Source organism: Portunus trituberculatus, chromosome 32, assembly GCF_017591435.1.
Source record: "Portunus trituberculatus isolate SZX2019 chromosome 32, ASM1759143v1, whole genome shotgun sequence".
Classification (NCBI taxonomy): Eukaryota; Metazoa; Arthropoda; class Malacostraca; order Decapoda; family Portunidae; genus Portunus; species Portunus trituberculatus.
In genome coordinates, this window is record NC_059286.1 from 6,410,549 (window position 1) to 6,535,681 (window position 125,133).

The 125,133-nt window shown below is 41.2% G+C and overlaps 5 protein-coding genes across 19 annotated transcripts in view; 3 read left to right on the forward strand and 2 right to left on the reverse strand.

Moving 5' to 3' along the window:
* Nucleotides 1–9,508, forward strand: part of LOC123512043 — a 22,795-nt gene extending 13,287 nt beyond the window's left edge. The window contains exons 5-12 of the mRNA XM_045268199.1: nt 893–1,079; nt 1,724–1,923; nt 3,748–3,905; nt 4,430–4,619; nt 5,099–5,239; nt 6,278–6,395; nt 6,765–6,853; nt 7,908–9,508. Coding sequence (XP_045124134.1) covers nt 893–1,079; nt 1,724–1,923; nt 3,748–3,905; nt 4,430–4,619; nt 5,099–5,239; nt 6,278–6,395; nt 6,765–6,853; nt 7,908–8,074 — 1,250 coding nt within the window. The 3' untranslated portion in view covers nt 8,075–9,508. The remainder of the gene's footprint in view (nt 1–892; nt 1,080–1,723; nt 1,924–3,747; nt 3,906–4,429; nt 4,620–5,098; nt 5,240–6,277; nt 6,396–6,764; nt 6,854–7,907) is intronic.
* Nucleotides 9,509–16,087: 6,579 nt separating this feature from the next.
* On the forward strand, nt 16,088–33,002 carry LOC123511924 (merlin-like). The gene is given in 11 exon segments (XM_045268016.1): nt 16,088–16,705; nt 18,794–19,143; nt 19,467–19,627; nt 20,099–20,277; nt 22,369–22,530; nt 22,533–22,663; nt 25,477–25,604; nt 26,699–26,858; nt 27,340–27,614; nt 28,897–29,149; nt 29,271–33,002. Coding segments are annotated over 10 exon segments (1,938 nt in total). The 5' UTR covers nt 16,088–16,705; nt 18,794–18,798; the 3' UTR covers nt 29,415–33,002.
* Nucleotides 32,596–71,106, reverse strand: LOC123511925 (TOM1-like protein 2). Of its 11 annotated transcripts, none has more exons than XM_045268023.1 (14): nt 70,978–71,106; nt 54,679–54,799; nt 49,272–49,438; nt 48,833–48,923; nt 47,686–47,792; nt 47,015–47,098; nt 46,411–46,686; nt 44,443–44,567; nt 43,741–43,913; nt 43,068–43,167; nt 39,195–39,276; nt 38,157–38,168; nt 36,444–36,494; nt 32,596–34,241 (listed from the first exon to the last, which is right to left on the reverse strand). In XM_045268023.1, exons 1-14 carry the CDS (start codon nt 71,038–71,040, stop codon nt 34,062–34,064), a joined length of 1,632 nt encoding a protein of 543 aa, XP_045123958.1. In that variant the 5' UTR covers nt 71,041–71,106; the 3' UTR covers nt 32,596–34,061. The 11 variants fall into 11 exon arrangements, with proteins under 11 accessions (XP_045123958.1, XP_045123962.1, XP_045123961.1 ...); XM_045268027.1 differs by lacking the exon at nt 70,978–71,106 and adding an exon at nt 69,675–69,695; XM_045268026.1 differs by lacking the exon at nt 70,978–71,106 and adding an exon at nt 63,788–63,811.
* On the forward strand, nt 70,996–79,110 carry LOC123511926 (dynein regulatory complex subunit 3-like). Its single transcript, XM_045268029.1, has 9 exons — nt 70,996–71,139; nt 72,289–72,458; nt 73,269–73,475; nt 73,892–74,032; nt 74,265–74,358; nt 77,400–77,519; nt 77,967–78,101; nt 78,218–78,405; nt 78,699–79,110. Exons 1-9 carry the CDS (start codon nt 70,996–70,998, stop codon nt 78,799–78,801), a joined length of 1,302 nt encoding a protein of 433 aa, XP_045123964.1. The 3' UTR covers nt 78,802–79,110.
* LOC123511923 (phospholipase D1-like) lies at nt 79,104–121,300 on the reverse strand. 5 transcript variants are annotated; one of them, XM_045268010.1, is made up of 29 exons: nt 121,133–121,300; nt 110,765–110,824; nt 108,722–108,982; nt 104,078–104,237; nt 103,613–103,674; nt 103,088–103,211; nt 101,772–101,922; nt 100,621–100,716; nt 99,311–99,508; nt 98,723–98,846; nt 98,169–98,269; nt 97,760–97,948; nt 97,006–97,085; nt 96,782–96,854; nt 95,997–96,134; nt 94,363–94,501; nt 93,755–93,894; nt 92,931–93,431; nt 92,295–92,588; nt 91,130–91,207; nt 90,295–90,482; nt 89,216–89,343; nt 86,200–86,301; nt 85,590–85,798; nt 85,334–85,459; nt 84,570–84,810; nt 83,348–83,557; nt 82,790–82,912; nt 79,104–82,216 (listed from the first exon to the last, which is right to left on the reverse strand). In XM_045268010.1, the coding sequence occupies exons 3-29, from the start codon at nt 108,779–108,781 to the stop codon at nt 82,115–82,117; spliced, it is 4,137 nt and encodes a 1,378-aa protein (XP_045123945.1). In that variant the 5' UTR covers nt 108,782–108,982; nt 110,765–110,824; nt 121,133–121,300; the 3' UTR covers nt 79,104–82,114. The 5 variants fall into 5 exon arrangements, with proteins under 5 accessions (XP_045123945.1, XP_045123950.1, XP_045123948.1 ...); XM_045268015.1 differs by lacking the exon at nt 108,722–108,982; XM_045268013.1 differs by lacking the exons at nt 108,722–108,982; nt 110,765–110,824 and having other exon boundaries at nt 121,133–121,282.
* Nucleotides 121,301–125,133: the final 3,833 nt, after the last annotated feature.

Sequence of the window (125,133 nt, forward strand, 5' to 3'; positions counted from 1 at the left end):
ACTTCACATTTTAGGGAAGAAATAATTAAAAAGCTTTTTCTATTTATTTCCTCTTGTGTTTAAGTTTTATTCTCTTAAAATAAATGCAGAAGTCAATTAAAGATCTTTTCCAATGAACTTTCCATTTGATTTATTTACTTTTTTATTATATCGCTGTGTTTGGTTAGTCTCCTTAATATGTATAGAAGATTTTTGTATTTTTTTTTTTTTTTTCTAGTGTTGGGATATTTGCAAAACAAAATGTATGACTATTTTCTCCTTTATTTTTTCCACTAAAAGGGATATTTATAAAAGAAAACGTGTGGCTTTATTTCCTTTTTTTTCAACAATTGGTATATGTAGTGATGAAAATATATACCGTTTTATTGCCCTTTTTTTTATGTAAGAGGGAGAACTGAGGTTAAAAAAATATATTAGAAAAAAACGCCCACTCGAATTGCAGTCTCCCTAAAAGATATGAAAAATTAGTCAAAAGAGAGGGACAAATGTCTGGACACCTAATTACAGCAATGTGTATGTTTATAGAAGAAAACGTGTGGCTTTGTTTTATTCTTTTCCAACTGTGAAAATATAGAGAGAAGAAAATGCTTGATTATATTTTCCTTTCTCTTCCCAATAACCGGTATATGTAGAGAAAGGAATATGTATGACTATATTCACCTATATGGTTTTGTTTCACTTTCTTTTCCCAACAATCAGAGGAAAAAGTGTAGGGTTATATTTTCTTTCTTTTTCTCACCAATGGATATAAGTAAAGGAAAAAAATATATGGTTTTATTTCCCTTTCTTTTCCCAACCATCAGAGGAAAAAGTGTAGGGTTATATTTTCTTTCTTTTTCTCAACAATGGATAATAGAAGAAAATTTATGGGTTCCTTTTTTTTTTTTTGCAGCAATGGGGATCAGCAGCAGCTTGACTCACTACCTCGTCGCCTCCGTCGGCTCCACCTTCGTGCTGCGCGAGACTCAGAGCGGGTCAGACCGGGCCATGTTCTGGGAGGAAGGACACGCAGAGCTACAGCGCATTATGGCTGACAGAAACATGACCTTCGCTGACCTTATCCAGGCTGTCTCCTACACGTAAGGCTGGCTAGGGTGCTCTCTCTCTCTCTCTCTCTCTCTCTCTCTCTCTCTCTCTCTCTCTCTCTAGTCTGGGTTTTTTTCAGTTTTTGTCTTTATTTTGTTAGATTACTTCTATATTTGTTATTTTTATGTCTAAAAAGTAGTATTATAACTTTTCCATTAGCATAACTTCTTTTCCCTTCTCCTGCTCTTCTTCTTCTTTTTCTTCTTCCTTTTCTTCTTCTCTTTTCTTCTTCTTCTTCTTTCCTTCTTCTTCTTCTTCTTCTTTTCTTCTTCTTCTTTTTCTTTTCTTTTCTTTTTCTTATTATTATTATTCTTTTTCTTTCTTTTCTTTTCTTCTTCTTCTTCTTCTTCTTCTTCTTCTTCTTCTTCTTCTTCTTCTTCTTCTTCTTCTTCTTCTTCTTCTTCTTCTTCTTCTTCTTCTTCTTCTTCTTCTTCTTCTTCTTCTTTCTTCTTCTTCTTCTTCTTCTTCTTCTTCTTCTTCTTCTTCTTCTTTTTTTTTCTTTTCTTTTCTTTTCTTTTTCTTTTTCTTCTTCTTCTTCTTCTTCTTCTTCTTCTTCTTCTTCTTCTTCTTCTTCTTCTTCTTCTTCTTCTTCTTCTTCTTCTTCTTCTTCTTCTTCTTCTTCCTCCTCCTCCGTCAGGTGTCAAGAGATCATACTGCAGTGCATCATCGGGGCGCGCCGTCTGAACACCGCCGAATGCTGCTCAGGGTTCACCAGCGCGCGGACTATGACAGGAGTGTGCCACGTGTACCTCGCCTCTGCCGCCGACGCCCAGCCCGCGGAGGGAGAACACATGGGGCTGTCCTTCTACATCAACATTACAAGGGATGACTGGCCTGGTAAGAGTCCCTGAGCTAGACTGACATAGATGGTGAAGAATAGAGTTTTAACCCCTTTAGTACAATGACGTGTTTAATATTCATTCTGGTTATTATTTGGTGATTTTATACAGCTTCAGAAACTCATAAAAGGGATTAGAATAGTGAAAACTGTAGCCATTAATCTTCTGACCTCCATAGACCCTTCCTAATGTAAATAACATAATCTAAACACACCTAAACTCAAGGTAGAAATGCGTCCCAGTACTTAAGGAGTTAACAGTAGATGAAAGAAGAAAAGAGTGGAGAATTAACCCTTTCAGTACCATGACACGTTTTTTTTTTCTTATCATGCTTACTATTTAGTGATTTTATACAGCTTCAGAAACTTATGTGAGGGATTGAAATAGTAAGACTGTGGCCATTAATTTTCTGACCTTCATAGATTACTCCTAATGTAAATTAAATTGCTTAATTCTACACAAAAGTCATGGTAAAAATGCGTTCCAGTACTGAAGGGGTTAAATGGAATAGAGATAAGAAGTTGTGGATGCGTTTGATTGTTGCATACTTGTCTTGTCTGTCTGTCTATATATTCATTGCTTCGGATTAGGAGATGGAAGTAGTTTGAATCGTTTGAAACATCTTGAAGCATTTGTTTATAGATTTCACGCAAGTTTACAAGGTTTTACTGCTCAGGTTAGCCAAAACTTTTCAATGGTAGTCGTTAGTAATTGTCCTGACTGATTATTTGTTTTGATATACTCAGGGTTTTCAAGAGATTTTTCATAATTTTAGTGGTGCTTTTAACCGTTTCTGTACCATGCCGCGTTTTTATATCTATTCTGGTTACTATTTTAGGCGATTTTATAGAGCTTCAGAAACATATGTGGGGATTAAAATAAGAAATACTCTGGACATTAATCTTTTGACCTCCATGGATCCCTGCTAATGCAAAGAAAAACCATCTAATCATACCCCAAAATCAAGGTAAAAATGCGACTCAGTATTGAAGAGGTTAAGATTCTGCACTATGGGTGGGAAAACATCCATGAGAATGCTATTAATTATTTCCGTAGCCTTTGAAAGAATCCTGAGAGAAGAAAGTAGGTCCAAATACGGGTTAGATCACAGTTTTTCAGTGCAGTAGATTCAAAGAAGCATCACACAAAGTCGAAGTAGTAGCTTTTATTTATCTGTCTACTATGAAAGAAAACGAGAAACATTTGAACTTATGAATGAGTGGTGGTGGTGGTGGTGGCGAGAAAGGCTGGTTAGTTCCGTGGTGATGGCGCGAGTTTGATCCTGACCCACCGCAGTTACTTGGTGAGATTGTTGGTGCTTTTTCTTCAACCCCAGCTAAGGATTGGCTACAAACTGACATGTCTGCGTTAATGAACCTTGTGCAGTCGATAGGCATTAACTCCTTCAAATAACATAACCCATTTTCATATTCATTCTGTTTACTATTTGGCGATTTTAGACAGCTTCAGAAACTTATGTGGGGATAAAAATAGTGAAGACTCTGGTCATTTCCTTCTTCCCTCCACAGACCTTTCCTAATATCAATAAAGTCATCAAATCATACCCAAAACTCATGGTAATAATGTGTCCCAGTACTGAAGAGACAGGTCTGTTCATGGGGAACCTCAGCTTCAGTAGAAACAGAATAACCAACGTTGACACAAACAACATTCTGAGATGTCGAAACGTCTGGATATAAAGATGAAAGGAAGAAAATGGTTAAGAAAATAAAGATGTTTGTGTCAACGTTGGTTATTCTGTTTCTACTGAGTAATGAAGGAGTTAAGTACAAGCCTGTCCTTGTTGGTGGCGGGGCGACAGATCTGGACCCTCGCATCCTGGACGTCTCCCACACTGCTAAGGTTGGGCTTCAGGCAACACTCACCAGCAATCACACGCACCCCGGCCACGTGGTGCTAGGGAAGGGCGCCGTACTGCAGCCTGGCATCCTCACCTCTGCCACCGTCACCCTTACTGTGGTAGGATACACAAGTTATTTTTTACTGTTTTTGTCTCATTGTGTTTGATAGTGATTATACTTACGTTATTTATCAAGGTTTATTTTGCACACGCTATGGTTTATTCTCTTGTTCTTGTGTGATTGTGTTGCTGTGGTTTATTTCACGTGAGTAGGTATTGATGGGTGTTTCTCTTATCTTGTTTTTTATCTTACTATGCCATTATCAAAGTTTATTACACGAGTAGTGGTGGTAATAATGAAAGTTTCTCTAGTTTTTGTCTTATTATGTTATTATCAAGGTGAACTTCACGTGTAGTGGTGGTAATGTGTTATTATCAAGGTTTATTTCACGTGTAGTGGTGATAATGTGTTTCTCCAGTTCTTGTCTCTGTGTGTTATTATCAAGGTTTATTTCAATAGTGGCGGTAATAATGTATAGTAATGTATTTTTCTCTAGTTCTTGTCTTACTGTGTTTGATATCACTAGTTATCTTACGTGCACTGGTGGTAACAATGGTTTCTGGTGCCGCGTGCTGGTGTCAGGTGCGGGACATCGGCATCAAGACCATGCTGGACCTGTCTGAGTCGCAGTGTCTGCCGTTGGCTGGCATGCAACCATTACCAGAACTCCAAAACTTCCTCGACACGGAACCCAACTGTGACCTTCGCGCCACTCGCTCCTGCCTCCGTAGATTTTGCAACTGTACTCTCTACTCCCTGAGCATCCCCGGCGGTAGGTTGTGGCCCGCCCGCCTCTCTGTTCTGCCACAGGACACCTCGCTTAGACCATTATGGAACTCTTTTGCACCATACCATGACCACTCTCAAAATGTTCTGATTGAAGTTGCACAGATTTTAAAGGCGTTTTTTCTGGTTTTAGAGGATTGACAATATTTCTATATGAACAGGAAAAATACTCCTGAGTAATTACGAGTTTTGAAAGACGTTTTGTTTATGGTTCTAGTGATAGATTAAAAAGATTTACACATTAACAACAGTAGAAATGCTCTTGAAAACCAGACTAATCATCTTTGTGGCCTTAAAAATAGTCGTGGTGAGAAAACAAAACACTCCCGCCTTGGACCTTTTACATGATGGCTAACTTTATGATGGACTGGGAGATACTGCCTTGGAAGATACGCAATAGGCCTGTAACATTCACCACGACGATCTACCAAGCGTAATGTGCCACTCTTACCTCCATGCCGGCAGACAAAGTCCCTCTGTGCGTGCTGGTGGACAAGATGCACTGCCACGGGTTGCTCCGCCGCGGCTTGGTGGAAGACAGCCTCCCTGAAACCAGTAGCTTCGCCCTCAAACCGAGGTCCTCCGCCGAGATATGCCTGGCAGAAGGTGAGAGAGAGAGAGAGAGAGAGAGAGAGAGAGAGAGAGAGAGTGGGGAAAGAAAAATAAAGAAAATGAATGAGTGAAAGCAAAGGAAAATAAAAAAGAAAATAGGGGTGAATGAAAGAGAGACAGACAGACAGACAGAGACAGAGAGACAGAATTTACCACACAGGCATGAAAACAAGAAGCGAGTTTAGCAGACCAACTCCTCCTCATACTAAGGATAATCATGTTTCCTCAAATTCAGCAGCTTTTATTGTATTGCAGGTTATACAATATAGGAAGAGGAGAAACACTAGCCTGTTATAACACATATTTAACCACAACTACACAGTCCCTCTTTTACATGTCCCGTGTAGTTTTCAGGGGCTATGATGCTCTTTCACTATCCAACATCGTATTTTGTTATTTGAAACTTTGCGCCATATTCAGAAACGTTTCCTCTCTTGCAACGATCCTATTTAAAGACCACAGAGATGATTAGCCGAGTTCTAAGGAGTATTTTTCCTATTGATAATGCAGAAAACTTGTGAACATGTCACTAGAATTCCAGAAACATCCTTAGAAATCTGTGTCACATATAGAGCCCTTTGAAAATGGTGAAGGTTCGGCGCGGAAGTGTTTTAGAAGTGATGATAGCTGTACCATATTTAGACTCGTATTCTCAAACACTCCTCTGCTTCACCTTCATCATTTCAAAAGTCTTTATTTGAATTTACACGAGATTTTTTTTTTTTAAGTGTTTTTATGATTTTAGAGGCAAAGTGACAAGATTTTTTTTATTATTGACTGGAAAAATACTCTTGAAAATTCCGCTAATTATCTTTGTGACTTTAGAAAATAGTCGTGGTGAGAGAGCAAAGTGTTTCTGAATATGGATCTTAGTGTCATTTTTTGTACTTTATGAAGAAGCAATGAGTAAAGAAGCTTTCATTATATACTTCCTTTTGTGTGTTCAGGTCCTGCTGTTTTGAAATAAATGTACTCGTATACTTAGTTGATGGATTCCGCAGTGCCCTAGCTAAGCATGTTGTCTCGTGTCAGCCCGGCGTGGGTGTAGGCGTCTGTGTGAGCGGCACGACTTCACCTCAGCCACCAGCCACCTGCCCGTGCCGCCCTCCCTCTACCAACATCTCGTGCAGCAGTTCTCTCTCTCCAACGGGTCAGACGCTCCTACTGTTGTCTTTGTAATTCGTAGATGCGAAATTGATTATAACGTTCCTGGTTGTATTCTGTCATTGTTAACGACATGTTACTACTGCTTCTACTACTACTACTACTACTACTACTACTACTACTACTACTACTACTACTACTACTACTACCTACCTACCTACCTACCTACCTACATATCTACCTTTCTAGTAATACCAATACTACTATGAGTGTTTTAATAACTTTATGTAAGGACTAAGGAATTTGTGTCGTGGGAGAAGAGTAGTAGTAGTAGTAGTAGTAGTAGTAGTAGTAGTAGTAGTAATAGTAGTTGTAGTTATTATTGTTGCGCTAACAGTCACATTAACACCACCAGGAGCGACATGGCTATCTTGACGGCCTTCTACCCTGACCTTCGCTACACGGAGGTTAAGATCTGGCGCAAGAACCTCCTGCATTTCTTCTGTGAGTCCTCTCCGGCAACTGTGATCATACGTGCACTAATAAAGCAAACCAGATTCATTGACACAGGGAAGATACAAGGAAACGAGGCTGTTGGATAGATTAGCTTGGCCGAGTGTTCAGGCAAGATAAATTTTACGCGAGTGGGAAATCGACTTACATCAAAGGGTATACACAATACTAATCATGCAGCACTGATGTATTTTTAGATAGATTACTTTTATTTTCCATTCGTTGTATAATGCAGACGAATTTAACTCCTTCAACACTGAGACGCGTTTTCACTTTGACTTTTGAGTATGATTACACGATTTTATTTGCATTAGGAAGGGTCCATAGAGGTCAGAAGATTAATGGCCACAGTCTCCACTATTTTACTCACGCACATGAGTTTCTGAAGCTGCATGAAATCACTATATAGTAAGCAGAATGAACATGGAAACGCGACATGGTACTCAAGGGATTAAACACTTTGACTTTAGTTCTATAATGCAATACTAAAAACTCGAAGACTATCACACGCTATCTCATGAAATCACTTTTAGACTAGCTGATGCATTTCCGTGAAAATTTCTTCTTCAATAACTGAGGAAAGGAAGCATGGAGTACAACACGCACGCGCAGTATAGCAAACTTATGAACGCAACACTTTTCTATGGAAGAGGGGAAGCTGGCCAAGGGCAACAAAAAAATCTAACAAAAAAGCCCCATTGATTGCCAGTCCCCTAAAAGGTTAGAAGAGTTAGCCAAAAGTCTGGGACAAATATCTTTGAACTACACGCAACACTAGTTTATCTTTGTCCCTTCAGTACCTGGACGCGTTTTCATATTCATTCTGGTTACTGTAAGGCGATTTTATGCAGCTTCAGAATCTTACGCGAGGATTGAAATAGTGAAGAGTCTGGTCATTAATCTTCTTACCTCCATAAACCCTTTCTATTGCCAATAAAAGCATCTAATCGATTCAATTCATGATAAAAATGCGTTCCAATACTGAAGGAATTAATCATCTCACTGACGATATATTTGTAGTGAGCGCCTCCTTTCCCCCGTCCAGGCACGCTCGGGGGCTACACTGGGCTACTCCTCGGCTGCTCTATCGTCACCTTCTTCGAGTTCTTTGTTTACATAGGACTCATCATTGCGGTCGTGTTCAAGAACCTCAGGGCAAGTCAGCAGACAGTCCATCCAGCCACCAAGGTCTTTCTCAAGGACACCCACTGACTGGTCTTCTCATCTTCCTATACGAGTGAAAAGCAAAGACTTGTTTTAATACACACAGATGAGACAAGGACGGTTTTCTCTCCATCGTTTCTTTTTTATGACATATTTCCCTTAGTTGTGTGTGTGTGTGTGTGTGTGTGTGTGTGTGTGTGTGTGTGTGTGTGTGTGTGTGTGTGTGTATAGAATGAAGCCACCGAGAGATCGTTACTAGGGTTCTTATGGTTATTTTTGTCTTATTCGTAATGCAGAATCCTTGTTGAATTGTTGGGATCCTGAAAGTCTAGAAAATCGTAAACTTCAACAAAGCCTGGTGAGAGAAAATGAGATGGGAAGCCGATATGTGTGAGAATCCAGTTCCCTGTTTTTTGTCTTGTCACGTGTTTCACCACAGCGATCTCAGGACACTTGTGACAGCCACTGCACTGCTCATGTGACGAAACACCTGTAATACTTCATAAACACCTGTAACACTCATAAACACCTGTAACACTTCCATAAACACCTGTGATACTTCATGAACACCTGTAACACTTCATAAACACCTGTAACACTTCAAAAACACCTGTAACACCTCATAAACATCTGTAACAGTTCCATAAACACCTGTAACACTTCCATAAACACCTGTAACACCTCATAAACACCTGTAACACTTCCATAAACACCTGTAACACCTCATAAACACCTGTAACACTTCCATCAACACCTGTAATACTTCATGAACACCTTTAACACTTCATAAACAAACCAGAAACAACACAGAGATGAACACAAACGAAATACAAAACAAATCAACGGACTTTTAAGAAACTTGAACCATGCTTTCTTTCATTCACCTTCCAAAAACGATATGCTTATTTGGATTTTATTATATGTGTATTTATTCATTTATTCCTGCGTCAGATGGCCATTCCTTGACACACGGAGGTTAAAAGTACATGTGACTTATAATATCACCAGGTAAAAGGTACTAATAACAGGTAATTACGTTGATAGTTTAAGTGTTTAGGGAGGTAGTGGTGGTGGTGATGGTGGTGGTGGTGGTGGTGGTGGTGGTGCAGTGGACACAAGGTAATTTCAAAGAGCAACAGCCATTTACGTCCTAACGAGGCTGTTTGATTTTAGTGCACCAATCTACATTAAGTATTGCATAACTATAGTGACAGTACAAAGGAACAGAAAGGAGTAGTTTGTGGTTAGTTATTTATTATTACTGCATTGCGTGTGTGTGTGTGTGAATGTTTGTTAGTATGGTGATTAGGTGTGTGTGTGTGTGTGTGTGTGTAAAGGTGTGTTTCTTTATTCGCCTCTGTGACATGAAGTTCGATAGTTACCCATAATGACTGTCCTATTAAGCAATACAGAGGATACTGAACAGTGTAACAATGTGGGTGAAAGTGCTGTGTAGTGTGAAGAGGGACTATACTAATGGTGGTGGTGATGGTGGTGGTGGCGTGGGCGGTGAGGTTTTAGATTCCGCCTGTAGGTAAGAAAAGAACGTATTACAGAGGTGGTGTTGCTGGTGGTTGTAATGGTATAATAAAAACATTACCAGCTCCTTATTGACTCTGCACTAACACGCTGACGCCGCTCCACTCATTTATCTCGCTATTTGGTTGTCAACTCATGTAGCCTCGGCAAATTTGACTTTATTGAGCGGTAACTCGGTACTCTTTATTCTTTCACGATCCCGTCGCGTTTTGTCCCTTCAAGAACGGGTTGCATCCAGGCCTTTCCTGATTACCAAAGGGCGTAACAAGGGCGAGCTATGAACAATAATGAATCTCCTAAGATGGTTCGATGCTTATGAACAAAACCTCGTGCTGGTTTCTCACGAGTTACTTTTGTTCATATAAGTGTTTTGTTAGGAAGTACAGAGGCCATTGAATTAATAGTGATAATAATAGATCATCATTATCACTCTTGCTTTCTTGTTTGTTCACTATATTATTACTTCTATAAAAATAGTTTATTCAGATATGTAAAGAATCTATATAAATATGTTTTGATTAAGTATCAGCCGTAGAAGTCTAACAATCCAGAAACAGCTCGAAAATTCATTGTTAGATTTGAGACAAGTATAATCTCAACAATGCCAGAATCGGAGATGTATTTTCGTCACGCTAATGAACACAAGATGATGGACATTGTTATCAGTTAGCGTGTAAAAACCCACCAGAAGGGATGTGGGACTGAAGTGATCCGAACTCCCACACTTATACCTTATGAACCCGCTCAAACTGCAGCTCAAGGCTCAGTAACAAGCAGCAGTGAAGCAGTGACGCCCCAGCCCCGACATCTCAAGGAAGATATCGCTCTCCTCAACGCAGCCGTGCCACTGCCCAGACGGACGCTCCACCCTGTGTATACTGATAAGTGATTAGCTATGTCGTAAACACACTTATTAGCTGTCCTTACTCTAACCTAAAACAACCACCACAAATCACGTTAACAAAAGATAAGGCACAAACATTAAAAGAAACATTCAATCATTAGATGCCTGTTAAGTGTAAGGTGACATTTATCACTTAATTCTAAATAAGTGATCTTCAACCTGATATGTCAGCCAAACAGCCGCGGAAAGTTAAAAAAAAATAAATAAATAATTATCTGAAGTCCTGAGCAGTAACAGGAAAGGAAGTATTCGAGGCACATTATCAATTCAAAATATAATTTGCCCTGGGACATACAATTTCGTCCTCTTAACCAATGAATGTTTTGTTTTTTTGTTTTTCAAGGAGTCACCAATTTAGCGAAAAAGTCGCTGAATTTACTACTTTTCGTGATATTTAGCTGCTGGTGGTGGTGGTGGTGGTGAAGTCTGTGTGGTGATGGACGTGTCGTAATGGCGGCGGGCAGTGGGGTATGGGCGGGTGGTGGGCCTATGTTGTGGTGTCGATGGACGCGTGTTGTGTGGTGAAGTTAGAGCCGTGGGTGGTGAGTTGGTGGTGGTGGTGGACGGCTGGGTGTAAGCTTTGGGTGGTGGTGTGGTGTGTTGCGTAGCGGCGGGACGTGGGCGTGTGTTGTGTGGAGGCGGCTTACCGTGGGCAGGGAGCAGTGAGTGGTGGCGGTGGTGGAGGTGGATGGGCGGTGGGCAGTCAGCTGGTGGTGATTGGTGGCATGTGTTGGGAGGCGTTGGGAGGTATTGGGAGGCGGGCAGTAACGGTAGGGCGTGACAAAGCACTGTATGTATTGTTTGTTTGTTTGTCATGTAAGGTGTGTGTGTGTGTGTGTGTGTCAGTGAATGTTGTGTATGCGATCAGAGTATCACCAAATCTCCCTTTCTCAAGCTATGACTGTTGTATGGCATTAATTTGTACCTTAACTATATACAATTAGCTACGTTTCTTTGTTATTTTGCCTTCAGTAACAAAACTTAGCATTGTAGATATTATTGTATATAGCTTTTTCTTAGCCGTGTGGATTGAAGGAAGGGTGAGTGGAGCCGTGTGTGACCAGGACTGTTTCCTATACACAACGAATAAATACCAGATTTCGCACTACGCGCCGTGCCACTCAGACTTGTTACTCGTGGTGCCTTGGGACTGGTGACTGGTTGATGTTGATGGTGTTTGGTGACTGGTGATTAGTGATGATTAGGTAGACATACGTTTTTTATTTATTTTTATTTATTTTTTTTTTTTTTATATATAATTCCTCAAAATTTAGTTTTTCTCTGCCCATGATATAAGAAATTAGTCAATTTTAAGGGTTAACTAATGTTTTTTTCATACTTTTCCAAAGCCTCATCATATCGTCAAATGTTTTATTTTTTTAAGATAAATAATAGAATTATTTGAATAGGATATCTTTAGAATAAATAGTGATATGATTTTCCATTGTGGAACACCTTTTTTGGGGGGCCAAGAAATGTGAAAAAAAAATCGACTAAATCACTTGATCGGAAAAAAAAAAAGGTCATATTGAGCATTTCTAAAGGACATTGTAGAACAACAAATAAAGAGATGTACTTTGTCTTCATATGTTAAAACATACATCACGTAGGTGGCGGGCGGGGACAGAGCCGGAGGTGAATGGTGGCAGCTGGCAGCGGCGGGCAACAGCCGGTGAGCTGGTGATGGGCGGTGGGCGGCAAAACTAACCATATTCTTCATAATGATGAAAACAAGAGACATGCATATAGACACAGTATATGTGATGGTGGTGGTAGAGGTGGTGTACGGCAGCTACACTATGTAGCAGTAAGCAGGCCTTGAGTCGGGGGGAAGGACGGGGGCCTCTGTCACACACACGTACGGGATGTAAATCGAGGAGTTGTGACCTTGTTGTCCCGGTGTGTGGTGTGTGCCTGGTCTCAGACCTATCCCAAGATCGGAAATAATGAGCTCTGAGCTCGTTCCGTAGGGTAACGTCTGGCTGTCTCATCAGAGACTGCAGCAGATCAAACAGTGAATTACACACACACACACACACACACACACACACACACACACACACACACACACACACAGGTGGATTGTCTATTGACCACAACAGTATAATGATTACATATTATTTGTTATATATATATTTTCATTTTACATTACTGCATATTGAATTAGTCTTTTGTCATTCATTTCAATGGCAACTGTAGTCAAACGTTATGATAACTATAGCACTAACATTTTATTTTTAATCTTTTACACTTAACTTAGTGCAAACGTCTGTATTTGATAATGTCTCGCTACGCGTTGACAAGTAAACAGACAGAATATCATGTATTATTGTTTTACATGTATCACCCATTGAAGATTGTTACACCCCGATGATTGCTCAAAATATTAATTATTACTCTGCATAGCCTGCTTTATTTCTACATCACTGTTAATACAGTCTGGAATTAGCCTCGCCGTCACGGTGTTACTGCAATTACAACAAAGACCGAAGGGTCGTCGCGGTATTCAAATCTTTTCTGCCCTAATAATTATAAAGAATCTGAGGGTTATACAAAACTAGATCAGTAACGGGAGGGAATCAACACACACACACACACACACACACAATGGCAGTTCAAAGGTTAAATACTAGTTACCTCTGTCATGCTCGCATGCGCGCGCGCGCACACACACACACGCGCGCGCACACACACACACACACACACACACACACACACTCGTGGTACTGTACTGTTCACACCACACTGCATTACACTACAGCCTGATCCTTCCATCGCCGACTCCCGCCCTGCTTTGCTTCTACCAGTCCCCACCACCCCCCGCGCCGCCTACGGTAAACATTTCACCTGCACTCAAAGATACACTGTTTTGTCAGTCTGTCCTGGTGTTTAGAGGTGTTCGCAAGACTGGGTGAAGATGGAGGCGATAGAGGAGTAGATAGCTAGCAGACCACCACCCTCACCACGCCACCATCAAAACACACCACTACTACCACCACCACTACCACCATCAGACACCACTACGACCACCACCACAGTCCCTACCACCACCACTCCACATTAAACACATACCTATACAAATTACATAGGCCTATTGACCACAACACCACCACAGTCCCTACCACCACCACTCCACACTAAACACATGCCTATACAAATTACATAGGCCTATTGACCATAACACCACCACCACACCAATGCATTCTTGGCGCAAAGACCTTTCCAGTCCCGCCGGCCACTCGCTACCTCCTCCCCGCCCCGCCCCGCCCCGCCGAGACCCCCTCTGCTCAGTTGCAATACAGCTCCTTTTCACGTATTTCCTATCTCAATAATTAGGTGAGTATATTATGTTTTTTAGTGTTTCTATAAGTGTTTGGTTGCCGTTAGAGTGTTCCCTGCGCCTGTGTTTGGAAAATATGTGGCGTTTAGAGGTGTTTGTGGACTAAATAAGAGCCAGCTGGTGCCGTAAAATTTACGAATTACCATAATCAGCTTTTTTATTTCAAGCTATAACCAAGTCTCAACCATTTCATGGAATCGCTTATACTCTTTTAAGTGTGTCACACAGTCATTGAGTGAAATATTTGGGTTTTGAAATGGTGTTTAGTGTAGTTAATCGTAAATTATATAATTTCTGTTTTATTTGTTTACGTTTCTGGTTCACTGTCCAGCTCGTTGTAGAATGCCTTAAAAGAGAGCTCAGACTCTGTAAAGTGTGTTAGCATACTTGCCCAGTGAAAAGGGATAGATTTTACAAGTGTTTTTAATTAATTTAGATTTTAATGTTATTTTTTTACATTTTTATTGTTCGTTTGTTCACTTCTGGTTCTAGGTAAGTGTTGGATGCCTGAGAAGGTCGTTCATAAAGTGTAATATTTTTCCCTATATGTTTCAATTCAAAGAGGCTGGAGGTTTCACTATTATTAATAGCGGGAATGTTTTAATACTTTAATTATACGTAATTTATACAATTCTTTAATACTAGTTTTGCTGGAGATGTTTTGGTGTTGTGAATATTAGTTAAAGTACGTAACAAGTCACAAAATATCAAGCATTCGGGCCTGGATTCATTTTTTTTATAAGTCGATTTTGAAATGAGTTCCGTTACGTACGTAAAATCACAAACGGTCACTTGTCTGCCGGCCTGCCGGGCCAGGGGTGTGACGTCATCAAGTGGGCGGGGCTGGCTCAGGTGTCGTCTGCCGCCTGTGTTTAGCTAATATTTGGCATACTTAGCATAGTTTTCCCGCCACTGGTGTCACTAATTGGACCCACATGACTATGCTTGGCTATCGCTTCTTCAGATATAATTGTCATTGGAGGATGTTGGTGTGAAGAAGGCTTAAGTCAGGCACAATGGTGATTGTGGTGGTGGCGACGGCGACAGCGGCGACGGCGGAGGCGGTTTCCATCTCTACACATGCATCACTTGACCGATATTGAGTGATTTTGGAGTTTATTGTGAAGGTTGTAATTGTTGTAAGTGTGTATTGTGATGATGTGCGGTGTTTTCAGTGTTTTTCGGTGTTTATTTTGAGTGTTTGGGCTAAGAGGATGTGTTTTGGGCGGCAGGCGGCGGCGGTGGTGATGGTGTGTGGTGGCATGTAATGGTGATGGTGGTGGATAGTAGAGATGGCTATAGATGGCTGGCTGTGTGTGTGTTGGGGGGGGAGGGCTAATTCCGTTTGTTGCCGTTCATGGGGCCGGACGGCAGGTCAACGCCACGTACGTTGCCACGAAATTTTCAAAGCAATGTTTAGAAGCAAGAAATAGGGCAAATAGGATCCTGGGTTTTATAAATAGAAATGTTAGTTATAAAAGTAAGGAAGTGGTGCGTAGCTTATATAATTCCTATGTTAGGCCCCATTTAGAGTATTGCATACAGGCCTGGTCACCCCACTATAGGCAGGATATCAACATGTTAGAAGCAGTTCAGAGAAGAGCAACTAGGATGATACCAGCATTAAAGCGCCTGGAGTATAGAGATAGATTAAAGGAATTAAACATGTTTTCATTTGAGAGGAGATGTATAAGAGGGATATGATAGAGTTATTTAAAATGTTCTCAGATACAAACTACATAGATGTGAGATCTTTCTTTACCTTAGAGGAGGGAAATAGGACTAGAAATCATGGCAGGAAGATTAGAAAGCAAGGCTGCAGGTTAGATATAAGAAAATATTTCTTTAGTCATAGAGTGGTAGACTTCTGGAATGCATTGCCAGAGACGGTTGTAAATAGCACTAGTTTGACAATGTTTAAAAACAGATTAGATAAGCACTTAAATTTATTAGATTTATAATTATGTATAGCACTGCATGATAGTTTTTATAAGAAATTTACTATAGTTAAATAAGACATGATCCCCATGTATGGGGACCACAAATTGTAGAGGATTTTGCTGCAGGACTTAGCCCTGTTAATGGGCCAAATATTTAGAATTAGTATATAATGTATTGTGTACTTGTAAGTGTATCTTTAAGTACTGATGACGAGGTCGCTGTGCGACTGATACAGGATAACCTAGATGGGCCCTGGTGGCCCTTTGTTATCCTATTATTTATGTTATGTTATGTTATACCGCGAGGCTGTTGTGCCGTAGCCTGCATGGCAACGAAGGACACTAGGAGGCAAGCAGGTGTGGCTAAACATAAGGCAAATATAGAATTGTAGTTTTCCTCACCGCCACACTGTTAGTCAGGTCAATGGAACTTTTCACACACGATAACTTCATAGTCTGGCCTCCAGCAGCGGATGGCAACGGATGAAAGACGAATGTAAAGGAAGAAGCGATATGAACTGTGAAGCAAACGCGTTATTGGTGTACTGTCGCTTCTATCCCTTTAAGGCATTGAAGCTATAGGGAAAACAAGAGGGAGAGGAAGATTTATCATCCTTGACCATAACATGTACTGGGTACTTGAGTCTCTACCAATATTTCTTAACCGCACTGAAATTGCCTATAATTCATTGTGAAGTGAGTCTAAAAGTAAACATCGGAGCCATAAATCAAACTTACCATTTCCTCATGAATAAAACACTTGGTAACACTTATTTAGTTAGGAAAATATAAGTAATTGATGTTTACAGGGATGGTTATCGGAATGGTCCCTGTAATAAACAAACCCGAGCAGGACAGAGGGAGGGAAGGAAGGGAGGGAAGGTGTGTGTGTGGTTCATTACTTCAACTGAACCAGCCCTCCTGTCCCAGCCTGGCCAGATGAGCTAAGGATACAGGTGAGGGCTGCTGTGTGCTGGGCTGTGTGGTTCAGATTAACTCAAAGTGGTGGAGGATGAAAAAGGATCGAGTAAGGAGTGAAGGGAGTGACTTCATTCTCATCCACGGAGTTACGGTTTTTTGTATTTTTTTGGTTAGATGTGTATTTGTTAAGTATTTTATCGCTCGTAATAGTTGTATGTCGTGGTTATTTGCTTGTTATTCTTTGTTTGAGTATTTATATAGCAGTTAAAAGGAGGAAAGTTGCCATTAATCACCATATCCTTGAACTGAGCAACAGGTTACCTTTGTTCCAGTCCCTCCTCCTCCACGACCCCCCACCTCCACCACTTCAAGGCTTGTCAACGTAGCCACTTATTCACCTCACTCAACCAGAAGCAACAGGTCACTTAGAATTTTTTATTGCTGTTTTGTGTTCCTTGTTTGTTTTGGGGTTTTTTACGTGTTTTAGAAGAATCTGCACTTTGTTTCTGCTACAAATCATTACTTGTTTATAGTGCCTCCTCCCCCTTCCCCTTAAAAACACGGTCTATCCCTTCAGAAAGTACTGTACTGCTTTGAAAACAAAAAAAAAGATTGATAAGAAAGACAGATATGTACCAGAAGAAAATAGCTTCAATACCACAAAAATAACAGTCCAAAATTTTGATTAATACTTCAGTGGAGAGTACTCACCGCCGCTGCTTGTTGCTGCTGGCAGTGCCAACCTATTGAAACTTATCTGTTTGACTAAAAGTAACCTAACCCTAACTTTAGCCTTACCTAACCTAATTGAGGTGACATACATCACTGATACAGCTTCCTCAAAACAAATTAACTTTATTGAATCCAATTAAACTGATCTAACCAAAGCAAACTAGCCTAACCTGACAAGTAGTGCTAAGAAATTTATATGAAGTCACCTTATTTTCTCTGTAAAATCTGGCTTCTCAATCTGAGTAATTTCAATCCATACATACCTGTCACAAATTGTTTAGTTATAATGTTAACAACAATTTTATAAGATTTACTATTTTTTGTGGAGAGAGCTAATGCACAGCCACACTTGCTTGTGTGATGGACTGCTGGGCATCGAGGAACACCATTAGGTGTGTTTGTTCATGTTTGCTTACTGTCACATTATTTGCTCACACATGAAATCAATCACAGTGATTTTTTTTTTTTTTTTTTTTTTTTGAGCATGCAGCTACTGGCCCATGAAAATACAGAATGAATCTAGGCAATCAGAGTGATGTCTGAATGGGCCAGGTGTCACCTCAATTATTTCCATTGTATCGCCAGGTTTTACAAAAAGAAATAAATTAATGACTATGTATTTTTCTTAGCATTGCTAGTCAGGTTAGGCTAGTTTGCTTTGGTTGGATCAGTTTAATTGGGTTACATGAGGATAATTTGTTCTGAGTTGCCTCGACTAGGTTATGTTAGCTAGGTTAATTTACATTAGCTATGTCTAGTTAAGCTGGGTTAGTTTTGGGTAAATAGATAAATTTTAATAGGTTGTTTTAGCCAGCAGTGTTGGCGAGTACCTTCCATTGAACTAACAGTCCAAATTTTGGACTGTTACTATTGTGGTAGCTACCTTGTGATATTGAAACTATTTTCTTTTGATATAACTATTTCAGTCTTTTTTTTTTTCTATCATTTATTTTTTTTATTTATTTATTTACTTTTATTTATTTATTTTTTTTTTTTTTTTCATTGCAATACAGTACTTTCTGAGAGGATAGGCTGTGTTTTTTTGGGGAGGAAAAGGGGATGAAGGGAATATAAACAAGTACTGATTTATAACAGAAACAAAGGGCAGATTTAATTCAAAATAGATCAAAAACTAGCAGAAAAATTGTTTCATTTGGAAGTGAGAGTATGGTGAAACTAAAAATGTATCCAAGTTAAAAACATGGCAACAATCACTACTAGAATGGTAGGGCTGCACTACTTTTATTAATATTTGTCAAATATTACTAAGTATTTGCCAAGTATTGAAATGAAATAAAAAAGTAATTAATATGAAGTTAGAGAGTGTTCCGTAGGCAAGCAAAGAAATACTTAGGATGTCAGCATTGCTTCATCCGTGTCTCCCTCCAAAGCCACCATGCCGCTGCGGAAGCTGTTTTGGGGCCGCAGCTCCAAGTCATTCCCAGTGAAGATTGTGACTCTTGATGCCGAGCTTGAGTTCAGCCTGCCCTGGCGAGCCACAGGCCGGGAGCTCTTTGAGCTGGTGAGCCGCACCATTGGCCTGCGGGAGACCTGGTACTTTGGCCTGCAGTATGAGGACTCCAAGAACAATTTTGCTTGGCTCAAGATGGAGAAGAAGGTGCAGGACCAGGACATCCCCAGGCGCTCTCCAGTGCCATTTGTCTTCCTGGCAAAGTTTTACCCCGAGGACGTGAGTGAGGAGCTGGTGCAGGAGGTGACTCAGCACCTCTTCTTCCTGCAGGTGTGTGCTAATGGTGGTGAAAGACAGGCTCTGTTGAGCAAGTATTTGTGGGAGCAAGTAGTTAATAGATCCGAAAGATCTTAGATTCATAGAATAAGAAAAGTTATTTGAACAATGTTTGAAAAGTAGCTGCATTTTCTTATCCAAAAATATTTCAGAATTACAATAATTTTCCTTGTTGGTGTTAATGAAAGAATTACACTTAAATAGGAATGAAGAATTTTATATATGATAGTGACTAGTGGAAAAGTTCCCGAGTGTTGCAGTACACACAAAGTCCATCAATTCCTGTGCCTGTCTCAGCCTCCCTTGCCACCCCACAGGTCAAACAGTCCATCCTCAGCATGGACATCTACTGCCCGCCCGAGATGTCCGTCCTGCTCGCCTCGTACGCCGTCCAGGCCAAGTTTGGTGACTATGACCCAGCCACTTACCAGAGCGGGGCCCTGGCCATGGAGGAGCTGCTGCCTCAGAGGGTCATCAAGTGAGTGGTGGAGGGATGGCTGGCGTGTGGAAACGGTAGACATTGTTTGGGAGTGTTGCTAAGGTGGTTGTTTCATTTAGTAGCTGTGGGTGTTGTTTAGCAGCTTGAACTAAGGATGATATCTTGATTTATGATTTGTGAATGTTTTTTTTTACCTGTTTGTGCTAAAGACATTTTGGTTTATATTGTTTAGTAGTTTGAATTAGTGTTATTTTGGTTTGTAAGCTGTTGATAGTGTTAACATGACTTCAAACTAGCTAATCCTGCTCCTCCTGCTGCTGCTCCTAGTATAATCCACTTGACTTTATCTTGAGGAACGGACATGTCATTGGGTCTTTTTAGTTTTATTTAATTTATATAAATTTTCCATTTTGTACTGCCTTAGACCAATACCCCTCTTACATAAACAAAACTAGCTAATTCACCTCCTCCTCCTTTCCTCTACTCGTCTCCTCTCCTCTCCTCTCCCAGCCAGTACCAGATGACGCCAGAGATGTGGGAGGAGCGAATCCGGATCTGGTACGCCGACCACCAGGGAATGACACGGGATGAGGCAGAGATGGAGTACCTGAAGATAGCACAGGATCTCGGCATGTATGGAGTCAACTACTTCAACATCACCAACAAGAAGCAGACTGAACTGTGGCTAGGTGAGGGAGTGCTGTGATTGGGTGGGGGTGATAAGCTGTAGAGAGAGAGAGAGAGTGAATGTGAGTGCTGTGGCTAGGTGTGGTTGTGGCTGGGTGAAGTGTTGTGGTGGTAAGAGAGTGCTGTAATGGTGAAGGAGGGCTGTGATTGACTAGGAGTTTACCAATAAATTTGGTACGGGAAATGAGCTACGCTTGTGGTGTTCCGTTCGCTTGAATCCATTTATCATACTTTTCTTTAAAACTATGGATACTTCTTGCTCTCACTACACCCTCCGGTAATCTATTCCAGGCAGTGACAGTTCTTGCTGGCAAACTGAACTTTTTAATATCAGTTGTACACCCCGGAATCCTCAATTTCAAATCATGATTATCTCTTGGTCTTCTCGTCATATCCAGCTTGAGAAAGTCATCTCTATCAATCTTGTCAATCTCATTTACACACTTGAACAGTTGGACCATATCACCTCTTCTTCTCTCTTCCAACGTTGGCAGATTTAGTCTACATAATCTTTCCTGATAATCTATATCATGCAAGGCTGGCACCAGTTTCGTTGCCGCTCTTTGTACCCGTTCCAGTTTATGTATATGTTTCTTCAAATGAGGCGCCCATACCACCTGTGCATATTCTAATTTTGGCCTCAGAATTGATTCTATTACTTTTTTGACCAGTGTTTCATTCAGGTGAGTAAATGTAGTTCTGATATTTGCAACTATTGCCAAACCTTCCCCTACAATTTTGTTTATATGTCCCTCAGGTGACAAGTTGTTTTGTACTATAACCCCCAAGTCTTTTTCTTTTTCTACACACATTAGATTCACTCCACCTAGTTATAGCTTGCATGAGGTCTGTGTATACTTCTTCCCATTTCCAACACATGACATTTGTCAGCATTAAATTCCATCATCCATTTATTGCTCCATTCATGAATAATATCCAAGTCCTCTTGTAAACCTTGACAATCTTCTTGGGTTTTTACTTGTCTCATTATTTTTGCATCATTTGCGAACAAATTAATAGAGAGAGAGAGAGAGAGAGAGATTGTGGTGGTGAGAGAGTGCTGTGAGTAACTGGAAGAGAGAGAGAGAGAAGGAGAGAGAGTGACTGTGGTGGTGAAAGGCAAGGAATTTGAGATGATGCTGTGGTGGTGAGTGTAAAAAATTTTAGTGGTGTGTGGCAAGGGAACAGGCATGATGCAAGAGTGGTTATCAGTGACTTACTTTTGGACACAATGGTGGTGAAAGAGGGAAACTGGGATGGTACAGGGAAAGAATAGATGGTTGATGGTTTTTATTGGCCTAATGCTGAGAGGAGAGGAAACTTTGATGCTACAGACAAAATTAAGTGATAGTTATTGTTCTGGTAGTGAAGGAGTAGGAGAAGAATTGGAATGTTTTTAGAATCGTTTTTTTGTTTTCCTTCTTTATTCCTGTTTAGAAGATTGAAGTTACAGATTATTTGTTCTCCTTCCTTTGTTTTATCCCGTTTTTTCTTCGTTTATTTTCTTTCATAGCCTTACGTCCAATTTTAGCATTACAACACTGCTTTTTCCTTATAAATGTAGCTGAACTCATTTTTAAAACCTGTCGTTATTCTTATAAATCCTCAGCTTGTATTTATTTTTAACTCCTTCATTACCATGCTGTGTTTTCATATTCATTCTGGTTACTATTTAGCAATTTTATACAGATTCAGAAACTTGTTTGGGAATTAAGATAGTAAAGACTGGCCTTTTATCTTTTGACCTCCATAGACCCTTCCTAATGCAAATAAAATTGTTTAATCATACTTAAAAGTCATGGTCAAAATGTGTGTCATTATTGAAGAGATTAAAATCTGTCACTACTATTAAACCCTTACTTCACTATAAAATCCTCTAAAAAAACATCTGACCATTAATCTTTTGACTTCCATAGACCCTTCCTAATGTAAATTAGATAACTTAATCATACCTAAAAGTCATGGTAAAAATGTGTCATTATTGAAGGGGTTAAGATCTGCCACTACTATAAAACCCTTACTTCACTATATAAACCTCTAAAAACATCAACCTTAATTATTCCCCGCTAACACAACCACCTTCCGTTCTACAGGCGTCACTGCATTGGGCCTTAATGTGTATGAGAGTGAGAACAAACTGGAGCCAAAAATCAGCTTCCCTTGGTCAGAAATTCGCAACATCAGCGTCGACGATCGAAAGTTTACCATTCGGCCGACAGACAAGACGGCTCCCAACTTTGTCTTCTTTTCCAAAACTCCCGAATGAACAAACTCATCCTGGACTTGAGTATTGGCAACCACGACTTGTTCAAGAGGAGACGGAAGCCGGACACGATAGAGGTGCAGCAGATGAAGGCAGCGGCAAGGGAGGAGAAGAGACGGAGACAGGTGAGTACTGAATGAGAGGAAGGTGTGGCTATTATTATTATTATTATGAGGTCAATGAAGGCGACCCACTGGAAAGCATAACTGCATAAACCCAAAGGCCCAGTGGGCGGCACCTCACCGATAAGTGAAAGGAAGTAACAGGAATGAACAACAGAATAGGAAGATTGGTAGAGATCTAAGAGGTAGTGAGTTCAGAGAGAAGAAAGGTATTCACACGTTTTTTAAATGCTTCAATGTTACTAGAATTAACAATCTCGTTGGGAATTGTATTCCAGAGTCTAGCAGATACTGGGATAAAACACCGGGAAAATTGTGAAGTATTACATCGATTCACAGACAAGGAACGGTCATTCATGATCAAGGATTGTCTTGTAGCACGTGCTGGTAGTGAAGGGGCAGGCAAATGACAATGCAACGGGTGGTTGGAATTAGACATGATTTTGAAGAAATAGGACAATGATCCAACCAAACGACGATGCCGAAGATTAATCTCAAGATTAGGAAGAAGAAATTTAATCTGGTTGAATGCTCTATCTAAAAGCTTTAAGTGAGACTCTGCTGCAGAGATCCACACAGAGTGACAATATTCAAAATGAGGCAGTATGAAAGAGTAAAAGCAATTTCTTACAATATCATCAGAGGAATATATCCGCCTACATTTGCGTAACAAACCAACTTTACATGAGACTGATGATGCAAGTGAACGCAAGTGCAACTCAAAAGTAAGTTTGGGATCAAGGGTGACTCCGAGTAACTTCAGAGACGAACAATTAGGAATAGGTACTTCGTTGACAACAATATCAGGGTGAACTGGGAAAGGTGTCCTTGATCTGCTAATAACCATACTATGGGATTTACTCGGGTTCAGTTTCATACCCCACCGATCACACCATGACAGAATCCTTGAAACATCTTGAGTGAGTACATTAGCGACTCTCTGCCTATCCTGTGGGGAAGGAATTGTCGCATATATAGTGGTGTCATCAGCATAAGCAACCATATTAGATTCAATCCCACACCACATGTCAGATGTATAAATAATAAAAGAAGAGGTCCCAGAACACTTCCCTGCGGAACACCGGATACAACTGGACTAAAAGAACTAAGGCAGCCATCAACAGTCACACGCTGCCTTCGACTCGTTAGGAACTCTGACAGAACTTGATGGACGCGGCCACCAATACCAATAGATCTAACTTTCGATAAAAGGGCTCTATGATTAACACGATCAAATGCAGAACTAAAATCAAGTGAAATTACTCTAGATTCATGACCAGCATCAAGGGCAGCTTGCATGTCGTGCGTTATGCAAACGAGAGCATCAGAAGTACTGAGACCTTTTCTAAAACCAAACTGACTAGATGGCAACAAATTATTAATATCTAAAAAACGATTGAGACGCTTGGCCAGCAGGCGCTCAAAAATCTTAGATAACACCGGGGTTATGGAAATGGGTCTATAGTCACCGGGGTGAATGGAGGATGAAGATCCCTTTGGAATAGGGGTAACATTTGCAGTACGCCAGCATACCGGAAAAGAACCCTTACGAAAAAGAGCTCTAAAAATAACTGCCAATTTTGGAGCGAGAGGAGAAGCAATCTTTTTGTAAAAAAGAGGCAGAAAACCCAAAGGATCACAACCCCCGAATGAGTCTAACTCATTAAGATATCTTAAGATTTCGGAGGACTTAAAGGCAATGGAGTGTAATTTAATGTCCTGGGGACAAGACGGCGGCAGATCAAACTCTTCATCACTTTGTTTCGAGTTAAAACGGAAGCTAAAAGATTGGCTTTGTCCTTAGAATTATGGCAGATTGAACCGTCAGTACATGACAGAGGAGGTAAACTTGAGTCCACACCAAAGAGTGATTGCTTTAAAGCTGACCACCATGAGTGTGGTTGGGAGGTGCCAATCAGAACATTTTTAAGGTGTTCGTTGTACTCATCCTGTGCGCTAGAATATGTACGTTGGGCAAATAAACGCAGACGAACGTAATTTTCCCATGATTCAGGTGAACGCAGTCGGGACCATTCACAATAAGCAACCTGTTTTCCACGCTGAGCACGCCTGCAGTGGTGTGATTTTGATAGTGTAAGTTGAGAGGAGGTAAAAAGTGGTGATTGTCAGAAGTATAGGGTTTAAGAGGAGGAGAAGGAGGATAAGAATTAGGTTAGGAGGAGGAGGAGGAGAAGAATTAGATTAGCAGGAGGAGGATGAGGTTAAGAAATAGATTAGGAGGAGAAGGTGGTGGAGGAGGATGGTGGGTATGTTTTGGATGGTGTAAATTGGTGTTTGTTGTTGTAAAGGTGCTAAAATGTAGTAGAGACAGGTCAGCATTGAATGAGAGGTGTTCTGGGCAGTTTGAGCTGGTGTCTGGTGTTGTGAAGATGCTGAAATGTTGTAGGTGACTGGTGGACATGGAATGAGAGGTGTTTTGGGTGCTGGGAGGATGTGGCTAGTGTTTTGTGTATGGTGTGAGTTGGTCTGGTGCTGTTAGTGTTCCGAGATGTGGTAGGTGGTGGCATGTGTAGTGGAATGAGGGAATTAGATAGGAATTTGCATCTGTTCCCTTCCTTGTCAGTCCTAACATCCTATTGAGAAAAGGGTTCCATTCCTTCTAGCTGCCTCTTATGGTAAAGAAAACTAGCAGTAACCTTATCCAGTGTCACAAAAGATACAAGACTGTCCCTTTCCACTAGAAACTGACAGGGCTAAGAGTGTGAATGTTTGAGTGTGTGATGCTTTGTCTGGCTCACCCTGCATGTGTTGCCTGGTGATAGATAGACCCTTGCATCCTTCATTCCTTCTGGCAGATTGAGAAGGACAAGTTGGCGCGAGAGAAACATTTGCGGGAGGAGGTGGAGCGTCAGAAGGCAGAGTTGGAGCAGCGTCTCTATCAGTACCAGGATGAGATGCGGGCTGCCAACGACGCACTTAGAAGGTGAAGGAGGCAAAATAAGAGTCACAAACAACTATTACATTTAAGAGAGAGAGGTGTCAAGACATTTGTCCCTGAATTTTGGTTAACTCTTGTCTTTTAGGGAATTGGCAACATAGTGGGCCTTTTTTTTTCCATATTTTATTGCCCTTGGCCAGCTGTCCTTCCTGCATAAAAAAAAGATAAAAACTTTTTTTTTTTCATTTTTAATCATTTAATGTCCTCTTTCCTATCACAGTGAGGTTCTATTCCATTTACAACCTCTCTTCTTTTTTTATCATTTAGTGTTGTCTTTCCCATCATAGTGAGGTTGGGCATTTTATGATTCTCCTCCACTCTTTATTTTGTGCACCACCTCATTCACTCCCAGTTGCTCCATGTCCATCATTATACTCATCTCTCCAGCCTGATGTTCATACCACTTCACAAGACTCCCTTGGTTCTTTACTTGGAGATCATAAGCTAAGTAATCAGAATAATGAAAATCTATTGCATTTATAACAGCCATCATTATGTGTGTGTGTCTCCATATGCTAAGTAATCAGAATAATTGATATCTATTGCATTTACAACCACCACTGCTATGTTCATCTTTTCAGTTTAACATTCATACCTCTTTGCAAGACTCCCTCTATTTTCTACTTGTATATCAGAAGTAAAATAATCAGAACACCAAACCAAACCATTTAAAACCATCACCCTAATGATCGTCATTGTGATCTAATGTGTATACTCTGGAACTCCCTGCCTGCTCCTGTATTTCCATCTTCCTTTGACCTGAACTCATTTAAGAGGGAGGTTTCAAGACATTTATCCCTTTCTTTTGGCTAACTCTTGGACCTGCTTGGGGATTGGCACCTAAGTGGGCCTTTTTGTCTAGTGGTGTTTTTGCCCTTGGCCAAATTTCCCCTCACATGAAAGAAAATGAATAAATATAAATACTGCAGGCATCCCTCATTTTCCAAGGCAGTCGAGGAACACAGTCATTGGATATGATAAGACATTGAAAATTAGTCCTCGTAAAAGTAAAACCACAGAAACTGAGAACGTGCCTGACGAGAAACGACTGGTATTTCATTTATCTCCTCTGCTTGCAGGTCAGAAGAGACTGCTGAGCTACTGGTGGAAAAGTCTCGCATTGCTGAGGAGGAGAGTATGTTGCTGACTCAGAAGGCTACAGAGGCGGAGCAGGAGTGTCAGCGTGCCCACATCATCTCCGCCAAGACGCAGGAGGAGAAGATAGTAATGGAGCAGAAGGTTGGTGGATGGTGAATGGTGCTGAGCAAAGAATTAATCTGTTTTTTGTGTCTTGGTGCTTGTTAGAATGTTTTGTTTTGGTTGTGTCTGAAAACAGCACCATTGAATCGTAATCCAAATTCTAACCCATTGAATACATTGAGTTCTATTCCATGAAATACAGTCCATGAAATGTTGTGTTTATGTCTTGTATGTGTGCCTGCTTTCAAATTGTGTTTTTCTGGGGTCTTTGAAAATGGCATCCATGAATCATAATCTTGATTCTTATAGCTTCCATTTGTTATTGCTACATCAGGTGACTGCTAGTCATCTTACTTCATCTTGTGCGTCCTCTTTAGCATGTCTCCTTTATTTACAAAAGTATTATATTTCATGAACAATAGTAGAAGGAAAACTTGGACATTCACATCTATAGTTCTTATTTACCTGTGAGTTTCAACCCAAACCATGAGCTGAATTAGTGGATGTTCCTCCCTGGCAGGTGAGGGAGGCAGAGATGCTGGTGTCAACGTTGGTGGAGGAGGGGGAGCGGCGGGCCACGGAGGCAGAGAGGCTGCAGCAGGAACTGATCCGTGCACGCATTGCTGAGAAACAAGCCAAGGAGAAACTGGGCACCTTCATCCAGAGCATCAATGGTTCCATCAGTCACTCTGTCATCAACTCCACCGCACTCAATGCCTCTCTCCTCAACGCCTCGCACTCCCTCCTCAACTCCTCCACGCCGCACCTCCCCGCCTCCACCTCTATCTCCCATGGGTCAGTGAAAATATTACACTGTTACTAACTCCTATGTCATGAATGTGTCTCCTTTCAGTGTCTCACCCTCACTATGACTTCTCAGCCTCTCCTACTTCAGTATCTTGGGTAAACTCGCCCTTCGTTATATCCTTTCCCTTCCCTTACTCCAGCCACTTCCCAGCCTCTTCTTCGGTATCTCTGGTGAACTCTCCCTTCAGTATGGCCTTTCCCTTCCCTTACTCCAGCCACTTCCCAGCCTCTTCTACTTCAATATCTCTGGTAAACTTTCCCTTCAGTATAGCAATTTCTTTCTCTTACACCAGCCTCCTTCACTGCATTCTTGTAAAGTTTCCCTTCAATATAGTCTTTACCTCTCTTTACTCGAGCCTCCTTCACTGCAACCTTGCAAATTATCTCTGCAATACAGTTTTTCCCTTCCGAAACTTCAGCCTCCCTTACTTAGACCTTGTAAACTTTCCCTTCAGTATAACTTTTCTCCTCCCTAACTCCTGTCTCCTCTACTTCAATATTTTGTAAACTGTCACTCAACCTAATCTTCACCTTATTCCAGCCTTAATATCTGGTAAACTGTCCCCTTGAACTTAACCTTTATTATACCTCCTCTTAAACCTGCATTGTCTTCTAGGCTGTCAAGAAACACCAATCACCTATACTGTACCTCCTTTTAACCTGCATTGCCTTTGTCTGTCAGAAAGCACCAGACACTTTTATCTCTTCTTTTTCTACTTCATTATCTTTTAGTCTGTCAGGAAGCAGCAATCACTATTACTTCACCTCCTCTTGACCTACATTGTCGTTCAGTCTGTCAGGAAACACCAGTCACCTTTATTGTATCTCCTCTTAATCATCTGTGTTGCCTTCCGATCTGTCAAGAAACACCAGTCACCTTCACTTGATCTTCTCTAAACCTGCATTGTCTCAATTTGTCAAGAAGCACTAGTCACCTTTACTTCACCTCCTCTTAAACTGCATTGTCTTTCAGTTTGTCAGAGTACCAGTGACATTTTATCTCTTCTTATTCTACTTCATTATCTTTCAGTCTGTCAAGAAGCACCAATCAACTTTAATGTACCTCCTCTAATCCTGCATTGCCTTCCAGTCTGTCACAAAGCACTAGTCATCTTTATTATACCTCGTCTTAACCTGCATTGCCTTCCAGTCTGTCACAAGGCACTAGTCCTCTTTATTATTCCTCTTCTTAACCTGCATTGGCTTCCAGTCTGTCAGGAAATGCCAGTCACCTTTAATGGACCTCCTCTAAACCTGCATTGCCTTCCAGTCTATCGGGAAGCACCAGTCACCACCACATGGCCATCGGATCAACAGGGGACCTTCCTGATCTCACCCTTGGAGGAAGCACAGACGCCCTGGAGCCCTCATACACGCGGCCTCCTGATCTCACGTCCCTGGACCTCCTCAATGACACAGACGTTGACCAGCTCAGCCTAGAGATTGAAAAGGAGCGGGGAGAGTACCTGGAACGCTCTCGCCACCTCCAGCAGCAGCTACAGCACCTCAAGTCAGAGATTGAGGTAATGTGGGGTTCTCTCTCTCTCTCTCTCTCTCTCTCTCTCTCTCTCTCTCTCTCTCTCTCTCTCTCTCTCTCTCTCTCTCTCTCTCTCTCAAATATCTAACCCTTTTTCCTCCACACAGGTGCTGAAGGTGGAGGAGAACCAGACAGTCCTGGATGCCGTGTACCATGAGCAGCTACGTTCCGGGGAGACCAAGTACTCCACACTGCGCCGCACTCGTTCCGGCACCACCAAGACTCGAGTGGCGTTCTTCGAGGAGCTCTAGTTTTCATAGCTCCGTCCTCACCACCACTGTGCCTGTGTCCCTCTTTGATAGAGATAGACATGGTGTTTTTAGATTATGAGCGCCTTTATCACTCATCAGCATTGTCTCGTGTCCCAGAGCTTATATTTTGCTTGCTCCTGGTATGTGTCTCATTATTTTTACTCATCCGCCTGACAGATTCATGGCCCAGAGTCATGTGCGACATTTCATTGTTCTTTGTTGATATGCTTTAAGTATGCATGCTCTTCTTTTATGGTAATTTAAAGTCATTCGTTTCATTGTATTAGTCATCAGCAGCTTCTTAGATTATTGATATTTTTCTGCACAAATCTTTAAGTAGTATCAGCTTTTATTTTATTTCGGCTTTTATATGATACTTTTCAATACTTCATTCCTCCACAAACTCAGTGTTTCCTTTCATATTCAAGATCTGATTTTAATCTCTGTTATTGTCCTTTTTCATTTTCTCTGCCTTTTCTTAACAAACCATCTTTAACTCAATCTTCATAACAGCTTTGTTCCTTCTCTTGTATTACTTTTGCTTTCTTTGTCTGCAAAATTTTATTTGTCTTCGTGACAAACTTTATCCTTTTATGCACTTTTTGCTTAACTGCTTTCTTCTACTTTTTCATGTGACGGTTAGCCTTTGATTCACTGATGGTGATTTGTAAATATGCTACAGTCTCCTAGTCTTGTGTGATCTCATAACCAGAATTTGGTCCTTCAGATCAATGTGGTAATGATGCTCTGAGTGGGGCATGATGTGGTAGAATGTGTTGGATTATGTTTGACTTCCCAGTGGCTCTTTTCCATACTTAATACTTGTATATCTGATGTGGTCCTATAACTGTTAGTATTCAGACACCGACATCAAATTTCCTCCCATTGAATCAAGGGTTAACTCTCTCTTTGTATGATGTATGTCTTGACGTATGGCTGCTCTTCACACTATGCTTTAGTTTAGTCCCAGGTGCTGGAAAGGAGTGGTGCCAACACCAGTGGGACTGAGCCTGTGTTTGGTGTGTCCTGCCTTGCTGCTTGCTTCTTCCAGCCCAACCGGCACTTCCTTCAGGTCCACACACCTGCCTTGCTTCTCAGGTCCTATGCCTAACCCGCCTGTTTGATTATTTCACTATGTATTCCTGCAGCCATTAGGTATTTTACAGCACTAGACTTTTTATATAAGGGAACATACTCAAGGTATTTTTAGCTGCTTCGAGTTGGGAAGTCACAATGTCTAAGAAGAAAGCAGTGTTTCATGTTTATCTTAAGAAAACACCTGTGTCAGAGCCCAAGCCAAGCTGGTGCAGTATGAAGTAGGCATCTTTTACTTAAACTTAAGCTTTAAAATTGTAAACTATATACTTACCACCACTGTTTTGAAATATTGGAACACACTTCAAACAGTTCCAGCTTCATTGTTGTACTTGGGACTGTCACCAACATATCATTGATAGAGGAAAGAGTTCAGCTGCATCAGACTGAGAAGATCTATGTAGTCTATCACCAGAGATAAATGGTTATAAACAAACATTTGCATTTCCAGTAGCTTCTCATTAAACTGTTCATTGCTCACTACAAATGAGAGCAACCAGTGTCAGTTTTGATACTGAAATATCTATCTTCTTAGCCTGAATTGCATTCCCGATATACACGTGTCTTTAACTTTTACCATTACTAGGTGCTTAGTATTTAAAGTATTATTCATTGACAAATGAGCTCATTGCATTATGAACCATGTATGTATGAATGTATATATATGTATGTGTATTAGCCACCCAGTGCCTTCCTATTCTCTCGTGTGGAATCAGTGCGGCCTGTGCCCCGACTCCTTCACTGTGGTAATGACGCTGCAGACACCTGCCCCTTCGGCCTCCAGGGCCAGGTGCTGCCCTCCCCTGCTCTGGTGTTTGGGTGGTGATGGTAGTGTTCATTGACAGTAATCATTGCTGGACACGTCATGACATTTCTTGCATTCATTAATAAGGAATCACATTTCCATGATTTTAAATGAGATGCAGAGTAGCACAAAGATTTATGTTAAATTTCTTGACTGCTGGGAACCTGATAAAAGCTGGACCAAGTGCCACTTTTATTGACATTAGTTTGTCATTGGCTGTGGTAAATACCATTCACATCTGTTGTTGTTGCATAAAGACACTACTATACTGTAATGAGTCACTGCTCCTCCTCGGAGGAAAGCACAACATGGTCAGATTATCACCGTGGATCCTGAGTCACAAATACAGTTTAAGAATGATTGTGTGCCAAAGACATTGTCCTAAGGATACTTAATTTATTGACAATTTAATATTTACCTTAAAATGTTGCTGGTATTCATCATACATTCAGAGATTTTGGGCACAATTTATCAGAAATGAACCAGTGTGCTGGAGGTGACAATCTAAGTGTTAAGATAAATTGATGTTTTTCAAGGCTTAAGGTGAAGCTAGGTTTGCACACGTAATGAAGGAACGCTTGCCCTGCTTAGGTGTTAGTGTTAATGTTTTGGGAAACTGCAGCCAGTGTGAACACATTATGTACTGCTTGATGGCTGAGAAGTTGTGATGAAATCAGTATACATAGTACATGTAGCTTTGAGGAAATGGTGTTGCAAATATGTAGGAGTGTTAATGAAGCTTTCACAAATTTATCTTCTACACATTGTATATTTTGTGTATGTATGACAAGCATGTGGACATTGTGGTGAGGAGGGAGAAGGATGAAGCAGCAGCACTTCATTACTCTTGTTGCAGCTGTTGCTTTCTTCTTGGGGAACATAGCCATTAATGCATCTCACTGGGGTACTTGACGGCTCAGGTCATCTGCTGATTGGCTGTTGTTTCCTACCTGTGGCTTTAACTGACCCAGGAGAGACGGCAGCCAGTCAGCAGGGTGAGCACACAGACAGTCACTCAGAGGACCTTCATGAGTTGCTACTGTCCAGGGAAAGCAAGAGTTGAAATGTTAGGGTAGAAGCCTTCTGCGCCATCGCTTGCCTCTTCTCCCCACTGAATTCCACTCTTTATATTGACAGACAAGCCCCATTGATATATTGTATCTTGGCTTAAGGTATATATGTTATAGCATCGCCCAAGTGGTTGTTACGTCAACCCCTTCACATTGGCAGCACCTCACGTTAGGAACAATTACTGTGTTGCTGTAAATATAAACATGTGTATATAGATTTCCCATTTATTTTTTAAAGTATCTGCCAAATACTCGTACATTGCTGGTGACTGTAGTTGAGAGATCTGGCAGGAGGCAACAGTTTGTATACTGTTGTTTGGTCTGTGCTCTTTCCTGTGTTGTTATACCTGCTGCTAAGTCAGATGTGAAAGTGGTGTTGTCTGAGTCAGCTCATTGTAGCCTTAAGTGACATTGTGATAGTCCTTGAAAGGTTAATGTGACAAGAGCAGTGTCTCACCTGTGCCTTCTAAAATGGACTTTCCTCAAGCTGCCAAAGATCTACATCAACTACATGACCCCAGGCAAGCACTCTCGCTTCCTGGGTTGTCAAGATAGCCTAAGGAAGGAGGAAATGTTCTTGTTTAATATTTTACATATATAAATAAAAATGGAGTCAAATTACTAGTTTCTTGTCTGTTGCAAATGAGTCAGTTGGGAAAGGAAAGTTCAATAAGCTAGATAAAAATACATTCTTGAGGTCTTCCAACAGCCAAACAGGAAACACACTCATTACCATAAACATGTTAACAAACCCACAGGAAGAGGGAGGTGGCGACAGCGGCAGCGGTGCGTCAGGAAGGCACAAGGGAGTACACAGGTCAAGAGACGAGAGCAGCAGCCTTGCTCGCGGCCAGCGGGGCAAGCCGTCACAACACAGTGGTGGCCCACCAATTAGCAGATGCATTAATACAACTTTGTTTGGTTTCATCTAAGTACTTTAAAAATTTTTGATTAATTTTTAAACACAGCATACATTTCACTTATAGTTACATGTAGTATACCCATAAATCTCTATGGTATATAAATTCGTGGTACAAATATTTGATATGTAAATCTCTATAGTAATGGGAGCCATCTATACAGATCTACATATCTAGACAGATGTGCATAAATCTACAGAGTGTATATGTATACATGTATATTTCCAATCATAGTGTAAAAATTGCATTTTTAAATTAGTATTGAAAAGATAGAAGTATGCACAAAAAAGTCTAGGTAATCCAAGTCTACCTCCGTTATACAGTGGGAAGAATGCTTTGTTTCTAGTATGTTAAAAATATTGAAAATAATTTAACATTATATCAAATATATTAAACTTATTATTGATGAATAGTTAAGGGGACAGGGGGTGGCCGGCTATACACCCCCAGGGCAGGGCAGCAGTGAGCCTGTCTGGTACGTCAGTGGCCGCGGCACCAGCCGGACAAATTCTGGCAACAAGACGCACCTTGGTGGCCGGCACAGCAGCATTTGAGGAACAGACGAGGCAGCATCACAGAACACACCGTACGAGGTGCAGGGTGACTGCAGGGCCCCACAGGTCCTGGCAGCCTGGAATGACTGTGCTGGACTCACCACACATCATTCCCTCAAGACTCCAGCAGGGAGGTGGTGCATCCCGCCCTGGGGTGAGCCCAGCCCCAAAGGCAGGGTGGGGCCAGCTGGAGGTCCAGGGTCTCAGAGAGCAAACATCTGGTTGGTGTCCTTGTCGTCTCGGGCGAGAGTGCGCTGCCGGGGACCAGAGGACCCAGTGGCAGCAGTGATGGTGGGCAGGGCATCCGCTGCTGCTGCACGTTCCTCCAAGAACCTGTCGAATTCTGAGGACGATATGGTCTCCTCCCGTGGTGCTGGCACGGGCTGGTGGCAAAACAGGTAAAATTAGTAGAGTGAGCCTTCTTCATACTCTAATTCTAAAATTCTGAAATGCTACTATCCATCTCCTTGTGAAGTTATCCTTCCTTCTGGGCTGCCAGGACCTATGGGGCCCTGAGGTCAGCTTGCAGGACTCAAAAGTTAGTTCTGTGAGGACGCTTCATTGTTCCTCAAGTGATGCTCTGTTGGGAGCTGGCCAAGAGTTACTTCACTCTAGGCTGAAACACCCAGCTTGAGTGTCCCTGACACAGAATGGGTGTGTGTTTGAGACAGCTTTATGTGAAATGAAGATGAAAGATTAAGATCAGGTGAGTATGCTTAGCTACAAATGCAGAAGAATTAATCTCATTCTAAACCACAGATGTCCACCTTGAGTACTCTCACATACAGTACTAGATGATGATTCATCATCTATCAAAGTGGTGAGACATGGCAATATTTGTTCATTGGGTTAAGAAAGGTAATATGAGAATATTTAGTGTCTCCAGGACTACACATCACCCTGAGGCTCTCACCTCCAGTGTTTGATTTTGTCCAATTACTCCAAGACAGTAAGGCTGCTTCTTTGTCACCCCCCAGCTTTATTATTGTAATTCTGTGTTTACTGATTTACTGGTTTTGCTAACTTCTGGCAGATAAAGCCAAACAGCCTTGAAACCACAAGGTGTTTGCTGTCAAGTAGATAATGAAAACCATTTTTCTGCATAATGCTCTCAAACAAATAATAAACAAATATTGCAGTATCTAGTACCTAAACAAAGGAAATAAATAAATAATATTCTCACTCAAATAAATAATTTTCTCTCACACAGCCCCACAGTATGTTTACAAACCACAGTCACTCTCCAAGTGGTGATGGGCTGTGGTAAATGCTCTCTGCCTAGTTTAGTTTTTTCTCACTTTTCCCCCTTCTGGCATAAAATTGACACAATCATCATGGTGTGTATTGATCAGTACTGATGCACAGGGAAACATACAAGAGCAACAAGCAGCCCAAGAGATCTGATGCAGGATTACTATTTGTTTGGATTAAAAGACTGGCAGTTTCCTCATCCCTGTGGCTACACCTCCCCACTCTCCCTTGTATTTGTATCTGTTAATATTTTTACCCTCCCACAGTAATAAATGTTCATGTTTAATATGAAGATAATGGGTAAGGAAATATTAACTTTGGAACAGCATAGGAAAACTAGAAGTTCCTTTGTGATACAGAAACATTATTGTGATGGGGAAGAATTATGGTACAAACAAATGCAAGGAACACTGAACCATTTATACATACATTGTAAGGGTAAAAACATGGAAGGTACAAATGAGAGGTAGAGCAGTGGTGCCGCTCACAGATTTGATGTCTTTACACCATGAAGATGAGAGCAATGAGGCAGCAGCAACAAGTAAACTGTCAAAATGTGTCAATCCAAAATAAATTGCTATCCCCAGTCAGAAGTGTTACCATCTAGTGTTGTTTTCCCTTGGCACCTTCAGAGATCAATCAGTACATCCTATTTGATCATTATCGACTTTATGCAGGAACAAATCAAGGAAATCCTTCTTTCTAGGCAGAGAGCAATAATCCTGTAAGAGATCTTTTAAAGAAAGGCTTTATGGAATGCACTAAGTTTTGTAGGTCATACTAGCAAGTTTTGTAGATCATACTAAGTTCCTTGTTAGCTGTGATGACAGCCACATCCCCAAGACAACAAGAATCATGTTATTGCAAGCAGATTCCCTTAACCCTAGCAGTAACTAACCACCTCATACCAGCAGGCTCATCACAAGCCTTCAGCCACCACTAGCTCACTATCAGGAGCCACAACATGAATGACAACAATTAGTAATGACAGTAATACATGTAACAGTCAAGCTTCAGAGGCAAGAAGTGAAGTGTGATCCAAGCCAATGGAGACAGCAAAGGCTAGAGGATAAAATCAAGTCTTCTGAGTACAAGACATAAGCTTCTTGTGTGTAAAGGACATCAGCCAAACAATAATGCACAAAGGGTTTCTAATGGGCCATGCCATGCTGCACCTGTACTCTCGGTAATACATTCCATGCAAGGCAGGGCAAGGCAATGCAGGTCTGGCCAGCACTTCCTGCCTATCCAGAGTGCACAGGAGGATGGGGCAAGGAGGGAGGAGGAAGTAATGGGAAAGGGAACTATTATGATCTGAGGACAAAGCTACTTACTTGCTCATTCAGCCAGGCCTCCATCTCTTCAAAGTCAGTGTCTTTCTGTTGCTGAAAAAACATACACACACAAAAGCACCACATTAGCAGAGGGATAAAAAAAACACACAGTAACATCTGGCCTTAAAGTGTTAAGGGGTTGCAGTGCTAACAGCTGCCTAGTGAGTGTCAGGAGCAAATCTTTAGTTTAAAAAAAATTCTAGGGAATTATTAATCTGTGCAAAATATGTTTGTATTTTGATGTCAGTAATTCTAATATATTTCATCTATTTAAATTTCAAATTTCAGATCTGTTAACTTACTAGAGGCAACACTGCTTACTACTGCTGTGGTCCATAACATCTACACTGCACACACACACACACACACACACACACACACACACACACACACACACACACATGCTTGCATCTACATACGTACTTACACTACAGACGCAGGCAAGGGTTATCATCTAAAACTTCCTTCTCACAAAGTCTTGCATCTAAATTGTCAATGTGTTAAGAGATCACTACATCTTGCAGCTAAATTGCCATGTATGAAAAGTCTACCCAAAATTAACACAATGCCTATTTATTTGGGACAGGCTGAGTGTTTGAATGAATGCACAGAACCAAGGGACTTGACCAGGAATCTGTCAACTGCACCAATCATGGGAACACGCATCCCTCTTTTATCATGAGGTTGGACACACCAAGAGGCACAAGAAAATTTTGAGTGGCAAAAAATTGAACACAAAATCAAGACAGGCAAAAATAACTTCAGGAAACACTATGGATAATGTGTTACAAAGTAACATCACAAACATCTTGGATTATCTTTGTAAAGTACTATTAAAACATGATTCTTAATGTCCACAGTCTGATTATGAAAGAAACACAAATATGACAATGACAAATGATGTCACAATACTTAGAACACTGAAAACTCAAACTGTGTCACGGGAATACACCAATGAGTGCATCCAAACACTTGCAGAAGGAATCAAGATCTGTGCTTCTGTGAAATACTTCTCACAGTACTCTAAAAGCAGGGATGATTCAACACTGTAAAGAACCAGTCACACTAGAGGCAACCAGAGGCGACCTAGTCCTGAAGTAACTTACAACTGTTCATTACCTAGTGTGTGTGTGTATCTCTGTATACCATACATACAAAGTGTATAGCAGAGTAGACTCACTACTTTGCCTCCAGTGAACTTGTGTTGTTTCAGGGCTTCACTGCTAGGAAGGCAAAGCACCATGGGGCTACTGGCTCTGTCCCTGCAAAACTGCTGTTTTGCTATTTATGTAAAGCTAACTGAACTAAGTTAAGCTCAAAAACTAAACCACAGTACAGGTTAAGATTACAGGCTCCACTACCCTACCAGGAACACAGACAGATTTCTGCACCGAGATAGAGCAGCTTTAGACTAATTGCTGACAGGAACAGTGGCCTGCATGCCATGCCTGGTGGCTGAGAGACCCACTCAATTCATACTGCTGGAAGTTTGTTCATGTTCATTTCTCTGCATTTTGACAGCAAATTAGACCAAAGCCACCACTAAGCAGCAGGTGTGCGCCTGAGGTCACCATTCACCGGTGAGGCAATGCAGCATATCTTGAGCACTAAGAAGCATGTGTTACTCAAAGGATGTGAGTAGCCATCATAAAAGCCAATCAGGGTTGTCTACAGAGTTAATGATAACGCTAACTCTTCTCTTTCTCGCCTTACCCACAGTGCCTCCTGAGCTCCAACACAGCCATCAACAACACCGGGAGAAAAATAAGTCAGTCAAATTCCTTAACTTGTCTTCCATTCTCTCCTTTCAGTTGGAAAGTGTGAATGTACGTATGTTTGTGTGTGTGGAGTGTTGATTCAAGGAATGGCTGTGTAAGATTCATGCCAAAGGGAAGCTACATTACAAATAATTAATTGGTGGGGAGTCAGGGGAGTGGGGTCAGGGAACAGTTACTACTGGTGGAACAAACATAACCATTAATAAGTACACTTGTGCAAACACTGGTGCAGGTGAAACAGGACCTCCCCAAGTGGCAAATGATGCAACCTTAATGCTGGTGTTCATCGGGCTCACTAACCCTGTTGTGTGTTGCCATTGTATTCAGAAGGTATTCCTCTTCTTATTTACCCTTGCCTCCAACTGTAACTTCGATGATACATGATTTGAACTTAATAACACCTCCTGACACCAGATGTATCATTCTTATAATATTTTCTTTGATATTACTATTTAAAATCAGTCATTTAAGTGTCATATCACAGAAAATTAACTAGATAATCAGAAAATATATCTTTCATTCAACAAAATATTTTTAACAAGAAAAGATATGGCTTCTGTGAGGGAATCTTTGGCCAAGTCATGGCTAACTTCTTTCTATTTAAACAAAAATAAACTTTACATATGCACACATCTCAACTAACAACTCATAATGAAATAATTCTTCATACCCTCCTCCACTGGATCAGGAGATCAGGAGTCACAACACAAGTGTGAGGGAGTCAATGTTTGCCATCATACAGATCATCAAGTGTCATTCCAAAGCACTACAACCATTCACAGCCAAATGCCAATCACAGAAGAAGCACAAAGCAAATTAGAGATTTCCTAACCCAAACTGGGAATTATATGTTGAGTGCAACACCAGCATGAAGGGAAGCTTTCATTTGCCACCATAAAAGAGGTGGTTTAGGCTGCTTTAATGAGAGGGGGCATTTAGGATGCCAGGCAGGGGAGAAAGGAGGAGTACTCACAGGGTTGTGCCGCACCTGGGCCACACGCCCCAGGGAGGAGGGCGTGGTGTCTGCTTCTGTGTTGTCCTGGTAAGTGCTGCTGCTGTTGGAAGGAAGGTAAGGTTAGACAAATCTGTTTCAGACATCAGAGAGTTCATCTGTCAATAGCTGATACAATAAAAGAGTTGGCATTAATTCCTGCCCTTGATCACTTCAAAGGGCACTTCAGAATCCTCAGAAATAAAGACTTATATTTAAAGGAAACTACATTTAAAAGAAACCAAATATTTTTTTGACTGAACAACATTTAACAAATAAAATGTGCTCCTTACTATGTGAAAAAATCTTCAAGAAGAAAAATTTAGTAAAGCACGAGATGGCAAGTGTCAGAATGCCACATACCTTTAAGATGTAGAGACAAACTTTGCAACTCAAGACTCTCACAACCTGTGCAACCTGCTCACAACCAAGCTGCAAGATTACACTGAACTCAAACACCCATGACAGCAACATATATATGGAGTAGGCAGTAGTCACCTGCCGCCCGGTGGAATACTCCAGGAGAGGTACTTACGGGGATGTAGGCAGTGCTGCAGACTGAGTGATTCCCCGTGTCCTCTCTTCCCGGTTCCCTTTGTGGTCTCATTTATACAATTGAGCAGCTGCAGCCTGCCCTCTAAAGACAACTTCTACTACTTCCTACACTACACTACAACACCTTACACTTTTACACTCTCTTCAAATCAAAATTTAATAATGGCTTCACCACGCCCTGCCTCGGAGTCCCCCTCTGGGGAGGGGACCATAAATGTCCCCAGGTCGGACTGCCCTCTGCTGTCGACCTTGGGTGTCTTGACACTTCATCTAATACTTTCACTATCAATTTCTGCAACATTCGTGGCCTTCGTTCTAATTTTCAATCTGTGGAACACCACCTCTCCTCTACTAAACCTCATCTTCTCTTCCTAACCGAAACACAGTTGTCTGTGACTACTGACAGCAGCCCCTTTTCTGTTCCCTCCTACTTGCTCTATCCTCATTTTCAATCCAAAGCTGGATGTTGCGCATACGTGCGTAACGACACCACTTGCTCTCGTGCCCACAATCTTGAATCTTCAGAATTTTCTACCATCTGGCTAAGACTTCAATGTCACTCTCTAACTAAATTCATCTGTGCTGTATACCTCTCACCTAATTCCTCTGACTATGTAAAATTCTTTGACTATTTGACTTCCAAGGTGGAGCACATCTTATCTCACTTTCCTTTTGCTGAGATCTCCATTTTAGGGATTTCAATGTTCACCACCAGCTTTGGCTTTCATCTTCTTTCACTGACCAACCTGGTGAACAAACCTTCAACTTTGCTATCCTTCATGACCTAGAGCAGCTAGTGCAGTTCCCTACCCGTATTCCTGACCGCCTTGGAGACACGCCCAACATTCTTGATCTTTTCCTAACCTCCAACCCTTCTGCTTACTCTGTTAAACTTTCCTCTCCGTTGGGCTCCTCCGACCACAATCTAATTTCCGTTACCTGTTCTATCACTCCAGTGCAGCCTCAGGACCCGCCTAAGCGGAGGTGCTTCTGGCATTTTAACTCTGCTAAGTGGGAGGAACTAAGGCAGTACTATTCTGATTTCCTTGGGATGATTATTGTTTTCATGTCAGAGATCCTTCTCTTTGTGCCGAGCGCATAACAGAGGTGATTATCTCTGGCATGGAGCTATACATTCCTCATACTTTCTCTAACCCTAAAGCTAAAAAGCCTTGGTTTAACTCTGCTTGTTCTCGTGCTGTCAATGATAGAGAGGCGGCTCACAAACGGTTCCGTAGCCATCCAACTGCTGAAACTCATGCCCTATATATTTCTGCCCGTAATCATGCCAAATCTATTCTCCAACTTACTAAAAACTCTTTCATCAATAGAAAATGTCAAAGTCTTTCCAATTCTAACTCCTCTCGAGATTTCTGGCATCTAGCCAATAATATCTCTAACAACTTTACTTCTTCGTCTTTCCCTCCTTTACTTCATCCAGATGGCTCTACAGCTGTCTCTTCTTTTCTAAAGCTGAACTCTTCGCTCAAACCTTTGCTACCAACTCAACTTTGGATGATTCTGGGCATATTCCTCCTACTCCTCCACCCTCTGACTACTTCATCCCTAAAATTAAAATTCTTTATAAAGACGTTTTCCTGGCCCTCTCTGGCCTTGATTCTCGGAAGGCTTACGGTCCGGATGGAGTCCCTCCTGTTGTTCTCAAAAACTGTGCTTCCGAACTCGCTCACTGCCTGGTCAAACTCTTTCATCTGTGTCTCTCTACTTCTATTTATCCTTCTTGCTGGAAGTTTGCTCACATTCAACCTGTCCCTAAAAAAGGTGACCACTCCAATCCTTCTAACTACCGCCCTATAGCTTTGATTTCCTGCCTTTCTAAAGCCTTTGAGTCTATCCTTAATAGGAAGATAATGAGGCATCTATCAGCTCACAACCTTCTCTCTGATTGCCAGTATGGTTTCCGTAAAGGCAGATCTACTGGTGATCTTCTTACTTTCCTAACTGAATCTTGGTCATCCTCTTTAGGGACTTCGGTGAAACCTTTGCTGTCGGCCTTGACATATCGAAAGCCTTCGATAGAGTCTGGCACAAATCTTTAATTTCTAAACTACCCTCCTACGGATTCTATCCTTCTCTCTGTACCTTCATCTCCAGTTTCCTTTCCGATCGTTCTATTGCTGCTGTAGTAGACGGTCACTGTTCTTCCCTAAAACTATCAACAGTGGTGTTCCACAGGGTTCTGTCCTATCACCCACTCTCTTTCTATTATTCATCAATGATCTCCTAAATCTGACTCAATGCCCTATCCACTCCTATGCTGATGATACCACCTTGCATTATTCAACAGCGTTCAACAGACGCCCAACCCAACAACAATTAAATGACTCAAGGCGAGATGCTATAGGACGCCTAACTTCTGATCTTTCACTTGTTTCTGATTGGGGCAGAGAAAACCTGGTTTTGTTCAATGCCTCAAAAACTCAATTTCTACAACTATCTACTCGACATAACCTTCCAGACAACTATCCTCTCTTCTTCAATAACACTCAACTTCCCCTCTCCTCTACATTAAACACACTCGGTCTATCCTTCACTAAAAATCTAAACTGGAAATTTCACATCTCTACTCTTGCTAAATCAGCTTCCAAGAAGTTAGGTGTCCTGTGGCGTCTTCGTCCATTTTTCTCTCCCTCCCAGCTGCTTGCTCTGTACAAGGGCCTTATCCGCCCGTGTATGGAGTATGGCTCTCATGTCTGGGGGGGATCCACACACAGCTTTACTAAACAAGGTGGAATCTAAAGCTTTTCGTCTTATCAACTCTTCTCCTCTAACTGACTGTCTTGATTCTTTAAGTCACCGCCGCAATGTTGCATCTTTATCTGTCTTCTACCGCTGTTTTCATGCTGTCTGCTCTTCTGAACTTGCTAACTGCATGCCTTCCCCTCCTGCGGCCTCGCTGCACAAGACTCTCTACTTCTTCTCATCCCTATTCTGTCCATCTTCCTAATGCAAGAGTTAACCAGTATCTTCACTCCTTCATTCCCTACACTGGTAAACTCTGGAACTCTCTACCTGTGTCTGTATTTCCACCTGCCTATGACTTAAACTCTTTCAAAAGAGGAGTGTCAAGACACCTCTTACGTTAACTGGACCCTCCTTTTAGATTTTTTTGTTTTTTCTCTTTCTCCTACTTTCCTCTTAACAGGGCCTGGCAACCAGCGGGATTTTTTTTTTCCAACACTTTGTTCTCCCTTGGCCAGTGCCCTTGTAATGTAAAAAAAAAAAAAAAAAAAAAAACAGGAACCTTAACACAAGACTACTAACAGGTCATGCAATCACCTGGTTTTGGTGTTCTCATAGGTGGCTGTCCGGGACTGGGCAAACATGTCAAAGTCTGCATCCTCATTCTTCTTAACCTTCTGAGGAGAGGCACCCACAGCTGGAAGTAAGGAAAGACGTCAGAATGCAAAGCTATGGAAACCTGTTATTTTTCCACTCCACCTGATAAAAAAACAGGATAAGGTAGTGTGAGGATCTCCAACCCAACCTAAACAGTAAGTATAACAATAGGCAGTAGATTATTTATACTACCGGGAAATTACTCAATAGCTTAAAAAACTGCACTCCAAACATACTAACTACACTTCCTGCTCCATATCTCATCTTGACACAGCCCTTCCAAGAACTTAATTTGAAAGCTACATAGACTTAAACAATGCTGATCAGCACACAACATCATAATACAATTAAGCTCTTCAATACTGGGACACATCTTTACCTTGAGACCTGTATGCAATTAGGCCATTTTACTGACATCAGGAAGAATCTATGAATGTCAAAAGATTAATGGCCACAGTCTTCACTAAATTAATCCCCCACATAAGTTTCTGAAGCTGTATAAAATCACCAAACAGAAACCAGAAAGAACATGGAAATGCATCATAGTACTGGAGAGGTTGTCACAAACAAAAATTAAAACTAGCAGGAAGGGGATGCAAGTGTCAAGACTGGCCTGGAGTTACACTGAGGGATGCCAGCTGTGCAGAGGGAGCTTCATCAGCCAGGTCAATGAGGGAGACTTCCGGTGCTGGCTGTTGCTGGGGGGGTGGCACGGCTGGCTGGGTCTGAGGAGGTGTCTTGCTGGGGCTGCCGGCGCTCTTAACCTTACTCATGTAGCGGTCGTACCTGTGGCAAGGGAGACGCTTGAAGATGATACAAGACATAGTACAAAGTTAAAGAAAGGAAACTGTAGAAGAGACATTAAAACTATATTTTTCATCATAGAAATGTGAAAAAATGGAACAAGCTTAGTGAAGAAATTGTGAAGCTAAAACTGTCCATGCTTTTACAACAAAACTGGATGATAGATATAGAGATGGAATACTATGAGATAACTCCCCTCCTGCAAACCAAAACTAAGCAAATACACACTAGTGCAATGTAAAAATGAATACACAATGACGAACACCACATAGATTTGGACACGGAGCAAAAGAATGAAGATATGTTAAAATTATAAAAGAGAAATTAGTAAAATGATAAATAAAAACAAATAATACAAAACACATGAGAAAATATAGTCAGGTTTAGACACATGACAAGAATAACCAAAATGATGAAAAATAAGAAAATAATGATAGTTTTAGACACATGACAAGAAGGAAAATGAAGACTGTGTGACTTGTGACTTAGCAATGTAAAGGAGGCAACTCACCTGATGAAAAGGTTGTTGAGGTTGTCATTTATCCTCAGGAGGTCAGCTGTAAGGAGGTCATCGCTGACTCGACCCACCAGCTCCACCACCCGCTGCTGCATGGCACGGCAGGTGGCATGCAGCTCCTGTAATGCATGCACACCTTTACTGACCTGCTACCTGCTCAACACAGACACAACTGGTGGGTGGAAGGAACACACTCAGGAAAATATCTGGAAAATTTATGAGTGAGAATGGTAATTTGTCTGTTACTTGGTGTACACAGACATAAGTGGTAAAGGAAAGGTACAGACTCAGAAACAGAAGACAAGTTTAAGAATAAAAATGATGGATGTAAATTTGCTGTCACCTGCTGTACAGAGACATAATTGGTAGATGAAAGGAAGAGACTTGGAAAAAGATTAGACAAATTTATAAAAGAAAATGGTAAGTGGAAATTTAGTCGCTACCATTGGCAGGGAAGAACACATATGAAAACTAAACTGATCTCTGTAGCTTCTGGAAACAGACTTAGTAAGAGTGCACACCCTTCAAAATACAGACTTCAGCTGGATGCTGGGCAGAAAGACATACAAACACAGTACAAAATGCCTGCAAGAGGAAGATTTCAAAACACTTCACAATTCTGAATATCTTTTAGACCTTTTTTGGGACTGGCATTCTTGGTGAGCGTTTTTCACTGATCATTACCCCTCTAAGTTAAAAAAAAAATATATACCTCTAATCCAGTATAAAAACACCAATACACACACACACACACACACTACTACTACTCCAGGAAGACTTGGACAGAATATGGAAATGGAGCTGTACATGGCAAATGGAGTTCAACACGACAAAATGCAAGAAAATAGAGTTTGGCAAGAGTGAAAGAAGAATCAGGAGTATGTACAAGATAGGAAATGAAGACATAAAAACCAGTCATGAAGAAAAAGACCTTGGGGTGACAATTACCAATGACCTATCGCCAGAGAGACATATAAACAAAATAATTGGAGAAGTATTGAACTTATTGAGGAACATAAGAGTGGCGTTCAGATATCTAGATGAAGAAATGATGAAGAAAATAATTACTGCAATGATAAGACCGAGGCTTGAATATGCAACAATACAGTGGGCTCGAACTTAAAGAAACACATAAGGAAACTAGAGAAAGTACAGAGGGCTGCAACAAAATGGTGCCTGACTTAAGAGATTTGACTTATGAAGACAGACTGAAAAGAATGCAACTTCCGACCCTGGAAAACAGAAGAGAAAGGGAGACCTGATAGCAATATACAGAGTGATGATTGGCATGGAAAAATGGATAGGGAAGATCTGTGTATGTGGAATGGAAGAATGTCGAGAGGGCATGGGAAAAACTAAAATGGCCACTTATAGGAGAGATGTGAAAAATATAGCTTCCTCATAGAAGGGTGGAAGCATGGAATAGTTTAGACGTGGAAGTGGTCAACGCAAGGAATATTCATGATTTTAAGAAAAAGCTGGACATTAATAGATATGGAGACGGGACAACACGAGCATAGCTCTTTTCCCGTATGTTACAATTAGGTAAATACAATTAGGTAAATACAAACACACACACACACACACACACACACACACACACACACACACACACACACCCGGTAGCTCAGTGGTTAGAGTGCTGGCTTCACAAGCCAGAGGACCGAGGTTCGATTCCCCGGCCGGGTGGAGATATTTGGGTGTGTCTCCTTTCACGTGTAGCCCCTGTTCACCTAGCAGTGAGTAGGTAAGGGATGTAAATCGAGGAGTTGTGACCTTGTTGTCCTGGTGTGTGTTGTGTGCCTGGTCTCAAGCCTATCCAAAGATCGGAAATAATGAGCTTTGAGCTCGTTCCGTAAGGTAACGTCTGGCTGTCTCGTCAGAGACTGCAGCAGATCAAACAGTGAAACACACACACACACACACACACACACACACACACACACACACACACACACACACCTGAAGCAGCTGTAGGTCCTCCTGATGCTCCTTTCCTGGACTCAACTCAGTCAGCATCTCTGCCAACACCTTAGCATTGGACTCCACCACGTCAAGCTCACTGTGTAGTTTGGCCCGTTGCTCGGCAGTCAGTGTGGTCGGGGCTGCAGGGGAGGTGGGGGCGGGAGGAGCAGGGTGGTGGGGGGCCTGGCGACGCGGTGAGGTGGCCATCATGCCCCCACCAGTGCCAGAGGTGGGTGGACGGGGGATGCTGCGTGGTTCTGGGGCTCCTGAGGTCTGCATTAAAGAGAGAGGGAGGAGATCCTATAATGTACTATTATTAACTCCTTCAATACTTAGATGCATTTTTACCATGATTTTTTGGCATGATTATACAATTCTATTTACATTAGGAAGGGTCTATGGAGCTCAAAAAAATGAATGGCCAGTCTTCACTATTTCAATCCCCACACAAGTTTCTGAAGTTGTATAAGATCACCAAAGACTAAGCAGGATGAATATGGAAATGCATTATGGTACTCAAGGGGTTAATAAGAAAAAAAATATGAGAATAGTGCCACACAAGACAAGGGGAACAAGGAGCAATGGGAGGAGTGCCACATACCCTCTGAGGAGTGATGATCGGTGCCATGGTGTCAAGGTCGGTGGCTGGGAACTCCACTCCCTTATGCTTCAACTCAGCATACACCTGGAATACACAAACACAAGTACTTATAATGACTGTATACACTCAATGATGCACTGCTAAATACTTCCCATGCCTGTACACTTCCTTCACAACTGCGCATTCCCTTCAGACACACTGTAACACTGCAACACTAACATTAACATTGGTACATTTATGATAGTTTTCCGAAGTTTAATATTAAGCTTCCATCAACCTGCTGTATAGTTTCTGTGTACATGTATAGTGCAATATAACTGTTCATTATTATTACTATTACTATTAGTTCATGTCTCTAAACACACTGGATAATTATATGCTACTTGCTAGTTTCTCTGAGTAATTGTGGGAAATCTTTTGAAGCAACAACACTCCTACAGGCAGTAAGAACCTTGAGGTATTCCATCACTTGTTTTGTTCTCAGTAGTGGAGATCAAAATCAAACTCTAAATTGCAACATTCCACTAAGCTTGAGCTGAACCCAGAGCAATCAAATGGTCAAGAAGAGAGAGAGAGAGAGAGAGAGAGAGAGAGAGAGAGAGAGAGAGAGAGAGAGAGAGAGAGAGAGAGAGAGAGAGAGAGAGAGAGGGAGAAGGAGAGGGAGCACATACCTGACTCACACCAGACAGCTCTGGTTGGTGTCTAAATGCATCTGCCCAAGACTGGATGAGGGACAAGACCTTCTCCTGGACAGACGGTGGTGGTTCATTCTTGGGGCCTGCCGGAGGAGGAAATGATGAGGAATAGTAGGCAGCAGTGTAACAGTTATTAGAAGCAAAACAGAATGGACAAGGAAAAAGAAAGGTGGCAGATGATTTGTGAAAGGAATAAAGCAGAGAAGATGAATAGTAAAAATAACAGTTTGGTGGAGTTGTGAGAAGGACAGAGAAGTTAGGAAAGAAAAAAGGAAAGGTATCTGATTCATTGTCAAGGTGAAAGTCAATAAAATGAAGCAAAGAGGAGATGAGAAATAGAGATAATAGTTTGATAAAATTCTAAGAGAAAAGTTTTGGAAAAACAGAGGACAAGTAGCTGATTTGTTGTTAAATGAGGAAGTTAAAGGAATGAAGCAGAAGAGACAGGAAAAAAAAGAATGAAGCAGAGAAAATAATGAGCACCAAGAACAACAGTTTGATAGAGTTATGAGAAGAAAACAAGTTAGGAAAGAAAAAGGAAAGATGGCTGATGTGTTGTCAAGGTGAAAGTCAAGGAAATGAATCAGGGATGAGACATGAGGAATAATGAATAGCAGTGTGACAGGTTCATGAGGAGACAGGACAGAAAAGTTAAGAGGGATGAAAGAACACACACCTAATGAGTTGTCAAAGGTGAAAGTCAAAGGAATGCAGCAGGATTAAGAGCAATAAGTGAAAGGGTACAAGGTGTTCTGGTTGGTGAGGTGGAGACGCACATGGAGTAACATGCAAAAACTATGTGGGTGGGGTTGCATGGCTTGCAAGGGAAGGAGGCACAGTAAAGGAAGGGGAATGGCAGGGCTGCATTGAGAGAGGGCGTGATATTGCACCTGTGAAATATGTATGTCATCATTGATCCTCACACATGAACTTGCCACTTCTTGCCTTGACAAAGAAAAGAGAAGAAGCATTTAATTCTGCCTCTTCTTGGCTACACAACTACTTGAAAAATTTCACTATAAATATAAATGCTAAAAATTGTATTTGATTATTAGAAAAAATGTCAAGCAGTGAAGGGGCAAACAAGTGAGCCCCACCCTGCCCAGGCCAGGATGCCACGTACCAATCAGCTTGACTAGCTCCTGCACAAAGTCCTTGCTGCAGGCATGGACGTGGAACCTCTTGCCACAGTTCTTTACACAAGCCTCTAACACCTGTAGGAGGAGGAGGGACGGGGAAGATGAAGCCGTTTACTGAAGCTGGCTACGTCTGATGTCATTCCACCAAACCACAAATTCCATAATGGTTTGTTTGTGGTTTTGCACTCACACCAAAATTTAGAGAAAGTTGCTGTTTTGCAAAAGTACATCTGCTGAAGCAAAGCTGTCCACAAACTTACCCTTGATTTCAGTGGTAATATCGGTCAGACATTTTACCATTGAATCATTTAAAACATTTTGTAACAAATACATATATATTTTATGCATTTCATTCAATACAAAAGTTAATGTCCAATATCAACAAGCTCAGTACACTTTGGACAAGGCGGAGTGAGTACATACAGTGAGGGTGTACATGACCACAGTGTAGTTCTTGGGTTGTGTGGTGAGCCTCTTCCTGATGGCCTTAATGGCATCGCGAGGTCCATCCTCAGACTCATTCACCAGGTCACACACTTCCAGGTTCAGTCCCCAGTCCTCAGAGGGTAGGGTCTCAGCTGTGGCCTGCTCTGAAGGCAAAGAAAGGTCAGTGAATACCAGACTTTCTTCCCAATGGAGAAATGAAAGGAGAAAGAATGCAAGAAATATATTAAGTGACACAATCCTATCCTATTCTGGTGAGGCACAAACCTGTTGCAAGACTAAGGTCATCATGGTGCTTGTTTATTAAGAGCAAACAAGATACTAGGAAACACTGAGAATGAGAAGAGCAATCATGGAGGAAAAAAACAGTAAAAAGAAGTAAGAAACCAGTAAAACCAGTTATCATTTGCAGGAGAGGAGCAGGAATAGAACAACTTTTCAGAGGATGACATGAGAAATTAGTACCAGTTTCAGAGATGGACTAATAAAACATGCTCCTATTCCCACCATCAATAACATCACCAATTAGTCTTTCCACCAATAAAATGCCACACTCTGCAAACACTCATTCCATCAACCAACACTAACATACAAAAACTGGTCCAATTCCAAACACACAGACACACTCAATCCTTCAGTCTATTTATCATCCTCCCCAGCAACCACACACACACACAAACCAACCTATTTTCTGGGATACAACTGAAGGAGCCATGGTAGTAGTAGTAGTAGTAGTAGTAGTAGTAGTAGTAGTAGTAGTAGTAGTAGTAGTAGTAGTAGTAGTAGTAGTAGTAGTAGTAGTAGTAGTAGTAGTAGTAGTAACAGCAGTAGATAGAACTGTAGGTGATTCTCTTATGCACTGTTGAGTCAGACTGGCACTTATCACCATGTGTGTGTGTGTGTGTGTGTGTGTGTGTGTGTGTGTGTGTGTGTGTGTGTGTGTGTGTGTGTGTGTGTGTGTGTGTGTGTGTGTGTGTGTGTGTGTGTCCTTCAAGTGTGTAAAAATGTTCTGCTCCACACACATCATCGCTCATGCATGGATGCACCCCAGAGCACGTGCACACACACACACACACACACACACACACACACACACACACACACACACACACACAAAGGTTGACTCTCAGCAAATACTCCCATACCAATTCGTTCATTCTGTTTGCTAATCATATATTTCATCCACTTTCACTGTGGTTCATTTCCCACTTTCTCTCTCTCTCTCTCTCTCTCTCTCTCTCTCTCTCTCTCTCTCTCTCTAAAGTACTAAAAAAAAAACTGTGTAGCAATTCTTAAAATGACAAGGACAATTTTCATCGTTTGACACTAAAACTTGTCACAGTTTACCGCACACACACACACACACACACACACACACACACACACACACACACACACACACTACAACTTTCACTGTCACACCTCACTCACCACTATCACCACTAATCACCACCACCCCCTATATTCACCACAAAGCATCACCACAGTGCATCACAACCACCACCACCACCACCACCACCACGCCACATCCTGCTGCTGTCACTCCTTACTGTTCATAGCAAAGTGGAAAGGCAAACTGGACATGAATGGGGAAAGAGTGACAAAGAAATCTAGATCAGAGTTACAGGTAGTATTAGTTGAGTTTATTAGTGTTACCTGTTACATTACTTCCTTACACTTCCATTGAAATATGCAGGAAAAGATACTTCAAAACTCATTCCAGTGATCAAAAAGGGAGACTAATAAAGACTCAATAAATGCATACCTGGAAAATACATCAACCCCTTGAGTACCATGATGTCTTTCTATGTTCATTTTTGCTTAGGATTTAGTGATTTTATACAGCTTCAGAAACCCATGTGGAGGATTAAAATAGGGAAGACTCTCGGCATCAATCTTCTGCTTACTATTTGGTGATCTTATACAGCTTCAGAAACTCATGTGGGGGATTAAAATAGTAAAGACTCTGACCATTAATCTTCTGACCTCCATAGATCCTTCCTAATATCAATAAAATGGTCTAATCGTAAACATATCTCAAGGTAAATATAAAAATGTGCCCCAGTATTGAAGGAGTTAATGCTGATTCTCCAATTTCTAATGAATAAAATGTCTGAGTGGGTGTACATTAATGATAATAAAAGTAAATAAATAAATGTAGTATGTGATTATGAACGATGCAGCAATAACAGTGAAAGTCAAAGGGTTAAGGATTCAAAATATATCTCTATCAATAGGTGGCTGTACAATAATAAGAAAAAATAAATAAATGTGGTATGTAATTGTGAACAATGCATAAATAACAGTGAAAATCAAAGGCTACAGGGTTCAAAATATAATACCTCCATCAAAAAGTACCAAAGAAACAAGTGAACAAGTGTGATAATGATAAAAAGGATAGCAACAGTATGAATTGGTCTAAACTCTACAACTTCCTGCCGCCTCCTGTATTTCCTATTTCCTATGACTTGAATTTTTCCAAGTTGATCAAAGGATAGCAACAGTGGGAATTGGTCTGAACTCCATAACTTCCTGTCTGCTTCTGCATTTCCTACTTCCTGACTTGAATTTTTCCAAGAGGGAGTGTTCAAGATGCTTATCGGTCAATATTACATGATCCCTTTGACATCTCCTGAGAATAGCACCTTAGTAGACCCTTTTCTCTCTCTCTCTCTCTCTCTCTCTCTCTCTCTCTCTCTCTCTCTCTCTCTCTCTCTCTAATTGTGCTACCCTTGGCCAGCGCTCTTGGATAAAAAATAAAGAATAGGACGTGTGAAATTCATACAAAGGAAAACAATAGGATGAAATTCACACAAGACCAGCAATGACATAAATAGAAAGGACAGAAAAGTATGAATAAAACATAAAGGGCAGTACATGTGAAATTCATACAAAGGATTGCAATAGTATGAAATTAATATAAAGGGTAGAAATAGTAAATTATATAAGCAACAGCAAAAATATGAATTGAATATAAAGGACAAGTGTGAAATTTATATAAAGGATCGTGATGGCATAAAGTTAACACAAGAGCAGACATGAATTTATATAAAAGACAACAAAAGTATCAATTAAATATAAAAGATACACATGAGAGGAATAACTGCAGACTGAGGAATAACCACAGACTGAACCACCAACAGAACACTAACAAAGGAACCCAGTGTATTACTGACAACACCAACACAACCATCACGACCTGGATGGATGTGGGTCAGCCTATAATGATCTGTCAGTCCATTATCATCACATACTCCGTCAAAAAGCAGCAAGAGTGACTGGAGCACAAACATGAATCTTTGACCTGATTTTGTGAGGCATCAGAGGCTGGCCACCTTCAGCTTAGTGTGAATGATGTGTGTGTGTGTTTGTGTGTGGTGGTTTATGTGGGCCACCTCATGTTGTATTGGTATTGCCAAACTCCTAGTTTTTTTTTTTTTTTTTTTCTTAACGGTATGGCCTATAGCACATGTAGGCATACTTGAAGTGTATATGTGGGAAGCACTGTTAAGCTTCCGCCCATTAGTGGCACAGGCAATTTTATTTATAGTGGTACCCATATTAGGGCCCATATCACCACCCTACTGGAAACTCTACCTAGCCTAACTCAACCTAACCTAATCCAAACTAACCTTAACATCAACTTAACCTAACATAACCTAACCTAACCTTAACCCAAACCTCAACCTTAACTCTAACCTAACCTATATTTAAACTAACCTAACCTAACTGTTTCTGGCATGGTTTTGATTTTCATAAGTATCACTACAAGTCAATAATAGCCAGCCCTGATAAAAAAATAGCTTAATTAATGCAAAATATTGTGAGTATAACTACTGACACAACATGTAGTCATGTCATGCATTACTGACAAGGACTCATAGTGAACATTAACCAAAAAAAGTCTATCGTTACTAAGATGTGTGGGTGATTAGGGCTGCTGCAAACCTTAATGGTATATACACACTACATAATACCATGCATAAAACCACTATTTTTATCCAAACAATATACAGCCACTGAATTAAATGTTTTTTTTGCATTTTTGGACAATATTCAAGTAATTAACTACAAGCACTCACAAGCTCTAAATCTGAATATCTGGTCCATTTCCAACCAAATTTATTCCCAAAACCTGTAGATTTTTAGGTGCCATAAGACTAAACCACAGAAAATACATTAACTTATTACTTAGTGCGTTTCTTCACCTCAACACACCAACGACAGCAACAAACATGCCAGTAACCTATCACTACCCCAAAGCTACAAATTGAATAAGACTAACCCATAAATTAACATGAACTTAAATTTTTAGGTGCCATAAGACTAACTCATAAAGAAAATACATAAAATTACCATCATTTAGTGCATTTCTTCATCTTAACACACCATCTATAGGAGCGAACATACCAGTAACTTATTATTGCCCAAACCTGCAAATTTACCACCCACAAAAGTAAACAAAATCAGTCCATTGAAAGTACGCTAACCTCCTCAGTACCAGGACACGTTTCTATACTCATTCTGGTTATTATTTGGCGATTTTATACAGCCTAAGAACCTTATGTGAGGGTTGAAATAGTGAAGAGTGTGGCCATTCATCTTCTGACCATCATAGACCCTTCCTAATGTCAATAAAACCGTCTAACTATACCCAAAACTCATGGTAAAAATGTGTCCCAGTACTGAAGTGGTTAGATCTCTTTAATTCAAGCATCTCTTCCCCTCCAAACACTATCCACAGCTGCAAATGTACCAGTAACAGACACGACAAGCTTATGAGGAGTGTGTGAAAGAGAGAACGTCACAAAATTCCATTAAAACCAGATGGAAGTTTGCAGGTCAGTCTGTCAGTCTGTCTGTCCGCTTGTCCCAACTCATCATCACATGACCCACCACCACCACCACCACCACTGCCACTGCCGCCTCTTAGTAACACACACACAGACTCACTCACAGCCCAACTCGACTTGAATCTACAAAAATAGACAAAAACTAAAGCCACACCACAAATACCGAGTTATAATTACCAGCACACCGAAAAAAAGGACCCAAAAAAATAATGATAAAAATCTGGTAGCCACTTTTCCCTCTTGACACGCAAAATGGCTTAGTTTACACACATTTCTGGCAGCACACAGGGTCTACAGCACAGGCAGGACCCAGGGCACACCTCCCCGCGGCGTGACAACACTCAGGGGAGGCGAAAAATACAGGAAAACAGAACATGAGGGAGGTGACAAGCAGACGACAACTTTCTAAACAAATATTTTCGCCCAGTCATTATTTCTCTTGTATTTTCTCCTCTCGGCGTGTCCCTGAAGTATTCATGGAGGCGTGGGGGTGTAGAGGGTGTGCTGAAGGATGTAGGGAAGGGTCTATTTACCTATTTTCTGGCCAACGGGCGTGGCGAAGACGTTTCCCCCGAAGAACGACATTTTGCTGCCCTGTTGCGTCATCGCTCTCCGCCATGACGTCAGCTGATTCCGTGACGCCATACCACCTCCCTGCAGATTTTGAGATTATTTGCGTTATTCTAGTGCTTGTCTGTAACTCATAGTGTGTCAGTGAGTGTGGAAGAGTCATATTTTATTATTTCCACGCAGTTTGTGTTAGTTTAAGAGTTTGCCACGTGAATATTTCACGTGTAAAATTCCTGCCGTGTGATCTGAGTGTGCTAGCTCGCATCTCACTTTATTGTAATTTCTTGTATCTATTTGTATTTTTCTAGTGGGTATTTATATTCTGTGGTGTGTCAGTGTATGTATTAGACGTGTATCTTGCTATCACTAACTTGTTTGTATTGTTTTATATCCTATCAACGAGAATAATATAAAATAAATATCATCATGTGACTGAGAATCCGATAACTTTACCAGCACACTTTCCTTCAAATCGTTACATATTCATGCTTTTAGGTTACATTTACTGTTTATAATGAGCTGGTGTATGTATCACGCCTATGTCTTGCTATTCGGTAGGCGTCTGCGTTGCTTGATACCCTTAGAACGAAAATATTAAAAGATAAAAAGCCGTCATGCAATACGAGACATATGATAGCTCAGCCGCACCTCCCTCCAGATTTTTTTTTTTTTTTTACATTTTTTTTTAGGATCTATTTACGATTTATGTCGTGTCTGTGCAAGTATTTATGCTTCATCTGTTTAATCATGTTTGTTAGTACTATTTATCTCCCTCTCGAAGAAGATAAGAGATAAAATATGTGTTGATTTTCTGGAATGCTGCACGTGTTATATTGCTGCAAAAGTTGCCAACGGACATATGAAGAAGATAAGAGATAACTGTGGTCTTGTGACTCTGTGATAACTAACTGCTGTCAAACAGAGCCTTGCAACTGAGTGAGTGGATGCAGTTTAGGCAATAAATACAAATTACTTCAAATTCGTGCAGCTTATTGATTAGAACAGCTACCATGAATCTTATTATCATTCATTTACTTTTACTCACTTATCTTATGTTAGAGAGAGAGAGAGAGAGAGAGAGAGAGAGAGAGAGAGAGAGAGAGAGAGAGAGAGAGAGAGAGAGAGATTGTTAAGATTCGTAAAGGAATTGTGACTTGGCTAAAAAGAAGTAGAAAAGGAGGAAGAAAATTGTTAAAATAGACAGATAGATGAACAAAGGAGAGAGAGAGAGAGAGAGAGAGAGAGAGAGAGAGAGAGAGAGAGAGAGAGAGAGAGAGAGAGAGAGAGAGAGAGAGAGAGAGAGAGAGATTTGTGACTTAGAAAATAGGAAGAAAATTATGCTAGAGAGAGAGAGAGAGAGAGAGAGAGAGAGAGAGAGAGAGAGAGAGAAACATCGTGCAGTCGTCACCATAACAACAGCGACGCTACACACCCACACTCAAACTGATCCCTTCCTCTTTTCTTTCCTTTCCTTTCTTTAACCCGCGACTTTACAGTGAAAACCAGTAATATAAGCTGCTCCTAAAGATGAGTTTCACGTGGGCTATTGATGCTAAAGGGGAGGAGCTGGGCAGTGCATTTAGAGGAGAGGAAAGTGAAGGGAGTGAGACGGAGGAGGATGAGAAGGCGGTGAAAAGTCAACTACATGCTATGAAATTATGCCAAGAGTCCAGCGGTTTAATGGCAACTGTCTCCACGCTGAGGGTAATGCCGTGTGTGTGTGTGTGTGTGTGTGTGTGTGTGTAAGGTTTTTTTTTAGCTTCTCTGACTCCTGCTACTATTACTGTTGCTATTGCTGCTGCTGTTGTTATTGTTGCTGCTGTCAGTGGTAGGTGGTGTTGCTACGACTACAACAACAACAACTATTACCACACTACCACTAACAACAACAACTACTACTACTACTACTACTACTACTACTACTACTACTGACGCTGTTGCTGCTGCTGCCACGTATAATGACACCAACAATCACCATTACCACCATTACTTCCACCTATTAATGCAACTGCTGCTAGTCTGCTTCTGTAATCGTTGCTGTTCTTGTTGCGCTACTGCTGCTGCTACTACTACTACTACTACTACTACTACTACTACTACTACTACTACTACTACTACTAATGATAATAATAATAATAATAATAATAATAATAATAATAATAATAATAATAATAATAGTACTAGTGCTGCTGCTGCTACCACTAATACTACAACTACTACAAATATTACTACTACAACTACAACTACTTTTACTACTATTACTACTACTACCACTACTGCTACCACTGCTGTACCACTACTACTACCACTACTACTACCACCACTACCACCACTACTACTACTACTACTACTACTACCACTGCTGCTGCTGCTGCTGTTGCAATAACAACAACAACAACAACAACAACAACAACAACACTACACACTACTACTACTACCACTACTTACTACTATTACCACAACAACAACAACAACAACCACCACCACTACCACCACTCTCCACCACTTCTACCACTGCTGCTGCCACTGCTGCTGCTGCTGCTGCTACTACTACTACTACTACTACTACTACTACTACTACTACTACTACTACTACTGCTGCTACTACTACTACTTATAATAATAGTAATAATGATAATAATAATAATAATAATAATAATAATAATAATAATAATAATAATAATAATAATAATAATAATAATGATAATAATAATAATAATAACATCACTGTTACTACTACTACTACTACTACTACTACTACTACTACTACTACTACTAAAACTACAAGAACAAAAACTGCTACTACTACCACTACTACTACCACCTCCTTGTCTCTACCCACAGTTGCCGGGAAAGAGAGGCGGCTTGGAGTGGGGACCAGTAGGGGAAGGGAGGAGGAAGGAGGGGAAGGACGAGGAGGAGGAGGAGGTGGGAGTGAGCAGGGGGCGGGAGTGGGGTCAGATGGCGCCCCTGAGCCTGGCGGTGTTGGGGGAGGCACTGAGAGACCAACACCCACAGCTCCCCCTCCTTACCCACGCAAACGCCAAGGAGATCTGTGCCCATGTGCCCACGCTCTCTCTGCAGTTCAGAGGTGAGAGAGAGAGAGAGAGAGAGAGAGAGAGAGAGAGAGAGAGAGAGAGAGAGAGAGAGAGAGAGAGAGAGAGAGATTGTTAAGATTCGTAAAGGACTTGTGACTTGGCTAAAAAGAAGTAGAAAAGGAAGAAAACTATGTTAAAATAGACAGATAGATGAACAAAGGAGAGAGAGAGAGAGAGAGAGAGAGAGAGAGAGAGAGAGAGAGAGAGAGACTGTACGTGGCTGAAAATTGAGTATTACAAAATCTGAACTTTCTATCTACATTCTACTCAGTGAAGAAACATTTACGAGTCTTGTTTTTTTATTATTTCACTGCAATGACGCAATAACCCCCACACACAGTTCCCTAAAGTACGCCTAATGATATCATAAACACCTAAAATTTTGAGCTACATGACAGAAAACAAGTCAGGGCCAGTACTCTTTGCTCTCTCACCACGACTATTTTCCAAGGCCACAGAGATGATTAGCGGGGTTGTCAAGAGTGTTTCTCCAGTTAATAATGTAGCAGTCTTGTCAATCTCCCTCTAGAAATGTAAAAACACTCTCAAAAACCCGTGTAAATATAAATAAACCCTTTTGAAACAGTGGAGGTGCAGCACACAAGCGTTTGAGAATGAACCTGTCGCAGAACATAACTTTTACTAAACGCGACTTTATAGAAAACGAGAGCGCAGGATGGTCACTATAGCTGCTCCGACACCTCCATCTGGCAAGTGTTTGGACGTGGTTTATTATTTTACCAGCTGTTCGTGTTGATGCCTCGCGGTTCAGGGTACGGTAACTCAACGCTAGCGGCACACCAGCGGTACATCACAGCATTCCCAAGTCAATGTCCTTTTCGTAAGGTTCAAACTTGGTTATGTGGGACAGAGGTGGTATTTTAAACTCTTCAGTACCATGAGTTTCCGTATTCGTTTTGCTTACTATTTGGTGATTATATACAGCTTCAGAAACTCATGTGGGGGATTAAAATAGTGACGACTGTGGCCATTAATCTTCTGACCTCCATAGACGCTTCCTAATGTCAATAAAATGATCTAAATGTACACATATCTCAAGGTAAAAATGTGTCCCTGTATTGAAGGGGTTAATATATCCATGATTAAAATAATGAAGACTGTGGCCATTAATTTTCCGACATCCATAGACCTTTCCTAATGTCAATAAATTGGTCTATTCGTACACAAATCTCAAGGTAAAAAAATGTACCAGTAAATGGAAGGGGTTAATTAGTGTTTTGATAGTTTTAGCTTCTCAAACTGTATCACGTCGAGAAAACGGTGGTATTCTACGTGTTTTATTATCTCAACGTTGCGTTCGATGGAGATAGGGTATTGTCACTTTTAACTTTTCCTCATAACGATAAAAAGATAACGTAGAACAAAGATGATATTATTATTTTAAAAGTGTCTTCAAGTTGTATTAGGGCAGGTACAATGAAAGACATGGCAACACACACACACACACACACACACACACACACACACACACACACACACACACACACACACGATCCCAAAATTACCCTGAATAAGACGGCGCCAGTTTATCTCAGTTCATTTAGTCTTATTTCCCACAGCCACCTACGATTAACTCCTTCAGTACCATGACGCGTTTCCTTATTCATTCTACTTGCTATTTGATGATTTTAAACAGCTTCAGAAACTTATGTGGGGGATTAAAATAGTAAAGATTGTGGCCATTAATCTTCTGACTCTATAAACGGTTCCTAATGTCAATAAAATGGTCTAATCGTATACAAATCTCAAGGTAGAAATATGTCCAAGTATTGAAGGCTAACTGTAGTGGAAATGAATGTAACGAGAATATAAAGGTAACAATATTCTTTTACGTATGAGCAATTCTTACTTCATAAAAGCGATACATTAAAAAAAGTCAATATTCTCTGTTTTGGTCCATCAAGACAAGTAAAACAGATCAACTAGTCAATATAAAGAAAATGGAACCAGATGAGAGTGTGCGTGGAAATGAAAATAGAGAAGCAGCTTATCATCATTCAAACCGGTTCTGAGTCACGCACGACAGCTTCTCTTCAAAATGCCACTCGCCAGTCGCTAACTAAGACAACCATACCACTCGTCAGGAATGCAGTCTAGCCACTCGTCATTCGCGAACTAATACAGCCACAACACTCGTCACTAATACAATCATTCTACTCGTCTCGCTAACTAACACAGCCACACCTACTCGTCGCTCTAATGCAATCATCCTACTCATCACTCGCTAACTAATAAATTACCACTCTAATACAGTTTTGCTACCCGCGGCCCGCTAATTAACACAGCCACACCATTCGTCACTCTAATACAATCATCCTACTCGTCACTCGCTAACTAATATATTACCACTCGTCACTCTTATACAATCTAGCCACTTGTCACTCGCCAACTAATATATTACCACTCGTCACTATTATACAATCTAGCCACTCGTCACTCGCTAACTAATATATTACCACTCGTCACTCTTATACAATCTAGCCACTCTTCACTCGCTAACACAACCATATCACTCGTCACTCGTTAACACAATAATTCTAATCGTCATTTTAACAATCATTCTACTCGTCACTCGTTAACTAATAAATTACCACTCGTCACTAATACAATCTTGCTACTCGTCACTCGGTAATCCAGCCATACCACTCGCCTCTCACTAACTAACACAATCATATCACTCGTCATTCTAACAATCATTCTACTCGTCACTCATTAACTAACTCAACCATACCACTCGTCACTCACTAACACAATCACATCACTCGTCATTCTAACACAGTCATATCACTCGCCACTCTAACAAACATTCTACTCGTCACTAACTAATGGTCATATTTCACTCGTCACTCGCTAGTTAAGACAACCTGAATTTTCTAAGAGGAATATAAATCACTAACACACTTTTCTATCACGAGTTCTGATATGTTTGAGAGGAAGATAATGAAGGGGGTCAATTTCGAGCACTAGAACCGCTAAGAGAGAGAGAGAGAGAGAGAGAGAGAGAGAGAGAGAGAGAGAGAGAGAGAGAGAGAGAGAGAGAGAGAGAGCCCGCATACTTTTCCCACTACGTATATATACACTTCGCAACCCACAAGTGTACGTAAAACTATACCATATAAGTCGATTTTCCTTACTTTCACCACTTCACCTTCACTCATTTCGAAGTATTTCAACTACACCGCCTTTTTTCCCCCTCTTTTATGGCGAAATTTATATATAGAGCCAGATAACCGTACTTTTTTTTTTCTCTTTTTCATTCCTTCGTTGTTGTTCTTCCCCCTGTCATTCCGTTTAAGCCCGCCTCTCACCTCTTCCTCTAATCCCTAATCAGTTATTTCAAGGCCTGATAGCAGAGATAAGACTTCAGTGAAGGGCGTGGAAGAGAAATATTACGAGGAGATGACGGTATAACACACACACACACACACACACACACACACACACACACACACACACACACAGACAGAGATAACACTAACCTTCTATAATTCCACTTGTCCTTTTTTTTTTCTATAATCGTTTCCTTTCTTTTTTTTTGTTTGCTTTTATCTATTCGTGTCTATTTATGTGTAAGTTTGATATTAGTTTGTTTGAGCGTCTCTCTCTCTCTCTCTCTCTCTCTCTCTCTCTCTCTCTCTCTCTCTCTCTCTCTGAGCATGTAAGTTATGTTAATTATATGCCTGTTTGTTTATTTGTTTGTTATATATTACCTGTTTGTCTATCTGTCTTGTTTGTCAATGTTTGTGTCTGTGTTTGTGTGTCTGTCTGTTTGTGTACGTGTGTGTGTGTGAGTCAGGAATGTAGGCACTAGTAGGCACTGATGTGGAGCGTGGCACTAGCTGAGCGATACTAACTGGATGGCATAACGGAGTGCCATTCTCTCTCTCTCTCTCTCTCTCTCTCTCTCTCTCTCTCTCTCTCTCTCTCTCTCTCTCTCTCTCTCTCTCTCTCTCTCTCTCTCTCTCTCTCTCTCTGTCCTGCCCTTGGTCATATATTGTTTGCAATTTATACTCGTACAAACATTCCTGTGAGGCAAGACGAGACGAGACGGCTTCACTGACTCAGCTGAAAACTCTCACTCACTCACTCACTCACTCACCTCATATACAGACCTCACACTCACTCATTCATTCATTCATTCATTCTCTCACTCAGTATATACAGACACCTCACACTCACTCACTCACTACATACACACACATCACACTCACTCACTCACTCACTCACTCACTCACTCACTCACTCACTAACCGCATGCACACATTTCATTCATTCACTTCCTCCCTCCCTCCCTCACTCACTCAATGCATATACGGACCTCACACTCACTCACTCATTGCATACACACACCTCACACTCACTCATATATTCTCTCACTCGGAGCGCGCACACACACACACACACACACACACACACACACACACACACACACACACACACACACACACCTCACCAATGCGGCATTCAGTTGATAGCTACACAAGAAATTAAATGCCAGTTATGCAAGATCAACAGCATAGACAGTCAACTAACACCAACACAACTCTTGGGCTTCTATTCTCAAACACTTCTATGCTTCACTTCCATTATTTCAAAAGGCTTTATTTAAATTTGCACGAGTTTATTTTTAAGATGTTTTTTTTTTTTTACGATTTTAGAGGCAGTAACAAGATTTCTACATTATTATCTGGAGGAACACTGTTGAGAACCCCGCTAATCATCTCCGTAGCCTTGGAAAATAGTCATGGTGAGAGAGCACAGCCTTTCTGAATAAGGAGTCACGTTTGACAGACCACAGGAACTTGAAAGACACACCTCGCATAGTTAAACAGTGTCACCCGTAAGTCTGCACACATTAGTAATACATTCTTATTATTGTGCTTTTGTTTGTGGGTTAAATGAATGTTTGTGAGAAGTGAATGAATTGTCTTGGTGATATTAATGTGATGAGTAATCAATTAAAACTACAGGTAGATGTTATTGAATGAAAAATATTAAAAGGGTGAATATTTTATGATTTTTGGGCCACACTGTTGAATGAGGAGGAAGAGGAAGAGGTGGAGCGAGTCAATAGAATGTTCGGTATTGTATATAAGCCACGTTCTTCTTGGGATAATGTACACGTTACAATAATACGACAAGAAGTAGATTAGTCAGGTTAAGCTACAGCTCATGCACGGTCATCACTGCCTTGCTGTGCCCGGACACCATCACTCCTCATTTATCATTTCTCACTCCTCACTCGTCCTCTCGTCACTGCTATCCTAACTCATTCTTAGCTTTTTACAGCATCACATGTCTCAATTAGTCAGGTTATGCTACAGCTCACGGTCATGCCTTGCTGTGCCGGAAATCCTCACTCCTCACTTTTTACTCCTTTCATCACTGCTATCCTTACTCTTAGCTTTCTACAGTGTCACGTCTCAATTAGTCGTGTTATGCTACAGCTCACGGTCATCACTGCCTTGCTATATTCGGACATCCTCACTCTTCACTCCTCACTCCTTATTCGTCACTCGTCCTCTCAACACTGTTATCCTTTCTCTTTCTTAGCTTTCAACAGCATCACACGCCTCACCAATGTATACCTTGTTGATTCATGTAGCTTCTTTCATTCTTAGTCCCCTCAATAGTTCTATAGCCTTACTCTTATAGCTTTCTACATTGCTATTCGTCTTAACCCATTTCAGTACTGTGACGCATTTTTACCCTGAATTTTGAGTATGGTTAATCGATTTTATTTACATTAGCAAGGGTCTATGAGGATCAGAAGATTAATGGCCATATTCACTATTTCAATCCCTACCCAAGTTAATAAAGCTGTGAAATCACCAGATTGTAAGCAGAATAAATATGAATACGTGCCATGGTGCTGAAGGGATGAACAATGAATGCCTCCCTTACTCAACTTTATGTAGCTTCTTTCATCCTCAGTCCCCTCAACACTGCTAACCTTACTCATAGCTTTCTACAGCATCACTCGTCTCTACAATGACAACCTTACTCCCTTCACAGATTTTTGCTTCCTCACTCCTCTCAACACTGAAAAGAGAAAGAGAAATAAGTTGTTTTGACAGTGATATGGGGAGTAGGAGGAAATAAAAGGACGAAGATAAGAAGAAAGAGGTGGATAGTTGTAACAGTGACATGGGGAGGAGGAAGAGGAAATAGAAGTAAGACAGACAGACGAATAAGATTGACTGTTTCAACAGTGATGTGGGGAAGAAGGAAATGGAATGAAGATAGGAAGAGAAAATAGGTAGATAGTGTCAACACTGAAGTGGAGAGGAAATAGGAATAAGAAGATAGAAAAAGGAAATAGATATACAGTTAAAAAAGAGAAGGAAGGAGACTACTACTAATGATGATTATACTACAATTACTTCTCTTCCTCCTCCTCTTCCTCCTCCTCCTCCTCCTCCTCCTCCTCCTCCTCCTCCTCCTCCTCCTCCTCCTCCTCCTCCTGACCGTTACCTTCCGTCCACCCACCTAAATTGAATTTCTCTGTAACTGAAAATCGAACCTAACCTAACCTAAGCTGTCATTATTTACCTGCCCAGGCCCCGCTGCTCACCTGGACACACCTTGGTGGCGGCAGAGGTGAAAAAAGGAAGCGACAAACATTTCCGATAAACAAAAACTGGGATATAAGAAACTAGTGGCGTGGAAGACTTGTTCTGTAGAGAGAGAGACTAGGACACGCAAGTTGTCTTTTCCACACAAGAAAGTACTAACAGTAAAGACAATGACGGTGGAGCGAGTTAGTAATGTCACACAGCGTAGTGAAGACTGGAGAGCAATGATGGTGAACTGTTATCATGGCTTCGCCACTCCATCCATGAAGTTTGTTCAGAGCAGAACTGCAGCTCATCAAGATTTTTCTTTTCGACAATAGTCAGAAGAAAACAGCACAGCAACTGTTTGCATGACTGGGCGAGTGTGGCCCGGCGGAGTGTGCGGGCATCTCGCTCCACGCCCAGTGCTGCTCGGGGAGGAGGAGGCGTCCAGCGCTTCCTTCACCCTCCCCAAGAAGCACATGGTGGCGGGGAGCGGGGAGTCTTCATCTCTGCCCGGGTGGCCGAGGTGGCCCTGGGATGCTGGGGTGCTGGGGTGCTGGGAGGACGCCACATCCCCGTCACGCCGCGCTGCGTGGCAAACGGGGTGGCGTCTTCAGGAGGGAGGTGGCGTTGGCCGCACACCTGCAGGTGCCAACGTGCACCACTGCAGGGTGCCGGGCTGTGGCCTTCTTCAGGTCCGGGGGAGGTGAGGTGAGGGTACCTGAGGGTGTCCGCTCCACGCCCAGTACTGCTGGGGGAGGAGGAGGAGGCGCGTGCCGCTTCCTTCACCTTCCCTTGGAAGCACATGGAGGCGGGCGGGTAGCGGAGCCCTCAGCCCTGTCCCGGTGGCCGAGGTGGCCCTGGGGTGCTGGAGTGCTGGGGTGATGAGAGGACGCCAGATCCACGTCGGGGTGGCGTCTTAAGGAGGGAGGTGGCGTTGGCCGCTCACCTGCAGGTGCCGACGTGCACCACTGCAGGACGCCGGGCTGTGGCCTGCTTCAGGTCAGGGGCAGGACCTGAAGGAGGCCAGCAGGAGTGGGGGTCAAATCCTTGCTCAGTGTAGTGGCAGGCGTCTGGCTGTTGGTGGCGCCCAGGGTGAAGGGTCGTTCTCTTTACCTTGGAGGTGACCACCCCGCCAGCCACGCCGCCACGCCAGGGAGGGCAGGGCTGCCTTCCTGTGCCCGGCCATGGCGGCTGACACACCCACACCCTCTTCTCTATATCCCCGCACCATCACCGCCTCTCCGCCCCTGCAGGACCTGAGGAAGGCCAGCAGGCCTTCCTCAGGTCCGGTGGAGGCGAGGTGAGGGTACCCCGCAGAGTGTGAGGGTTTCCGCTCCACGCCCAGTGCTGCTGGGGGAGGAGGAGGCGCGTGCCGCTTCCTTCACCTTCCCCAGGAAGCACATTGGAGGCGGGGAGCGAAGCCCTCAGTTCTGCCCGGTGGCCGAGGTGGCCCTGGGGTGCTGGAGTGCTGGGGTGCTGGGAGGACGCCAGATCCACGTCGGGGTGGCGTCTTAAGGAGGGAGGTGGCGTTGGCCGCTCACCTGCAGGTGCCGACGTGCACCACTGCAGGACGCCGGGCTGTAGCCTGCTTCAGGTCCGGGGCAGGACCTGAGGGAGGCCAACAGGGGGGAGGGAGGTCACAGCTCTGCTCAGTGTAGTGGCAGGCGTCTGGCTGCTGGTGGCGCCCAGGGTGAAGGGTTATTCTCTTTACCTTGGCGGTGACCACCCCGCCAGCCACGCCGCCACGCCAGGGAGAGCAGGGCTGCCTTCCCTGTGCCCGGCCATGGCGGCTGACACACCCACACCCTCTTCTCTATATTCCCGCACCATCACCGCACTCCCCGCCTCTCCCACCCTGCATGACCTGAGGAAGGCCAGCAGGGCCTCGTAGCCCTGCTCAGCAGTGGCAGGCGTCTGGCTGCTGGTGGCGCCAACCACACCGCCAGCCACGACGCCACGCCAGGGAGGGCAGGACTGCCTTCCCTGTGGCCCGACAATGGCGACCACATGACACCAACACCCTCTCTGTACTCCCGCACCACCACCACACTCCCGGCCTCTCCGCCCCTGGTGCGCCACACCGCCTCTGTCTGCTGACTGCTGTGCCTCTTTCTGCTGACTACTGTACCCTCGCCGCCCAGCATATGGAACACTACCTAGGTAAGCCACAAAGAAAGCCACAAAGATAAGCCACAAAGCATGACAACCTCCACACACTCCACATACTCAACACTCCTAATGTTTGCTTTTTCCCTCTTTTCAGGTTAAGATATACTTATATTAGTCTTCTCTCTCTCTCTCTCTCTCTCTCTCTCTCTCTCTCTCTCTCTCTGATTTGCATTTTCAGACATTCGATATATCTCCACCTATATCAACCTTATCCACTCATATTCATCCACCTATCCACTGACCTGATAACTGCATTAATTACTCCTGATAGCTTCTTACATCCTTAATCATTTCAACACTGCCATCCTTATTCCTTTACATAGCTTCCTATATCCCCATTAGTCTAAACACTACCATTTTTTTTCATGTACGTGTGTTTCTAAGGGATATCATTAGTCTTATGAATTTTGTTGACTGTTACTACTTTTAATTTTCTCTTTTAAAATCTTGTTATTCTGGATGCCATCGAGTATTCTTGGGTTTCTTTATGTTGTCGGACTCATCACGGTAAAAGTAACACTCGCCTCTTCTCTTCAAATCATTACACTGTGAACATTTGGATATTTTCAAGTGTCACTACATAAATTGACGCACCGTGGCGCAATTTACTCCGGTTCATCCCCGCGCAAGCTGTGTGCTGAGCGGAACATTATATCGATCGAAATGTCTTACGAAGGAGCGCTAACAGTACTGCAAAATGAATAGATAAACAAATAGACAAACAAATGGTAGAGAAAATGAAATAGATGACATTCCATCCACCAAACGAACCAAACTTACAACACCATATCAATTACCGGAAAGGGAAAAGAAATATGATATCCTTTCCTACACTATGAAACGAACACAAACACTGTACAAGACTCAATACAACTCCAATGCTTCCCTGTGATACGACATGGTGACACGATTGCCTACTTAATGAACCACAAGGCGAACTCTGAGGTAATCATAAAACAATACCAAGCTGCAAACAACACACATGGCAAAACATATCCCTTGAAAACCAGAACAAACACACACAATACGTAATAAAATCAATATAGGAGAGTAGTCATAATAGAAACTAACTCAAGAATAAACAAACTAGACAACTCGACACTCGATATTGCATTTCAAGGCCGCGTGATAATGGAATGCAGGACAGGTATTGGTATGTAAACTTGCATTGGCGCCTCATATCACCCCTCTCTCTCTCTCTCTCTCTCTTGTTCACGTATTTGTTCATGGGACGGGTATAGTGTAGCGGGGTAGGATGAACAGGAAGTGGGAAGAGAATACAAGAAGAGACGTAAGAAGAGGAAGTGAGAAATGAAGAAAGGAAACTGAAAAAAAAAGAAATAATAAATAATATGAGTAAGAGGAAAAATAAGAAAGAATAAATAAGCACAAGAAAACATTGGTTACTCAGTCAGTCTCTCTCTCTCTCTCTCTCTCTCTCTCTCTCTCTCATCCGGGAGGGTGAGAAAAGTAAGGGAAGCAGTAATACACAACCTCAAACATGTCGGGTCATATTACATCATAAGAAATATTTCACTATTATTATCATTACTATTATTGTTATTATTATTATTATTATTATTATTATTATTATTATCATTATTATTTTTATTATTATCATCATTATAATCATCATCATCATTATCATTATTGCTCCATACCTTTTTCCTGCTGATCTGAATGTGAATCATAAGGACGGGGAGGGGAAAGGAGGGAAGGGGAGGCAAGGGGAGGGAAGGGAAGGGAAGAGTAAGAAGGGAGAGGGAAGGGGAAGGAAGGGGAGTGATAAGCAGGGAGAGGTGCAGGAAAGGAAAGGGGCATGGCGGATACATCTGTGACTCACGCGCCCACACACACTCACGTGATGTGTGTGTGTGTGTGTGTGTGTGTGTGTGTGTCGCAATGTGGATATACGTGCACATGTGCTAGAAGTGAAAAAATAAATAAATAAAAACTAAATTATATGCAAGTGGCCAGTCATCACCACAGCTGTACACTCTCTCTCTCTCTCTCTCTCTCTCTCTCTCTCTCTCTCTCTCTCTCAGTAGGGACCTCAACTACACACACGCATTACTTCAATTATATACACGCTTGAAGCTTATTACGCCGCCACCACCACGACCACCACCACCATCACCACTCCAGAATATTTTCCTCCTAATGACGCCCAGCTAACGCCAAACCATCACTATAATTATGTCAGGCAAGCATAAGAAGCACAATGACTCCTGCTAGTTCTGGGGCGAGTTGTAGAGAGGAGACGTAGAAATAGTTGATGAAAAGCAGCCAAAAGAAGCACAAAGACGCGCATTAGGAGAAAAACACACTATTGAACACTGTACGTAAAAAAAACAACTTCAGTACCATGACGCGTTTTCATATTCATTCTTTTTACTATTTAGTGATTTTATACAGCTTGAATAACTCATGTGGAGGATTGAAATAATGAAGACTGTGGTCATTAATCTTCTAACCTTCATAGACCCTTTCTTAGTGTCAATAAAATAGTCTAATCGTATACGCAAAAATCAAGGTAAAAATGTGCCCCAGTATTGAAGGGGTTAAACACACACACACACACACACACACACACACACACACACACACACACACACACTAATTCACACTTTCTAATCCTGTCCCGCTGACTGTTGAACACTAACATATGTAAATAATAATAAAAAAAAAACTTGCGTATCTCACAGACAAACATTCGTACACTAATTCACATTCTCTTTTCTTGTCTCTCTAACATTTGAACACTAACATACGTTCATAATAAAAAATAAGAAAAATAAGTACTTAACACACTAATGCACGTATACACTCTTTTTTTTTTTATCCTCTCCTGCTGACTATTGAACACTAACATACGTAAATGATAAAGAAAAAAAAACTATGCATTTGACTCACTAACACAAGTACACTCACATTTTTTTCTATCCTGTCCCGCTGACTATTGAACACTAACATACGTAAATGATAAAGAAAAAAAACTTATGCATTTGACATACTAACACAAGTACACAAAAAAAAATTTATCCTGTCCCGCTGACTATTGAATACTAAAATACGTAAATAATAAAGAAAAAGACACTTTAACACACGTACACTCATTCACATTTTCTAATTTTGTCCCGCTAACTTCTGGTGCGAGTTGTCGAGATGAGAATGTGGCAAAGAACGTTACTTTTGACCGCGAGTGTTTTGGTTACCGCAGGGCTGGGGAGTCTGGAGCTGGTGTGGCTGCTGGAGCGACTAACACGGCTTGAGGTGAGCAACAACTGTCTCACATCCACAGCTGGGATTGATCGTCTTCCTGCCCTCACCTGGCTCAATCTATCCTTTAACCAGGTAAGCTTTGATAAGTTTTTTTTTTATCTGACTAAGGGTAGTTTAGTATGCGCGTACGATACTCCTCTCAAATACGATAGTTTTTTTTTTTTTCTAACGCAATACTGCAATACTATCTACTCTATTTCTTCTTTTTCTCTCTCAGTTCCCAAAGTTAAGGATGCGCGTACGGTATTTCTCTCTCAGAAGTACGATAGTCTTTTTTTCTGGAGCAATACTGCAATACTATTCTATATTTCTTCCTTCTTTCTCTCGATCCCCAAAGTTAAGGATGCGCGTAGGATATTCCTCTCTCAGGAGTACGATAGTCTTCTTTTCTTCTGACGCAATACTGCAATATTATCTACTATATTTCTTCTTTTTTTCTCTCGTTCTCACAAAGTCAAGATTAAGGATGCACGTACGCCTTTCCACTCTTTCTTCTGACGCAATTTTATCTACTATATTTCTTCCTTTTCTCTCTCGATCCCCAAAGTCAAGGTTAAGGATGCGTATACGATTTTTCTCTCTCAGAAATAAAATAGCTTTTTTTTCAGACTCGATGCTTCTACTGTCACTATCGCTTACTATATTTTTTTACTTTTCTCCTTCAATCCCCAGACTCGTGGGACAATTCTCCCTCAAAAATCTACGATGGTCTTCTGACAATACCATTAATATACTGCCAAGTCCTGTTACCTATTTTTACCATTCATTCCAAAGTATTCATATTACTGGTCTTGTTCCTATTATATTCTCGTGTATTCTTTCTCTTAATTTTTCGGTAGGATTGGTATACGCTCTTTGTAACCCTAACGAACGTCACGTGTCCCTATTGTTACGTTGTCAAACTTACAATTTCCTCTTACTACTACTACTACCACTACTACTGCTTCAACTACCATTACTGCTACTACTACTACTACTACTACTACTACTACTACTACTGCTGCTGCTGCTGCTGCTGCTGCTACTACTGCTGCTGCTGCTGCAGCAAAACATCATTAGTTCTCTTATCTCAATTTCAAGATCTCCTGATGCTCTTCTATTCAACTCACTCATCAGATTTCGTCGTCCTTACCATCAGATCAAGCGTCTCATGGGTGTCGGGGCCCTGCGTCGCCTGGAGGTCCTCGCCCTGCATAACAACCAGCTGGAGCGCCTGGAGAAGGGGGCCCTGCAGCACCTCGACCGCCTGCAAGTCCTCACGCTGGCCAACAACAGGCTCACTGATCCCTCTGACGTGGGTGTTTCATTCGTGCTTCAGTCATAGTGGGAAGTGTGTCATGTGTGGTTCATAGAGTTATATTCTAAAACACTTCTGCTTCTTCTCACCAATACTACATATTTGTTAGACGGCAGTTGAAGTTATACGGGTTTTTAATGTAAGTTTTACGGTTTTAGTGGTACATTAGTAAGATTTATTTTATCGTAAGTAGAAATGTGAAATAACTGTCTGTAAGTGTGTGAGGCGTAGTAAAAGAATAATAAATTGTGTCCCGAAAAGAGGGTAAATGGGATTAGAAAAAATGTACATGTTGTTTGCAGGGCACGGTGCTACAGAGTATCACGTGTGGTTCATGACGTCACATTCTGAAATCCTTCTACTCCTCACCTCCTCCACTATGTACTAAAAAATCACCAGCTCATCTATACGAGTTTTCAATTATGTTTATGGATTTAGTGACATTAACAGGATTTCAGTATTATTAACATGAGGAACTTGAGAACTCAGCTGTCTATCTATGTGGCCTTTGAAAGTATAGTCGTGGTGAGAGAGCATAGCGTTCTTGAATAGGGAAGTTAGTTTGAGTTTAGAAACAGAAGGTTAATGATGTTTCTTTAATATTTTAGGGGTATTTTATGTTATTCTTTGGCTCATATGTATTCATGGTTGTGAGTATATTATGTGAGAGTTCTTTAAGCCTGAAAAACTGAAGGGTTCTTAACATAACAAGTAGCACACTCGCTCAGTAATTATGCAGTGCCTGGTAACGCAGCAGTTCCAAGGAACAAACAATCATTTACTATTTCTAGTGTTTCTACGCATATTGCACATCAAACACTACACTGCATGTGAACATTGTAGAGAGTACTTTGCTGTCCGTGGCCACGCTGATGCGCCTCCACTTCGATGTGAGATTTTTCCACGGGAATTACGGGCTTAGAGGAGGTATTTTGGGTAGGCTACCTATGACAAGCTCATCTGTTAGTGAACCGTTATACCGAGTGTAACCCCTTCCTACACTCAGACCGTGGCCAAGATTCAAACACCGTGCGCTTGGGGACCACACGGCTCCCAAAGCGAGCGTGGTTTCACTGTACTTAAGGGCGGCACCACAAGCATATTTGTGTAGATCTCTTTATTTTAAGCTTAGATACCTCCTTGTAGGTGTGGACGCTGCGCCACCTGGACAGCCTGGCGAGTCTGAGCCTTGCAAATAACCCCATAAGCAGCCAGCATTACCCTACCCTCGTGCTGGCTCACCTGCCGCGCCTCGCCTACCTCGATCACCACCGTGTTACGCCACAGGACCACGCTGACGCCCTGCAGTTACACAGGTACTCTCACTACTGGTGTTCGCGCCCTGTCTTCACTCTCGTTTTCTTTCGAAGTGTTATAACCTGTTTTGTTGCTTGATGGTTAGATTGTCGGCACTAGATAGTCTTTGCTTCCTGTAGTGTTGAATGATCAGGCGCAGTTCTCTCTATCTAAAACTGTTATTTTTGTACTAATCTCTCTCTCTCTCTCTCTCTCTCTCTCTCTCTCTCTCTCTCTCTCTCTCTCTCTCTCTCTCTCTGCCGACCTAGCTCTCACCCTCACCCCATGTTTCTCCCCTCATTACATCCGTACCGTTTTCAATTAACAAAACAACCACTTACGTAATCAAATGAATAAAATCGTGGTAATGTTGAGCGCGGCGTGTCTGTGCGCGGTGGTGTGGAGCGCTCGTGTGCCTGCAGTGACCACCGAGGTGAAGCAACCGGCGACCGCCCTGAAGCGCCCCCGGCAGCTGTCCACCCCGCGGAACGTACTCTTTGATGAATCCGAGACACCGGAAGCCAAGATTCGGGAGGCGGAGAAGAACCTGAAGCTCGCCAAGAAGTCCGCGCACCGCCACCTGGTGAGTGCGCGGAACCAGTTCACCATGGAAGTGCTGCACAACAGATCAGCATTACTGCGAGCCATTCTGGAGAAGCAACGAGCTGAGGTTCCCCCTGCCGAGTGCTGATCGCTGCTCCTCCTTCCTTCCTTCTTTTCCTTTTACTATTATAGATTAACTTAAGTGAATTTTTAGCCTTTATTTCACCTCAATTCATACATAACTCATCTCTCTCTCTCTCTCTCTCTCTCTCTCTCTCTCTGGGCAGGGCGGAAGTGGAGGTGGTGGAGGCGGACGAGGAGCGGGCGAGGCTGGAGGAGGAGGCGGAGAGGGAGCGACGGAGAAGCAGGGAGGCTCACGCGCGGGCCGGGGTGCTGGCGCTGGATGACGGCTCCCTCCTGGCCAGAATGTTCAGAGGGGACAAAGACATGGGTGTCCTGCTGCAGCTGCCGGGAGCACACGCCCTCATGAGCAAGTGTGTGAAGTGGTGAAGTCCCTCTGTGTGTGTGTGTGTGTGTGTGTGTGTGTGTGTGTGTGTGTGTGTGTGTGTTTGTGTGATTCATTCTGGGGTACACACACACGTACATACATAGATACATGCACTCATACACTAACCCGTACACAATAAAGGGTAGGAGACTCGCACTTAAGAACAGGAAATGGTTAGTTAAGCGCTGACACACACACACACACACACACACACACACACACACACACACACACACCATTCATATTACGTAGTTATTATGTAAATTTGCTTGTCATCTCCATATGTGTGTGTGTGTGTGTGTGTGTGTGTGTGTGTGTGTGTGTTGCGCATAGCTATGTATTTTCAGACTAACTTCAGCTCTCTCTCTCTCTCTCTCTCTCTCTCTCTCTCTCTCTCTGCAGGTACCAGGAGCACTTCAACGCTGTGTGCAAGCAGGTGTTCAAGGCGGGACTGCAACACGAGGAGCAGCGGCAGACCGAGCTACGTCTCTTGAGGGAGGCACTGCTGGAGGCGAGAACCAGCGCCGACCACCACGCGCGCGAGTAAGAGAGAGAGAGAGAGAGAGAGAGAGAGAGAGAGAGAGAGAGAGAATATTACCTTCACACATATAGTAAGTGCATTAATCAATAAATAATACATGTAACACGCCAGAAACGCCGTGAAAGATACAATAAGAAGTCTGCAGATGATCCATGCCTAATAAGGAATGACAGACAGAAGTATTAGTCTATAGATCTTGCTAATAAATGTTCAAGTGCATGGGTTTGTTGCCAGGGCAGTGCGCGAGCTGGAGGCTGAGGTGGGGAGCGTGGCAGCAGCTGGGCGAGAGCTGCAGCAGGCGGAGGAGGCCAGTCTAGGGGACGATCAGGTGAGGGACACTCTGAAGGAGGCGCAGTAGAAGGAAATGAAGTTGTGGATTATCTGAGAATATGTTAAGGATTTGACTTTAATTGCATGTATTTGAAGCATAAAGATGTTAAGGATGTTGTAATGATGTTGAAATTAAAAGAATGGTTGAAGGCTTCTATGCAAATTACTAAAGAGTTGCCATATATACGTCAGGACTTTCCCAGACATGTCCAGAATTCACGTGTTGAAATCTGCGTCCGGGGATATTTTTGAAAATTCTTCAGATGTCCGGAATTTCAGCTTCCACCAATAACTGTTAGAAAAAAAAAAGTAATATTTCTATAGATTGAAATAGTGGGAGAGAGGAAAGGAGAAGGGTTTATCAGGTGGCAATTGCTTTGTAGGGGGGCTAAACTAATTCTTATAGCCCCACCCCTTGAGATTGGTGGCGAGCCGCTGTGAGCGGAGTGAGCCTTATCAGCTGTAAGGCCCGGGAATTTTTTTTGAAAACTTAACAATTTTGAGGGCATTTTTAGTCTCTCTCTCTCTCTCTCTCTCTCTCTCTCTCTCTCTCTCTCTCTCTCTCTCTCCACAAGCCTGCACCACACACACACACACACACACACACACACACCACTATCAATCCATCACCACCACCACTACCAACACCAAGGCATCCCTGGCGTCCCGGCCAACCCGCCAATCCCCGCCAGCCCCACAGCCTTCACTCTGCAGTCAGGTATTTTAGAACGTGTTACCAGTGTTTTGCAGATGTGTGCTGGTGTATTAAGGGCTCGCTTAGTTGGAGTAAGTGGAAGAGGTGGAGGTGGAGGGGTGGGGAAGAATGTGGGAAGAAAGGAAGGGGAGATGGAGGTGGTGAGAAATGGTGCAAAAATACCACTTCGGCTCTACCTCACGATTTTTTTTCGATTATTATTGGGGTTTGCATTGTTTTTGTATTTTATTTATTAATGGAAACGTAAATCAACTAATAATCCGTAATAAGATTGTGTCTAGCTATTATTTTTGTTTCTCGTTGAAATAACACTTACGGCATTCTATAATTTTAAACTTTTTTCTACTCAGCATGCCCAGGATTGTTTTGATGCTTGATTTAATACCTAAAAAATATAAAAAACATCACTGAAGTAATAATATCCCATAAGATTGAGTCTAACTATTCGTATTTTCAAATTGAAAAATTTTAACGGCACCAAAATAAAAATAAAAATTCTTTATACAACAAGGAATCTGTGTTTTCTTTACTTGGCTGGAAAGTTAATATTTTTCGTATTCATAAAATGTAATATAATGTAGTGTGGACGTGCTTTCCTTCTCAACATTATGATGTGTTTCAGGTGCCGTTACTTTCAAATATGCGCACTTCGTTGGACTTCGATGTGTAAACAATTGACCCGGTAACGTTTTTATATTTTGGTTGTTAGTTAAAGTATATGTTGCGTCTAAAAATAAAGTGTGTTCCAGTCTGGGCACCTTTTTTCTTTTCCCGATTTTTAAAATGGATTACGTACGTAAATATTGGTCCACAAGAGGACCTCAGCTGTGCCTTCTCCCTAGGTCAGTCTACCTATATTTGCCTGCACTCCCTAGTGTTTCCAGACCCAGAGAGTGAAGCAAGGTTCGGAATCAACCACCAAATAAATAAGTAACCCATTACTGTGTTGAATAAGGCATTGGTTATGTATAACCCGTTCAGGCTGCCCAGCGCCCACCAACTTGCACCAAAACCTTGCCCCACCAATCCTCGTCCCTCCCCATGTCAACTCGTCAATATTTCCTTCATTTTTCTGTGTTTTCCGGGCATTTCCTGCAGTTTCCACCTGAAGTGTATAAAGTGTAGTGATAGTAGGAAGAAATGAAAAATAAAAATGTGTGGGAGAGTAACAGGAGGAAGAGATGGGGAATGGAAGTGTGTGAAGAAGTGTAATAGTAGTACCAACACCAGCATTATTATCGCTCTGTGTGTGTGTGTGTGTGTGTGTGTGTGTGTGTGTGTGTGTGTGTGTGTGTGCTATATGCCCAAAGATAAGGCCGTCATCACTCCACGGTGTCTTGCTACAACTAAGCTGTGCTCTGAACCTTCTTAGATATAGTGAGTGGGTGCAGTGCCGTCCCACAGTTCCCCAGGGATCCTAATAAAAAAATTGTATGGGTCCCTCAGTGCACAAGTTAGAAGCAGGTAGGGGAGTGGCAAGATTGACTCAAGGGGGGAACCCTTCAGGGTGTTACAGATAGCCAAATTCATAAGGTCTACACCTTGTCACAGCACAACTGTGTGCAGTGACTGATTGTATCAAATTGGTTGGAATTTGCAGGGCCCTTGCTTTCTTGTGCAAGTTGTGGGGCCCAAGTAAATGCTTGGTTTGCCTGACTTTAAAGAACTCCTCTGAGTGGGCGACACTGGTGGCTGCCGGCTGTCACTGTCAGGCCAGTGGTGATGTTCAGGCCCCAGACTGACTGCCCCATTGTGTATGGCACACTTACCATTTACACCCACTGTTAACCTTTAAACTGTGGCTGATATTTCTACTACACCTTTATGCTGAATTTTTTTTCTTTTTTTATGTAAGAGGGGAAAGTTGGCTATGGACATCATAGTGAAACAGAAAAAGGCCCACTTAGTTGTTAGTCCCCTGGTATGGTGTCAGTGTCGGTTGTTACTGCAACAAAGTTTTTTATTATTTACACATTTTCCAATACTATAACAGGTGTTGGTGAAGATGTCCAGAATTCTGATATTTAATATATGGCAACCCTAAATGATTATAACATGAGATGAAAATGCCAAGAATGGAAGAAATGAGATACTGCACAGATGAGATATTAGCTAACAGAAATATTCCATATATACTTACAAGAATTATATCTTAACAAAAATATACTAATTGACAGCAGTCCAAATATAAATTATGTATAGAACAAATCAACTACATGCACTCTTAATTGATACAATAACTTCAACTGGAGCATCCTTTTATATACTCACTGAAAAACAATCTCTTCCCTCCTTGCTTCTTCTGCTTGTCCTTGTCTCTTCAGGAGGCACATGCTGGCAGGGTGGCAGAGGCAGCGGTCCTTCATGAAAAGATTGACACCCTGCTGAATAACACTTCCTATGACCTGCTGACTGCTGAAGTGACACTAGCAGACCAGATCAAGGTAGTAGTAGTAATAGGGAAGTAAAAGGGAGGCAGTGGTGAAGTGGATAAGGTGGTGAGTGTGGGATCAAGCAGACGTCCATGTGTAGGTTTGAATCCCACCATGTACCATCTTGAAACTTCATTTTGTCAAGTGGTTTAAAGTTACTTACATGTCACCAAGATACCCAGGTTGTAGGTGGAGGTGTAATTGCCCTACACCGAAGACGTGCTTGGTTAGTAATAGGCCCTAATATGGGTACCACTATAAATAAAATTGCCTGTACCACTAATGGATGGAAGCTGGACAGCACTTCCCTTACTCTTCAAGTACACCTACAGGCACTATAGGCTATAACATAAAAAAAAAAAAGTAGTAGTAGTAGTAGTAGGAGGAGGAGGAGGAGGTGGTGGTGAAAGTATATGGTATAAGTGTGTATTATTGTAACTTTTCTCTCTCTCTTGTAAGGATGTGGTGGCCAGGGCCCAGGAGGAGCTAGGGAGTCTGGTTGGAGGCTTCCTAGAGGAGGCTGCTGCTGAGTTCCAAGAGGGCTGCCGTCTGGCCTACTCCTTCTACTGTCGCCTCCGAGAACTCTCCACCAAGGTAATGAAAGTAGTCCTGGTTGGTAGTCTATAGTAATAGTAGTAGTAGTAGTAGTATAGTAATAGTATAGTAATAGTAGTAGTAGTACATCTATTAATATGCCTTTCTCATTTAAGGTGGCAGATGAGTGTCCCAGTGTGGAGGAACAGGAGCGCACAGCAAGGGTGTTTGAGGGCAGCGATACCCTGCAGGCAGCACTGGCTGGCATCCATGACCGCCACCTGGACCTCATTGATGCGCGGGAGGCAGACCTCAGGAAACACCTCCAATGCTGGTTGACAGACACACTCAAGCAGATCCAGGAGTGAGTGTTATTATTGATCCTGCTGCACCAAGGAGGAACAGAACTAAGATGGGGATGTTTTTTAAGTTTGCATGAAGAATGCTCAGGTTTTCATTAATGAATGACTAATGTTTCTATATACATAGTCGTATTCTGATATCTGATACCATAGATTTGAAATTATTACAGAAAGACTACATTAAAATAAAACTGCTTTAGAAAAATCTTTATATTTCAAAGGAAAAATTGATGGCAAAAAAAGTATACTTCTAAGGTTTATTAAGATGCCTTGGTAAGCAGTGACTGTGTTGCAGGGAAGAATGGACAAGGCACCGGGCCAGGGTGGAGGAGATCACCACCCTCACTGCCAGACAGAGGCAGCTCCTGAGTGAGGCTCTCCCTGTCCTGCAGGAGTGAGGATGACGACTCCAGGAAACATCACCAGCTCACTCAGCCAAGCAATTAACTGATATTGCCAAAACATTTTTCACTTCCACTTACTCCCAGAACTGAATCACTGGAACTGGTTCAGCTACATCACAAATCCTTGTTTGTAGAACATCCAGTTTTCTCATATCAGTGTAGTGTGCTTACTGTACTGTACTATACATACACCCTCATGGTAAGTCATCTCATTTATTAACAACCACTGTGGGGTTTCTTTTCCACCAAGACGATGTTTCATTACAAATACGGAGGCAATAAATGACAGTCTCTGCTTTACCACCCTCTGGTTATTTATTTCCATCTGATAACCTGCCAAGATAATATGCACTTTCATATAAAATAAAATATTTTGTTTACTTGCACTTTAAAATATGGCCACAAAAATATTCTTACAGAGCCTTTAGTGGATAGTCTGTCCCAAGCTAGTTATGCAATCAGTCAGGTCTGCTGGTCACGCTGGAACAGTCATGGACATCAAGGATGCATGGAATAAACTAGCTGCTGATTTCACTGAAACAAGTTATACTTGACCTTTGTACAACATCATGACTGCTCCATCAACCTACACAAGCTTTAAAGTTCTATTAACTTTGTGAATGAATAGACATTTTTTTTTAATTCATAGCATGATGATAACAGTAAATAAAATTCAATACATATATCAACAGAATTATATAAAATCCATTATTATCCAATAACTTTTGACTTACACAACTGCTCTGTTAAATCATTGAAAATAAAGTAAAGCTAAATGTTTTATACAGAGCATAACAATATAGGCAGCAACATACCTACATTATGTGCACAACCTCCAATCACACACACACACACTAATATACATAGCTCACATGTGCATCTTAAAAATTCTTTCATATTAAATAGACACTGAGAACACAACAAAAACAACCCCGGGATGATAAAAAGTGACAATATGATGCTCATCAAGACCAGGCCAAGAGTGTTAAGTGACAAAATTATGCTCATCAAGACCAGGCCAAGAGTGTTAACTTATACACATTAAAATTCTCCTTTAAAGTTTGTTTGAAATGAAAACTCTCCTTTGAAAATAATTTGAGGTAAGTGTTGTATTTCCTGATGATTGGACCCAAAACTAATTGTTTCCCTTCAAACACTGCAATGAGAGGGTAAAAGGACACTGACAGCCACGCTTCATTCTCACTAGATAATGTTGCCTATATGAAACACAAAAATAAGACAAAGACAATATACTAACAACAATATGATGTCCCAATGCCTCGGGAAATATTTCACTATGTATATACAAAACAAATCTGATATCAATATACATATATGGCCATCTTTTGCCCTTTCTCCTTGACACAAACAAAGGGCAGGATAATGTTTGGCTATAGTGAAAGTCTAATAGAGAGAAGTGGTCTCCTGTTGTACAGACATAAAGGAAATATCTTTTTACGTAGGTTTACCATCACAAGGCACAAGAGACAAGGCACTCGTTCATAACACATGTCAAGGGACAGGAAGACTTGCCTTTACATTATGAAAACACATAAATTTGCAAATTAATATTTTAATAGATATGAAGAAGATATTCAATTGTAAAATATTGCAGCAGCAGCTACATTATTAGATTGGATTAATTTGAATTATGTCTTTAGTAATTAAAACTTTGGAAATGTGGAAATTTAGAACATGAATGTTTATTTTGTTTGTTGCATAAATGTATATTACTGTAACATGACTAAACTGTGATTTAAACCAGATCATTACCTCAACCTGTATGTGTTCCACTGACACACCTTAAAAGATACAATAGCTACCACAGAATGTTAACATGCCCACACATACACAACCATAAAAACAGCTTTCCAACCAAACATAATTCAAAATCACACTGCACACACACACACACACACACACTTCACAGCCAGAGAGCAGCATCCTTACACAAGTGCTATACTCATCAATGCCCAACAAGCTCCCACCCACCACCCACCACCTATCTAACATTAATAGTATTCCACACAACACCTCACACACTTCCTTCCTCATTGATACTCACAGGTGAAGGACCCAAGGCCAACTGAACAATCTACTGTATGCCTTTACACTCACAGCTCAGCTGGTAACTTCACTGACTCTTCATAAAGCTTCCCATACTAAGATACATACTAGGATTCACATTTCTTATATGTCAATACCATCAACCACAGGATTGGCTTATTAAAGCAAATTATCTGGACTGAGCATTTCAACTCATAATTTACAGAAGCTGCAATTAATAATGTACAACTGAAGAACAGCAATCAAATGTACTTTTGGAATCCTCTATAATATTGCAGCAGTGCAGGATTGAATGTAACAGTGTAAACCTATGTATCATTACCGGCAGAGATAAAAGACTGTACTTCATTTTGCTGCATGTCAAATATCATAACACGACTATATTATATGTAACAGATTTCCTTAACAACTATAACATTGACTTAAAAATTCACCAAGCTATTTAATATACCATAAAATAAAAATAAAAATATAACCATCTACACACAAGTCATTAAAACACTGTCATGATATTTCCCTGTTGATGACAAGATATGTGAAACAACAAGAGATGTCACACTCATTACTCTGCCTTGACCCGCTGACACCACCTCACAACCCAGGAACCTCAACTGAATGATCTGCGGCCACACACACACACACACACACATTTATACCCAAACACACATACCAGGCTAGTACAGAAGCTATCTACACTCAATATATGCTCACACAGGAGGCAGGCTGTACATCACTCATAAACACAGCCCATCCTTCCCTCCCCTGTACTGCTAAACCTGATACAAAAATATTCACTCTATGCCATCACTCACTGCAGCTCATATCACATCCCTCTCTTTACCCCTACATCATTACTACTGAACATCTCTGAAGCTCAAAACATTAGTGGTAACTCTCACTAAATACAAGGTATCTTAGACTCAAACCTCACATCTATCATCCCTTTATCAGCACCAGCCAGGCAATGCACCACAAGCAATAAGTATGTGGGTTATGTGTGGTTATGTACCTGGGATTACTGGTTTTGAGGTGAATGACATCACAACCAAAACATCTCAAGAAACACTCACAAGGAAGCTACATTAACCCATGGAGCAAATCAGAGCAACAATACCCTTGTCAAGAGAGCAAAGGTGAGGAAGGGACAGCTTGCTCATGATATAGGACCTGATATAAATGAGTCTCACTTTCAGTAAAGGAGAGAATACTTTCCAAGCTTCATAAGACAACAGTAGTTCCCTCAGGTCCAGGTCTCCATGGGCAAGAGGTACTCTTTGTTACCCACACCTGGCTTAAGCATCTCATCCTTCAGGAACTCAAGAGGGAACAGCACCAGGTGACCCTTGGAATGAAGAAAACAAGACCTTAATTATGGGTTATGATGGAAGAACATGAATTTCAACAAACTATTTCTTGTACTCAAACATGTTAAGAGTTAAGAAATATATAAAAAGCATGGATTACTATACAGGTAACTTGATTTACACGATAGATGCGTTCCAAGAGGCATCGCGTATTTCAAAATTCGCGTAAAACGAACTTGTAATTCTCATAAGAAACAACAGATAATAGGGGGATGCAGGATGTGGTCCAAATTGTGTATAAGCAAACCGATCACGCAAATTTAATTAATTATAATATTTTTTCAGTTGCATATTAACAAAACCGCTCAAATTAAACACACGTAAATCAAGAGTTTCCTGTACTCCCTCTCATATGTGCTAAAAAACAACCAACAATGACAATACTACAGTGAAAACCAACATTTCCTGAACTGATCACAGTGCAACTCCTAAAATAACAGGTGAGAATAAAAAGGCATTCATGGAGGGAGCATAAAGTGAAGCATGAATTGAAGTTCACATCAAAACTTTTCCCTAAAACACCAACCAAAATAATTCAGAAGCAGCCCTACCTGTACTTCCTTCAGCTTGGCCTTGGCGTCGGCTGGGTTCACCTCAGCCAGTGTGGGTGTTGTGCGCAGTTGCTCCAGATCATTGAAGGTGGTGGCACTGTTGCATGGGTAACACGAAAACACCTGAGGAGGAATACACATGTCAATATGCAAAACAATGACTCCTTTCTCAAATATACCTATAAATTAACTTGCTTTCATGATCATTACTAACTATTTTACCTTCTATACGTGTTTCCTGTTTTGAAAGCCACACATTTCACCAATCAACGCTGACCCATTCTCAAACATACCTATAAATTTCCTGCTTTCATGATCATTACCAACTATTTTATCTTCTAAACATGTTTCCTGTTATGAAAGCCACATATCTGAAGACTCAATACTGACTCCATTCTAAAATACACTCATAAATTTCCTTGTTTTCATATCATTCCCAACTATTTGCCTTTTCATGTGTTTCCTGTTTTCAAAGCCACACATTTTATAAAACCCTCATCATCTCACATTTTCACACCACAATAACTTGGCAGAACACAAAATTTAGCAATGCCTCACCTCCTCATAAATCAACGTATTTTTATTGGCCACATAATTCCACACGTTGGTGAAGAACGCATCAGACACTGGGTCGGACACATCCATGGTTGGGTGGTCCAGGTCTGCCTCTCCCAGGTGCTCACTGAAGAGGTAGCGACGCATACTGCCAGCAAAGATCCCTGAATCGTACGGCTTACCATTCATCACTCCCTCCTCAAACTCCTGGTCCTGTTGGTGGAAGGCAGTGTTAGGTGAGAGAAGTTAGCCTCTTCAGTACTGGGATGCATTTCTACCTTAAGATCTGGGTACGATTAGACCATTTTATTGACAATAGGAAGGGTCTATGGAGGTCAGAAGTTTAATAGCCAGTCTTCACTATTCTAATCCCCACATAAGTTTCTGAAGCTGTATAAAATAGTCAGATAGTAAGCAGAATGAATATGAAGATGCATCGTGATACTAATGGGGTTAAAGTACATTGCTAAACTAAATCAGTCACAAAGGTGCAGGTGTGTGTGTGTGGCTAATGTAACTTGATGTGAGATGAGTCAGGCCCAGAAGTGTGGTATGGTGTTGTACTGTAGTAGAAACAATATGGTGGAGTTAGAATATACTGCTGGACAAATTCAGTGACAAAGGGAGGTGTGTGTGAGTAAGGTAACTGGATGTGAGACGAGTTATGTCCAGAAGTGTGGTAAGGTGCTGTGGTAGATCAGGTAGGATACAAGGGATAAAAACAACCTAAGGAGACTCACATATGGCAATGATCTTTGACTGCAGCTACAGCAAAAGAAGAGACAATATGCAGATAAATAAGGTACGAAGATAAGACAAAAAATCAAAGGTAGAAACAAATAAAACTAAACAGAAAACCAAACAAAATAACAGCACAAAAAATAATGAAACATCACAAAAGGATCACAAGCACAAATCACCACCACAACCACTATGATCTTACCTCAATCACCATCCAGACCTCAGAATCATGCGTAGAAACAAATAATAATAAAAAAAAAAAAAAAAAAAAACAGCACAAAAGATAATGAAACATCACAAAGGACCACAAGCACAGATTATCACCACCAACACCATCTTACCTCAATCACCATCCAGACCTCAGAATCATGCATAGAAACAAATAAATCTGAACAGAAAAACATACAAAAAAAAACAGCACTAAAGATACTGAAACATCACAAAGGACCACAAGCACAGATTATCACCACTAACACCATCTTACCTCAATCACCATGCAGACCTCTGAGTCACGCATACCACTGAGGCTGCGGTCGTTGATGTTAGCTGAGCCTGCGATGACAAAGCGATCATCAACAATCATCAGCTTGGAGTGAATATAGACCAGCTCAGAGACAGGCCGTTCCCCGAGACACTCATGGTTGCGCAGTGAACAGAAGGACACGTAACGCTCCCAGTCAGTTATCCCGTGCTCCTTCAAACAGTGCAGGACGCTTGACTTGCCTCTGGTGAAGGATTGTGGGATGTGTTGAAGAAAGTAAAGGTTTAATATTTTCTTTCTTTTTTTTTTTTATGTAAGGAGGGAAATTTGGCCAAGTGCAACAAAAAACTATTAAACAAAAAAGGCCCACTTAGATTTTAGTCCCCAAATAGATCTAAGAGAGTTAAGCAAAAGAATGGGATAAATGTTTTAAACTTCTGTCTTAAATGCTTCAAGTTGTCATTGGAGGTATTTTTAAAAACCACAAAGATGATCAAGTCTCATCAGTGTTTCTCCAGCTGAAGAAGTCTTTGTTATTATACTGTCACTAGCATCAAAGGTATCCCAGTAACTTCTTCATCCTACTAAATGTTGTGATGATAAGGTCCATATGGAAACATCTGAGGACAGTCTTTAAATGAGCAAGTAAATATGAAAGTTACAAATAAAGAGAAAAGATAAAAAGAAAAGAAATTGAATAAAAACAACAGGAAGAAGGAAAAGATGAACTAACAAAATTCCAATAAAGAAGAAATATCAACACTTACTTGCAAATGCTGACATAATTCCAGTAAACAATGTACTGCATGGCCACACCACTGGCCTTGCCAATCATGCCCTCAAAGGCCGGCAGCAGCGGCATCAAGATGTACACACGGAACGCTTCACCTTTCCTGGGTCAGCCGAAGGAGGAAGAAGAAGAGAAGGTTGTGAGGAAGACTGTTGAGTTTTATAAAAGGTGATCTGATTTATTTTGCTGTGTTTTAGTAAGATCCAATCAGAAACACACACACACACACACACCTATGAGCCTCCACTATCCGCTGCACAATCTCGTAGCCAATGTAGTTTGACACTTCCTTCTGTTCGTCCACATTGCTGCTAGTGATGAAGAACTGGTTTTCAATGTAGATGTAGTGCTTTGCTCGGCGGATCAGGTCCACATAAGCTGAGAAGATGCTGGCCTCTACCTCATCCACCCCAGCACTCCACTTCCCCACACTCCGTACCACCTGGGCATGGAATAACGAGGACCTCCAAGTTAGAAATAATGGAAGACTACAAAGATTCAATAGAAAAATAAGATATACCAATTTCTTATATAGACAACAGAAAGAAGAGAAGAAAATGGCCTAGTGAAATGCAAGTGCCAAATATACTTAATCCCTATGATGCGTTTTCATATTCATTCTGGTTACTATTTGGCAATTTTGTATAGCTTCCAAAATTTATGTGGCGATTAAAATAGTGAAGACTCTGGACATTAATCTTTCAACCTCCATAAATATATATAAAATGGTCTAATCATACACAAAACGTACAGTAAAAATGTGTTCCAGTACTGAAGGGGTTAATAGCAATGATAAGACTTACTGTATATCACTGTATGTACTAAAGGTGGACACAGACGCACCTGACACTTGACACGGTGACGAGGGCGAAGGTTGGAGGAGAGGAAGGACTCTTTGCTGTATGTGCGAGGCAGCAGATATGGGTAGCTGTGGTTGGGCTTGGCCTGGTGAAGGGGGATGAGAGTGAGTAGTGGTGGTGGTGGTGGTGGTGGTGGTGGTAGTACAATTTGAAGCTTGACTCTATATTGTATTAGTTATTCTTGTTCTTTCTTTTGTTAGAAGCACTCTTGTATTTAACTGAGATGACAAGCTGATATATAGATAGATTATCATTATTGTCATTAACATCTTTAACAATCATTAGTGTACTTATCACATTTGCCTAATGAATGAATCCTTAGTGGGGTGAAGACAGTTCTGTGTGGCTTCCTTTCACTCTGTAGTTAGTTATCAAATACTGAATAAGTAAGTATGGTATGTAAGCAGAGGAGTAGCAACTGTACCCTTTTGTCGTGTGTATGTGATTCTGTAACAATGAGACAGCTCTTGTGTTGATGTTAGTGGCATTGAAAAAGAAAAATTAATTAATGTCAACCTCTATGATAACCCTCAATGCATGGCTAGGTACATCCATTGAGCTACAACAAACACTACAAAAGGAATCAATGGTGATAAGGTGTGAGCAGCAATGTGTACACAGTCTACAAAATATCCATATGGTGCACTGAAATAGTCTGTTGTCTACTGTCAATCAAACTTCAATAATCTTCCATCACAAAACTTTTTCAAATCACCAGTTAGAGGTTCATTGTAGGTCACACAATGTACAGGTGGCTTCCGACTTGGTGAAGCAATCTTACTACCCTATTTCTACCTGGGGTGACATGTCAATTCAAGGGAATTTCAATAATAAATATCATAGGGCAGAACTCAAGATGTGTCAATTAAGTCACATCTTTCTCATCTCCACTCCCTCCTTGTTTCATGTCAGGGGTCACTTTAGCCAGTGACAGCTGCTATGAAAAAGGATGATAGATGTCACTTTAGCTAGAAATATAGGTAAGAAAACTGCTTCAATAAGTAGGGAGCCAACTGTACAAGGCTACGAATGAATACAACAACATGAATCACAAACTGGTTCATCAAGCAGGAAGCTAACAATCCATATAACAACATGAATCCCAATCCAACACCCTTAGAAAGGAAAATGGATTAGGAATTACATTTATGAAAAATTTCAACATCTGGAAAACACAACACTTACAGTAGGTAACACAAACAGCAAGATGCCAGCAACACCTCATTCACAAACATAAAAAAAAACAGAGTGATGTAACAACGTAATCATCTCATTCATTATAAACTGAACATTTGCCACAGTAGACTAAAATAAAAGAATCCAAAGCTAGCAAACATGCACTGAGTGATTAATATTAAAGTCTTATAGTCATCAGTTTGTCATAATTAACAGTTTTGTGTCTTATTCCTGTAGTTAATCTGTCACACAGCCAAAGTTTCTATTCAAGGTAGAGTGTGAAAGCATATACTGTGTAGTGCAAACTGTGTATGTACATTTTTTTGAGGCATGATTCTGACTGCTACTCTTTGTGCTGTGACGGTAACTCTCTCCCTCACTCATGCACACTCTACTACTTACTGTCTGCTCAGCCTTCTGTTGTGTCAGTTGGCAAAAACAACAAAACAAGAATTTAGGCCATATAAACACAATCAGAATTTTAGGTTCTCTATCTTTTAGACTGAAGCAAACATACTAAGAACACAATACCTGCCCACAATGCCAAGACCTGTAGGAAGGAACACCACAGTTAAACTACAGAAAAACAGCAATGTACATAACATAAACCCACTAAATTATGCTAAATCACACACAAGGAACACAGAGTCCAGCTACACTATACATGAAAAAAAAAAAAAAAAAAGCTTCAACAATAACTAGGAAAAATAACACTGAACAATATGAACCACACAAAAACAAACATTCTAATCACTATACATGGAACTCAGTGCCTGCTTCTGTATTTCCATCCTCCTACAACTTGACTTCTTTTAAGAGGGAAGTTTCAAGACATCTGTCCCTGAATTTAGGCTAATTCCTCACCAATCTTTAGAGGAACTAGCATTTGAAGTTAGCGTTTTTTTTTTATCTTTAGTTGCATTTGGTTGTTTTCCCTCTTGCATAAAAAAAAAAAAAAAAAAAAAAAACCTGATCTACGTACACTAGGTAAATATCAAATAGTATCATTATAATATACAGTAAGTCCTCGTTATACGGTACATATGCGTTTCTGAAAACCTCACCACAAATTGAAATTACCGTATACCGCACCCATTACAACATGTAATATTAGGGGATGTGTTCCAGCATGTCGAAAGTCACCCCTACAGATATGAAAATACACGAAAAAAGTTATATAAAAAATGTAAAGTACTGCGTAAAAGAAATAAAAAAAAAAAAAAATGTTTATATTTACCTTTCACTTGCCACATATTCTATCAGATGATGTCCCTCCTGAGGCTAAGGGACAGTAGGGATTTTAGCCCTTACTCATAATAGCCACAAAAAACATGCCGTAAGAATTTCACTTGTGTTCGGTGGGAAATGGGGGAAGAGACTGCCAGCTGATTGTTGTGGTGGGTGCGTGGCGTGGTAGTGCTACGGAATGGTGTAAACAAAACACAAGCGGATACCGTATCTGATTTTTTCTTACCGTATATAGAATCGAGGGTAGTAATTACCAAACACCGTAACTGTGAATTTACTGGATAACGAAGTACCGTATGAGGACTTACTGTACATTTATGACATTAATTTGTAAGCTTATATTACACACACTTCCCCAGCACAGAAATAACAAATACTATTACCGATGAGATGCAGTCTACTTAAGATCAAGCTCTTCCTTACTTAAAACATCATCCTTACAACACCTAAGGACAAAAATACCACCAGAATTAGAGGAAAGAATACACACTGAACTAAGGAACAATACAAGGTGAACATCTCACTAACACTCTACTTAATGCGATACAAATCAAGGTGCACATATTTCCTCTAACCTTCTCAGTCTTGACAGCATTCCACCGCTGTATGAAGTGCCTGGCCACATCCCGTGCTGCTGCTCCCTCCACAAACAGCCCAATGTCGTGCCAGGGCATCCGAGGTGTCTGGTGCCGGTCTACGATGTCTGTGGTGAGTGGTGGTCAAGGGTAAAGGTGGCAAATGGTCAGGTGTTGGGGAGAGGTAAAGATAAAACAGCAATCATTCATATTTTTCTCTGGTTAATTCTGGAACTTCCTGCTTGCTTCTGTATTTCCAACTTCTTATGACTTGACTTCACTTAATCCCTTCAGTTCCAGGACATGTTTTCACATTTATTCTGCTTACCATTTGGTGATTTTAAATAGCTTCAGATACTTACGTGGGATTAAAATAGTGAGGATTCTGACCATTAAACTTTTGACCTCCATACACTCTTCCTAATGTAAATAAAATTGCCTTATCACATCCAAAACTCAAAGTAAAAATGCATCCCAGTACTGAAAGGATTAAGAGGGAAGTTTCAAGACATTCATTCATCCCTTTTTTTTTTTTTTTTTTTTTTGGCTAACTCCCTCGGACCTGCAAGGGAACTAGCAACTAAATGGAACTTTTTCTTTTTCTTTTTTGTTTTCATGATGCCCTTGCCCAGTTTTCTCCTCTTAAATAAAATAAAAAGAGGTAACTAATAAAGAGATGAGGTGTGAATTGGGATACATGGGATACATAGTACGTAAGTGTTTTCTGCAGGTACTGGTACAAGTGGGTAGAATGGACAAGACAGGGTTTCTTAGCATGATATCAGTGTATTAGGGAATTTAGAAGAAAAATGAGTACCTACTATGATGGACAGAAAACCTCATTTACCATCCTCTATTGAAAAATGCAACTAAATGTAGGTATACTAAAAAGATTGAGAATACATACAGTGACAAATCCTATTACCTATTGCTGTTACTCAACTAACCAAACCACTTAGCTAATCCTTCAAAACAGAACTAAAACCAGTGACAACAATGGCAGCAGCAACACAATCAACATCACAAATTCAAATCCCACAAGCAACACAATCAACATCACAAATTCAAATCCCTCTCACCTTTAAATGGCTCATCTAAATTATCCAAGTCTTTGCTGATCCAGTTGACATAGTCCTTGCCAACCCAGAGGTGAGTGGATGTGGTGTCTTCCATGGTAACAACACTGTGGGCCTGAGCCAGAGAGGAACAGCTGCCCATGCGCTCCTTAGCACCGCCCCACAGACGACGCCCATGGAAACGTGAGAAGCTATGGTGGGCAGGAAGGGATGAAGGAATGCAGGGACAGTATGAGAAGAGAGGATGGGGATGAGATGATAAGGGAGACAAATGAAATCACAAAAAAATAGCAGGAAAGGACAGGGTGAAAATGGAAGGGGATCAGAGTAAGGAGAAAGAGAGTTGATTGAAAAGAAAGTGAGATTAGAGAAAGATAAACAGAAATCAGAGGAAGACAGATGGAAGGAGATGAAATTAGAAAAAAAAAAGGGAGAAGAAAGATTCATGAAGGAAATACATGTAAGGCAACAAAACGAAGGAAGGAAGGAAGGAACAAATGACAAAAGGAATGACAGAATGAATGAATGAATGAATGAAGGGAGGAAAGAATTTAAATTAGCATGCAATCAAAATTGGACAATGCTGTATCACTCACAGTTACTCAAACCCTTTGATGCTTTTAATTCAGATTTTACAAGAGGCAAAAGCAGCCATGTTTCCTGAAATTCTGTAGCAATAAGCACTTCTCAAAAAATCATAACAAAAAAGACAAAAAGAATTATGAAACGAAAAATATTCCTTAAAACAACTCATACAAGTAATCTAAGAAAGTAACAGAGAATGCCAAATTGGGTTAAATCTCCGAACAAACGGGAGAGAAGGAAGAGAGCAACACACCTACTGGTCCTCGGGTTATCCATCCTTTCCCCGTTGTCTGAGGAGCTTGAGGACATGTCAGAATCCAAACTATTTCTCCTGCAATTGGGAGAACATGCAGATGCAACACAAGGCAGACACACAGGGTAAGGACACCACACACTAGTACTGATCTGCATGACACACTCCCATGCACTGGACTGATTTAAGTCTGTATTCAGAAATGCTTGACTCTCTAACCATGATAATTTTCCAAGGCCACAGAGACAACTAGCTGTGTTCTCAAGCCATTTTCTCCTTTTAATGAACCATAAATTTTGGCAATCTATCAACAGAAACATAAAATTATGTCTAACAACATGAGTATCTTCAACTAGAATCCTTGAGAAGCAGTGATGGTGAGAGAGCGAACTGTTTTAGAATACGAGCCTTACTGACAAAGAACGGGATTTGCTTCACATGGCCAGGTACAGATTTAGCTTTTGTGTTTAGCAAATCATCAGATGCAATAACACACCAGGTTTGATTCTCATTATAGAGACGTAGGAGCTGAAATTTTATAGATTATATGTGTTTTTTTTTTTTTTTTAAATCTTCTGCAGGAAAGAGGGCCAGCCAAGGGCAAAAAAAGAAGAAAAGAAAAAAATAGGCCCACTTGAGTGCTGTGTGTGTGTGTGTGTGTGTGTGTGTGTGTGTGTGTGTGTGTGTGTGTGTGTGTGTGTGTGTGTGTGTGTGTGTGTGTGTGAGAGAGAGAGAGAGAGAGAGAGAGAGAGAGAGAGAGAGAGAGAGAGAGAGAGAGAGAGAGAGAGAGAGAGAGAGAGAGAGAGAGAGAGAGAGAGAGAGAGAGAGAGAGAGAGAGAGAGAGAATAAATTTTAGCATCACTTCAACAATGGACCTGACAGTGCTGGGAGTTTTCATTACTTGCACAATTGTTTAGATAAGAAAGAACACTTACACTGTCTACTTCACTCATTACACACACTGAAATACAAATGTTATAGTGCAGATACAAATGTGCACTAATGATAATCTAAATAAACAAACAAGATTAAAAACATATGCAAAACTAAAAATCAATGAATAACCTTACTGAAGAAACTGAATAAATAAAAAGTAAAGGATTAATAACAGCAAAAAGTAAAATCAGTAAACTGAAATTACACAATACAGGTTAACAACGCTTACCTGTGCAGCTTCCTCTTCATCTCCCGTCCCTTCACCTTCATCTCCTCTACCAAATCCATGCCTCTCCTCTTCACTTCCCTAAAGCTCTTCCCACCTCCTCCCTTCCTCTCCTCCTCTGTGCTGGAGCCTGTGTTGGCACGATCCCTCCCACTCTTGGAGAAAAACCTGGTTCTCTTGACAGGAGGGAGGGAGGTAGTGTTGGTGTCCTTGCCTTCCTGTGAGGGGTGAGGTGTACTGCCGTTCTGAAAGCTTGTGCTTGTGTGGATGCTGTTCATGTCAGCTTTGCCTCTTGATCTGTGGAGTAGAAGACTGTGTTATTGTAGATGTAGTACATACTATGATCCTTGGCTCCAATGCTGGTTAACCAAAATGTTTGTTTTCATATTCCTGGAATGACATGTTAGAAAAATAATAGTGTAGATATTCAGTTCAATGTGAGGGAAATAAGATATATAGCTAATTACTCAAATTGAACAGATTGCATAACAAGTATACAGTTTTATATTTCAGCAAACAATATATTTATAGACAACCTCTTCTCCACATTCACACATTTCCTTGCACCACTTACCTATTTCCTTCTAACACCTGCAATATCTTTTCCGTTTCTATTCAAGTCAACACATACAATCTCACCTGTTCCCCTTCATCTTCCTGCCGTTGGTGATGGATGACGGCTGCTGCACCTCATCCAGCTCATCCTGAGACTCAACATCTGCACTGAAATCCTCAGGGGAGGCGAGGGGGCCAGCAGAAGGTTCTACAGGGTTAGCCGAGGCCAGACAGAGGGAGTCACGGACACTCCTTAAGGTTCTGAGAGTCCCTTGGGAGTCCTCTGAGGGAACAGTAGGTCCAACAGGAACCTCTAAGGTGCTGACAGGATCCTCTGAATCACTAGGAGAAGGACTGACATTCTTGAGGCTGCCTGGGGCGGCACTGGAGTCCTCTGTTGTGCCAAGAGAGGCTCGGCGACTGCCAGCAGCCGAGCCAGTGACAGTGCTGACCAGGACATCATTGGTTCCGCGAAGGAGGTGCTGCAGTGCTCCCCGGTTCATCCCCATCTGGCCAGGACTGTGCTGGGAGGGTCTGGAGGGTGGGTGCATCACTTGTACCCCTGCATGGCCTGTGTCTATCAGCCTGCAAAGAAGGGAACAACTGTACACTTAATTACTGGAAACAACGGAATAAATGGAAAGATTTGCCTGTACAAGTATAGTCTGTGTCTATCAGTCTGGATGGAAGGGAATGACTGATGTGAGTGACTGAATTATTGCTAAGGTGTTATATGGAAAGCTTTGGACTAACCACAAAATTATTCATGAGGTAAAACAAATGAGTTTGGCAAGATGAAGAGCATTACTCTGAGTTGAATATTGGTGTTCTCTCTCTCTCTCTCTCTCTCTCTCTCTCTCACACACACACACACACACACACACACACACACACACATACTAACATACTTGTGTCTGTAGTCATCCCAGCGGCCAAAGGCAAGATCTATGCCTGAGACAAAGGCAAACATCTGGTCCACCACCACCACCTTCTCGTGATGAGCCCAGTACAGCGTCCCTCCCGCTATGTGGTCCGGGTGGCGCAGCACCTACCGACCATAACACACTTCACTTCCTCACTCCAGCACTGGTGTCATTTAACTATATCACTACACTATGATACAATTCACAGCTCTAATAGCAATATGTGTTACCTTTTTAAGCATCTATAAGGAAGAGGGGAATAAGAAGAAAAGATTTTGCAATTCATAACCATTAAATCTATGGAGGTGGCTGTGGAACAAGAAAGTTAAGGAAAGATATGCCACATAACAATAAAATGGTTAAACTTTATCACACACAAGATGACATCAATACCAGCTGAAAATTATTAGATACTTAAACTATATAAAGAAATTTACCTTCTTACATAGAGATATACTGATGCTTACAATAATCTGTACATGGAATAGGTGTGAAAGAATCTACAACTTGAAGAGCAGGAAAAAAAATGCAAGACACCACCAGTTTGACTCCAATCCTGCACACTGGCAATACATAAACACACCCACAGTTACCTTGATGTTTGGGTGCAGCTGGTTCACTGTCTGCTTGGTGAGGAGGGAGCTGATGCCAAGGGCCAGCTCCACCTCCTTGTACAGCAGAATGAAGACCCGCACACCACTCTCAGCCTTCCGTCTCAGCACCTCTGCCAATCTGTGGGAGGGTTTGAGGAGCTGAGTATATGAAGGGTGTATTAAGAAGTAATAAAGTACTGAAAACTGACAATTTCCATCAAGCAGTACAGTTTGTGAGTGCTAATCTAAATCCTGATTCTTGTATCTCCAGCCAGAAGAGTTGTTGCCATAGTCATTCATCTCCATAAGGTTAAGGGGATAATGTACTAATGAACAATGATTTAACTTCTATTCAGTTAGCCAGAAAAGCCGTTTGCTGTCAGATATTCATCACACTGCTTCCCTCAATGACCCTCTCCATAAGGTTAAGGAGATAATGTAGTAATGAACACAGATTTAATCTCTATCCAGTTAGCCAGAAAAATTGTTTGCTGTCAGTCATTCATCACGCTGCTTCCCTCATTGACCCTCACCATAAAGTTAAGAGGATAATGTAGTAATGAACAATGATTTAATTTCTATCCAGTCAACCAGAAAAGTCATTTGCTGTCAAATATTAGTAATGAATACTGATTTAACTTCTATCCAGCCAGCCAGAAAAGTAATTTGCTGTCAGTCAATCATCAAGCTGCTTCCCTCACTGACTCTCCATCAAGTAAAAGAAGTAATGAGGTAATGAACACCATCTGAGAATCTGTGGGAGAGTTTGATGAGACGCTGAGTACATGAAGGGTGTGCTAAGAGGTAAGCAGTAACTTCTTGAACGGTACACTTACGTATAATTCCCTTCATCTTTTTGTAATAAATAAAAAAAGTTCACTGCCTCAGCCTCTATAGTAAGGAAAATAAATAATCCTGGTAAATCTATACAATATCAATCACTTAACATGATAAAAAATGAAAACTCCCAGAACACAACATATCAAACTCCCTTAATGTTTTCATAATAAATACATATGCCCTTGCATTACCTCAGTCTTTAAGTAAGGAAAATAAGCTATCCTGGAAAATTTATTCAATATTGACCAACTAACTGGCTGAAAAATGAGAACTCCTTGAACAGTACTTATCAAATTCCCTTTACTTTTGCATAATAAGTACAAAACATTAATTCCTTCAGTCTAATAATAAAGAAAAATAAGCTATACTGATAACTCTATACAATACTAATCACCAAACTGGCTGACTAATGAAAACTCCATAAACAGAACATATCAAATTCCTTCAACCCTTTCAGTACCAGGAGACAATTTCATATTAATTCTGGTTAACATTTGGTGATTTTACACAGCTTCAGAAATTTGTGTAGGGGATTAGAATAGTGAAGACTGTAGCCATTAATCTTCTGACCTCCATAGACCCTTGTTAACATCAATCAATAAAAGGGTCTGATCGTACACAAACCTCAAGGAAAAAAAGTGTCCCAGTACTGAAGGGGTTAATCTTTTCATAATAAATACAAAAAGTTTATTGCCTCAGTCTAACAATAAAAGAAATAATAAGCTATTTTGATAAATCTAAATATCAATCATCATATCAACTGACCTGACTCCAAACTCAGCTGACCCACTCACCTCCACTTGTGTCCTGTGAGGTCGGGTCGCTTCAAGTAGATCTGCGGGCTCATCCACCAATCCGTGATGAAGATCTCCTCCCGTGCACCCTCCATCAGCTCAGCCACGTCCCACATATACCGCGCACCATCCACGTACCTGCCAGATGGTGTGGTGAGTGCAGGTGTGGTGGTGCATGGTATGTGGTGTTTGGAGGTGTGGTGACTGTGGTAATGGAGGTTTAGTAGTATGTGGTATGGTGAGTGTAGTAATGAAACGGTGATGATGATGATGATGTGTTGTGGTGTATGGTATGTGGTGGAGGTGTACAGACTGTGGTGATGGAAGTGTGGTGGTGTGTGGTGTGTGTAGATGTGGTCAGAGAGGTGATTGAGATGTGATGGTGTGTGGTGAGTGCAGCAGTGTGTGGGTGTGGTAATGTTGTGTTGTGATGTGTGGTATGTGGTACTGGAGGTGTAGAGACTGTGGTGATGGAAGTGTGGTAGTGTGTGGTATGTAGTGCTTGGAGGTATGGTGACTGTGGTATTGGAGGTATGGTGGTGTGTGGTGTGATGAGTGTAGTAACGTGTGGGTGTGGTAGTGTTGGGGTGTGTGGTATTTGGAGGTGTGGAGACTGGTTGTGGAATATGATGGTGTGTGGTGTGTGGTCAGTGCAGTAGTGTGTGGGTGTGGCAGTGCTGTGTGGTGATGTGTGTAGGGAATGTGAGGCAGGGGTGAGGTGCTATGTGGTAAGCAATTGGGGAATACAAAAGGAACATCAAGGCTGCTCTCTTCAAACAACTTACCAACGGGCATAGGAGTTTTTCCGGACAGGAGCAAAGGATCCATATCGATTGTCTTGACTGGTGAAGTCCTTGGCTGAGAAAGAAAGACAGTCAGTAGTTTTACACACCAACAAATCTTCATTTCCTATTCCCTGAGCAAATGAAACAAAAAGAAAGTCAAACAAAAAAAATTCAAACTAAACTCAGCAAATGGTCGTGAGGAAATTTCTAATTCCGACACTCACCATATTTCCGTTCTGTCTTGGTAATGATGGACAGCCACTCCTTCTTGCTAGTCTCAGAGTCACACTTAATCAGCAGAGATCTGGAAAGGGGCAGAAAAAATGCAAGAGAAGGGACAGTTACTTTTTAATTCATAGTTGTATAAATTTAGAATATGTCACTTACATTTTCTGTCTCTCTCAAACACACTAAAAAACACAATTACAATTTACAATGCTTCAAAATTTCTTGTCTTACATCTTCTATTTCTCTTTTTCTTCTTTATTTAGTAATTCAATCTCTCCTGCTTTTTAATTCAATCATTCCCACTCTTCTCTTTCTTCTTGTCTTATCTAAGCACTTATTTTCTCCTACTCTTTCATCTCTTACATTCAACTATTCATTTTTTCCTCTTCATCTACCCCTGCATTTGCTCCTATAATCATATGATAATGCATTCCTTCTTTTCATTTCTCCTAAAGAACATGAGGAAATAAGGAAAGTTGCAAGAAGCCATCAGTCATAGCACCTACTCCCATCTACTTATCATTCCCATTTATAAGTCTCTCTAATCTTTCTTTAAATCTCCTTAATGACTTAACACTAACAATCTCATTATCAAGTCCATTCTACTCATCTACTCTTAAGTCTGAAAATCCACTACTACAATTGATGCTCTCCGGTTTGGTGTTCGTGGATTTGATTAATTGTGGCTTTTCAACATCAAAGGTTTACTGTATGTACATTATATGAGAACTGAGACTTTCCTGCACTCACCGGGATAGGTTAGAGATGAGGAGACTGTTCCGGGCACCAATGAGCCTGTAGCTATGGGAGACCTGGAAGGCAGAGTCCATGAGCATCACTGAGCGCACCAGCCCGGTCTCTGGCACCACGAAGAAGAGGTAAGTCTCCTTCAGCACCAACCACTGCTGCCTGTATTTCCCGGTGCAAGTTGCCGTTAGCCTGGGGAAAAGAGACGATAAAAGTGAGGCACAGACATATAGGATTGTCTAAATTGCCTGACTGATATAATGTATGAGTTACACAGATACAAACATACACACATACATTTGTCATGTCCCCTCAACACAACAGCATAGTGCAAAATAAAGAGATGAAGTGAAGACAGAAAAAGAGAGAAGAAAGAAGAGCAGAGTAAAAACATTGCAAGCACGATATTTACCAGCTGCAGCATTCACAGGGGCCACTTCCACCTACTCTCTTCTTCACATAGCCTTCCCTGAGCTTCATTCCCAGCTCCCCTATGAAGGACACTGGGGAGATCTGCAGGGGAAGAGCCAAGGCATGAGTGAAGAGGTGATCGGTTAGCAGTAGAGGTGTCAAAAGAGAAAATTGGATAAATGCTAGAAAAAATTTGAGAAAAGATACTACAAAAACTCAAAATAGAGAGAAAAAAAACAAGATACAATAAAAGAAAAGACTCAAGAGGAAATAGGATAATAAAAATAAATATGTATGTGATTTCATATCAAAATATGTAACAATTTATTTTGACAGTTTAATAATATCTTTCCTCAAGATATTGCAAGAAAATACAAATAATATAAGGAATGGAGAGAGAGATACACCACAATTTGAAGAACTCATTACATACAAGATAAAACACATAAAGAAAGAGATAAGCAAATGAAAGGAAGAAAAAAAAAACAGATTTTCATGTTAAAAAGTAAAACAATGAAGAAAGACAGAAAACAAAGAACAAAGGGGGATACTTGCCTCAAAGAACTCCAGGACGTCTTTATGGCTTCGGAAGAGAGTGTGGTGGAGGAGGTTCCTGAGGTAGGTTTCCAGTTCCACTCGCATTGCCTCATCCATAGTCTGAAGGGCACGGCGAGGGAACCTGCCTCACACACACACAAAAAATAGTTACTTGAATTTCACATTTTTTTTTCTTTTTTACGTAACACGGGAAAGCTGGCAAGGGCAACATAATGCGAAAAGAGTTCCACTAACATGTCAGTCCCCTAATAATGTCTTGAAACCTCCCTGTTAAATGAAGTCAAGTCATAGAAAGTTGGAAATACAGAAGCAAGTATGGAGTTCATGAGTTTACCAAAGAAAGGTATGAATGACTGAGAGTGCCATTTCATTCTTGCATTAGAGACTTGGACAGAGTAAGGATGAGTGAACAAAGAAAGCCAGTGTTAGTTTTTCTATATATACACATGAGAAGTATTAGTCAAAATATTTATGCTAGAAATATCCACAGAGGTTCTACTCCCTGGAAAAAAAAGGAGGGGGAGGGGGAGCCCCAAAATATGACATAGTGTTTCTTTGCATCCTAAAAACATTCCCCACACTCACTTGAGCAGGCGTTTGTTGTTTGGTGATGCAGCTGAGTTGGTGTTGACTGTTGATGCGGTTTTGGCCGTGTTGGTGTTAGTGGTGATGCTGCTGTCCACTGTGTCCTCTACCTCCTGGTCTGCTGCCTTGATCTGCTGTCTCATGCTCTGTCTCCTCTGCCGAGTAATGCGCGATGCTGCCGGCATCCTCAGTCTTGTCCTGTGGAAGTGGTGGTGAGTTAGACTTGTTGTATTATATAAATATTGGTATACTTTAAAGTGATGTAAACACTGGTACACTTTACATTCACGAATCTAAAAAGATGAAAAGTTTATGGAATCTTGTCAATATTTATAATGCTTGACTTGGCTGCCATCCTCAGTCTTGTAATGCAGTGATTCTGTGTCAGTTTGTTGTGTGATTAAAAAACACTGGTATACTTTACATTCAAGAGTCTAAAAAGATCAAAAATTTGTGGAATCTTGTCAATGTATAGAATGTTTGTCTTTGGCTGCCATCCTCAGTCTTGTAATGTGGTGATGGTGGTGTTATGTTTGTTGTGTGATATAAACATTGCTATATTTTACCTTCATGAGTCCAAAAAGATGAAAAGTTTGTGAATCTTATCAATATAATGCTTGTCTTTGGCTGCCATCCTCAGTCTTGTAATGTGGTGATGGTAGTGTTATGTTAGTTGTGTGACATGAACACTGGTATACTTTACAGTAATATAAACAATGGTATACTTTTAGAGATATAAAGATTGATATACTTTCCTGTTACATTTTGTCAATATATAGAAGTATTAAGCAAGCATTAGTTTACTTTACATTCAACTTTCTGTGTCTAAAGAGGATGGAACATGTGTTGAATCTTGTGAATATGTATGTTGGTCTATTTTCATTTAATCTTGTGGCTTTCAAAAATTGGTGGGATATGTTGCCATAATCCCAATGAATGTGTGTGTGTGTGTGTGTGTGTGTGTGTGTGTGTGTGTGTGTGTGTGTGTGTGTGTGTGTGTGTGTGTGTGTGTGTGTGTGTGTGTGGAAATGAGTGACTGATCAGTAAACAAAATGAATGAACACCTGATAAACAAAACACTAAACTGTCAGGATACAAACTGTCAGGATACAAACACAGACTCATTAAACACAATCTCACCAACTGAACAATGAAAAACAACTGCATTCATTCACCCATCTACCTTCACCACTCATGAGTAAACACTCACCAACTAACCTAACCAAACAGCCCAACATTCATTTAACACACCATAAACTCACATAAATATCACTCAAATGGCAAAAAAACCTGGCATGCATTTCACTCACCTGAGGAGCAATAATTTACTATGAAGAGTTGCCACCTGTCGCACTTTCCTTTCCACACTCCACCTGTGATCCCCATGCTCCAACTCAATGACCAGGCTGAGAGGAAAGTGGATTGAGATTACTTACATTACCTTTCCTTATATTTTTCTCCATCTTCCCCACTGGCTGAAATGCCCAGTGGAAGCTAAATACAGGTGACATTGCCTTTATTCACCTGTTCCCTGTGATATGCAACAATTTGACATTAAGCATAATGTAAGGAATTCTTATAAGGGGGGGGGGCACCATGGTACAGTGGAACCATGCGTGCTTTGGGGTCCGAGGGGTCTCCAAGCGCATGGGTTCGAATCCTGTCCATGTTCTGAGTGTAGGTTGGGCTTCCTCACTCAGGGCAACGGTTTCCTAGCGGGTGGGCTGTTAGATAGGAGGTACCCCAAAAAGTATCCCTTTTAACCCATAAATTCTCATGAAAAGCCCACATGGTATAGAAAAAAAAAAAAGTCTACAAGAAGTTTTTTAGTAGTGTTTAGAGGAGGGTGTAGAAGTGTAAATGATTCAGAAAGGTTTGTGATAAGGTAAGGGAAAGATGTGAGAAATTAATATGAATGTGTTAATATGGTTAATATGTGTTACTTTTCCTTATTTTTTCCCTTTCACTTAGACTGTTAATAGTGGTAGGAAAGTTGTATTGTAAGTTTTGCGTTAGATTCTAAAGTTTGTGAGTAATTTTTCCTCATCCTCCCCATAAGAGAAAAGATTATAAGCCCATTTTTTCCTTCACTACCTTCAACCTGGTTTCTCTTTTAGCATATTTTGGTTTTACTAATAAGAAACTATTAATTTTTGGTTATAAAGTAGTTTGATCTCTCTCTCTCTCTCTGACATTCTTTCTTAATTACTTAATGAAGCTAGAAGTAGGAAATCTTGCATTTTTATACTTCTCTCTCTCTCTCTCTGACATTCTTTCTTAATTACTTAATTAAGCTATTAGTAGGAAATCTCGCATTTTATACTCTCTCTCTCTCTCTCTCTCTCTCTCTCTCTCTCTCTCTGACATTTCTTTCATGATAACTTAATAACTGGTAAGTACATAATTAGGCAAGATTTTCACTACAACATCCTTTCTCTCTCTCTCTCTCTCTCTCTCTTACACATGGTTGTTGAAGATATGGATGTGGGAGTGGACTGGTTGCACCCTGGCAATTCTAAGGTGGATGGGAAGGCTTGGTATGAAGGCACCAGGCATAAGCTCTGTGTACTTGGTGGCTTGGTACACTGTGGAGTAGGCATTGGAACCACGGCCTGGAGGGGTGGAGGCTGGTGAGGTGGTGTAGGGATGGTTATGGAAGGTGTGTGTTGTGTGGTAGGTGGTGTAGTAGTGGTGTTGTGAGTTGTGGTGGTGAGACAGTATTGTAGGGGTGGTATTGTGTTGTGGTAGGTGGTGCAGTGGTGGTGTTGTGATTTGTGGTGGTGAGGTAGTATCATAAGGGTGGTATGGTGGTGTGATGTATACATGTGGGAGATACTGGTGTGGTAGGTGGTGATGTAGTGGTGTAGAGGTGGTATTGTGTAATGTGTGGTAGGTACTGGTAATAGATTAGCTAGAGAGAGAGAGAGAGAGAGAGAGAGAGAGAGAGAGAGAGAGTGTGTGTGTGTGTGTGTGTGTGTTACAGTAAACATCACTACCTATCTTATAAACAAAATCTCAATAAAAACCTGATTATCTATTGCAAACCTTCAAAAATACTCTACTTATTCAATGGGAAACAACACTTATCAATGACTTCTACTAACACAAAGTACCAATTACAATCAACAAGGAAAGTAACAACCTGAAAAAAAAAAAAAACAAGGAAAAATCTAACTTTGCTATAGGATTCTAAAGACAACCCATTAACAAACAACAAACTTTCATCTCCCTCTATTACTTCTATCCCCCTTTACATCTTCAAATCTCACACTCACAACCCAAACTTCATTCCTGCTACCAAACATACCCACCTCACAAATCTCGTTAAACACTCATATTTTCCCCTTCACACCCTCAAATCTTCCTCATCCTTTCACCCCAAACTTCATTTCTGACACCATTCCCCCCACTCCACCAATCTCATAAAGCATCACCTTTTTTTTTCTTTCATATCCTCAAATCTCCTTCATCCTTTCTCGCAGACCAAACTTCATTCTTTCACCATTCCCCCACTCTACCAAATCTCGTACAACATTTATATTTTTTCTTTATAATCCTCAGATCTCCCTCATCATCTTTCCCAACCCAAACTTCACTCTAATCACGAGACCCCCACTTTACCAAATCTTGTAAAACACTCAAAATACTCCTTTATAATCCTCAAATCTCCTTCATCCTCTCTTTCACCACAAACTTCATTCCTATCACCACCCACCCATCCCAGCAGATCCCATTCCAAACCCTCATACTTCCATAACCTCGCAAACCAATCCTCACCATCGCAAGCGTCACTAAGGGCCTCTGGAGTGTAATCAAGGAAGCCCAACACATCGCTATCAGAGTCTGGTGAGGCAAGGGTGGGACTCTGCGCGCTGGCTAGAATCTTGAGCGTTGGCCGAAGCTGTGAGAGACGAGAGTGAGGAGGGGAGGAGGGGAATGAGGGAAGGAATACGAGTCAAGAGATGGGGGTAGGGAGTATATTGGAGCGAATGGGGTCTGTGTTGGTTCAGGGAGGGAGGAGGGAGGGGCTGAACAAGGATGGCACTGTAGGGAAAGGTTGGTTTGTATGATAGGAATAACTGAAAGATGCGCATGTGAACATAAAAGAAAAGCAATTGGTAACATAATGATGGATCACAGTACCAAGTGGATGGGTGCTCGGGGTGGTGGTGGTGGTGAGGGGGGGGGTAATTGTTTCGTGTCATGGAATGAATGTATGGATGAGTAAGATGAACCAGAGAGAGAGAGAGAGAGAGAGAGAGAGAGAGAGAGAGAGAGAGAGAGAGAGAGAGCCTGCCTTACCGGTCTGTTCCTTCCGTTAGCCTTCGCATCTGGAACATCTGTTGCCTCAGCCTCTGTCTCCTCTGCAAAGGGAATATGATACTTTAAATATTTTGGCTCAATCCATCTACCGTGTGTGTGTGTGTGTGTGTGTGTGTGTGTGTTGCCTTGTGCAGAGGATAGCGAGGTTACTGTGCGCGCGCGTAAACACACACACACACACACACACACACACTTCACTTCATTTCTATTTACCGCTCTTGTTGCTATAAATAAATAAACGAGGGCACACACACACACACACACACACACACACACACACACACACACACACACACACACACTTAATTAAATTTTCTCTTACCACACACACACACACACACACAGCCAAGCACAACACACCACCCCACCTACACATCCCCTTTCTTACCCCCCCTGTCTTAACCTCCACCCAAGCTTACACCAACACAACCCTTCCTCACCAACCTTGCTTCTCCACCACGGGCTCAGAGGCGGCGTTAGCATCAGTACCCGCATCCCCAGAGTTCGGCGTCTCAGCTGTGCCGCCGTAATCTGGAGTGGTCCCAGCAACCTCCTCGTGGGATGCTAGTGGCGTCATCTCCTGCTTGGCATCCCCCTTGCTTATCTAGAAGGGGAGAGAGGAAGGTGTATACTTGTGATATCCGTGTTCAAAAACGCCTTGCTCTCTCACCAAGACTATTTTCCAAGACCACACAGATGATTTGCGGAGTTTTCATTGTTTTTCAAGTTAATAATGTAGAAATCTTGTCACTGTCTCTAGAACCATAACAAACTTGCATAAAAAACGCATTATTCTCTCACCACGACTGTTTTCCAAGGCCACAAATTATTTGCGGGGTTTTCAAGTTTTTCCAGTTAATAATGTAAAAATATTGTCAATCTGCCAATAGAACCATAAAAACACCTTTAAAAACTTATATAAACTTAAATAAAATATCTTGAAATAACGTAGAACTCTTGTGACTGCGTCTAGATTCAAAACAAAACTTCCTTAAAAACGCTTTATTCTGTCACCACGAGCATTTTTCAACGCCACAGAGATGATTTGCGGGGTTTTCAAGTTTTTCCAGTTAATAATGTATAAATCTTGTCACTGTCTAGATATCCATAACAAACTTATTTAAAAAACGCTTTATTTCCTCAGCACGACCATTTTCCAAGGCCACAGACATGATTTGCGGGTTTTCAAGTGTTTTTCCAGTTAATAATGTAGAAATATTGTCAATCTGCCTCTAGAACAATAAAATCACCTTTCAAAACTCATGTAAACTTAAATAAACCATCTTCAAATAGTAGAGGTGATGCCCAGAAGTGCTTGAGTATACAAGATTATATACGTGGACCTGTATTGGTGTTTTGCTTTCTTCGTACTAGTCTAGAGTCTTCGTACAAGTCTAGAGTCTTCGTACTAGTCTAGAGTCTTCGTAGTAGTGTAGAGTCTTCGTACTAGTCTAGAGGAGGGGAAGGTTTATTTACCAGCAATATTTAATGGTTGTATCCAGAAACGCTTTGCTCTCACCACGACCATTTTCAAAGCCCACTGATTCCTAAGTTAGGTTGAAGGGCGAAGGTTATTTACCAGCAATATTTAATGATTGTGTCCAGAAATACTTTGCTCTCTCACCACGACTATTTTTCAAGGCTACAGAGATTCTTTAGTTAGGTTTCAAGTGTTTCAAATGTTTCTCGCTGTTGATAATGTACATATCGTGTTACTTTGTCACTTGAAACGTATTAAAGACACCCTTAACCCGTTCAGTACTACGATGCATTTTTATATATACTTATTTTACTTACTATATGGGGATTTAATACAACTTCAGAAACTTATGTGGGGATGGAAAAAGTGAAGACTGGCTATTAATCTTCTGAACTCAATAAATACTTACTTTCTAATGTCAATAAAATCGTCCAACTATGTACACCCAAAACTCATGGTAAAAATGTATCCAGTACTGAAGGGTTAAAACATGTGTTACTTCAACAATCTACAACCGTCTGAAAAAATTGAAGGTGTAGTGCGCGGAAGTTATTCAAAATACAGTCTTTGCATATCAACAGAGCGGTGGAATTTTCAAGGCTATATGGATGATTCTCGTGACAGTCTGACGAGTGGCGAGAATTCTGCACCGTCAAACGAAAAAAAAAAAATGAAAAAAAAAGAAAGAAAAGACCTTGAGAGCAGACTAAAAATATTGGCGCACAAAGACTAAACACATTGGCGTTTAAAAATTGATGTCATTAAAGAAAATATTTACGTAAAAAAACAATGCATTACAAAACACTGCTCCTTATATGGCATAAACACGGTCAGAGAGAGAGAGAGAGAGAGAGAGAGAGAGAGAGAGAGAGAGAGAGAGAGAGAGAGAGAGAGAGAGAGAGAGAGAGAGAGACCGTGGTGGTGACGTAAGAAAAGGAAATGAGTAGCACAAACGGGTGACTCTGAATTGATAACAAAGGAAGAAGGAAAAGAACTGCAGCGAAGTGGGTGAAGGAGGAAGAATGAAGCAAGGAAAGCGAAGGTCCTGGGGGTAGTGTGTGGAGGACGAAGAGAGAGTGAGAGGGTCAAAGGGGAGGGTTTGTAAAGGGGGGGGGAGGGAGGAATCAGGAGAGATGTGGAAAGGGAGAGTGAGGAAAGATAACGGCAGAGAGAGAGAGAGAGAGAGAGAGAGAGAGAGAGAGAGAGAGAGATACCGGGCCTGCTGGCTTGTGTGAGCAACTGAATAACATTGGGGGCGTTCACACAGACACACACACACACACACACACACACACACACACACACACACACACACACACAGCCAACAAAAGCAGCGACAAAACATCAAATCATGAGAGAGAGAGAGAGAGAGAGAGAGAGAGAGAGAGAGAGAGAGAGAGAGCAGTTTTGCATCATATCCTTCCCAACCGCGCACGTATGTGTGTGTGTGTGTGTGTGTGTGTGTGTGTGTGTGTGTGTGTGTGTGTGTGTGTGTGTGTGTACAAAGACAAGATAAGATACGATTAGGTAAGTAGCGAGATAAACAAAATACAGAAGGAATATACTGGTAGCTGCAAGTGTGTGTGCTTGTGTGTGTGTTGTGTGTAATTCACCTCGGTCGCCTGCTGGTCACCCAGCAGGCATTACGGAACGAGCTCAGAGCTCATAGACCGATCTTCGAGTAGGATTGAGACCATATCACACAACACACACCGGTAAAGCGAGGCCACAACCCCTCGAGTTACATCCCGTACCTATTTACTGCTAGGTGAACAGGGGCCACACATTAAGAGGCTTGCCCATTTGCCTCGCCGCTTTCCGGGATTCGAACCCGGCCCTCTCGATTGTGAGTCGAGCGTGCTAACTACTACACTACGCGGTGTGTGTGTGTGTGTGTGTGTGTGTGTGTGTGTGTGTGTGTGTGTTAAGTACCAGGTGTGTCTCTGGTTAAATGAGGTGAATCTGACCCACACCTACTCTCACACACACACACACCACGTAGTGAAGTGGTTAGCACGTTCGATTCACAATCGAGAGGGCCGGGTTGAGTCCCGGTAAGCGGCAAGACAAATGGGCAAGCCTCTTAATGTGTGGCCCTTGTTCACCTAGCAGTAAATAGGTACGGGATGTAACTCAAGGGGTTGTAGCCTCGCTTTCCCGGTGTGTGTTGTGTGTTGATGTGGTCTCAGTCCTACCCGAAAATCGGTCTATGAGCTCTGACCTCGCTCCGTAACGGGGAAGACTGGCTGGGTGACCAGCAGACAACCGAGGTGAAACACACACACACACACACACACACACACACACACACACACACACACACACACACACATACACACAAACACACACACACACACACACACACACTTGAATCTCGGTCACGAAATGGCTTTAACACCTAAAATTATTACCTGAACGTGCACATTCAGTATACGTGTGTGTGTGTGTGTGTGTGTGTGTGTGTGTGTGTGTGTGTGTGAGCGCACGCAATACAACAAACATTGCCATTACACACAACTGAAGATAACAACGACAAGTACAACTACTACTATTACTACTACTACTACTACTACTACTATTGCAGCAGCAGCAGCAGCAGCAGCAGCAACAACAACAACAACAACAACAACAACAACAACAACAACAACAACAAGCTGAAGACGATAATGAAAAAGGTCATCATATTTCTCAATGTTGCTGATTCAAGTTTATTTCATTACATAGCGGCTGAACTGATGCGGGTGAGAGAACTACACGGAAAGATCACTGGAGCTATCATATTCTCTCTCTCTCTCTCTCTCTCTCTTCATACAGCTGGCGACACCTACTTTTTCCTATTTACTCATATGTGCAATAGCTACCATGTTATCAATGACTCTCCCCACAGCACTATATGCTATCTTGAGGTGAAGGTTAATAAGGACGATGCTCCTATTTTTTTCCTACTGCCATACTCACTGCTTGCAATTCTTCACCAAGGATATTAACTCGCTAAGGAGCTTTGTTGTATTTATGAAGGATGTGTAAGGAGATTGAGAGGTAAGTTTAATGTTACTGCGTGCTTTAATAGACTAGCGAAATCTGACACAAGACGGGTGAAATGAGCAAGTGAACGGAAATTACAAATGATAAACTCAATATAGTGGCGTTAGTTCATGTAAATGTCAATACTTGTAAATAAATAAAAAAAAAAATAAACTAATCCAGTAGTGTAAACAGAAGACCAAACACTAGAATAATTAAATAAACACAAAAACACATACTTCTACAAAACGGATGTCATACCAACCCATCACTACAGCAAGTCCCATGGCATTTCACTATCACGCACTGCAGACGTCCGTATTCACAAAAGACTTCCCCTCTCACTACGACAATTTCCCAAGGCCACAGAAATGATCAGCAGGATTTTCAAGGGTTTTTTTTTTCTCTTATGATAAACTAGAAATCTTGCCAATCCATCACCAGCAGAACCATAAAAAAAAAAAAACACTCTTCAAAACACGAGTATCTTCACCTGGAACCTTTGGAAAACAGTGATGGTGAGAATGCTGCGTTTCAGAATACGGGCCAGTCACACCACCGACCCAACATTTTCCACAGCTTACCTTGCGCCTGAACTCTTTGAGGTAGCCCGAGGAGGCGAGAGTCACACTTGAGCGGTACATTTTGACGGGAGGCGGGAAACACGTAGCAGAGATTAAGATGAAACGCCTTCTTAGTTGCTGCGAGGGGTGTAGTGCTTGTTCCTTCCTTTATTTAGCTGCTAATCCACGAGGGAGGTTGGTTGCGTTGATGAGAGGGGCCATCCACGTACAGGCAGTGTGTGGTCATGTGGGCGGCTGCCTCGTCAGTCACTCCCCCAACAGCTGATCAAGCGACGCCGATCAGATGAAAACAATATGATTACGAGATGAGGCCCACACGCGCTGCGCTGCGAATGTGTGGTGTTATAATAGCCAGCTGGGGAGTGTTGTGCTGGGATTGGTGAGCTTGATAGGAGGCGTTGCGGTGTGAGAGCTGCAAGTGTTGTGTTGTGAAGGCTGTATCGCTGTGCAGCAAGCAGACTTGCGTGCGCCGTGCAGACAGACACTCTTCCAGCAGCCTGAGTTGTAGCAGGTTTGGTACAGCAACAAAAGGTACTAGAACGCCGACTACAAGTGAGATGTAGCGCTGTGCAGGAAGCAGAAATCGTAGTGAAAAGTGCACCACACTAACACTCTTCCAGGAAAGTAGTTGTGCAGTGATGTAGCAGACTTTGCACAAGCGCCGCGGCCACAAAACACCACGACGCTACAAAGGGTGCGTGTGACGTGACGTCTTGCGACAAGCAGGAGCTATGGTGAACAATACAGCACATCAATACACGCTTCCTGAAGGCCGTGGTGCATCAAGACCCGACAAACACACATCACTAATGTTTCGTGCCTCATTCCGTAAACACATTTATCACGTCTCTTAAAAAGCAGCGCTCCACTCTGCAAGCGTGCTAAGGCGCGAGAAAAGCCGGGAAACACAACTTCTCAACACACGACGCACGTGGGAAAATATTCAAGCAACTCTTAATTTCCTGTCTGCCCGCAACTCCCGCAAAAGATGCCTGAGAAACTGAGGAAAGTCTGGGTGTAGCGGCTGTACTGGCGGGGTGCACCAGGGGCGGTCTAACACTTGTGTGACTGATTGGGGAGGAGGAGAGGGAGAGGGGGAGGGGGCTTGGGAGGGAAGCAAGGTTGGGGAAGCTGAAAAAGGTGGTATAGTGGCGGCAATTATAGCTGTAGTGGAAGTGAAAGAAGTTGGATTTGGGTTGGTTTGAAGTAGTAGTAGTAGTAGTAGTAGTAGTAGTAGTAGTAGTAGTAGTAGTAGTAGTAGTAGTAGTAGTAGTAGTAGTAGGTGCGGTGGTGACAGAAGGAAGGTTGAAAAGATGGCAATGGTAATAATAGCAGCAGCAACAACAGCAAAAAAAAAAAAAAAACAGTATTATTATTATTTTTATTATTATTATTATTAATAGTAGTAGTAGTAGTAGTAGTAGTAGTGTGCACTTCCACCACCACCTTTCTGGTAGTAGTAGTAGTAGTAGTAGTAGTAGTAGTAGTAGTAGTAGTAGTAGTAGTAGTAGTAGTAGTAGTAGTTGTAGTAGTAGTAGTAGTAGTAGTAGAAGAGTGCACCACCACTACCACCACCACCACCACCACCACCACCTCTGCTAACACCTGCCTTCCTTTTTACCTTCACTGGGCTCAATCAATATGTGAAATTATCATGATGGGGGTTGGCTACACAAGTGGTCAGTAACCCCTCCTTCTTCCTCATCACATGCACACACTCAAACCCTCACCCTCAACATTCTACTCATCTTTCCTGCTCATCTTTCCCATATTTCATCCACTAATGGCTTTATACTTTCACACATCCTCATATCCTACTTCTCTTTTCCTTCCCGACTGACACACAGCTAAATATAAAACAATCTGTACTCCTCTTCCTTGTACCCTGATTGTTTTTTGTCTCTGGGTTCTATTCTTATACCTCCTTTGTCTGGCATTCTCCCATAGGCAAGCTTACATCACTTCCTTCCTTCCCAAATGAAACTTCAAGTCTATTTCCTAATACATGTTTCCTTCCTTCCTTCTTGTCCTTTCTTTACTCACAGTTCAAGTGAAGTCTTGCTACCTGTGCATCTTTACTTGTAGAGAATTCAAGTGTGTTACCTGTTGGAGGATAAGGGTTAAGTCAGGTGTATTAGGTAAAAATATTCTGCACTGTTTTCACTATAATAACCAGTAGAAGGAGGTGTTGCTAGATTATAAAGATTCAAGCCTATTACCTCAGTGCATAATGTGGGAGGATAAAGGTTAGGTTAGGTGTGTTAGGTAATAGGTAATATTCTGCAATGTTTTCACTCTTAATATCCAGGTGAAGGTATTGCTAGATTATAGAGAATTCAAGCCTGTTACCTCAGTGTGTAATGTGGGATGGTACAGATTAGCTGAGGTTGGTTAGGTCAAAGTATTCTGCACTGTTTTCACTATCAATATCCAGAAGGTGAAGGTGTTGCTAGATTATGGAGAATTCAAGCCCATTACCTCAGTGCATTATGTGGGATGATGCACATTATGTTAGATGGGTTAGCTAAAATATTCTGCACTGTTTTCACTATTAATATCCAGAAGGTGAAGTTGTTGCTCGATCATCACTCAGGTAGCTTCACAGTCTTGCATCACCTACTCCAGTGACACGACAGATGTGGCAGGGCTGTGGTTTATGTACATACAAAAAAGCTTCTACTATAAATATCTGTCCACACTTGTACTATGACAGCCTACCCTTCACATGGTGCCAAACATCTATGCCCAAGTACATTATATAAGCTAGAGTACAGGGTTCTTAAAGTATATAGAAGCTGCTGTATTATATCCATTTGCCACCCCTGCATGAGTCATTCTGAGTCAGCAGTAGTTATAATCAAGCATTAAGACAGCTGTTCTTAAACACTGCAATATTCTCTGAGCAGTTTAATTGTTCAAATGTGACATGATTTGCTTTATCCAATCATCACTTAAGTACAACCATGGCATTAGATTTTCTTTTTCGCTTAGGAGGGAAAATCTGGCAAAGGGCAACAAAAAATTATTAAACAAAAAGGTCCCATTGGATGCCAGTCCCTAAGCAGGTCCAAGAGAGTTAGCCAAAAGAATGGGATAAATGTCTTGAAACCTTCCTCTTAAACACACAAGGTGTTTTTTTTCTTTTATTTATTTATTTATTAATTTATTTTTATTTATTTGTTTACTATTTCTTTTGAGAAAGAGAGAAAGAACATGAATTTCTATAAATCCAAGCAAAGGTTTTAATGTTATTTCAGATAAAAAAAAAATAATATTCTAGCTAGTAATCATCAATATTTCCTTTAACATCCTTACTTTCAATAGGGAGATTGGATGGCTACTATAAGAGACTAGGCACCTTGAGTTTCAGATACTACTATTTTTGCAATCATTAAAAAAAGGATAAAAAGAACAGTTCAAGCATTTTCTGAGGCTATTCCTACCAATTTGTCTTTCTTTTCTATGTGAGAGGAGAGACTTGGCCAAGGGGAACAGAAACGATTCAACAAAAAGGCCCACATATGCTAATGAACCACTACTACATACATGGTCTCTTATCTAGTGTTCAGCCTTGCCATGTCTTCCTTCATAGACACCCTGCTTTCTTTCACTCTCCCTTCAGTCTTCCTTCACAGCTCACCTCAAGCTTTCCTTCACTCTCCTTTCACAGCTTTCCTTCAGTCTTCCTCCACAGTTCACCTCCAGCTTTCCTTCACTCTCCCTTCACAGCTTTCCTTCAGTCTTCCTCCACAGTTCACCTCCAGCTTTCCTTCACTCTCCCTTCACAGCTTTCCTTCAGTCTTCCTCCACAGTTCACCTCAGTTTTCCTTCACTCTCCTTCACAGCTTTCCTTCAGTCTTCCTCCACAGTTCACCTCCAGCTTTCCTTCACTCTCCCTTCACAGCTTTCCTTCAGTCTTCCTTTACAGCTCACCTGCTTTCCTTCACTCTTCCTCCTGGTCTTCCTCCACTACCTCCACAACACTTCATACACAGCCCTCCTCTTTTCTTCTCACATGTCCACACCACCTAAATCTACACTCAGCTAATAACACACACACACACACACAGATCATAGAAGAGAAGATAGCTGAGAAAGTGGTGAAGGTTATTAAGTCAAATGAGACATTGGTGAGGGAAACTGTAGACAAAAAGAGATGTGTGGTGATATTTGGTGTGGAGGAGGATAAGACACCGAGTAAAATGGAGAGAGAGAAAAACATAAAAAAGGTGATAAATAATATCATTAATGTGGTGCGGAGGAGGAAAAGACCTAGTACAAGAAATAGAGGACTTCCATAGAATTGGAAAGTTCACAAGAGAAGGTATGAGGCCAATAAGAATCAAACTTAAGTCACAAAAGGATGTAGATGAATTGGTGGAGAAGTCATGGAGGCTAGCCCAGCAGGAAACAACAAGGAAGATTTGGTTGAGAAGAGATCTCGGTGAAAAGGAAAGAGAAATGTTAAATGAGTTGAGAAAGGAGGCTTTGAAAAAAATGAAGAGAGGACAGAAGAAGAGAAGAAAGAGTTTTTCTGGAGAATCTTGGATATGAGACTGAGGAAGTGGTTCATAACCCAGAAAAGTACAGCAAGAAAGGACTAAAGAAACTTACATATGAGCGAAATGTAATGTATTCCAACATAAATGGAGTGATATCGGGATTTTAGAACTCAACGATTACTTGAGGGACAAGAACCCAGATATTGTGGGTCTTACTGAAACAAAACTGAGAGAGGGAGAAGACCTGATGAAGGTTGGAGAAGGGAAATATAACGTTTGGAAAAGAAATAGAGTAGGTAAGATGGGAGGAGGAGTGATGTTGCTGGTTAAAAAAGATATAAAGGTGGATCAAGTGAAAAAAGGTATGGGAAAGGCAGAAGTGCTAAAGATCAGAGCAGAAACTAATGAAGGAAAAAAGAGGCACTACATAGTGGTGTACGTACCACCTAAGACAAATGCATGGTCAGTACAGGAATATGAAGAAATGATAAGTGATACAGGAACATGTCTGGAAGAAATGTTGGGTGGCTGTGAACGAACTATAATGATGGGAGATTTTAATTGTAAAGAGGTGTGTTGGGAGGACTGGTCAATGGAAGGATCAGAGACAACATGGGGAAATACACTATTGACACTGGCAATGGAAAATGTGTTAACTCAGTGGGTCAAAGAAGATACTAGGTTTGGAGGAGAGGGAGCATCGTCAAGACTGGACTTGGTCTTTAGTACAGAGCCAATGGTCATTGAGGAGATGAGGGTGGAGTGCCCTTTAGCAAAGAGTGATCATGCAGTTTTGGAGTTCAAGGTGATAGACGAAGAGAAATCTAGAAGAAATGAAGAATATAAAGTGGGAAGATGGAATTATGCCAAGACAGATTTTGGAAACCTAAAGAAATTCTTTCAAGAGACAAATTGGATGAAATTCAAGAGTGCTAAGGAGCAAATGAAAAGTGGAAGGAATTTATAAAAATATACAAAGAAGGTGAGAAAAATTTGTACCAATAAGACAACATAGAGAAGTTGGAAAGCAGGACTGGTTTAACGATAGATGTGAAAAGGCTAGAACAAGAAAAGAGGATGCATGGAAGAGGTGGAGAAGGAAAAGACGGATTAAGCAGTGGGAAAGTTACAAAAGAGCAAGAAATGAATATGTGTTGATTAGAAGAGAAGAAAGAAAGAAACAAGAAAAGGATATAATTGATAAATGTAAAGACCAACCAAGGCTTTTTTACAGACATGTGAACAACAACATCAAAAATAGAGAAAGTATTGAAAGTTTAGAAGTAAATGGAGTATACAGTGAAGATCCCAGGAAATGGCAGAGGCTATGAATGGATGCTTTCGGAAGGTATTCACAAAGGAGACTGCTTTTGACAAACCACTGGTAATGGAACAGAAAGGGATTATGAAGGAGTTTCAAGTAACGGTGGAGGAGATCAAGAACATGATGGGGAGTTTAGAAGTGAGAAAAGCTGTGGGACCTGATGGGGTATCAGGATGGATTTTAAGAGAATGCAGGAGCAATTGGCAGAAAAAGTTTGTGAAGTAATTGATGCCTCATTAAGGGAAGGCGTAGTGCCCCAAGACTGGAAAAGAGCTAACATTGTCCCAATCTATAAATCAGGTAACAAGAGAGACCCATTGAACTATAGACCAGTGTCACTTACAAGTGTGGTAGCTAAGATGTGTGAGAGGGTGGTGAAGACTAGATGGACAGACTTCTTGGAGAAAAATGACATACTTTGTGAGTGTCAATTTGGTTTTAGGAAAGGGCGTTCATGCACGACAAACCTGATATGTTACTATTCGAGGGTGATAGATGTAATACAGGAAAGAGATGGTTGGGCTGATGGAATATATCTGGATTTAAAAAAGGCCTTTGATAAGGTACCACACCAGAGACTGATCTGGAAACTTGAAATGGTAGGAGGAGTGCATGGCAGTTTACTAAAATGGATGGAAGACTTTTGGTAGGAAGAGAAATGAGAACAATAATTAAGGACAGACCATCAGAATGGGGATTGGTGGAGAGTGGAGTTCCACAGGGATCAGTGTTGGCACCAGTAATGTTCGCAGTCTACATAAATGACATGGTGGATGGGGTGTCCAGTTATGTGAGCCTATTTGCAGACGATGCAAAATTGTTACGAAAAGTGAGATGTGACAAAGATTGCGAACTACTCCAGGAAGACTTGGACAGAATATGGAAATGGAGCTGTACATGGCAAATGGAGTTCAACACGACAAAATGCAAGAAAATAGAGTTTGGCAAGAGTGAAAGAAGAATCAGGAGTATGTACAAGATAGGAAATGAAGACATAAAACCAGTCATGAAGAAAAAGACCTTGGGGTGACAATTACCAATGACCTATCGCCAGAGAGACATATAAACAAAATAATTGGAGAAGTATTGAACTTATTGAGGAACATAAGAGTGGCGTCCGTATATCTAGATGAAGAAATGATGAAGAAAATAATTACTGCAATGATAAGACCGAGGCTTGAATATGCAACAATACAGTGGGCTCCGAACTTAAAGAAACACATAAGGAAACTAGAGAAAGTACAGAGGGCTGCAACGAAAATGGTGCCTGACTTAAGAGATTTGACTTATGAAGACAGACTGAAAAGAATGCAACTTCCAACCCTGGAAAACAGAAGAGAAAGGGGAGACCTGATAGCAATATACAGAGTGATGATTGGCATGGAAAAATGGATAGGGAAGATCTGTGTATGTGGAATGGAAGAATGTCGAGAGGGCATGGGAAAAACTAAAATGGCCACTTATAGGAGAGATGTGAAAAATATAGCTTCCTCATAGAAGGGTGGAAGCATGGAATAGTTTAGACGTGGAAGTGGTCAACGCAAGGAATATTCATGATTTTAAGAAAAAGCTGGACATTAATAGATATGGAGACGGGACACACACACCCTAAAGCATCCTTATAACACACGAAACACCCTCAAAACATCCCCAAACATCTTTAACCCCCTGAGTACCATGATACGTTTCCATATTCATTCTAGTTACTATTTGGTGATTTTATACAGCTTCAGAAACTCATGTAGGGGATCAAAATAGTGAAGACTGTGACCATTAATCTTCTAACCTCCATAGACCCTTCCTAATGTCAATAAAATGGTCTAATCATACACAAATCTCAAAGTAAAAATGTGTCACAGTATTGAAGGGGGGTTAAAACACTCTAAAAACAACATTTAAACACTCTTAAAACTATCTTAAAATCTTCTCAACCACACCCTGTTCCATCCCACCCCATCCAATGCATGCAGGTATACATACATACATACATATATACAGGCATATGTACTACATGTATATATAAACAGCTGCAGTGGCCCTGAAATAACACCCCTCCCTCTGCCAGCAAGTGTGTGAAGAATGTCATTAAGCTTCATGTTCTCCCAGGCAAGTCAGTTCAGGGTGAGGTGAATAGCCTACGAATTTGAGATTATATTGATCGTAATGAACATATAGGTACACTGATTGCTTCCCCATTTTATTGTATTTTCCACCCTCATCTCCCTTCTTCATTCTGAGAGCAACACATATATGCTACACCACTTAGACCTGCAGGATTAATGTAAGATTTGCACTGAAAGCTTCCGAGAGTTATTTTCTTATGAGAACTGCTCATTTTTGGGAATTCTAAGTGCTGGATGTGATGTTAAATAGTGAATATACAGAAAAGAAATAGAAAATGGTCAAATGGTATCTAATATGTAGTGGTAAAAGGAAACTATTATTAACACACACACACACACACACACACACACACACACACACGGCCTGGTAGCTCAGTGGTTAGAGCGCTGGCTTCACAAGCCAGAGGACCGGGGTTCGATTCCCCGGCCGGGTGGAGATATTTGGGTGTGTCTCCTTTCACGTGTAGCCCCTGTTCACCTAGCAGTGAGTAGGTACGGGATGTAAATCGAGGAGTTGTGACCTTGTTATCCCAGTCTGTGGTGTGTGCCTGGTCTCAGGCCTATCTGAAGATCGGAAATAATGAGCTCTGAGCTCGTTCCGTAGGGTAACGTCTGGCTGTCTCATCAGAGACTGCAGCAGATCAAAATAGTGAATTACACACACACACACACACACACAGTTAAGGAATGTTCTATCAATCTAGCATTAAAAAGATAGAATATTTGTTTAATTTACATATAAATACAAATAAACTACAAACACACACACACACACACACACACACAAACTTTTCCTTATCTTCTTTACTTCCTTCCTTCCTCCTTCCCTCCCTACACAACACACACACACACACACACACACACACAAGATCGCATAGTAAAAAACTGAGGAAGGGAAGATGTCTGAGAGATGTTAAAAGATATAGTTTCCCACAACGATGTATTGAGACTTGGAACAGTTTGAGTGAAGAAGTGGTATCAGCAATGAATGTACATAGCTTTAAAGAAAAATTGGATGAGTGTATATATGGAGATGGGGCCACACAAGCATAAAGCCCAGGCCCTGTAAAACTACAACTAAGTAAATACAAACCCACAAACTTTTCCTTATCTTTACTTCCTTCACTTCTTCCTTCCTTCCTTCTTTCCTTTCTTCCTTCCTCCTTTCTCCTTCCCTCCCTCCACACACACACACACACACACACACACACACACACACACACACACACACAGCCAAAATATGGAGTCATGGAGTGGAATGGACTGGAGCATGAAGGTATGGCATGTCCCCTATAATTACAGTAACCAGCTCTAAATAGGCAACACCTGTGTTGGCCGGTGAATGGCAGGCCACGGGGAGCAGTCATTGCCTCGTGCCGCAGATAGGAATGACACCTGGCTCCTGTAGTGTTGGGGAGTGTTAGGGAGTGTCAGGTATAAATGCCGAACACTCTGGATGTCTTAAGGTGTCTTGTGAGATAAATAATGTTTTAAATGTCTTTTTCTGAACTAAAGCAAATGATAGAGAAAAGAAAAATCCACTGCACACTACCTGTTTTAGTGTTTTCTCCTTCTTATGATTTGATTTCTTTAATGAGAGTAATTTCAAGATACTTATTCTCACATTTAGCTGATCTTTTTGACATTTGTATGGACTGGCAGCTGATTGGGCCTTTTTTTCTCCTATTCATTTACGTTTCTTGCTCTATCTTGCTCTTCTTATGACTATATTATACATGGTCTAAATACCTTTTCTTCCTAAACTTAAATGAAAGAAAGAGAAAAAGTCCTTCATATTTAAATCCTTGGCTTGAAAATCTTGCACGTCCTAGATTATAAATGGTCCTAATGTCTTTTCTTGCACTAAAATGAAAGGGTATAAATATAAGTAAAATGAAATGGTATTAATAAGAACACTTGAAAATAACAAAAGCTACAAGAAGCCATCAGGCCTTCATGTGGCAGTCCCTTCATGAAACACACACCTATCTACGTATTTCCACCTTCTACTTCTTCACACAGCCTAACCTAACCTATCCTACCCTAACATAACCTATCTATTTCCTTCTTCACACAGCCTAACCTAACCTAACCGATCCTACCCTAACATAACCTATCTATTTCCTTCTTCACATAGCCTAACCTAATCTATCCTATCCTATCCTATCCTATACTGACCTAACCTAACCTAATCTAACCCAACTTAACCTAATCTATCCTAACCCAACCCAACCCAACCTAGTGGTAGGGTCACCCATTCGAGTTAACTTCTTTCATCTGTTCCTATCCAGTTCCTATCCTCTTCTTGCAATCCCAGTTAATTCATGTCACACTTAATCTACTATTTCTACCCATCAGCATCCATCTATTACTTTGTCTGAGCTTACTGACTCAACACCTAATTACTGACTCCTTTACAGTTATCTACTAGTCTATCTGTGCATGCTTTCCCTCCTCCTGTGGCCTCACTGCACAAGACTTCCTTCTTCCTCCCACCCTATTCTGTCCACCTCTTAAGAGTTAACCAGTACTCTCAATTATTCATTCCTTCCTCTGGTACACTCTGGAACTCCATATATCATCCTATGCATCATCCTATTACCTGAACTCATTTGGAAGGGAAATTTCAAGATACTTACCCCATTTTTGTAGCTAAGTAACTCAGACCTGCTTGGGGACTAGTATCTAAGTGGGGCTTTTTGTTTTGCCATTTTTGTTGCCCTTTGCCAGATTTGCCCCTCTCATATAAACAGAGAAGGAAAAATTAATCTACCAATCTTTGTACATCAATCTCACTAGGTTAGGTAAGGTTAGGTTAGGTAAGGTCAGATTAGGTAAGGTAAGGTAAGGTAAGGTTAGGTTAGGTTAGGTTAGGAAAGGAAAGGAAAGGAAAGGAAAGGAAAGGTAAGGTAAGGTAAGGTAAGGTAAGGTTAGGTTAGGTTAGGTTAGTTTAGGTTAGGTTTGGTAAGGTCAGACTAGGTAAGGTAAGGTAAGGTAAGGTTAGGTTAAGTTAGACATAGGTTTGACTAGGCCATTAGGAATCAAGGTAGGTACAGATCCTTATTAAAACACTAACCCCCTCCCCAAGGACTCCTCTCTTCTTCCTCCTCCTCCTCCTCTTCCCTTTGCATAACTGGGTGACAGCTTCCCTCTTCCTCTTCCTCCTCCTGCCACACATGTTTCAAAATTCAGTGGTAGTATAATTGACAACCTTCTCTAATACTAAAGAGAAATATTTCTGTTGGTTATGAGTTTTATTATAAATTATCCTTTTCTTAATTGCTGAGGGGTTATCAAAATTGTGTTTATAGGTGTGTGTATTGTTATTCTGTATATATCATCTACAGGTGCCTGAATGTATAGTGATAGTAACCTTATTTTTTTCCTATTTTAACCTGTGTGTGTGTGTGTGTTGTTATTCTATATGTATTATTTACAGGTGCCTGGATGTATAGTGACAGTAACCTTAATTTTTTTCCTATTTTAGTCCATGTATGTGTGTGTGTGTGTGTGTGTGTGTGTGTGTGTGTGTGTGTGTGTGTGTGTGTGTGTGTGTGTGTGTGTGTGTGTGTCCTCTCCTTCTCTCCCTACCCCCAAAATAAAAACATAAAAAAAAAAAAACAATAAAAACTGATAGGTGTTATTTTATCCAATTGTCAGGCTAACTTAACCCTTCATATCTCAGTGGCTTCTTGAAACACACCAAATTAACTTCTTTTTTTTCTAACTTCAAATTGTACAAAACTAAGATATGTACTTCCAGATGAGGAATTTTTGATGACACCCAACAAACAACTCAACTTCAAGACACTACCTTTGAAAACTAATTAAAAAAAAAAAGTTTGAATATACAACTACAGCATGACCGCTTTATTCAGGGTAAAAAAAAAAACAACTAACAACATTGAATATAACACTCCTAAGGTAATGGAAGCCAGATAAAGACATTCAAAGCACAATAAGAAAGACTCAAAACAGATAATGGTAGTGGAAGTGAAGTTAATCAGGTTGCATGACATTTCGGTACAAGATGCTGTTAGTACCTTACCTAATGAGTTCCTAGCACTAGTCTGACTCAATACACCACACCCTTATTCACGATTTTGTAAGATTATCTCCAAAACTCTCGTAAATATTGCTGGATATGGATTAAACAGGTAAAAATTAAGGTTTCTATGATTTGTGTATCCAGAAAGCTTAAAAACAATACATACTGAATAACACACAAGGTTCTATGCACTCGTAAATAATGTTGAATATGGGTAAAAAGGTAAAAAAAATTAAGGTATCTATCAATATACATCCAAAAACCTTAAAGGTAACACACACACACACACACACACACAAGGGTCTAACTTGTTGCACACACACATTACAACACAGCATTCACTTCAAAGCACAGTGCGGGGGAAGAAAGTAGCACACACAGCTCGTCTGTCATCTCGGTAATTCTGTCACTCACTCAGAATTATGTGGTCAGGCGGTGTTGATTCATCCTGGAGGGGAAAATCCTTACAGCGTCCACCACACGTCACTCCTCACCAGCCGCCTTGGGTCTACTACGGGTTGTCTTTGTGTCTTCCTTTGTGTTCTTTTGAGTTTCCGTTCCCACAAGAATGAAAACAAATGTCGTACTGCAAGGAGGATTATTGTACATCACACTATTTGTTTTCACTATTTATACTATAGATTGTATAATGTTGGATATCAAAACACATTGGTTAATTTTATGATTTGTTTCTATTATTTCAATCCACTTTGGGTCTCCTGGCTGTCTTTGTGTCTTCTTTTGTCTTTTTTTGAGCTTCCATTCTCGTATGAGAGAAATATCGTACTATAGGGATGATTGTTGTACCTCACACAATGCTTTCATTATTCACGCTATAGATTATATGATACTGTATATCAAAACACAATAGTGAAATTTATGATGACTGCGTTTTTCTCACTTTAATCACGAGTTCTTACATTATTTTCTTGCTTGATATTTTTTTTCTACATACGATGTGAAACAACTAACACACGAAAAAAGAAGAAAAAATGCCAACTATAATTAAGTACCTACATAAATATTACAGGTTTCTCTTGGGTGTTTCATTAAAGGCATTGTGCCCGGGCTGGTGGCGGCAAAACACTTACAATTGAGCGTTATTAAGGAATTATGGATAAATTTGCCATCAAATGTAGCAGTTACTAGCTAGTTTGCATCCGTGGGAAAGGAAAAGGCTGATACCTGTCCTGATACGCCTTGGCATTTGATAGTTTATCGTTTGCTTGCCACCGGATATCATTACACTTCAGATTAATGCCTTCTGTGTCGCACGTTTTCTGGTTAATCTTATCTTAGAGCACACTAAATAGTTGGCTACAATGATAAGTTCAGTTACAGCTGGGCACATCGCGGTTAAGGTACCTACATAGGCCACGGGCAGAGCGTTGTTGTATGTCAATATGGAGGTACGTTTACTGCTTAATAAAACGTATTCCTGACGAAACATATGCGTGCCTAAATGACAGCCATCCACCCTCTTTTAACTGATACACATTCTGATACTTTCTCTCCCACTGTCCATCATGTTATTCCTTCCAGCATCACTGTGTATACGATATTTCATTGTGTTACTGATTCAACGTTTTTCCTTTTCTTTTTGTCTTTCATCACATACATTACTCTTCTCAGGTTAATTTGACCTTTTTATGCTATTCATCATGTCATTCATTCCAGCGTGACTTGTGTATACGATATTTCATTGTGCTACTGATACAGCGTTTTTTTTTTCCTTTTCTTTTTGTCTTTCATCACATACATTACTCTTCTCAGGTTAATTTGACTTTTTTTTTTTCTGGATGATACCGTGACCTTCCTCTGTGACCCTAACTGTGACAGCCCCAGGACAGTGTGTTGAGTCTGCCAGGGTTACAGTGCACGCGAAATGACAAACACTTTGATAATTTGTATCTGAATTATTAATGACTATGAATGGCACACCAGTTACAGTGATCGTTTAATTTTTTTCCCCTCTTCTATTCCGATGTCTTGTTTTCCTCTTTATCATCCATTTCTCTCCATATAGTTACGTTTTGTCTCTCTCTTTTCTCTTCCGATGTTCTTGTTTTCCTCTTTATTATCCATTTGCCTTCATTTAGTTACGTTTTGTCTGTATACAGTGGCATAGCTAAGGGCGAGTGGAGGGGGCGGTGGTGGCGGTAGTGGTAATAGTAGTAGGAGTAGTAATAGTAGTGGTAGCAACAATAATAATAGTAGTGGTGGTGGTGGCGGTGGTGACAGATACACACACATATACACATACACACACGCACACTTGAAAACTCCAATATTAACACTCTCATAAAGGCGCCACATTTACCAAACCTTCACCACACCTGCACACATCTTGTAAAATGCTTCAAGACACTCCATATATTGCTTATATACTGTTGATTATTGCATTTCGCAGAGTGGATTGAGACACTACACTAATATTGTCCTGTTCTGACGCATAGTAAATATTACATAACTACTCTTTCTTTGAAGTTTTACGCATTTATAAATAAAAAAGCTAGTGTTTCAGGCCTTGTGATGTCATCAGTTGAATAAAAGTAATCATATAGGATCTATTATTATATTTTTTTTTCACAAGGATGGAAAGAGACAGACAGACACATTGGTTATGTTTGTTAATGGTTGTTATAGTAAGAACAAGCCATGGCGTGGTTAAGGCATTCCCGATCAAAATGTCATCAATGGTCGCGTTTCCAACAGTGAGGAACCACTAGGATTCACAATATTTTACACCTACTTATGTCATTACTAATACTATTAATATAATAAATGCAAGATAAGTTGTACTGCCTATATCCGTGCAGTACTAGCAATACCACTGTGATGGCAAACTTTCTTTTCAAATAATAAGCTAGTTAATAGGCAACTGTTGCTGTGCTGATCCAGGTAGATCCAGGCAGTGCCACCCACCCACGGTGACCCATCCCCCAACTGAGTTCAGTTCAGTTTAAACGAGTCTTTCGTGAGGGAAGGAGGTGCACTGGCCAGCAGTTGCTACTTTATCTAATCAAATGTTTCTGATTGAATTGATCCGGGATTTTAAGACTCATCAAGTGACATATCAACAAAGTTTCTACATCCAAAGGCTCTGGTTAAAGTGACAACGGGATTTCACGAGTGTTTTAAAGATTCTAGTGGCAGAATTAACAAGACTGTGCTGGTGTTTCCACGTCTCTAAATCGTCTTATTACCACCATGAAACAACCACAGTGGCTGGACTACGTTATCAAAGTGAGTGACACAGACATTACCGTGCCTCAGAGTTAGTCGAGGGATAACTCAGGATAAATCATTCAAATGCCTTCCGTGCCATTTTTTATGTCTGGGTGAGGAGGTTAAGTATTATCTTTCATCATTTGAATATTTTATTTGTTATTCATCTATTATATAGCTTTCTGTATTGATATTAAGCTGATTATTGATACAGAACGACTGAGGTGGCGGCCGGCTCATGCCTAATTATTGACATGACCTGCCATATCTCTCACTATATTAGGCCTGTCTTGCCTCAACATGAAGGAGAGAGACTAAGCTATCAAATTAGCTCTTCAGACACAGCCGCCATGGACAGTTTTGAATTTGGTGAAGATTTATGTGAAGTAGATACCTCAATTATCAGGCATTTCCTGCCTTATCTCATTATCATAGGCATACCTTGCCACAACATGCAGCCTCGTTGCTAAATTTCATATCAGCTATTGAGATACACCCGCCATAGACTGGTTTAAGTTTGATGAAGGTTTAAGTGAGGTGTAAGGGTGAGGGAGTCGATCATTCTACAGCCCCGCCTCCATCTTGGATATGCTTACCCCAACCTACCTGCCCAGCCATAATCCAGGACTATTTTCCTTAATTCCTGGTCAGTTTATTTGGGCTGAATAGTAAGATATAATGCTTTTTACAATTATTTCCTTAGGTTTAAAGTGTTTTCCGTAGGTGTGTGGGGCGCAGCATGTTATTTTGGGTGTAGTTTTTGTGTTAAATAAGGACGTTTTTTGGCGCCAAATTTTCAGGACCGTCAAGGGAAATTTTTTGTTTGAGCCAGTATCAGGTGGTTATTGTTTTCAAAAAATAGTAGACGTGTTTTAAAGTGTTTCGCTTTCATGGTCAATGGAATTAATGAAAAGTAGAATTAGTTTCTACCGGTGTTAATGTTCCAATAATATTTTTGTTGGCATCCCTGTGAATTATTTATTTCTATATCTACCTCACTCTAAAGTGTTGAAGAAGACTGTTCATATCTTTCATAGCGTGTTTCGTTCCTTTGAAGTGAGAATGGGCGGACATTTCATAGTTTTTTGAGGGAGGTCAAGGTTCCAATAATTTAATTATAGTTCTTTTGAAAAATCCTTAAGATTACTGGGGTTTGGAATCTCTTGATATTTTTGGTGTCAGTTAAA

Bases quoted from the DNA above. Each gene is read 5' to 3' on its own strand.
- LOC123511925 (XM_045268023.1), bottom strand. From the start codon at position 71,040: ATGCAGGGCGAGGACCTCCAGGCGACGCAGGGCCCCGACACCCATGAG. The intron at 44,568-46,410 runs GTGTGTGTGTGT...CATGCATTACAG, and splicing joins AGGACCTACAGCTGCTTCAG to GAGCTGCATGCCACCTGCCG. The intron at 43,168-43,740 runs GCCAGTCTTGAC...CCTTACTTCCAG, and splicing joins ATCCCTCAGTGTAACTCCAG to CTGTGGGTGCCTCTCCTCAG.
- LOC123511926 (XM_045268029.1), top strand. From the start codon at position 70,996: ATGGGTGTCGGGGCCCTGCGTCGCCTGGAGGTCCTCGCCCTGCATAAC. The intron at 73,476-73,891 runs GTGTGTGAAGTG...CTCTCTCTGCAG, and splicing joins GCACACGCCCTCATGAGCAA to GTACCAGGAGCACTTCAACG. The intron at 74,033-74,264 runs GTAAGAGAGAGA...GTTTGTTGCCAG, and splicing joins GCCGACCACCACGCGCGCGA to GGCAGTGCGCGAGCTGGAGG.
- LOC123511923 (XM_045268010.1), bottom strand. From the start codon at position 108,781: ATGTACCGCTCAAGTGTGACTCTCGCCTCCTCGGGCTACCTCAAAGAG. The intron at 103,675-104,077 runs GTTGGTGAGGAA...TTCCCTTTGCAG, and splicing joins GCCCGTGGTGGAGAAGCAAG to AGGAGACAGAGGCTGAGGCA. The intron at 101,923-103,087 runs GTGAGGATTGGT...CCACCCCTCCAG, and splicing joins CCTTAGTGACGCTTGCGATG to GCCGTGGTTCCAATGCCTAC.